This window comes from Pholcus phalangioides, unplaced genomic scaffold (genome assembly GCF_987345545.1).
Source record: "Pholcus phalangioides strain wild (caught in Gottingen) unplaced genomic scaffold, Ppha-v1.0 ptg000018l_1, whole genome shotgun sequence".
NCBI lineage: Eukaryota > Metazoa > Arthropoda > Arachnida > Araneae > Pholcidae > Pholcus > Pholcus phalangioides.
Window position 1 is genome coordinate 9112226 of NW_028301611.1, and position 144179 is coordinate 9256404.

The 144179-nt window shown below is 39.3% G+C and overlaps 2 protein-coding genes across 13 annotated transcripts; one reads left to right on the plus strand and one right to left on the minus strand.

Moving 5' to 3' along the window:
• Positions 1-888: 888 nt before the first annotated feature.
• Positions 889-69338, minus strand: LOC149071668 (perilipin-2-like). Of its 10 annotated transcripts, none has more exons than XM_089247876.1 (10): positions 69088-69338; positions 20876-21147; positions 13961-14043; positions 13099-13179; positions 12810-12978; positions 12503-12681; positions 10862-10963; positions 9419-9547; positions 8968-9084; positions 889-2222 (listed from the first exon to the last, which is right to left on the minus strand). In XM_089247876.1, the coding sequence occupies exons 2-10, from the start codon at positions 21138-21140 to the stop codon at positions 2106-2108; spliced, it is 1242 nt and encodes a 413-aa protein (XP_089104002.1). In that variant the 5' UTR covers positions 21141-21147; positions 69088-69338; the 3' UTR covers positions 889-2105. The 10 variants fall into 10 exon arrangements, with proteins under 10 accessions (XP_089104002.1, XP_089104001.1, XP_089104003.1 ...); XM_089247875.1 differs by lacking the exon at positions 69088-69338 and adding an exon at positions 30721-30808; XM_089247877.1 differs by lacking the exon at positions 69088-69338 and adding an exon at positions 23761-24001.
• Positions 49218-83486, plus strand: LOC149071669 (late histone H2B.L4-like). Of its 3 annotated transcripts, XM_089247878.1 has the most exons (3): positions 72439-72724; positions 77786-77839; positions 83105-83486. In XM_089247878.1, the coding sequence occupies exons 1-3, from the start codon at positions 72624-72626 to the stop codon at positions 83379-83381; spliced, it is 432 nt and encodes a 143-aa protein (XP_089104004.1). In that variant the 5' UTR covers positions 72439-72623; the 3' UTR covers positions 83382-83486. The 3 variants fall into 3 exon arrangements, with proteins under 3 accessions (XP_089104006.1, XP_089104004.1, XP_089104005.1); XM_089247880.1 differs by lacking the exons at positions 72439-72724; positions 77786-77839 and adding an exon at positions 49218-49431; XM_089247879.1 differs by lacking the exon at positions 77786-77839.
• Positions 83487-144179: the final 60693 nt, after the last annotated feature.

Sequence of the window (144179 nt, forward strand, 5' to 3'; positions counted from 1 at the left end):
AATTATGTAAGTTCGCAATAAGTTTTCTATCCCGTTTTTTAATTATTTACGTTCGCAAAATGTTTTTATCTCGTTTTAGGTAATTATTCAAGTTTCATCATGTTTCCTTCCACATTTTTTGCAATTATTCAAGTTTCATCATGTTTCCTTCCACATTTTTTGCAATTATTCAAGTTTCATCATGTTTCCTTCCACATTTTTTGCAATTATTCAAGTTTCATCATGTTTCCTTCCACATTTTTTGCAATTATTCAAGTTTCATCATGTTTCCTTCCACATTTTTTGCAATTATTCAAGTTTCATCATGTTTCCTTCCACATTTTTTGCAATTATTCAAATTCGCAGCACGTTTCCGCCCCCAACCCGGGAAACGCCGAGTATTTTTTTTTGCTCGTAACTTAACAATCACAATACGATTATCCACCTCACACGTTTTGTCGTGTTCAACATTGTCCTTTTCATGAAATGCACGGCAGTTTCTGTTGTACTGGTAAAGTTTAGTCATGATGTGTGCTTTTTCTCATATTGGCCACTTTTTGACGATGTCGAGCATTTTTTTCTTATGAAATGTGACCAGCTTACTTATAACCTATTTGGTTATAAACTGGTGAAGATTTCGATTATTCCTATATTCGTTTAAGATATTTTTCTTTGTTTGCGTAAAGAATATTCATTATTACAACTCATTATATACTGTGAAAGTTTATTAAAATGTAATAAGAATTTATTTAATATTAGAGGGTACATTTAATCGTACGTCTAATAAGAAACAACATTAGAAGAACATCAATTTTATCTCATCTCAAGAAGTACCACTGACAAAAAAAAAAAAATTGTGTGAAAAAGCGCTGCAATAACCTAATCAATAGAACTTATAAAAATCAATCATCAGATGTAAAATAAAAACTTTTATTCAGTATACAATAAATTTAAAAAGAAAATTACAAAACTCGTTATAAATGTAAAAAATTTTATTTAAAAAAAACTCCCACTTTTTGGGAAACTATTTAAAACACTGCGAAAAATTCAAGAATGAAGCTCGTTGTACAATCAAAAATGCCATTTTCCGTCATAAATAGATATTTAGGCTAAATAATTGGTGAAATATTTTTGAAAAACTTGATAAAATAATAATAGAGGCTTTATGATTGGCTATAACGTATTGTTGTAGTCTTAATCCAATATATATATATATATATGGCGTCTGAGCTGAAACAAAACTATCCGTAGCCAATATATATATTTTTAAAACGTAATTCGCATTTATATTCAAACTAATGTTTGTTACAGAGAGAAAGAGGAACATATAATGATAAATGAAAGTACGTACTGTTAAATGGGTACGTAGTTATTTAATGAAGTTTATATAGTGGACGTTACTACAATTTATTATATAAAATAGATAGGGATATCAGATAATATATAAATCCAGCTATCCGAAATAAGTATATATTATGGGATAGTAATGTTTATATTGAGAGATGTTCCAAAATACAATCCGAATTAAAACTTTATTTTTTCGAATATCACCAGAAACATTAATAAACATATAGGAAATTCATTTTCATAATCCGCTTCCAAATACTCGTCAAATCTATTTAAAACTTATTGGAATTGTCGTCAGTTCACGACTAAAATCATTGACTACTGTATAAAATAAATTGGCATAAACAACACGCAGGTGCGAGAGAAAGGAAATCATCCAATAAACGCGTCACGATACAAAACAATGACCAATGAGATTTCCCAGATGGGTTTGACGTCATAATTCCGGACATTGAGGGACAAAAAATTATGAAAACCGTGTTAGATTGAGGGGTGTATTCAAAATTTCGTAGTGTTCGTACTGTGTTTAGAATTTGAATTTTTTGTTACTGTCCTGCACCAAAACTTTAAAACAAAATGTTTTTTCCTGTTGATTATTGGAGAGCGTCTAAAACAGTTCCCGCTGTTGGATATCGTTATAGTTTGACCTCTAATATTCAATCATTCGATGATAAAAACAACTAAAACGTCCTTCCCGAAATCGATGAGAGCGAGAGAGGGGGGAAGATGTGAATACCAATATTCATTAGAAAATTCGATAATATCGAACTTCGTGCATATCAGTTTTCGTTGACTTCCAAATGAACGTTGTTCTGCTCGGAGATTTTAGAGATATTATTGGATTCTGTGGAATTCATCACCTCCGAGCTTTTCTCTGCAGTATCGAATTTCTTGCTCTGCAAAACAAAGAATAAAAAAAACTAATCAAAAAAACCTCGAACAATATTCAAAAAACGATTTAGTGTATGGATACCGATTATCATTATAGAAGTCACTATTTATAGTAACAGTAAAGATATTTGTTGTTCTCCATGCTAATCTTGAATGAGATTGTGATGACCTCAATGTCAAATAACATGATAAGATAATACCATTTATCTCATCCGCAAAACGAGTGATTTTTAACATCCATGGTGTAGTACTAAAAATATACTTTAATTTAGTTTTGAGCAACATATGAGAGACCCATTGAAGAAAATTTAAAACAACTAAACACTAAATAAATGAAAGGGTCAATAATTCGCCGATGGGAGAGTTAGGCATAATTATTTGAGTCTGGAAAACTTACCTAGCTTTACAGTACTATTTACTCAACTAGCTAGCTGTGGTTGTTGAAATATAATTATTTGTTTCAGGTTTCACACACATATTCATCGAAACGGCCATTTTGAAATTTTCGAAGACAGTGAATATTCTAATAAATGTATTCGAATCCGTTCATTTCTTTCAACAAATTTTATTCGATAAAATATATATGGAATGTTCAACAAAAAAGAAACAGGCAAGAACAATAACATCTGTACATAGTTACGAATCATTTTTCTCTCTCTCAACATACATATAATCCCAACAACAAAGCACGGATTGTTGTTGATACACCAACACAGGACACACAGTTGCGTTTGTAACAAGCTTATCGTCCTCGTCAGCAGATGGGTCATGAACGAGCAAGACACGCGAGAGGACGATGTCAAATTAACAAGACATAAAATTATCACAATAATGACGCCGCAAAGAATCTCTAGACTCAAAGCTTAATGTAAAGCTCGTAGGATTGTCATTACGACGTGTTTGTAGAAAGATGAAGAGAGTGAGACTAGTCATAATTGTATGCGAAAGTAATCGCATCTCATACGCAAATTCACGGGCCCCGAATCAGGCTTGGCACTAACATCTAATCTCAATCAGCTGAGGCACTTCCGTACACCATCATCTTCCAAGGTACCTACATTTTGATGCACCTGTAGGGAGTTTTTCTAGTAGGCATGGAGCCTGTAACTGTCGACAAAGGACACTTCATGTTTGATCTTGAACATGACTTCATCGGATCGATTGAACATGAGCTCCTTGAGCAATATCTCCTTGTTGGAGTAGAAAGTGCACAGCATGAAGCTTATGATGGCTACGACTTCTTCCTCGAATGCGAAAGTTTCGGCTTCGTCATCTCGGTGCTTCAGCTGCCTGTCCAAGTCACCCTCAGGAATCTTCAAAGAGAAGCGATTCGTTTTATTTATTTCAGAGGAAATAAAACGCTGAATATCAATCAATCCAGCAGAGAAATAAAGATTTGAGAAACTATTATAATTAGAAAAGAGTAGGGGGTCAAGTGGCATCTTCCAAACTAAATCTTGGGAACAAGATGATGTCTTTTAACACAATTTATGGTCAAGAATAGTCATCTATACTGGGCTGCCAACCGCATACACTTCCAATCCGCGTACACTTTCTAGGAAAATAAAGTTAATAAGAATTCGGAAAAGAAATTATATAAGAAACCAAAAAGTAGAACCAAAACAAGGAAACCAAGAATTCTATTCTGAATGAAAATTTTCAAATTTTTTGAAAACTGTCAATAGAAATTCATTTAAAGAAAGCTCCCTGACTCAAAAAAAATGTTTAGAATGACTGACCTATGGCAGGATAAGTCCGGCGGTAGTAACGTAGTGTGTTCATAACATGATCTATAGAATGCACAATGGGAATTAGTATCCGATATGCTTCGGAAAAAGGGAGCTAACTTCCCAAAAAGAGTCATCGAGCTATTCAGACGAGGTGCTTGACTCAGCGTATCAATCACAATCGTGGTTATCCACCAATCACACTTTCGGAAGCAGGTGATTGTCCAGATGAGGAGAGACAATTTTCAGTAGCAATGCTACGATCGTTCAAATAATCCATCTCACAAATATGTGACGGTTGGTGTTGGATACCCGTTACAAAAATTTTGTCATCTCTTGAACAGACTTCGATGTGAACAAGTTCACCTTTAACATTTTCTTACCTTGGAACTAATTCGGTCAAAAGCACGAGGAGAAGATTGACCAGAAACCATGACCATTTAAACATGTTGCTACCATAGCTTCAATGGTAAGAAAACGCTGTTCCCGAAAAACCGATATTCAGAAAACTTTTATGGTAATGTTTTTGACTGTGCGAATGTTATAACAACTAAATAGTGAAGGGTTCAATCTGAGTGACCGTTCAAAAGTCAATTACTCAAAGAAGAAAACTGTTTTGGCCCTTAAAAATTTCGGCGTTTCCGACGGATTCATTGCAAAACGAAAAATAACAAAAATCAATCATGAAAATGATCCTTTTCCATCCATTTATTCATTTCTTGCGATAATTTTTATCCAAGAAAAGACGCCAAAAGATTTTGTAGCATTTTCTTGGAGTGACCATATAACCCGTATTTTCCGCCGCCGCGACTGTTTTCTATGAAAATACAGATAATTTTCAAATTTTATCAATTATATTATGATAATTATGGCTATACATGTTCAACGGTTCCTCCCCTTCCCCGTGTAATAGATGTCACTGTAATTTGCAGATTAGTCTTCATTCCCCCCCGCCCCATCATCAATTTTTTTAAGCTTTTCACCGGTAATTATCGATTTTACTGACTATCAGCGATGCGCCATATATTACACCTTTTTAAGACAACTTGCTATATTTTTCTAAACGAAATGCGGTTACCCAGCAGCAATACGCTGACCATATTACCTGGAGAAAAATACGGGGGAATTGGGATTCCAAATACCGTAAAATACGGCACATCGCCGATCGTTGGCAGTAATTGTGCCAATTATTGCATAAATTACTGAAAGGTCACTAATGGCAGGAAATGAAGCATTGCTGCGAATTGCAGTGGATTAAAATCAATTCCACGAAATGAAAAGTTTAAAAAAAAGACAAATATTTGTGAGATGAATATTCTTATTTATAGTTGTAATTATCTTAATATTATTTGTGAGTTGAAAGATAATTTCAATCTTTCATTTCAAAAAAGAATTAAAATTTTAGTTGGCTTCATTGAAAATACGTGAAAAATAAGTCAGTATATGGTCACGGTAAACGAAAGAATTCTATTTCTCTGGCGATGTTCTTTTTCTAACCCACATAACATCTGTTCACAAGCTATCGGTAGCGCCATCTATACTTGTAGAGCGTAAATAAAGCCGTATGCCAATCACACGCTTTTATGTGATGTCGTTTTCACTGTCATACCGAACTAGGGTGACCATATTTCCTCGAGAAAAATACGGGAAATTGGGATTCCAAAATACGGGGCATCACCAATTATCGCCAAAATTGACTGCAAATCCGAACAAAGTTGCCAAATATTGTTGAAATTACGGAAAAATCACAATGCCTGGAAATGACGCATTACTGCAAATTGCAGTGGATTAAAATGAATTCCACGAAAAACAAAACGTTCTCCATGACAAATGTGGGAGATTAATATCCTCATTTATAGTTGTAATTATCACAATATAATTTGTGAGTTGAAAAATAATTTCAATCTTTGACTTCAATAAAGAATAAAAATTCAAGTAGACTTCGTGTAAAATACGGGAAAAACCGGGACACTTTTGCCAAAAAGTCGGGACGGCCAAAAATACAGAATACCGGGACTGTCCCGGGAAATACGAGACGTATGGTCACCCTATACCAAACGAAACATTTGAGAATGGTCACGAATAAGATGACCACATATCCCGTTTTCCCCGGAGAATCCCGATATTTTTTTCTTCCTAGCCGTCCCGACATTTTTTGACAAAAGTGTCCCGGTTTTTTCCGTTTTTTACACGAAGCCAACCTAGATTTTTATAATTTAGTCAAAGATTGGAAATTACTTTTCAACGCATAAATTATGTTATGATAATTACGACTATAAGTAACAATACTAGGCTGACCATATTTCCCGGAAAGAAATACCGGAAATTAGGATTCTAAATACGGGAAAATACGGGACATCGCCAATTATCGCCAAAAGTAAATAAAGTTGCCAAATATTGGAGAAATTACGTAAAAATCAAAATGGCGGGAAATAAAGCATTACTGCAAATTGCAATAGATTTAAATGAATTCCACGAAATAAAACGTTCACCAAGACAAATGTGAGAGATTAATATTCTCTTTTATAATTGTAATTATCATAATATAATTTATGAGTGGGAAAATAATTTCATTCTTTGACTTCAATGATGAATAAAAGTTCAGGTAAGCTTCGTGTAAAAAACAGGAAAAACCGGGACTTTCCCGAGAAATACGGGACGTATGGTCACCCAAACAATACTGATCTCACATTTTTGTCTTGGTGAACGTTTTATTTTGTGGAATTCATTTTAATCCACTGCAATGTGCAGTAATGCTTAATTTTCCGCTATTGTGACTGATCCTTAATTTCACCAATATTTGGCAACATTGTTTACTTTTGGGGTCATTTTTGGTGATAATTGGCGATGTCCTGCATTTTCCCGTATTTTGAATTCCAATTTTCAGTATTTCTATCGAAGTAATATGGTCAGCTATGTCACGAAGTACACACAGCGCTGAGAACATTCACACTAAGAAAATAGGAAACACTATGTGTCCCGTATATTTCCCCTTAATGTTTTTAGTCTCAACTTTTTTTTGTATCAGAATGTCCCGTTTTTGCAATAAAGTTTATAGTATTTTGTATTTATGATGTTGAATTTTTGGATCAAGGTGATTTCAATGGCATATTAATAACATTACTTAATGTGAAAATAACGGGTACAGTTGAACCCTCCCCCCTCCCCCCCATTGCGCACACTTCCCGATAGCGGACGCCTCCAGGACACTTATTGGAATTACGTTCGAAACACTTATTAGAATGGGCTTCAATCAGTGCCGTCTTAAGACATGGGCCAGGGGGGCCTCAAGAGAAAAGGGGCCTCACAAAAGTGAGATCTGGTTGAAATTTTCAACAATTTGCCTGGTACGGCCTCAGAAAAATCATTTTGCCCGGGGGCCCATGATGCTCTTAAGACGGCCCTGGCTTCAATGTATTTCGCTACCCATTAACGGACACTCCTCGTTAGCGGGCAAAGTTTTCGGACCCAAGGGTTGTATCGAGAAGCTGTGCGGTTGGAAACGTCTCGCCCAAAAGAGCAACAGGGTTACAACGATACAAATGTGCAATCACTACACTTCACATACAATCGGAAATATAGATGGCAGTTCTAAAAATTCACACAGCTCACTTAAACTTCCGGTACAACTCACAATCGCTCCCAAATTCGAGGCACAAATGCGAGCCGATCAAAGTTTTTCCACAGAGAGCATCAGGCCTACAACAGTGCAATTAATCAATCATTACACTTCAGTCACGGTTAGAAAAATTTACGGCAGATGGCAGCACTCTACACATAACAAGCATTACACAGAAATAAACTTCGTCAGGTTCACAAGATGTACGCACAAATTCCGGCACGTTCCAGTTCGTTAAAAATTCCGTAGAGGAATGTGGACGAGGTGCATGTACGGTGTTGTAGTAGTAGGAGTAAATTGCCCATGGCGATAGGCTGGAATGTGCCATGTGTGGAAGAGAAAAATAATGGTTCTCGACTGGTCGCTCTTGGAGGGCCACGGGGATAAAAACCAAGTGAAAAGGAAGCCACAGCAAGGAATCAACTTGATTGGTGGAAAAAGGATGGCTCTGTGATGTTGGGACAGCAAAAATTAAACGTGATGAACAAGTCACTTAAGTGATTCATGATCTCTTAAGTGATCGGAAATTGTACCGCCGACCACTTGAGTTATCTGGAACTGCGCAGCTGGTATTCAAGTGATGTGGAACTGCACCACGGGCAGCTCAAGTTCTCTTGAACTGAGACACAAGTCACTTAAGTGATCTGTACATGTTTCATGTTTCACAAAAGTGACCAAGGAATGTGCTGCTGCAAACTTAAATGGCGCGAAACTACACCACGGTTCATTTGAGTGATCTGTCAATGCACTGCGGGTCCCTGAAGTAATATGGAACTGTGCCGCGGGTCACTAAATTTATTTGTTAATATGAAGCGGGCCGCTAGAGTAATTTTTTAGTACGCCGCGGGAACTAAAGTGATCTTGCAATGTTCTGTGGGTAACTTAAGTGTTGTGAAACTCAGGGACGTCTTAAGAGCATCATGGGCCCACGGGCCAAATGATTTTTTTGAGGCCCTACCAGGTAAATTTTAGAAAATTTCAACCAAATCTCATTTTTGTGAGGCCCCTCTTCTCTTGAGGTGCCCGGGTGCGCCCATGCGTTAAGACTACACTGATGAAACTGCAGCACATGTGACTTGACTCTTTTATGATCTGTAAATTTGCTGTGGGTCCCTTAAGTGGTCTGTGGATATTAAGTCTGGGAATGTGTTTTGGGCCACTTGACTGATGTGAAACTACACCACGGATCACTTAAGCTATCTGCAAATGGGCTGCGGATTTTCAAAAGTGCCGCTTAGTTCATTTATACAATGTGAGGTTTGAGGTAGCGTTCCACATCAGATGACCACGGGGGCCACATTTGGCCCGTGGGTACCAAAACGATATTTGTGATTGAAAAATAGGTATGGAAACCACACGTGTTATGCAACTATGAGTGGATAAGGTCAATAGATATATACTTACAAACCACGAAAGTAAGGAGAAAAGGTAGATCGGTGCTAGCGCCGGAACAGCTCGAAGGAGGCCAAACATCTGGAGGATACTGTGTACGAGAGTCTCGACTTCTGGTTGACCATTGGCCTGTGCCAAAAAAAAAACAAAAAACAGAAAGCACATTAAAAAATACTGCGAAAGAGGGTTAATCTCAAGAGAATTCACTTGACCACGCCCAGTGATTTCACTGCCATCTGTATCCATTATATAGATTATTAATGTCTGGTGTTTTTTTTGGCGCTATTTCAGGAACGACGCCAAATTTAATGCAGACTGAGTGACGGAATCGGCCATTCTGTTTCCTGTTCACAACAGAACGGTCTACAAGAGGTGTGGCCAAATGACTTCTCGTTAAAAACGGTATACAAATCTATGATCATTATCATTCTCAAGACAAAGTCAGGATTCATGAAGCTCTTACCAGGTTATTGCCGATGTTGTTGCTTTCGTGATGATTCTTGTTCTCCGTCGAAGACGTGAGTCTCTGATGCAGTGACAATAATCGCTTGAATATTGGCCTCAAGACCGGCAACAGACGTTTCAACGGCACCTTCAGGGAAAAATAATAATCTCAATCATTTTATAATCATATAAATCTTCCATATACAATAAAGAAACTGTCATAATTGCCATACGCATAATTAAACATGCCGTGGGTAACTAAAGTGATCTGGCGATGGGCTGTGGGGCCAGTGTTGTGAAACTGCACCGCATGTCCCTTATGGTAAATGTGCTGCGATTCCCTTAACTAGTTTGGTAATGTCCCACTCACAAGTGGTCTGTGAATATGTCACGGGGGTCATTTAATTGATCTGATGGTGCGCCCCTGATAAAGGTTGCTGGTGCACTGTTTCGCCGATTGTGTGATTCCAGAAGGTAAAATTACAAGTCCATCGAGCACAATCCAAAATTGCACCAAAAAAAACACCCCCACAAAATGGCCAAACTGCACCAAAAAAAAAAAAAAATGGAACAGGTGCTGTATAATCCAGGGATTGGCGATTTTAGCGACTTTTTTCAACGCCAAACATGTCCGACGACCCGACCAAAAGTCGCCAAGGCCGTTAGACACTGCGGACGCCGAAAAAAAAATCGCCAGCATAGAAAACAATAATTAAAACCCATTCAAATATGAAAAATATCATGAAACATAAAAGAAATATAATAGCATATTTAAATAAATAACGGTCCTGCATGTTGTATAAATAAGCATATTCTACGTATAAAAAATCAGCCAAAATGGTATAAACCATAAACATGCGTCAACCTGCCGATTCAACCATCGAAATGACCTATATATGGTTAGCGCTTTTTGGTGAATTCAATTTTTCATTTCCTCGCCAAATGGAAAATACGAGATAAACCACCATAAATAGACATACTTCGAACAAACTTTTTGAACGTCGAGACAACACAAATGGTTGGCACTTTTTGGTGAATTTCAATTTACTCACCAAATGGAATTCGATCGGGATTTGGCGCGTTGGTGATGGAAAGAGCTGAATAAACCATTCTGTTTCTCGAGTAATACCCAGTGAAATACCTGGAAGTTTGGTTTTCCGCGATTTTCCAACCTCGTGGTACAAATGTGAGCCTGTCTTCCATTTGAAAAAAAAGGCTCGCCGCAGAGAGACATTCAACGTGATGCTTAAATCAAGCATCTTAAATATTAAAGGCAGATGGCATCACCCCATCGAGAACATGAAACGAAACAAGGACAACTCTGACAACATAAATACGTTAGGAAGGCCACACGATACTCAGAACGAACATTCTAGCATGCACCGATTTATTAGAAATTCCATAGTGGAATGTGTACTAGTTGCATCACGGTTAAGAGCAATAGTGGTATTCTCTTATTTACCTGTTTGTCATGGATATCGATGGATTTCTCATCGTTTAAAACATCCCACAATCGTTGCAAGTAAACGCTCCCTTTCTCCACATTTTGGAAAGCAAACGCCAACTGCAAAGAGAAATAAACAAACGAAATATAATTTCAGTTTCCTTTCCAAATATAAATTTTCAATCCAAAAATATTATTTCACCAGTGTTTTGCAATGCTACACCCGCATGGGGTTGTGCGTGTGTCATGCACAATTAACGAACGTAAGCAAGCAATTTTCGTCATTACAATGCATGGTCATGACGGCCGCAGTGGACCACTAGACGACGCTGTCATTGAACGCATAAGGTGCTGGTTTCGCCAAGGGTAGTCGGATGAGGTACCGGCGAAACGGGACAAATAAATAAAGCGGGACAAATAACAAACACAACAGCGAACCTTTCGTTTACGAACAACAAAAAAAATGATCCGCTTTACGAGCTTGTTCTGATTTACGAACATCATCAAGCCGGAAAAAATGAGAAGACTAAAGGAACAATAGAGAAATTAAGAAGTCTACGGCCACACAACGGCGCGACTTTATTCTCCAAAGTTCTTTCCTCCAGATACGAGGAAACTATTATAATATATTAATAATTATATATATTATACTATATAATAATTTAATTATATATTATAATCTATTCGTATAAAATTGATTTTCTGTCTGCCTGCCTGAGCGCGCGTGTGTATGTTCCCCATACAGACTTACACAATTTTAGACCGATCGTCGCCAAATTTTGCATGTATACAAAATAGAACCCGGTTTGAACGATAGGGTACCTTAAAATTTCGCCAGAGCTGGGCAAATTCTCGAAGTGTAGTTGAAAAACAGTCTGGCAAATAATGGTTCCTGGGTCTCAACAATCACTTTCAGAACGTTTACTTTGGTTACCGTGGTTCCTTAGCAATGCGTTTCAGACATGAATGAAGCTCATTTGGTAATTGATAATTTTTGTCGCACCACCGGTCATTTTCTGCACACGAGGGCTAATTCTAGACCGGGACCTACAATTTATTGCCGATTCCGAACTGCAGGCTTGTTTTGTATACTCACCGAGAGGTTGGTGCGCTAACCCATAGATGTGGGACTCCCTGCGGTAGCAATTTTTTTCTGTGGTCATGTCGCCGTTTCTGTTGTACCACTGTGTCAGGAAAGTTTCTGACAAGGGCGAAGTGGTTATCGAACTCGCGCGACCCCCCCCCCCCCCTCTAAAAATCCTTTTATACTTTAGGCGAGTATCTTATCGACCTGGGCTACCGCGCCTTGCATGAAGCTTCCTGAAAAAAGTTTTGCAGTAATCTCTGACAATAAACATAATTTAATGATCGCGCTTGAATCCTGTATATACGGGACGACCAGCAACTTTCAGAACTCCCCCTCCCCCACAACCCAATGTGGCGGTTACTTCATGACGAATCCTCTGATCCCTTCTGCAATCCACGATAAAAATGACGGTAAGTGCAAAACCAGTGCTTTCTGCATTCAATGAGAGCGCCGTCTGGCGGTTCTCGGCTTGCGTTGCGACGATAATTGCTTGTCCAAGTGTTTTTGGGTCAGTCTTTAAAGCTTTGCCCTTAAGTTCTGAATCACTCCTTGTATAGTGATTTTATACGTACCACGTGGTCAGGCAGGTTGAATACTTCCATGAGGGTCGTCCTCGCATCGTTGATCTTGATGACAGTGATTCTGTAGACCCTGTGATGGACGACAGAGGCGATCTGCGCTATCCTCGCAATTGTCGGGTGATCGGCGGAAAGGGGGACTTCCTTGTTCACGTTGTTCTGGTGATCACAATCTGAAGGAGAAAAAAAAACCAGGAATCACCGTCACCAATTGTGAAGCATTGACGAAAGATGGACACCGTGTTTTAACACGTTGAATGCAAACACATGCGAAAAAAATAAATAAATCACGGACACTTACGGTTTTCGTGGTTCTCTTTGCACTCGTCGTCACCAGGTGGCAAGATTCGATCGACGTAACTTTCAGTCATGACCAAGACTCCATCGACAGAATTCAACACCGAATTGACGACGGTTTCTCCGAGCAACATTGACGCCGTCTGGTAGCCATAATCACTGATCCTTTTCACCTGGAGGAAATAGAAAAAGATGGCGTCATTATGACAAGATGAGAGGCGCTTCTCTATAGACGTCGAGAGGGAAATTCGTTCAGGATGGGAAGGAGGGGGTAAAAAAAATCGATGACTCACGGTGCTACTGCCGTATTTTCTTAGGCCTTCTATCCTGTCATGGACTGCATCTGTGTACAGTTTCCTTGTGTCACCAATAATCTGGAAAAACAAAAAAAATTAATAATAGATTTAAGTACCAGGTGTCAATTTTTCCTACATTGGCGTTTATTTTTCGACAGTTAAGCTCCAAAACCGGGCATTATTTTTCTAATGGCTGATGCTTCCCGACTAGAAAGTTACTACTAAACCACACACACCGCGTTCATATTCCCCCAATGGAACCGCTAACGAATTGGTAGATGTTGGTATACGTGTTGTGAACCTAACTTGGGAGTTCGTTTCTGTTTAATGTTTGTTATAGTGCTGCCATCTGCCACACATTTTTTTCAGACTATGAGCGAATTGTGATGATTGAATATTTGTACCATTGTAGGCCTGCAACTAGAAAGTAAAGATTCATGTTTTATCTCAGTTTTCCGTTCATCACAACTGTTTTATTTGTTAAAAGATTCAGAAAGTGAATTCTAAGAAATTAGGGTGCCATCTATCTGTGGCAAGGGGAATTATAATCTTATAGACGGTCAAAAGACCTTCAATGGTTGGTTCATTTCTAAAGTTGGTTTCGAACTCGTTAATGGGGTTTTCAGACCCCTTTCGTTTGCTATTACTCTACCCCCAATCGAGTACATTACCGTAAAGATGATCGATTATCGAGCACACCATGACCTAGTATCCAATGCAATCAAAGATGAAAATTCTTAATAATCAAGTTCCGCCGATAATGTCAATGTTTGGTCGAGTTGTAGCGCTGCCAAATTCATTTAGTATTTACGTTCTGATACAATCGTGAATTGTTTGTAAGGATTTTCAGTGTGGTTACCTGATCTGGCCGTTTGGTGATGATTGGCACCTTTTCTTCGAGGGTACCGAGACTTTTGAATGCGAATTCGTCGGCAACTTGTACTGAAAAGAGAAAGAAAACACGGCGGTTAGAACTAATGACAACAATGACAACAATTTTTACAAACTTGAAAATTAATTACATTACATCGCTCTTTTGACGATAATTTGGTGTGAAATGCGAAACATACGAATCATATAGAAGTTTCAATTTGCATATTCCTGTGTCTCAAAATAGTTACAGAGTGTCCTTTAAACCAGTGTTTCCAAAAACCAACCAGTGTTTCCAGTGTAACCAAACACTGATTCATAGCGGCCCAGTGCTGGGCCTTGACGTCAGTCAGGCGCTGATCTAGGGCGATGTTTTGGGAGGGAAGATTTATTGTTTAGGTTCGTTGAATCATCCCGTATTTTATGGGACAAAGATTATAAATTTTCTCCTCATTTTTGGCTCTTTGGAGGTCCCAACTAGATACGGACTCGAGGCATACCGTTTGGCTCTTTGGAGGGGTGATTGCTTCCATCGCATTTAGGAAGAAAAATCCATTTCACTCTCTGATGGTATCATTCATGGAGTGGGGGAGGGAACTTTATCCCCATTCATTCCAGGGTTGTGCTTTAGGGCCTTTCCCCTCCCTTTTAGAAACCCGGGCTTACATTGCATGTCAACATGGGCCTTGAAAACAAAAGTTATTTGTGACATTAGGTTCCTTCTCAAATATTGTTTGTCTTCAGACGTGTCATCACCCCGGGAGCAGACTTCTGCTGTCTTTTCAGCATTTTGGCTACTGAGACAAAAGAAATGGGAGAAAGAATCAGCACAATCAATGGAAACTCACCAAAGAAAAACAATCAACATGTGAGGGAGCAGACTATATTTCATCGAAACAAAACGGGGGAAGAGTCGCCAATTAAAGAAATAGTCACCAATTACTGCCTAACATATTCATATCACATAATTCAGCTTCAAATTATAGCAATGAAATGGAACGAAAACCACGCCAGGAAAACCAACGCAATCGAAGACGTCGCAAACGTGTCCAGTTGGCGATTCAACCGTGGAGGGACTGGATAGTTACATCACATTGCAGTACAGTATTGTTTTCCGTTATTTACATGCCAAATGATACATTCCATGGTGACTTGGTTACTCAGCCGTGAATTGCACTAAACCTGATTTTCTTCTACCTGGCGTTGAACATTGAAGGACCTGACACACCACGCTTCACATCAGTCACCTGGAAGTCATAATGAAATTTCATGGTTACCGTGACGTGAGAATGATCACCCTTTTGGCGATATCAGAAAGTCGCCAAAAAAAAAAATTATGTTGAATTTCAAATATACAAATACAATACCACAACAGGCAAATTGCCCAACGAGGTGGCTGACTTAAGAACATCATGGATCCCCGAGCCCTTTTTTACCCTACCTACGAGCCCTACCTACTACTGCTACACCACACATGCACCCCGCCCACAACCCCCCACGGAACCCCCAACGAATCGGTACATGCGGGAATGTGCGTGTACGTGTAGTAAACCTGACATGGAGTTTTTTTGTTTCTCTGTAATGCTTGTTATGTGTAGTGCTGCCATCTGCCACCAGTTTTTCAAACTATGAGTGAAGTGTTATGATTGAATGATTTTTCGTTGTAGGACTGTTGCTCTCTGTGGCGAGACTTTTTAACGGGGAGATCGGCTCGCATTTGCGCCTTGAAGTTGGGAACCACAGAAAACCAACTTCAGCCGACCACCACTGTGGGGTTCGAACCCGGATCCTCGCATCACGAGTCCGGCACTATAACCACTCGACCACCACAGCGGCACTCGACCACCACAGCGGCACTCGACCACCACAGCGGCAATCAGAAAATCTTAGCATCTAGAAATCATTACTCACATCCCAATTGCATATCCACTTTATCAGTAATCATTGACGCTCCCGAGCCTAAAAATATCTTTTAAACACCTCGATCATGTTTCAGGTCGACAGATGATATTCGCCAAGACTCGAGGATCGTCGAAATGTGATACTTCACCGATAATCTTAATCACTTCGTCGTCATCAAGACGTAGTCAGCTAAAAATAATATCCCCATCCTATATTAAACGTTTCAATTTCAAGCCCTTAGTAACAAGGGCTATTAGTGTTACATGATTGACGCGTGTCTAGAATTTTCTTTTCTCTCTAACGCAGAGATCCTGCATTTCAATCATTATCATCGGGTCATCTCGCCTTGTTATTTTTTCAAAATTTTTTAGCTTTAACCTTGATTGAGGAAGAGATTTGTTCTCTCTCCGTCTCTTGTTGGTTGGCACTTCAAGTGAGACCTTGAAAAAAGAAACCGAACTGATTTGCATTCTTTCAAGGTCTTCCCTATCCTCATGCAACCAATACTCGCGAGCCTAAAAATGCCAAACAACAAATGAAAAATGTCAGTTTTGAGTTAACTGACAACTTTGGAGAATGAGAATTAGGTTAAATGAGGTTTTTTTTTGTAAGGATCGAAAATTTTCCCCCCTTGCATTGTTTCTCAAAAAAGAATTTTTTTGAAAAACAATGCAGGGATTGATGAAAATTGTTTGTTCGGGTTCGAAGACTGTCGTCCGTTTGAGTTAGTTCTCAACGTTTCCCCAACACCAGTGGTCGGTATCATCAGGAGAATTGATAAAACTGGGTCAAAAGCCAAGTTTTTGGGAGTCTCAGGTTGTATTTACGTATATGAGTGGCTTGACATACACTATTGCTTTGCGTTTGGTCAGTTGCGAAACTAAAGCAGTTCTTATGCTGGGAGAACCTGATTCTGTTGCTGGATCTTGAAGGGCTGGTGTCCAGAATCTGCTCAATTTCAAAGTTTCATCTCTTTTATTATCGCTGTTTTTGTGCTTGTATATTTCAATAGCCTCTCTGTAGATTAGTGCGAGGAAGTGGTGAACATTAGCTATTATCTGTGTTTTGCTGAATTGTACACTGTGGTTGTCGTTAAGCGCATGCTCCACCACCGCCGACTTTTCTGTTTGGCCCATTCTGCATCATCTGCAGGGATTTTTCATTTATTAACCACCTTAAGTTACAAGCGAATTGGCAAGAAATTCGGATTCTCTCTATTTGACGAATCGGCAATAACCTTGTGTCCTAACTGAACTGCACATTAGAAAAAAGGGAAGGAAAAAAGAAAAAAGCGTATAAAAGATAAGGTGATAAAAAAAAAAGAATGTGTAGGTAGTCTACAAAGTTAGATTTTTTTTCACCCTCACCCTACCTGTTCTGTCACTCTCATAAGAAAGATACATCATGTGTGAGGAAAGAGGACCAAAAGAAAAAAAAATGTAAGGATGCAACAAAGCTTCGGGATGATCAAGAGAGAGAGAGGAAAGAAAACAGAGTGAACTTTTTTGAATTCATTCCATTGGTGTTTGGAAGCAAAATTACGTCCTTTAATCGTAAAGTGGTTGAAGTAGAATTGCAGGGAATTTTTCCTATATATGCAAAAACGTGACATCACGCTTGCCGTCACTAATCGGCACAAAGTCACTAGTAATCATCAATTAGCAGGTTAACTTCTTTACGATCAGGAACATGCTATTACGTTCAAATGCCAGTGTAATAAATTCAATCCAGCTGACTGTTTATTCAACCTCTTTCTTCCTCATCGCGAAGCTGTGTATCGTAACCCATCATCGTAACCCTATGATAAAAATGTGTGTGTGTGTGTCCCCCCGATCTCCTCAGTTTCTTCCCCTCCTGGTTTTCAATGGCATTTCCCCCTCCCCATATAAGGCATCTTTTTCAGAACTAATCCTCTTATTATAGTATATTATTCCTATATTACAATATTTATAGCATCATATTCTTATTGTACATGCAAATGAGAAAAGAAACCACGTGGTTGAGGGCGAAAAAGCAAGGTATTGTATATCTCTTATCTACTGTCTGTACTGTTCTTCCCCATCTCTCCTTATTGCTTTTTCTTTCTTTCTTCAATCTCTTCCTTTTTTAACGTGCGAACAAGGCTACCATATTTATCGCTTATATGTCTTACACAGATCGTTCAAATTTATCGCCAACAGTTAGTGCGAGAAGGAATTGATACTTGTCACATTACTTTATTACTCTCAAATCAAATCACGCCAAAAAAATAAATAAATAAATTGCCATTGGGACGTGAAACGGGACATATGGCCAAAGGGGATCCGGAAATTTCGCCTCTGACATTTCACCTGCCCTGACCGTATGATTGACTCAGTAAGTGACCGTGTGAGTGACTGTAGGAATGAGTGATCAATTGTGTGATTGACTGTATGAGTAAATACGTATGAGTAAATGTGAGTGACTGTGTGGGTAAATGAATGACCATATGACTGATCAGGTGAGCACATTTGGCCACTCATATCGTCACTCACTTGAGCACTAATACGGTCACTCATTCAGTCACTCACTTGAGCACTAATAGGTCACTCATTCCGGCACTCACTTGAGCACTAATACGGTCATTCATTCAGTCACTCACTTGCTCACCTATATGGTCATACACTCATGCGGTCACTCGTTGTCACCACCCAAGCCGCTGTGGTGGTCGAGTGGTTATAGTGCCGGACTCGTGGTGCGAGGATCCGGGTTCCAACCCCACAGTGGTGGTCGGCTGAAGTTGGTTTTCTGTGGTTCCCAACTTCAAGGCGTAAATGCGAGCCGATCTCCCACGAGTCTCGCCACAGAGAGCAACAGTCCTACAACATTAAATCATTCAACCATAACACTTCACTCATAGTTAGTAAAACTGGGGGCAGATGACAGCACTACACATAACAAGTATTACACAGAAACAAACTTTACGTCAGGTTGCACTACACGCACATTCCGCATGTACCGATTCGTTGGGGGGGGGGGTCCGCGGGGGGGATGTGTGGTGTAACAGTAGTAAGTAGGGGCTCGGGGATCCATGATGTTCTTAAGCCAGCCACCTCGTTGGGCAATTTGCCTGTTGTGTCGTTGTATTTGTATATATAAACTGAAGGGCCAAAAAAACTGGTACAGGCATGCGTATGCAAATAAAGAGATATGGAGCCAATCAGAGTACGGCGCAGCGGTCGGCAACGCCTATATAACGCAACAAGTGTCTGGTACAGTTGTTAGATCGGTTACTGCTGCTGCAATGGCAGGTTATCGAAATTTAAGTGAGTTTGAACGTGGTGTTATAGTCGGCGCACGAGAGATGGGACATAGCATCTCCGAGGTAGCGATGAAATTTGGATTTTCACGTACGACCATTTCACGAGTGTACCGTGAATATCGGGAATCCGGTAAAAAATTAAATCTACGACATCGCTGCGGCCGGAAAAAGATCATGCAAGAACGGGACTGACGAGAATCATTAAACGTCACAGACGTGCAAATTGCTGCAGATTTCAATGCTGGGCCATACTCCAACAAGTGTCAGCGTGCGAACCATTCAACGAAACATCATCGATATGGGCTTTCGGAGCCGAAGACCCACTCGTGTACCCTTGATGACTGCACGACACAAAGCTTTACGCCTCACCTGGGCCCGACAACACCGACATTGGACTGTTGAGGACTGGAAACACTTTGCCTGGTCTGACGAGTCTCGGTTCCAATTGCTTCGAGCTGATGGACGTGTACAGAGACAACCTCATGAATCCATGGACCCTACATGTCAACAGGGGACTGTTCAAGCTGGTGGAGGCTCTGTGATGGTATGGGGCGTGTGCAGTTGTCGTGATATGGGACCCCTGATACGTCTAGATACGACTCTGACAGGTGACAGGTACGTAAGCATCCTGTCTGATCACCTGCACCCATTCATGTCCATTGTGCATTCCGACGGACTTTGACAATTTTAGCAGGACAATGCGACACCCCACACGTCCAGAATGGCTCCAGGAACACTCTTCTGACTTTAGACACTTCCGCTGGCCACCTAAATCCCCAGACATGAACATTATTGAACATATCTAGGATGCCTTGCAACGTGCTGTTCAGAAGAGATCTCCACCCCCTCTTACTCCTACGGATTTATGGACAGCCCTGCAGGATTCATGGTGTCAATTACCTCCAGCACTACGTCAGACATTAGTCGAGTCCATGCCACGTCGATTAGGCAGGTGCACCAGTTTTTTTCACTCTTCAGTGTATATATATAGTGATTCGACGCAATGGACGCTTTTTTCCGGAAAAACAAAAACTCTTTGGGGGAATAATTTTTCTCCCGAAGGGTCGATAGATATAGTAGAATCTCGACCTCGACTAAAGGGCCTCCATACTTATAAGGCCTAATCTGTTGGCACCATGACGTCGCTAAATCATCAGAGCTGTCACCAAGTTAAGCTAAGTTTGTCGCCAATTTCGCGATATTTGCAGAGAAATGCGCTAATTTTAATTTTTACATGTGATAATGACTGTTTGCATGTGGAAAATGACATAATAAATTACATAATAAGAACTATTTACATAATTTTCGTAACAATATTTATATTCTTGGACTTCCTTTTTCTGCAATAAATTTTTAAAGCGTACAGTACAGTATATATAACAAGCATTTATATTAGGTATACATTTATGTATAAAGTGATGACCTGTGCCAAGAGGTCACAAAGCATGAATAGGAGCGGTTTTTGGAATTAAAATGGTGTTTTTGATGGTGGGGGGGGGGGGGGTAGGGAGTGGGCATTTACAGAATTCCGGCCTTCCTGTTATCCGGTCCGCCCTTCCTCCACATTAAACCCGATGGTCCGGATTGTGCTGTATAAGAATTTTTTTTTAGAGTACCCAGGATATTTAGGACCAAGACCTCCGGCACCAGTCGCTCTAGCGGACAGTCCAACACTACGTCATACAACACATAAAGTGACAAAAATCTGAAGATTGAACTCACTCTGTTTCTCGAACCTCAACACGACCGGCTTGGCCTGATCGGCCATGAAATTGACGGATCTCTCGGCATTGGTAAGCGTGAAATTGACGAGCCGATTCGATTCCTTGATGGTCGAGTAAGTGTTTGCGGCGTAATTCCAGGCCACGTTGAACACTGGCAACTTGGCGAAACGCTCTACGAAGTGGCTCTTGATGACGAGGGCTTCACCCTGCCTCGATTCGATTTCACCTTCTCCTCTGGCCATTCTCAAATGCTTCCTGTACATGCAACACCTGTCAAAAACATACAAAAAAATTTAATTATTCCGCAGGTACAATATATATGTTACTGCCAAAGCCTTAAATTGGCAGTTCGCGAAGTGTTCGGCTGTCTGGCCGGCCACTAGAGCGCGGGCACCCCTTTCAGTAGCCGAATAATCGGAGGAAATTTAGTCTGTCCCCATAAAATACGGAATAATCCGATGCATCTACGCAAGAAAACCGGGAAGGATCGATATCATTTGCAGTTGAAGATGTCTGTCACTGTTCCATTCGCAGCTGAAGATATCTGTCCCGGCCTCCATTTGCAGCTGAAGTTGCCTGTCTCCGCTCCATTCGCAGTCGAAGATATCTGCCTCAGCTTCATTCAGCTGAAGGTGCTTGTCTGCATTCCATTCACAGCTGAATTCATTCATCAAGCCTCTGCTTCATTCGCAGCTGAAGATATGCCTCTGCTTCATTCGCAGCTGAAGATATGCCTCTGCTTCATTCGCAGCTGAAGATATGCCTCTGCTTCATTCGCAGCTGAAGATATGCCTCTGCTTCATTCGCAGCTGAAGATATGCCTCTGCTTCATTCGCAGCTGAAGATATGCCTCTGCTTCATTCGCAGCTGAAGATATGCCTCTGCTTCATTCGCAGCTGAAGATATCTGCCTTGGCTCATTCGCAGCTGAAGATATCTGCCTCGGCTCATTCGCAGCTGAAGATATCTGCCTCGGCTTCAATCGTAGCTGAAGATGTCTTCCTTCGCTCAGGCGGGGATCCAGAGCGGGGCGATGGAAAAAACCGCCGCTCCCAAGACCCAAATAAAATTGGCCCTGTCCCGTAAAACAAGGAACGATCAAACAAGCTTACATGATTCGCCCCACCCATCATATCGTCCTGGATCCGCGCCTGGCAAGAGTCATATCACAACGACGTACAAAGAAAAAACTAAGAAGAAAATCCTCCTACCTCATGATGACTATTTGCTGTCTCTCTCTCTCTCTCTCTTTACTGGTGTTTAAAATAGGCTGGAGGGGTGCCCAAAAAAAGCCCCTAGAAATGACATTTCGAGATACGTTCGATACTACTCCCCTCTAAATATCAGTCATTAGCGTTTTTTTTCCTAGCATTTCTTGCTGCAACAGGCGAATATTCTCACACTCGGAAACGTGATAAGCCAAAAAAACAAAATCAATCGATTGCTAATCGATATCGTGAATCATGACCGATTAGTATAACCTTAGACCTAGAAGCAGCATCCACTAGGTTTGAACTAGATTACCGACCGCTCCAAATCTTATCTAATAACGACTAGATAAAGTAAAGAGGAACAAATAAAACACATACACGGGGTTGTCTGCGGAAAACTGTGTTAAAAGCACAGGGAACCCATTGAGGCCTTGAAACGAGTTCTGCAAAAAAAGAAAGATAGGAAAGAAGAGCCCACCGCCATCACTACAGAGATCATCAACCTCTTCGCCATTCATCGAGTAGGTAATCAAAATCAAAATATGTCGTCGCGGCGAAACAAGATCCCCACCGCTGTGTGGTGATGACCGAAGGAAAATGAATCCGGCCTCGGCATTGATTCTCCCTACGTTGGGGCGGGGGGAGGTCTTAAAACCATTGCCCGCGGGCCACGTGTGGCGCTCGAAGTGGGTGGCTCACCGAATAAAAGACTTGTGTAGTTACAGGATTGGAAAAAATAAGATCTCAATGGAGAGAGAGAAAAAGAAATGTATTGCTGAACTGGTGAAAAAAATAATTTCAGAATTGAAAAGAGAAATGGTTTTTCAGAATTTATGAGAAATGATTTCAGAATTTATGTGAAATGATTTCAGAATTTATGTGAAATGATTTCAGAATTTATAAGAAATTATTTCAGAATTAATGAGAAATGATTTCAGAATTAATGAGAAATGATTTCAGAATTAATGAGAAATAATTTCAAAATTTAAGAAAAATAATTTCAGAATTTAAGAGAAAAGATTTAGAATAGAAGAAAGAAATAGTTTCTGAATTGGTGAGAAATAATTTCAAAATTTAAGAGAAAATAATTTCAAAATTTAAGAGAAAATAATTTCAAAATTTAAGAGAAAAGATTTAAGGATTTATGAGAAAAGATTTAAGGATTTATGAGAAAAGATTTAAGGATTTATGCGAAAAGATTTAAGGATTTATGAGAAAAGATTTAGAATAGAAGAAAGAAATAATTTCAAAATTTATGAGAAATAATTTCAAAATTTATGAGAAATAATTTCAAAATTTATGAGAAATAATTTCAAAATTTATGAGAAATAATTTCAAAATTTATGAAAAATAATTTCAAAATTTATGAAAAATAATTTCTCGAAATTAATGAGAAATAATTTCAGAATTGATAAAAAAAAAAGTTTTAAGAATTTAGTAGAATAAATTGAAGAATTCGTGAAAAGAATTCTGCAGGGTTCCTGCTGGTGTTGGAACCGGCTTCAGAGTTCCCGCGTGGAATTGGGAAGTTGGAAACCCGTGCTCCAGAATTCAGCCGTGTTTGGTCCAGCCTCGCGACTACTCAAGCTAAAGGGGAACCTATACAGGGGGGTTCCACGGACAACACGGTGGAAATTATCCATAACTAAAAACAAAAAAGCGATTTTACATACCGTGGAGAATTGAGTACTCCCAATAAAAAACCTGCCACGTTTTTGAAGAACTCTAACGATGGGGTATTATTATAAACTTCCAAGGTCCAAAAGTCAATCGCCGGGGTTTCAGATTTGCACCGAACTGACCAATCACCGAGAAGATCTCCCCCTCACACCTACCTTTGGATCTTTTAACAAGAAAATATTTTTTCCCCAATTTTGCAGCTTCGTATGGATGGGGATTTTGTTTTTTGTACTTGAATCATTGAATAACCTTTGGGAGGAAAGAAGGGCAAAATTGATCTTGATCTGACCTGGAGGAGGAACCGAAATCAGAGATATCTGGTATCTTTTTGGGGGGTTCTTACAGGAACTTTTTCTCAAAGAAGCCTCTTTCTCTTCTTTTCCAAGGTCCTCTATATCTTCCTTTTTTTTTTTTTTAAATAATAATAAATTGCAGTTTGCGCAAGATTTTCGAAGGATTCATCACCGGTCGAAAGATAAAATCAACGTCGATTGATCTCGAAATATCCGCGATTGAATGGCCATTGATTGAGATTAGGAAGTACGTATATTAGGGGTTTTAGATTCCGATAGTTTTTCAGGGAATTCGATACCTCTTTTAACTCTGTAGGGGAAAAAAATCAAATCGTTATATCCGAGAGCACCCCGGTGCTCATTCAAGTTCGTAATAAGTGTGCGTGCGTGTGACCCACGCACTTGGTCACTCATCCGGTCACTAACTTGATCACCAATACGGTGACTCGTATGGTCACTCACGCACGCACTTGCTCAAATACAAATACAAGGCCACAACAGGCAAAATGCCCAGTTGCCCATAACAAATATGGATGTTATATGTTTATAAAATGCAGCAACCCAATTAAACTTATACGGCCACTCACCCCCTCACTTAGTCATTCATATGATCTCCCGCACTTGGTCACTCATCCACTCACACGATCAGGGCAAACAAGATGTATGGGGCTAATTTTCGGAGGCGAAATTTCCGTTAACCGTTTCTCGGCACCCTGTCAAAGCCTGGGGGGGGGGGGGGGGCTCAAGGTGTTAGGAGCCTCCTGATAATGAAATTTGGTGCAAGTGAGTGTGCGGGTGAATGTATTAGTGACCAAGTGAGTGATCGTATGAATGATAAAGTGAGTGACCGTATGACTGGTCAAATGGGTGATCGTAAGATTGATGAAGTGAATGGCCGTACAAGCAACCATGTGAGTATGGTGTGTGTGTGACCACGCACTTTGTCACTAACACTGTCACGCACTTGTTAACTCATATGGTCACCCACCCACCCATCACTTGGTCACACACACCCACTCACCTTATCATTCATACAGCAAGTGAAATTTATAATTCCAGCTAGGCAGGGGGCCTCTCCAAAACAGCTTTTCATTCGGGGGCAGGGCCAGCGCCGTCTTAACACATGGGCCCACCTCACACGGCCCGGGAGGGCCCCCCAAAAGAAGAAGCGGCCTCACAAAAATGAGATACAGTTGAAATTTCCGAGAAGCATACATGTAAATTTGCATGGTAGGAAGGGGGACTAAGAAAAATCACTTCGCCCGGGGTTCCCATAGTGTTCTTAAGATGGCTCTGGGCGAAGTATAACGTTGTCAAGACAGCCCTGATGGAAAGTCCGTGGGGAGGGGTCTATGACAGATCAGAACACTGTAGTATCAATTCTTAAAGGAAGTGTATTATCGTGGTTTTTTCCTTCAAGATAATTGGATGATACCCCGGGCACGTGTCTGTCGATCACATTCCGGCTCATCCATAGAAACGATGCGTGTCAATCATCAAACAACAACAAAAGATGAGGAAATCCAATACATGTCCGTTATTTGAGAGATCTTTTTTTAGCTTTTTTTTCGGTGTTTTTTGTGTCTGTCGTTGAAGACGGTCCAAGGACAGCGACTCTGATAAAAATAATGTAAAAAAAAAAACTGGAACGTCGATACAGATTTTTCGATGGCGACATCCTCCTGATAAGTCGAGTAATAAAATAGATAAAATGCCGATGATAACAGCAATTAGACCTAAAAATACCTGAATATCTGTGGTCGAGATTACGGCAACACGGGACGTTTTAAAAATATGAGTTTTTCTTTTTTTGGTTTTCAAATCGAACTGATTCTAGTATCCACTTGAACTTTGATCTATCAAGTTGAGTGCTTTCTTGTTTTAAAGCTCCTAAAAGTTTGTTTTTTGACGTATGCTTAGCTTAATTTCCCGTTAGCCCGTTCCCCAAAAAAGGTATCTTGGGCTATCAATAAATACTCCCAAAAAGTATCCTGGTCTATCCCTATTTCCGAAAAGTGTCCTGGGCTATCCCTTTTTCCGGAAAGTATTCCGAGCTATTCCTGTTTCCAAAGGATATCTTGGGCTATCAATGAATATTTCAAAAAAGTATCCTGCTCTATCCCTATTTCCGAAAAGTGTCCTGGGCTATCCCCTTTTCCGGAAAGTATTCCGAGCTATTCCTGTTCCCTAAAGATGTCTTGGGCTATCAATGCATATTTCGAAAAAGTATCGTGGCTATCCCTATTTCCGAAAGGTATCTTGGGCTATTTCTTTTTCCGAAAAAGTATCCTGAGCCGTCTCAATTTCCGGTAAGTATTCTGAGCTATTCCTGTTTCCAAAAGATGTCTTGGGCTGTCAATACATGTTTCAAAAAAGTATCCTGGCCTTCTCGCAATTTCCGAAAGGTACCCTGAGCTATCCATTTTTTCGAAAAAGTATCCTGAGTTATTCCTTTCTCCGAAAAAGTATCCCGAGTTATCCCTTTTTCCAAAAGGTATCCTAGGCTATCCCTATTTCCAAAAGGTATCCTGAGCGTGTCAATTTCCGGAAAGTATTCTGAGCTATTCCTGTTTCCAAAGGATATCTTGGACTATTAATACATGTTCGCAAAAAAGTATTTTAGTCTATCCCTATATCCCAAAAGTGTCCTGGGTTATCCCTTTCTCCGGAAAAGTGTCCTGGGTTATCCCTTTCTCCGGAAAAGTGTCCTGGGTTATCCCTTTCTCCGGAAAAGTATCCCGAATCATCCTTATTTCCGAAAGGTATCCTGTCTATACTTGTTGTTCTCAACTTCAAGGAGCAAATGCGAGCCGATATATTTCCCCATTAAAAAATCTCGCCATAGAAAGCAACAGGTTATATCGGTACAATAATTAAACTTCACTCATAGTTAGAAAAATTGATGGCAGATGGCAGCACTACACTGCCTTGCACAAAAACAAGCTTCACGTTTAGGTTCACAACCCGTACACGCATATTCCGGCATGTATCGATTTCCAAAAGATATCTTGGGCTATTCCTATTTCCGGAAAGTGTCTCCTGGGCTATCTTTTTTTCCAAAAAATACTCTGAGTTATCTTTATTTCCTAAAGGTATTACTGGGCTCTCTTCATTGCTGAAATGTATCCTTAGCTATCCCTTTTCCTAAAAAAAATTCTGAGAGATCTCTATTTCCGAAAGGTATCCTGTCTACCCTCTTTTAGTATCCTGCCTCTATATCGTTTTAGTCTTCCGATAGTTTTCCCGATAACTTTATTTCAAAAGTAATTTTTGTTTATTTCTGAAAGGTATATCCTGTGCTATCCCTTTTTCCGAAAAGTATTCTGGGCTATTCCTGTTTCCAATAGGTATCCTTGGCTACTCCTTTTCCCGAAAAGTATCCTGGGAAGTCAATTTCCGAAAGATATCCTGGGCTCGCTCTATCGCTACTTCCGAAAGGTATCCCGTCTATAATTTTCAGTCTATCCGATACTTTTTCGGAAAAGTGTTATGGGCTAACATTATTTCTCAAAAGTATTTCGGTTTATCCGTATTTCCGAAAAGTATTTTGTGCTATCCCTTTTTTATACGACACGTATTCTGGGCTATTCTTATTTCCAAAAGTTCTCTTTGACTACTAATATATCCAAAACGTATCCTGGGCTTTCCCCTTTTCCGAAAACGGTCCTCAGTTATCCCAATTTGCAATATAGGTATCGTGGGCTATCTATATTACTGAAATTTATCAAAAGGTATCCTTGGCTACTTCTGTATCCTGGAAGGTCCCTATTTCCGAAAGCTATCCTGGGCTCTCTATCGCTATTTCCGAAAAGAATCCCGTCTATAATTTCCAGTCTATCCTATACTTTTCGCGAAAAGTGTTATGGGCCAACTTTATTTCTCAAAAATATTTCAGTCTATCTATTCGGTATTCGTTTTCTCGAAAACTCTCCTGGGAGGTCTCTATTTCCGAAAGATATCCTGGGCAATCTCTATTACTGAAATGTATCCTGGGCTATCTCTATTACCAAAATGTATCCTGGGCTATTCCTTTTCTCGGAAACTCTTCTGGGAGATCTCTATTTCCGAAAGATATCCTGGGCAACCTCTATTTCCTCTCTTATCCCCCAATCCACTGAATTTTAAAAATTCAGCCCGATTCTCCCATTTTAATGATCACATCTGAAATTCGATTTTGCGTTCAAAGAGCAGGCGGTGTCTAATCTGAAACGGTTTTGAAAACGGGAGACTTGATAAATAAATTTAAGTAGCAGGAAATTTTTTAAAAATGCTCCTGTTGTAACCAGGAAAAGTTGAAAAATCATGTTTCCTTTGCGGGTTTTGTTTTAAACAGTATCCGGTTTTTGGTAAAGGGGCCGTTCAAGTATTACGTCAGCAGATTTTCAGCCGTTTTTGATCCCTTAACCCGCCTTGTCAGCAAAATTTCGTCACCCCTACCTCTCGGGGATCAGAAACGTGCACCGGGGAGGGGGGGGGGCTCGTATCCTCCCCCAGATAATAGTAACAAAAAATTTATGCACAAATATTTGTACAAAAATAATAATAATAAAAATTTCGGAAGGAAATACGTTTATATGTTATTATAATCAATTTCTGTTGATTTCAATGCTATTCGAAGGCTAATAACTCAAAATTCCTCTTTAAGAAATTCACTGCGACCCACTCTCTAAGCCATATATGCTAAAACCCGCGACCCGCGGACCAAATGTGACCCTTGGCGTTATTTGATGTGGCCCGCCACTTCAAACCTAATTTTGTAGAAATGAACAAAGCGGCACATTTACAGATCACTTGGGATGGTAGAACAGAACAAAGATAGACATAGAATTTTCCTGTTGGCATCGGGAGAGATAGGGAGACAACTTTCTAATTGGAAGTTAGAGGAATTGGGGGGGGGGGGAAATCGCACAAAAATTTATATTTCTTATTTTATGACGCACACTGTATTTCCAATCTCAAAACTGATACAGGGGGAAATTATTGAGCGACTTTTTTGAGCATTTTCCCAGCTGGAATCATAACCTCTACGACGGACGGTTGATGAGATAAAGGCCGTGATAGCATTTACAGGACACCCTGTATGTTAATTACATCAATACAGTAGCTGGACAAAAAACAAATGGAAATTTTTATCAAAAATTGAAATAATGAAAAACCATGGAATTCATTATTCCACTCGAATAATGAAATAAAAGCTTGAAATTTTATAATTTACTTCCAATGCGTGGAAAATTTAGAATGAACGACCTTTTTCACATGGAAGTTTATTTTGTGGCTTCAAATCAGGAGACTAAATCAGAAATTCATCAAATCAAAGGCGGCCATTTCTAGAAGAGATTCGGAAATGCCTAGAATTTCAATATAATTTCAAAATTATTGAAAAAAAATATTTTTTTCATAAATTTATTTGTAAAATTAATTTTTCAAAAATAATTTTAAATTTGATTCAGAATGAAGACAGACCACGATACCTTTCGGAAATAAGGATAACCTAGCACACCTTTCGGAAACATAGATTATTACCCAGGGTACTTTTCGGAAAAATAGAATAACCCGAGATACCATTCAGGTAAAAATTTCGGTCATTAATTAAGTAAGTGAGCAAATATGTCATTCAAACCAAATAAATTCAACTATGATTTTGTTGAATATCCAAATATTTCTAGGAAAATATTAATAAACTATTTCTAGAATTTCAAAGCTAATGGATGGAAAATTCGGAAGCTCAGAAGTTGCTGAAGCTGACCTGCCGCCTGGTTGCAAAGCCTCATGTTCCGCCCCCCTGAAGACGACCCTGGTGGTTGATCAATAGGGCTTTAGCTCAGGAGACGACACTGGGAACCTATTTTTTTTTTTTGTTACAAAGCCACAACCATTGTTTACCGAACCAACTGTATGTAACCATATGTCCCGCTTTTAAAGAAACTGTCCATATTTTGGTTCAGGATTATTTTTCCATTGTCAGTTGCACCTTATGGATTGATCCACATTACAGTTCTTGTAGATCAGTCATCATGCTCCGCCAAAGCGTGCAGCAGAGTGCCCCCCCCCCACAGGCTGGGGTCTTTGGCAGTCCCTTCTGTAGTGAATTTATAACACGAAAAAATATAGAATGAGAATCGTTCCGGGGTGGCATCCTGTCAGTCCCCCGTCCTTGTGGGGGGGGGGGGAGCATTATCATTACTTACACTTATCCCGCAAAGAGGAAGTATATAGGCAACTTTTATTAGGAAATTTATTTCAAAGGCGTTTCCGGTGCTCCAAAGCCGGATAAGAAGCCGAATTTTTTCTTTGCCTTTATATTAGCATTCCAGAAAAATTATTGGGCGGTAGGGGAGCGGGGGGAGGGAAGGGCAGCATCAAAATGCAACTTCCCCCTTCGCGACCGAGTACATTCTTGTTCCTGCAATTAGGGCTCCGGGCTCCCCGTCTGTTCCCTTAAGTTTCTTAAACATCATCGTCGTCAAAGTGTGGCTCAAATGTGTGATGTCATTTAAGTTTTCACTATTGCAAAATTTTAAAAATGTTGGTGTCCAACTAAAGCCTAAGCTGCAGGCCGCCCGGGTGCACCCCCCGCTTAAGCCGCCCTCACGAAAGCTATTTTGCATATTCATTCCGCGCTTAAATAACGGGGAAAAATATTAATTGAATCCAACTCACCACGATACCCAGTTGATACTTTTTTTCCTCTGTTTATGATTAAACTCTTACTAAGACTTGTAGCATTGACGACACGGAAAATGAAAATCCCTTCTTATCAGTTTCCTTATATAAGGAGTCATCGTGGTTGGTCCCTCCCACCGCGGCGAACGCAGCGACCTCTGGAGTCGGACCAAAGTTCGAATCGATCCCCCAGAAAAACAACAAGCAATGGAGTTCGCTCGTGTGTCAATAGCTTTCAAAGAAGAAGGTAAAAAAGATAACAAAGTTCTTTGCTTTAAATTCTATAATAGAAAGTTCTCTACTTTTTCTTTTCTTCTTTTTTCCTGGTATTTGGAATATTCCATGCTTTGGATCACGTAAGCAAATAATACTGTATTCCAATAACAGAAATAGCAACTATTTTCGTTGTTGTTTATTGTTGGGGAATAGGGGGAAGCCGTTTTGGGTAAAAATAGATAGTGATTCGTCAAGGATTTAGATTCGATGAAATTTTGAAGATTTTGCAAATTCTTTTGTGGGAAGGAAAAAAAACCTTTTTCTCCTCATTTTCAGTACTTCAGAAGAGCTTTATGATTGCTCAAAGGTACAGGAACTTCCCTCTAACGGACATTTCGAGTTAAGAACCGAAATATTTGGCGCTCTTAGCGGTTAACGAATTTCAAACATTGGCGATATGCAGTGAAAAAGTGTTCCGACCAGACTCTTCTTGCATTCTCTCACAGAGATGGTTTTACGGTGTTGCTGCCCTTTATAATCTATTTTCTCGACCACTTATTACTCGAATTCGCCGCCCTGGGCAATAGCCCGCTTGGCTCCCGCTCTTGAAAATACATCCTGTGTCTATCATTCTTTTGCTCACTCACATGCTTCCATACTCTTTTGCTCACTCGCATGCTTCCACGCTCTTTTTGCTCACGCATAGCTTGCGCACTCTTTTGGTCACTTACATCCTTGCGTACTTCTCTGGTACTTTCTCTCACACTTTTCTGGGTCCTTCTTTTAGTCATTCACATGCTTGTACACTGTTATCGTCACTTACTGATATGATTCCTTGCATTTCAGGTCACTCTTTTGGACACTGCCAATCTCACAAACTCCCCAGGTCACTATTTTCGTCATTCACATGTTTCTAGACTGTTGTGGTCAATCACATGCTTGATAACTCTCTATGTCCCTCGCAGAAGAAAAATTAAGGGAAAAAATTTATTCTTCCGCAATGAAAATGCTTTTTTAGGCAAAGAGAAAAATTTCTAAAAATTTCTTTTAGCAAACAGAATTTTTTTTTTTAAGAAACTGATTTTTCCCAGCAGAGACAAATATTTCTAAAAAAGTTAATTTATTAGCAAATAGAAAATTTCTAAAAAATTAATTTTTTTAGAGAATTTTTTGGGAGAAATTTCCAAAAATCATAATTTCTTAGCATAGAGAAAAATTTCTTAAAACAATAATTTTTACCAAAGAGAAAAATTTCTTAGCAAAGATAAAAAATGTTCTTAAAAGAAAACTTCTTCACGATGCACAAATTTGTCAAAAGAAAATCAATTTCTTCGCAAGGTAAACATTTCTAAAAAAATTTATTTCTTAGCAAAGAGAGAAATTTCTAAAAATTACAATTTCTTATCAAAGTGAAAAATTTCTCAAAATAAAATGAATTCGCAAGGGATACAAATTTCGAAAAAAAAGATTTCTTAGCAAAGAGAAAAATTTTCTAAAAGAAATTTTCTTGCAAAACGAGGAAAATGTCTAAAAATTATAATTTTTAGACAAAGAGAAAAATGTCAAAAAAAAATTAATTAATTAATTTTACAAGAAAAATTAATTAATAAATTCATTTAGCAAATAAAACAATTTATGAAAAAATTGATTTCTTAGCAAAGAAAAAAATTTATGAAAAAATTAATTTCTCAGCAAAAAAAAGAAATGTCGACAGAAAAATTTCTAAAACAATTTTTCTGGAAAGAAGGAGAAATTTTTAAAAACAAATTTTCATAGAAAAAAACAGATAAATTTCTGAAAAAACTAATCTTATTCGAAGAGACCAGAAAAATCACTTCGAAAAATGAATTCGAGGTTTTTGTGCATTGTTCCTATGAAAATGTATCTAGGGGATTAGAAAAGTGTTCGTTAAAACGAGATTTTCGTTATAACGGTATTCGTTAAAACGAGATTTTCGCTATAACGGTATTCGTTAAAACGAGATTCGACTGTATATATATATAGTCTACCTATGAACTTATACTATTTCCTCAAAATATTTCGACTTAGTCATAACGGAACGAGACGACGTACCATAATCAAAATTAAGTATACGATTCAAAATTTAATTACCTTATATAATAATAAAAAAAAACAAAAAATAATAACAATATTGTTATTATTTTGCTGTTATGTTCCCAAAACAAAATTTACCACCTCCATAATTATGACAAATTTATTGCATTTTTCTTTCTCATCCTCAACAAATCTCCATTTTGAAGGTCATTGAAAAGGAAAATTTAGAAACGAAACTTATCTTAAATGCTACCAATTTCGATAGCTAAGTGTGGGCCTTACACGTGCCGAATCGGCCTTAAAGTATTTGTTTTTCCTCTTGGGCCCATCTCTCAGAGGTTCGCCCAAATCTATAGGAAAATAAAAAATAATCTTATAATGTGGCAACCTTTGTGTAACAAAAAAAAAGGAAACCAAGGCCGGCGATAATTTTTCGAACATTCATCGAAGGGCCAACCGCTGCCTTGTATGTACATTAATAGAAGCGAAACGAAAAAATTTTTTCGGTGATTTCAATAGATGATCTGGCCAATGTCCGGTTCGACCTCTCGAGAAAATATTTGCTTTCAAATTAGGAAATATTGATAATCATCACATGAATATCTCATGTATTAGGGGGAAAAAATAGATGTGTCGCACGTGTTAATGAAAATTGATAGTCTTAAGCCGTATCCACTTCCGCACCGCTACGCCACTCCGACCCGCGCAAAAACCGGTTTTGAGGTGTAGCTAGCACAGCGCTTAAATGCAGTTCCTGCAGAATATTCAAGGATTCTCTTTAAGCTCCTTTGGAATGCTCTGGGATAGCGGTTCTTCCCCTTTGTTGACTCGTGGAGCCTCTTTTTAAATACAGGGTGGGCAAAAAGTCAGTAGAAACTTCAAAAATTCATAAAAACCGGAAAAATATCCGAAATAAAAAACGGTTTGCAGGGTTAGCATCACTAGGTCACGGGAATTTTTTTAAGATAGAAAAAAAAGTAACTAAAAAAAACAACCGACAGGTAGCGCTGACGTACACAAGTCAAAGAAAAGATACGCAAATAACGAACAGAATGCCTCCAAATCGTTTATTACAGCAGTATGTGTTCCACATGATCACCACCACAGGGGATAGATAACACATTATCACACATTGTACACATTATGCGTTATCCTATACAGGCATACTTCCAGCTAGTAAAAGTTTTTAAATAACATGTAGTACTCAGATATGCCATTCATGTGTTTCAAGGGGTTGTATAGTTATTAAAATAAGATAACTATTTTTTATACACTTTCCGTGCGCCCCGAAACCAAATTAGAAAGCTGTTACCTTGCCTCTCCTGATGCCAACAAGAAAGATTCCATGTTTCTAAGTGCAATGGAATATTTACTGCGATATTCGAATTCGAAAAACGGAGGAAAGTTAGGGGAAAGCAGCATTAAATGTTTTTCCGCACATTTAGAGCTGTTTTCCCGAACTCTTCTCCGTTTTTCGATTTCCAATATCTCACTTAATATTGTCCTTAAAAACACGGATTTTTTTTGTTGTCATCAGGAGAGACAGATCAACAACTTTTTAATGAGTTTTTGGGCAAACGTAGACTATATAAAAAGTTAATTTTTTATTTTAATAACTATACAACCCCTTTAAACATGAATGACATATCTGAGTACTACACGTTATTTGGAAACTTTTTCTGAGTGGAAGTATACCTCTAGGATCAACGGTTCACCAGTAAAATGTCATACCCTCTGTTTGCTATATGCACCCTGTATAACAATATCATGAACTTATAAATATAGATTTAGGGAAATCGGGCCCAATAACAACGGTTAGAATCTAGAAACCTCGCTCGTCAGCTCCACACGCCGCAGTGCGTGAAATAAGGAAGGCAGGGTCGTATATCCGGTGGTATAGACGGAAACGGTGGCAACATGCTCGTCTACCACCGTGAAGTCACGGTCCCAGGTTCAAACCCGAGGGAGGATATAGATAAGATATTTCCCCTACCGAGCTTGAGGCGACAGTGCCTTCATTTCCAACCCATCTCATTAATAGCAGTAAATTGCATTAGAGCGGAATGGCCAGAGTTGGTGTTTGGTGGAGTAGTGGTGTGTACACACGGTATCGTGCTTGTCCGGAATTGCAAGCGGGCCTGGGCTCGAGTCCACCTCGGGATAAAATCCAGAAAATACCTGTTTCTTCGAATATATTGGAGCGCTGAGGGAAAAGGCCACGCATGTCATTTGAATACTTTCTGTAACCGCAAGCATTTTTCTGAAAGTTCGAATCGCTTGTGGAGGTATCTGCGTGCAAACAATTTGGGACACCCGGTATTGTATTTGTTGCAGGAAATCGACGATTGCATTTAGAAGTGGACTTTTATTCCTGATTGAAAAAAAAAATGGTGAAAATAGAGTGTGTGTGTGTGATAGAGAGAGAGAATTCAAAGGTTAAGATCCAAAAGTCCGATCACAGACATGTCCGCCGCAATGTTGTTATCTTACATGTGGGCGCTGTGTGTGTATATATATATACATATACCAACTGTGTAGTTGGTTTTTAAAATCTTTTCATCGCAAAGACGTGCAAACAATCGCTTAGAAATAAACGCCACATTACTCGCCCCCCTCCTCAAAATAGAAATAAACCTGATAAAAAGCGTATTTATCTCTGCCACGTGTGTAGCCAGAAAATATTATTTACGTCTTCATTATCTTATTATACTTACATAGATTACGATTTGAATATTACTTGAATTTCACTCTCGGAAAATTATCGATGTAAAAATTTCTTAAAATTTACTAAACAACCCATTAACATATTACGCAATAAAAATATTATTTACATCTTCATTTTCTTATTATACTTACATAGATTACGATTTGAATATTGAATTTCTCGGAAAGTTACCAAAGTAAAAATATTTCTTAAAATTTACTAAACAAACCATTAACACACACACACACATATTATGCAATATATATATATATATATTTTTTTTAATATTATTTACATCTACATTTTCTTACTTACAAAAATTATGATTTGTATATAAATATTACTTGATTTTCCTCAGAAAATTATCAATGTAAATATTTCTTAAAAGTTTCTAAAAAAATTCATGAACATTATTGTGCAATGAAACTATTATTTACACCTTCATTATTTTATTATACATAATAGAATTATGATTTGAATTTTACTGGAATTTCTCGGAATATTATTAACGTAAAAATTTCTAGATATTTTCTAACAAAAACCATTAACATTTTTTATTGTGCAATGAAAATATTTATTTGCATCTTCATTATCTTATTATAGTTACATAAATTACGATTTGAATTAGAGAATTATCAATGCAAAATCATTAACTATATGCAATGAGCCAACCAGTATGGGTCTCTAGACCCCTTGACTGACTTTTTTTTTATAATCTTGGATTTATATAACAAATGAAGTCAATAAATTAAAACTTAAATTTAAAAAAAATTTTAAAAAAATTATTTAATTTTTTAATTTTAACAAAAACCACAAACATTTTCATTGCGCAATGAAAATATTATTTACATCTTTATTATCTTTTTATACTTATATAAAATTACGATTTGAATTTTACTTAACTCTCTCGAAAAACTATTGATGTAAAAATTTCCCAAATTTTCTTTCAAACAAACAATGAACATATTGTGCGATGGAAACATTATTTACATCTTCATTATCTTATATAAAATTATGATTTGAATATTACTTAGAATTGATTAATTTCTCGGGAGTTTACCAGTATGCATATTTCTTAAATTTTTTGTGAACAAATCATAAACATATTATGCAATTAAATTGCTGTTATTTCATGTACAAAAATTATTTATGCATTGAAATCAAAATTAGCATTAAATTTTTTTTTTGCTTAAAATGGTTTAAAATTTAAAAAGTTGGAAAATTTTTTAAATTTTGTTTTTGTTGTTTTTGAACTTTTCAGTTTTTCCTTAATTAAAGAGAAAAGCTTGATTTATATTTTCTGTTTTCCTTAATTTCGATCTTTTTTCTGATTTTTTTAGAATTCGGAAACAAATACTCGAATAATTAAAATAATTAATTGAAAAAATATTTATTTTAGTATTTTTCCCTTAATTTATTTATTTAAGCGATTTTTTAAATTTTAATTTTTCCTCACTTTATTTGAAAAGTTTGATCTATTCTTTCCGTTTTGTTTAATTTTGATTTTTAAATTTTTTTTGTAATTTCAAAATAATGTGCATAATTTTTCCCCCCTTAATTTTATAAGTTTTTTCTCATCATGTGTGAAAACTTCCGTTCTCCTTACTCAGCGTTTACCTTAATTTTGATTTTTTGTAGATTTTTTTAAATGTCGAAATTTTTAATTTTTTCTTATATCATATGTAAAAACTTTAATTTAATTTCTTGATTTTCCTTAAATTTGATTGCTTTTCTAATTTTTTTTTTAGATTATGAATTTGATATAGTGCGAGTTAATTTCGAGTTCTTTCAGCATTTTATTTTACATTTTAAAAAATTTAACGATTTTTCATTTGCCAAGCGTTTTTCTTAAAAAAATGTCTTTTAAAATTCAAATAATTCGAATAATTTTTTTTATAATTTTTTAAAAATTATATTTTAGTATTTTTCCCTTCATTTATTTATTTATGGGTTTTTTAAAATTCAATTTTTTCCTCATTTTATGTGAAAAGTTTGATCTATTTTGTCCGTTTTCTTTAATTCTTTCTTGAGAGTTTATTATTTTTTTTTTTTGTTATTGTTTAATTTTTTTCAATGTCTTTACATTTTTGATATAAAAATAAAAGCAATTTGAAAAAAACAAAATTTTTTCTCATATAAATTTGTTTTTAACTCTAATGTTTTCTTTTATTTTTGGAAAATCTCTGAATTTTTTACTTGATTTTTAAAATTCTGATTTGCTCCAATAAATTTTTTTATTTTTTTGATTTTCAATACTTTCTGTTTTCTTTTATAAATTCCAACAAAAAACACATTTCACAATAATATCAACACCTACATTACATGAAAATGCATACATTATATTATTTTTTTCATTTTATCAGTTTCACAATTTTTAAAATATTCAATTTTTTCTCCTATTTTTTTAAATTCTGTTATATTTAAGAAAATTGTCATTTTCTCAATTTAATTGTAACGTTTTGTAATAACGATTTAAAAAAAAGTTCTAAATTTTTTATCTAGGTTTTTATTTTATTAATTTCTCAGTATTTAAAATATTCTAATTTCCCCTCCTATTCATTCAACTTTGTTATAGCATTTGAGAAAATTGTAATTTTTCTCAATTTTATTCTAGTTTTTTTTTTCAATTTTTCTCTGACAGATAATTTTTAAATAATACAAATACAAATACAAATACAAATACAACGCCACAACAGGCAAAATGCCCAACGAGGTGGCTGATAAAAAGATGCCACCTCGTTGGATAGATAATAAATTAAAAAATTTCCTAAATAGTTTTTATCAAAATTTGTCTCAAATTATTAAAAGAAAAGGAATTGTTTTAATAATTTCTTAATGTTTAAAATAATTTTTTCACCTATTTTTGTCAAATTTGTTATACTAAGGCAATTGTCATTTTCCCAATTAATTGTAAAGTTTGTTTTGCCCCTAAACAATAGTTTTTTAATATCAATTAAAAAAAAATCTAAATTTTTATCTATAGGTTATTAAATTTTATGTCTTTATTAATTATAGCATTAATTATATTTTAAATTATATTTTATTAATTTCTCAGTATTTAAAACTATTCTAATTTCCCTCCTATTATTTTAACTTTGTTACACTTGAGAAAAATTTTTAATTTTTCTCAATCCAATTCTAGTGCTTTTTTTTTTTAATTTTTTAAAATTTTCCTCGAACAAATTATTTTTTAAAATAATTTTTAAAAAAAATTTTAAACAGTTTTTATCTAAATTTTTCTCCAAAGGTTTCATTTCATTAATTTCCCAATATTTAAAATAATAAATTTTTTCCACTTATAATTTTTAACTTTCTTATACTTGAAAGAAAATTGTAATTTTTCCATTTTCTTCTCTCTTTTTGAATTTCATTAAAATTCCCATAAACAGATTTCAAAATATTTAACATATGTTTTCTTAATATTCAGCAATCCAAAAATAAACGTCAATGTTCAAAGTCCAATAAAATTTCAATGTTAAGCATTACATCAACGATAGACAAGGTTTGACATAATTGAGAAATCTGTAACGTAATAATGGACTTCGATCCGGATGGACCTGATTGCGCACATTAGACTCGGATCAAGAAACAAAAAAATTTCTGCAGACCTTTCTAAATAATATTCTCCAATGACGCACCACAAGTATCGATTTAATCGATAGTTGCATTGTAATAAAATAAATAAATAATCGCCATGACCTTAATATAATACCAAGTGAAAAGTACAAAATCCAATCACCAGCTATTGAAAAGTTTTCACTTCACATCCTAATCATTAATCAATGACAGAGAAGGGATTCGGCGCCTTCTAAATATAGGCAAAGCCGAGAAAAGAATAGATTGTATCCAAAGAGAGGCCTAGGCCACTTAAAAGTCCTCTCATGTCCTCTTATCAATTCTATTAATAACCGGAGAAGAAATTCCTTGAGAAGCGAAAACAAGATTCTAATGAATGATGCAACAGTTTCAAATTAGGGCCATGTGCGTATCTAATTACATAATTACAATAATTAAAACTATATTGCCATGATATAATACCAAGTGAAAAGTACAAAATCCAATCACCAGCTATTGAAAAGTTTTCACTTCACATCCTAATCATTAATCAATGACAAAAAATTAATCACACCTTGAGAAATCACGTTAGTATCGTGTAATTCCGCCTCTCGCCTTGACAACCGCCTGGATTCGGTTAGAGAGGGAATCAACAAAGTTCTGTAGGTCCATCGCATCCAGTTTAAACCACTAGCTGAGGGTTAATCCGCTGAATTGCAAGGATTTCGGTATTTCACCCGAAGTCCCAAAGATTTTCGATGGGGTTGAGGTCAGGGTGAGACTTTGTAGGCCAGTCGAGGTTTGATAGGGTGTGTTAAGTGTTCATCACACCAGGCAGGTGTCATGACAGTTCAGCGCGAGACAAATTAGCACTGCAACGATTCAGCGGGAGACAAATTAACAGTACCTGTGACAATTCAGCGGGAGACAAATTAGCACTGCCTGTGACGATTCAGCGGGAGACAAATTAGCACTGCCTGTGACAATTAAGAGCGAGACAAATTAACACTGCCTGTGACAATTCAGCGGGTGACAAATTATCACTGCTACAATTCAGTGCAGCGAAGTCAATAGTGTTACTGGACGAATTATGCCAGTCCTCAATATTACTATTGGTTGTTGCTAAGCCATCAATAGTCGCATCGAACTGATTCCATAGTTCTATTACAAATTTAGGATCTCTCCTACGATATCTTCGTGTTGGTCTTCCATTCCAGGTGTCTTCGAAATAATTTACAATATGATGTAAATCTTCTTCATTGTCTCTGTGGTATTCGATATGCAAGAAATCTTCAAACTACGTCTCTGGCTATTACGAATGCTGATGCAGCTAATTTTCTAATGTTCAATGCAAAATTGCTGTCGAACATTTAACTTGCAGCAGAACCTGCAGTGCCGTCTATTAGAAACATTTAGAGGTAATAAATGAGGTTTATATATAAACTACAATATTAGTCCTTTTTTTTCATTTATACAGTGGAACTTCACTTAACGAGCAGTTCGGTTTGAACTTTGTTTATTTATTTTCACGTTGTCGCAACTCAGCTGATGGTTTTTCGCTTTCGTCCACACACGTGCTGTGAAATTTTAGGTAATATTCTCCCCTACAGTCTCCGGTCAGCGTGCCTAACTCGGAAAAAATGAACTCCCGTACGAATGTCACTGTTTACGATATGAAACTAGATGTATATGTGCACTTAAAGCATTTTTTCAATTGTGCTTGGAGAAAACTGTGGGCTGATTGCATTATTGGACGTGTCTGAACCCCTCATTTCAAGAACTAGTGGAAGAACATGGTCATATCCACAGGTGAACTGATGAATCTCCATTGCGCGCCGCAGCAAGATCGTATGCATGGAACCTCGCCTGAGAAAGACGAAGAGAGAAATGAGGAGTCCCCTCACTTCAAATGAGATTAAGAGGTGTGTTGAACGTGGAATTCTATGCGAAACTTTGTAGAAGAGACCGCAGTGCGAGCAATAAATCTGTCTAACGGTAGTGCGATTTCTCATTTCCGAAATAACCAAAAAATGAAAAAAAGAGGCAAAAGCAAATGCCATAGATTCTTTTTTAAAGTCACACGAAAAGAGAATACAGAAGAAGTGAGTCCCTAAGTCACCCTAAACCAGTGTTTCTCAACCGCCGGGTCCTGACATCATTCATACCGGGCCGCGAGTGATTGGCCGTTTAATTTTTCCTCATTCATTTTCCGTAGGTCGTGTGTTTGACAGGGCCTTCGACTCACAAAAATGAATGAAACCGGGCCGCGGGCTTGAAAAGGTTGAGAAGCCACTGCCCTAAACGATAGCCTTCTTTTCTCTGGTCGTTTAGAGTAAATTAATTTATAAACATTATCGCATTTTTTGTATCTTTATTTATGGGCATTGTTATATTTATTTTATTTTATTGTATTATTTATTATATTATTATTGTGTTGCATTATTGAATGGATGACGCTTTTATTAGTCATTTTCTTGTGAATCAATAATCGTGGAACGAATTATCCAAGTTTCCATTACTTCCTATGAAGAAGTTTGATTCGGATAACGGGTACGTTGGCGGAACGGATTAAGCTCGTTAACCGAAGTTCCACTGTATCTTTATTATTATTTTTAAATGATTGTGATAGCGCTGAATTGGCGGTGCTGAATTGTCGCGATGCTGAATATTCTCGTGCTGAACTGTCGTAGATTCCAGCACACATATGCGATAAGCCCTGTGAATTTTGCTGTTGTCATCTTCAAAAATAGGGGTGTCATTGACTGAAGGGCAACACCTGATCTTCAATGATGTTAAAATAAACATGAGGGTTCATGTTAATGGTCACCTCAATGAATGGGCACAATCCATAAGTACGAAAAACACCCCCGCCCCCTCCAAAACATCACAGGCCCACCTCTGGCCTGAACCTGACCTTGCACACATTTTAGATGAAATGCTTCATTACAAGGGCGTCGGAAGCGTTTCGAATCTGTGGGTGCCCATCTTGAAATTCATGTAGGAAATTTCGATTTTTGAATTAATTCTGTGTGTGCTCGGACCCATTCTACAAACAGCACCCCCGGCTCCGACGCCACTGCTTCATTAGGCCTTCGATGTAGCGCGTCATTTGAATGAAGACAAAGACGTGTTAACTTTATGTGCCTGTGTGAAAAACGGCCTTTTACGAGTTGCCCGACTCCAAATTTCCATTGTTTGCGGTTCGCAATGTTCTCTCGCAAACAGGTTGGTATGGACCATCATTCAATGGCTAAAGCAATTCCTGTCGGGTTTGGAAGCGATTTTCATTCACAAGCCGTGAAACTCGTCTCCGGTCCTCCTCGATAAGGATCTTTTTTTCCGACCACAATTCTGGCGTCGTGTTTCATGGCCACACGTGCTGTACCACTTGTTGTAGACACGTTGAACAGCCCGCTGTGAAACATCAGCATATCCGTCAACTTCACTCACCGTACGGCCATCCACGGCCAAACACGATTGCTCCTTTTTGCCCTTCTGTTACATGTTTGCAGTTACCCATCTTGGCGAACTATTCCATACGGGATATTGCCGATTTCCACAAAAACAAATTGTCGAAGGCAAGTGAAATTTCCAATTACAGCCGGGAAAAACTGTCTAAGGAAAGTGGTTGCGAATTACAGCCAAAAACTAATGTCTGAGGCATGTAAGGACGACAATTACAGCCAGGAAAAATTGCCTGAGGAAGGCATGGTTACTAATTACAGCCAGAAAAAATGTCAAAGGTAAACAAAATTACAATTACAGCTGGAAAAAAATTGTCAAAGGCAAGTAATATTGCCAATTACAACCGGGAAAAAATTGTGTATGGAATGTATGGGTGCGATTTACGTCCAAAAACGAATGTCTGAGAAATGTAAGCTTGCCAATTACAGGCAGAAAAATTTGCCAAAAGTAATTAAAAAAACAGCTAAAAAATAGTTAAAATTGTTGCAAGTAAAGTAGAAGCCAAAAAAAATGTCAATGCAAGTAAAATTTCCAGTTATAGCAGAATGAAATTGCTTAAGGTAAGTTAAGTTGCCAATTACAGCAAAAAACACTGCCAAAAGGCAAGTAAAGTTAAATAGGCTTGGCTGAGAAAGGAATATATTGTATCCAAAGAAGAGCCCCCAGGCCACTTAAGAAGCCTCGTGTCTTCCTATCAATTCTATTAATAATCGGAGAAGAAAATCCTTGAGAAGCGAAAACAAGATTCTAATAAATAACGCAACAGTTTCAAATGACTACCCTGTGCAATTATGTGCACACATCTCCTTGTATAATTAACAATAGTTAAAATTACATTGCGCGTTGATATAAATGTATATTATTACGAATTAATTTCCGACACGAAATCAGGATCAATACGGGATATCGTCGATTACCGCAAAAAAAAAGAAAAAATAGTCAAAGGCGAATGATATTATCAATAACAGCCGGAAAAATTGTCTAAGGAGAGTATGGTTGCGAATTGCAGCAAAAAACTAATGTCTAAAGCATGTAAGGTTGACAATTACAGCCGGGAAAAATTGTCTAAGGCAAGTATGGTTACGAATTGCAGCAAAAACCTAATGTCTAAAGCATGTAAGGTTGACAATTACAGCCGGGAAAAATTGTCTAAGGCAAGTATGGTTGCGAATTGCAGCAAAAAACTAATGTCTGAGGTATATAAGGTTGCCAATTACAGCCGGGAAAAATTGTCTGAGGAGAGTATGGTTGCGAATTGCAGCCAAAAACTAATGTCTGCAGCATGTAAGGTTAACAATTACAGCCGGGAAAAATTGTCTAAGGAGAGTATAGTTGCTAATTACAGCCGAAAAGTAATGTCTGAGGCATGTAAGGTGGACAATTACAGCTAAAACAAACTGTCGGAGACAAGTGAAGGAAAAGCCAAACAAATGTTAAAAGGAGGTAAAGTAATAGCCAAAAAAAATTGTCAAAGGTATGATTTCCAATTACAGTGCAACTTCGCTTAACGAGCAAAAATTTTGGACAAATTTTGATTCGATTAACGAGCGATGCTTCACATTACGAACAAAAATTCTGAACTTTGTTTATTTATTTTACCGTTGTCGCAACTGAGCTAATGGTTTTTCGCTTTCGTCCACACACGTGCTGTGAAATTTCAGGTAATATTCTCCCCTACAGTCTCCGGTCAGCGTGCCTATCTCGAATGTCACTGTTTACGATATGAAACAAGATACATCATCGTAACCACACGTATGTACACTTAAAGCATTTTTTTTTTTAATTGTGCTTGGAGAAAACTGTGGGCTGATTGTATTATTGAACGTGATTTTGAGGGGCTAGCGCAAGAATAAGAAGAGATTGTGTCCTTGAGGAAGACCGGAGGTTCATGATCCGCTCATTCAAGAAATAGTGGAAGATCATGGTCATATCCACATGAGTCATACAGAAGAAGTGAGTCCTTAAGTCATTCTAAACGATAGTATTCCTCTCTCTGGTCGTTTAGAGTAAGTTAATTTGCAAACATTACCGTGTTATTGTACGTTTAATTATATTTATTTCATATTGTATTATTTATTATATTATTTTGCATTATTGAATGAATGACGTTTCTATTAGTAATTTTCATGTGAATGAGAGTAATTGTGGAACGAATTATCCGAGTTTCCATTACTTCCTATGAAGAAGTTTGATTCGAATAACGAGCACGTTGACGGAACGGATTAAGCTCGTTAACCGAAGTTCCACTGTATAGCCGAATCAAATTGCCTGAAGCAAGTAAAGTGACCAATTACAGCCAAACAAATAACACTGCCAAAGGCAAGTAAAGTTAAAAATAGGCAACGCCTTAACAATTCCTAATAATAACCTGAGAAGAAAAATCCTTGAGAATCGAAAACAAGATTCTAATAAATGATGCAACAGTTTCAAATTATTACCGTGTTATTATGTGCTTATCTCATTAAATAATTGCAATAATTGAAATTATATTGCGTCAATATACATTATTACAAATTAATTTCCGACGCTCCTTAGGTTTTTTATTATTATTTTTATATCCCACATGATGATACCAAGAACCGCCATATTGGTAAATATCCGCCCCTATCTTTAAGATTCGTTACATGAAGGTGAACCGTGCGTGCACATGGTACAATGTAAGTTTAATATGAATTCACATGCGGCAATAGGTGTGGTTGGTATTATTGTTGTTGCTTTTAATTATTATATTTCTCATAATTATTGTGGGGTGTTGGTGGAAATGCCATCCGTACCGCTTTTCTGCCAACTTGGAAATTATACTCTGAGGCTATTTCGTGTAAATCATCCATCAAAAGTAAACCACAGCAGTGGGGGAGCCATGGCCGGATGGTTTTGGTACCAACTTCTAGGCTCGATTCTAAGACCACAAGAATGACTATAGGATTTTGAATTACACGTCCAGGGTCACCTCAATAACCTAATCAGCACTGAGAATCCTGCAAATGTGACTAGAATTAATGTTTGGTTAGATCAAAGAGTTACTGGATGTTGGCTGTGATACTGCGGATATAACTTTTGAAGGAGTGATATCTCTTTTTCCGATTGCTGCCGATCACCATGGTGCCAAATCAAGACTAAATCCTCAGTTTGGCGAGTATAAATGGAAGACCAAATTTTCATCTGCAGAAACCAACAGATGTAGTACTATGACGTCCTGTTGTCCCCCAGTCCACACCTGAGTCATCCAAACACGTTCATCCTATTGACCCCAGAACACGGGCGGAGATACGCCTCCCCCCTTTCCCAGCGTCAAAGGTAAAGCCTACTGATCTAATGTATTTGCGTATATATGAATTGACATCATCATCATCATCATGCTCCCAGCAATCATCGTCGTGCCCCCCCCCCCAGATTTTCAAGTCTATCGTCGTCTATGCCCCAGAGTCATCCAAACATATACATTTGTTCCATTACACCCAGTCCACACCAGAGTCATTCGAACCTATTTGTCCTATTTGTCCCAGTCTACATCAGAGTCATGCAAACACATTCGTCCTATTGAACCAGAGTCTATAACACAGTCATCCAAACATCCGACGTGTGCTATTTCGTAGCAGAATGTGTACGAGGTGCATGTACGGTTGAGTAGTAGTAGTAGTAGTCATCCGAATATATTCGTCCTATTGGTCCCCAGTCCATAAACACCAGTCATCCAAACATATTCGTTCTATTGGGCCCCCAGTCCACATCAGAGTCATCGAACCTATCAGCCCACACCAGTTATCCAAACATATTCGCCTCAGAGTCACCCAAACATATTAGTTTCAGAGTCATCCAAACATATTCGTCCTATTGCCCCCCAGGTCCACATCAGAGTCATCCAAACATATTCGTCCTATTGCCCCCCCAGTCCACATCAGAGTCATCCAAACATATTCGCCCTATTGGCCTCCAGTCCACATCAGAGTCATCCAAACATATTCGTCCTATTGGCCCCCAGTCCACATCAGAGTCATCCGAACATATCGGTCCACACTATCCAAACATATTCGTCCTATGTCCCAGAGGTCCTATCCTCGTTGGCCCCTAGTCCACATCAGAGTCATCGAACATATCGGTCCACACCAGTCATCCAAACATAATCGTCTCAGAGGCATCCAAACACAATCGTCTCAGAGTCATCCAAACGTATTCGTCCAATTAGCACTCGGCTCTCGGGGCAGGGGGCGTACCACCAACTTTTATAGACAATTATGAATTAGCACTCACCCTAGGACCTCCAAGTCAAACACAAAGGAAACGAAAGACCCAACTCGATATATCAGTCATATAATTACGTCTGTCACTCACTATTTTTTCAATTCGAATTTCTACTTTGTTCTGAAAACACATTCCGGGACCTCTTAGGAACCCCCGCGCCCCTCCGCGGACTATTTTTTTAACCCCTCCTCTAGACTAATGACCGTCAAGGATTGCTGCTCTCCTACACAGTGTGAAGTCTTGCATTCATGAATGCAAATATTTAGCGTTTTCTCCTCAATACATAGAAAGAGAAGTCGGATTTTTTTAAGAATAGGGCCAAAGAATAGTGCCTTGGAAAACATCAAATCGCGCGCGTGCATGAAAGTGGTTGCAATTTATGGGAAAAACCGGTCCGGCCACACAAGGGGCCCCATATTTTTCTTTGTTGTCTATCTGCACGGTCCATCGATTTCGTGTAAATCGGCCAACAAGATGCGTCTGGAAAGCTGTTCGAACAATAGAAATGAATCATCGACCGATTTCTTCAAAAAGGTTTCCCAAAAGCCGATACTAAAATAAAGATGGCACGGGGAAATGTCTCCGGACGAAATGTCCAAACGTGAAATGACCTCTGGTGAACTATAATGAAGTCTTTTTATAGCTTTACGACCGACCTTTGCTCATTGTCCTCTTGACGTAGTGATGGGCAAACTACGACCCGCTAAAAGGTGTTCCGGTAGAAAAGTATCAATATACACACGCAAGACAATAAACACCCAGGCTGACCATATTTCCTTCGTAAAAAAAAAAAAAAATACGGGAAACAGAAAATCGGGAACCATACGAGATATCACAAGTTATCGCCAAATGAATGTTAAGATGCTATCTGAAACAATTTGACGGACCCAGGGGCGTAGCCAGAAATTTCGTTCATGGGGGGACTACTTCCATTTCAGGGTGGGGGGAAACCAAAGTGATAGAACAATAGATTTGGCCATCTTTTTTCGGCCATTTTCTCGCATTTCGGGGGAGGACCAGACCCCGATCCCCCTCGCTACGGCCTTGGACGGACGGACCATTTGCGGCCTCCCCAGGACATCCATGTAATTTTCGTTGTTCCAATTTTTTTTTTTAATACCTTTGTCCCGTTTTTCAACGATACTTGATTAAATTTTTAATATTTACTAAAGTCGTGAAAACACGTCGTTTTCATAATTATAGTATTATGATAATTATGGCTATAAATATTCATCTCACGTATTTGTAAGGCTTAACGTTTTTTCCTCAATTTTTCAGTGATTTTTACTGCAATTATGGATTATGGACTTATCACAAAGTTTTTGATGGCAATTGGCACTGTCCCGTATTTTACAGTATTTAACATCCCCAGTTTCCCCTTATGAAATATGGTTCATTTGAATTTTTTTTTTTCGTGAAATGCATTTTTGTTCCTGCTGCCCTTGATTTTCACACCTTCAGGAATTTTAACAGTAATTAGCAAATTGCATTTAAAGCAATGAACTGCAATTTTTTGGCAAAATTTAGTGATATCCAATATTTAGGATCTCAATTTCCTTCATTCTCTTCAATCATGTACAGTGAACCTAAGTATGAAAGCATAATTTTATTTGAACCCATGTGGATATTACTAATATCAATTACAACGAATGAATAATTTTATGAAGTCCGCCTGCAGACCTCTAGACCAACCGTGACCCCCGCTCCGTTCCCCCGTAGGGGGATATAATCTGGTTCGGCTCAGGAGACATGGGCCACGATGGAAAATCCTTGCGGACCACCTATTCTATCATCGCGGACCACAGGTTGAGAAACGCTTACGATACACACTTATATTACGCACGATACTTATATTACATACGATATATTACGATATATATGTTCCACCTTACGGAACATACATGTTCAACCTATGACGCGCGGGCCAACATAGCCCCACATCCTGGAGAAGGGCCCCTAGGCTGGGATCTGGAACTCCCTTCGTATGGTTGGCTGTTACGAAGATGAATTTTTGATCTGCAAAAAAGGCAGTTGAAATCTCTCTCTTTCGTAAACGCAGCTCCAAAAATTCCATCTTCGCAACAGCCAGTTGTTAAAAGCCTTCGTATGGTAGCGGAGAGTGACGTCATCCTTGTATAAGCCGCCATCTGGTGGCAGCGTCAGTAGTTGTGAGCTTGGCCTGAATCAGGTCCGGCCGTCCATGTACGGTCCCGTTCAGTGCACACGAGCTCCAAGGAAAGATTGAGAGATCCGTCGCCTTTGTAGTCTAAGTGCGTTCACCCAGAAAGTGAAAGGACGTGGGTTCGATTCCCCGCAAAGCCAGCTGTACTTTCTCTTTCCAAAAATTTATCTTCGCAACAGCTAATTGTTAAAAACCTTCGTATGGCAGCGGAGAGTGACGTCACATTCCTGTATATACGTCTAATACGGGGTCATTCAAATTTATCGCCAGCAGCTTGTACGCAAAGAGGGTAAGGAAACTTGATACCTTTAACGTGTTGGAACAGTATGCCGTAATGGAAATATCTCATAAAAAATAGTTTTTAAACATTGATATATTTCAAATTTTTATACACATGTTCTTGATTGTACGTGCTGTTTGTCCTGTGCTAGTTTAAAGTTTTACACATCTCTTATACTTAATGTTTTGTAAATTTAAAAGAAAGCATTAGGCATACGCAAAATTTTCTCGGGGGGGGGGGGGGGTTCAGATTTTCCTTCCCTCTGAGTGGAGGGGTTACGTTTTTTCCTGCAAAATAACACTATAATCTTGGCTCAAGGAGGGAACCCCCAAACCCCCCCCCCCCTTGCGTACGCCAATGTTAAAACAGTTTATGCGCAGGATAAAGTACCATGACGTCACTGTAATTGACTAATAAAATGCTGCTAGTTAAATTCATGAAATGAAAATCAAAAGGTTTGACATTCCATCGACACAATCTTATTTAAAATTGAATTTAAAAAGATTTTGAAAATTTCTAATTCAAATTTTGAAATTTAGTTTTAAATAAGACTTAGGCCGGTATTACACTATAAAAGTTTGATAAAAGTTCTTTTATAAGACTTGAAAAATCCAACCAATAAAGCTCGTAGGTTACATTCGAGCAAATGCAACCGATAATCTTATTGGTATTCTTATTGGTAATTTTTCAAGTTTTATAAAAGGGCTTTTAGAAAACTTTTATAGTGTAATACCGGCCTTAGTCAATGAAATCTCGACGTTTTGCTTCAATTTCATGAACTTTGAATCAATGTTTAGTCAATTACATTGATTTCGTGATATTTCATTATGCACGAAAGCTGTATTTAAGGGGGGGGGAGGGGGGTGTTGGTGCACGATCTTGCCTTCCTATAGGAAAAAAAAAATCTCTTTCCTTGAAGGCCGGGATTACACTATAAAAGTTTGATAAAATCCCTTTCATAAAACTTGAAAAAATCTAACCAATTTTAGGTTATCGGTTACATTCTAGAAAATGCAACCGGCGATCTTATTTGCTGCATTTTTCAAGTTTTATAAAAGTACTTTTATCAAACTTTTATAGTGTAATACCGGCCTAAGGAACATTTAAGATTTTTCTGTTCAAGTTAGGTACCTCAATTTGTTATTTTCTCAAATATTATGGATATTTTTGTACAATTTAACACGAGTATTTAGGATTTGACAATTGCTGGTTATTTTTCTCTCGAATTTTAACTTTAGCAACATGTAACATTTTCAAAAATCACCAAAATTTACCCATAAATTTTTTTAAAACTAATTTTAATGGAAACTCCTCGTATGTAACACCACAGTGTTGAGACACACACAAAGCTTCAAGACATTTTGAGTGAATGGTATCCGAAAGAAAGTTTCAATCTAACAAAAAACTTGGTTTTGAGGGAAAAAGCATTTTAGTGAAAAAATATTAGCATGTGTATAATGTGTGGTCAGCAGTTCATATTTTAAAATACAGTCGGATCCCGTTATAACGAACTCCAAAAGATAGGACAAGTCACTTCGTTGTAACGAAATTATAGGTTTTTGCATTGTTCCTATATAAACTTATCTGGGAGATTAAGAAAAAAAAAGTGTTCGTTAAAACGAGATTTTCGCTATAACGGTATTCGTTTCGACTGTAGAACAAAAACTTGAACACAATTAGACGCAGAAAATTTCATTGTATTTTAAAATTGAAAAATTCAAAAATGGCATTTTTTGGAAAATTTGCTGTTTTTTTTTTTTTTTTGAAAATTTACAAAAAATTAAGTATCCAAGATATGTAAAATTTTTTACCAGCACAGGATAGCATATACAAGGTCGGGATTACACTATACAAGTTTCATAAAAGTTCATTTACAAAACTCGAAAAATACAACCAATAAGGTAATCGATTGCATTTGCTAGAATGTTACCAATGCTCTTATTGGTTGCATTTTTCAACTTTTATAAAAGTACTTTTATCCAACTTTTATAGTGTAATGCCGGCCTTAGGGCCCAGAATGTGAGTCAACTCCATGCGGTTTTTGCACCGAAAATAAAATCGAAATACACAATAAGTATTCGTTTTTTTGAAAGTTCTGTTTGCATTAATTCCAAAACAGGTCTTGTTTTGTTTATATGGACGCTTAGGCCGAGATTACACTATAAAAGTTCGATAAAAGTTATTTTATAAAATTTGAAAAATGCAGCCAATAAGGTCATCGGTTGTAATTTCTAGAATGTGACCAATAACCTTATTGGTTGAATTTTTCAAGTTTTATAAAAAGACTTTTATAGTGTAATACCGGCCTTAGAACTGTAATTACGTCCACTTTAATGTGGCGTTTTTACATACATACAAGTAATATATGAATAAAGACTTTAAACGTGTTTTACGAAGAATGTTATTTTTTTGGCATTTCACTTGAGTTTGAAACATGATTTCTGGAAATCTATTGATTGTATCATTATGGAATTTTAATATGATATTTGGCTAATTATATTGTTATGAACTAAAATCTAAGGTCTATCGCATATGTTTGTCGAATCACAGTGTTTTTATATACGATGTGTAGAATGGAAAGAAATTCACTCATACATTAACAGATTTGAGTGTAACTTATAAGCATACACATAGGCGTACGCAGAAGTTTCTCAAGGGTTTGCGTTTTTTCCTGAAAAATAACACTATAATCTCGGCTTGACGGAGGGGTTAGAGAACCCCCCCCCCAACCCCCCCTCCTTGAGTACTCCAATGACCATACAATCCTTCAACTAATGGTTCATAACCTGCACCATTAATAGCTGAATGTACTGTGAAAATATAACAAAGCATTCCCATTAATAGAATTTTTTGGCGATCATGTTTCGAATATTACGTGAGTTTTGCTTAAAATTTGACATAAAAATGACTTTTATCACGGAAAATAGTGACAATTGCCGAATTTTTTTTTTATTGTTTTCGCCATTTTGAGATGACTTTCTGCTTAAAAAAATAATGTTATTAAAATTCACTCCATTTTTTTATAGAAAAAGTGCCTCCGAAAGCAGTTCGGATACCTTAAGCCTCATTGTATACAATCATTACATAGGATTGCAAACAAATTACTTGACTTTGTGGCGATTCTGCATAAATTATCATTAAAGAAAACTCGCAATATACACAAAATTCATGAATTCATCAGAAAATGAGTAGTTATATTTGATATTGCTTACTTTGTTAGGAAAAGTGTAGAAAGAAGAGAAGCTTTTTTCCCGTTTCTCTTGTTGATAATCCTGCGCTTTCACAATACACGTGCAACCAAGTAATGTAATTTTGTAATACCGTAATGCCAGTGGTTCTCAAACTTTGGTCACCCGCGGCTCCCTTGCCCAATTTATGACACATCTGCGGCTCCATTGTAGATATTTTCACTTATGAAAGAACCACTTCAAAGCAATATCAATATCTCCTGCTCGTCGCGACGCCCCTGACAGAAGTTGTCGACGCCCCCTAGGAGCCGTGACGCACACTTTGAGAAACACTGCTGTGTACAATCCCTAAAAAAATGTGGGTTCTGCCAATCACCACATTTATTATTATTATTATTATTTTGTTTTCCACGTGATGAGAGCTATCGTTATAGGACAGTTGCATAGCGGAATCACGTGACTCCACCTACCATTCTGTACCGAGATTTCGTGATTGCAACAGGAACTGCGAACGGTTGTCGGTCCCAGCTTCATCCCGTTTCGCTTTATAGTAGAGATGGACAATCCGCTCGTGAACCGCTTAAAAGAGCCGGCTCTTTTCAAACAGCGATTGAGCGACGGTTCTCGAGAAAAAGAACCGCCGCTCTTTCACTTCCGTCGATCTCGAGGGAAAAACTCCCAAGCTTCTGCGCAGGTCTGGTTTAACTCTTTACCGGCCATAACGGCCGAGATGAGGGGTATGGCATAGGCGCCGACGTGAAAAAACATGTGGGGGCAGGGGCTGAGAAAGTTGTTGGTCGTCCCGTATAAACGGGACTCAAGCGCGTACACATTGCATAGGTTTTTTTTTCAGAAATTATTGGGGGAAGGGGGAGGGAGCAACCAAAACCAACACCACCTATATGATGCCTCCGTATGAAGCTTGCGATGTCGCTGAAAAAGGCCATCTCACCTGTAGCCATTGGATATAGTACAAAAAAGGGGATAAAGATGGCGCATGCGTCGAGCAATAATGGTAGGCGAGACGGTCTTCTTCAGTGACGTCACGAGCTTCATGCAGAGGGCCTTCTTGCATAGGTGGTGTTGGCTCAGCCCCCCCCCCCCCCTTACAAAATTTATTCGGGGGTGGGGAGGATGGGCTCAAATGGCCTGAGACCCTTGGTCCCGGTGCCTATGGAGGTACTGGTACATAAGAGATTATTGTAAAAGGGCAGTGATAGAGAGGAATAATTGACTACTCTTGTCACAGGCGGGAACGGGAAAGACAAGCGCCCCATCAGTTGGACTTCAAAAGCTCCACTCAAGCTTCACAAAGAAGCTCATTGTTATTTCGTAACAATGCAGTATGGGAACTGAATGGCAAGAAATGATGGCTGTTAGGCATGCCCCCCCCCCCCACATCCTATAGCGGGGCCCCGTAGTCTGGGATCTTTTGCGGGCCCCTCGGCCAGACTTTTAACGGGCCCCTTCTGTAGGTAATTTATAGCTTGAAAAAGAGAAAAATGATGAGAACCGTCCGGGCCCCAGGGCTAGAGTCCTGTCAGCCCCCCCCCCATGTGGGGGCCATGATGTTAGGTGAGTAGTAAAAGTTTGGACCAGTTCATTTCAGAAAGCAAAAATAGTTTATTTTCATGGACCTCCGAGTATCCTTCAAGAATCGGTAGAAACGGTCCAGACCAGACCAGACTCAAAATTTTACGATGGTGACTGGCCCTTAAAGCGGGCCATTAGCCAACAAAAAGGCTGGGGCCCCTTGGGGACCCCCGGGTAGAAACGGTGGAAAATGAGAGGAATAGATGCCTCTTCAAAAGATCCATTCGTTTTAGATGGTTCTCATTGGCTGTGAAACAGTCGATTTTTTTTTTTCAGATGCCCCCTATTGGCTGTAAAAGAAATGGTTCTTTTTTTTAGATTCCTCTCCTATTGGCTGTGAAAGAATCGATTGCCCTTTAGATGCCACCTATTGGCTGTAAAAGAATCGAATCTTTTCAGATGCTTCCTATTGGCTGTAAAAGAACCTCCGTCTTCCGCTCTGAGAATGACCGTTCCCATGGATACGCTCTTAATATGAGCGGAAACACAGTCCGCTCTTTTAGAGAGCGTTTCCGCTCATTTTGAGAACGTTATCATGTGGTTGTTTTCTTGGAGGGGTCTCATTGGAAGGGTTTGTTCAGAAAAGAAGGGTTTGGAGGGGGGCCCCGGTTACCCCAGCGCAGTTATGGGCCTGGTTATAAAAATTCTTCTCACGACCTCTAGGAGAGCGTGGGCCACTTGAGTCATCTGTGAATGTGCCGTGGGGTACTAAAGTGATCTGAACATGTGTCACGGGCCACTCAAGTGATCTGTAAATGAACCACGGATCAATTAAGTGGACAGTAATCGGGCCATGGGTCACTCGAGTGTTTTTTAGATGTGCCGTGGCTCACTTAAGAAGCACGCGAATATGCCGTGATAATAAAGTGATCTGAAAATGTGTCGCCGGCCACTTAAGTGATCTGAAAATGTGCCGCCGGCCACTTAAGTGATCTGTAAATGAGCCACGGATCACTTGAGTAATCTGTAATTGTGACATTGGTTAAAAGGCGTTAAATGTACCGTGGCTCACTAAAGTGGCTGTGAATGCTCCGTGGTAGTCCTAAAGTGATCTGATGATGTGCCGTGAGAGCCATTCAAGTGACCTGTAACTGTATAGTGAGCCTCTTAAGTGACCTATGAATGTGCCACAGGTCACTAAAATGATATGAAAATATGTCATGTAGCGCTTGAGTGATCTGTAACTGCGCCGTGGGTCACTCAATTATCTATAAATGTGCCACGGTCACTTAAGTGACCTATGAATGTTCCGCAGGATACTAGAGTGACCTAAAAATATTGCGCGAGCCGCTTCAGAGGTATGTAACTGTGGCGTGGTTCACTCAAGTGATCTATAAATGTGCAGTGGTTCACTTAAGTAAATGTGCCGTAGGATACTTACGTGATCTAAAAATATGCCCCAGGGCCTCTTCAATGATCTAAAAATATGCCCCAGGGTTTCTTGAATGATCTGCAAATATGTCACGGGTCCCTTGCTCAAGTGATCTGCAAATATGTCACGGGTCCCTTGCTCAAGTGATCTGCAAATATGTCACGGGTCCCTTGCTCAAGTGATCTGCAAATATGTCACGGGTCCCTTGCTCAAGTGATCTGCAAATATGTCGCGGGCCCCTTGCTTAAGTGATCTGGAGATATGCTGCGTGCCGCTTGCGTGATCTGGAACTGTGCCACAAGTCATTTAAGTTATCTGAAAATACTAAAGCGATGTAGAACTGCACCGCGAGCCACTTAACTGATCTGTAAATGTGCCGCTTGGTTTCACAAAATTGCGGTTTGAGATCACGGACCAGTCCACGTGCATTCTTCAATGCAATTTTTACACGGTATTTAATTGCAGAGGTGACCATTTTTTTCTGCCGAGCAGCTCGACAGCTCGGGGTACTTAAGGGGGTACGCATGACTCCTGCGAACTTTAATGCGTGCGCATGACTCCGGCGAACTTTAAGGGGTACGAATGACTCCTGCGATCTTTAATGCGTACGCGCATGACTCCTGTGAACTTTAATGCGTACGCATGACTCCTGCGAACTTTAATGCGCACTCATGCCTCCTACGAACTTCAAGGGGTACGCATGACTTATACGAACTTTAATGCGTACGCATGACTCCTGCGATCTTTAAGAGGTAAGCATGACTCGTGCAAACTTTGAGGGGATGCATGACTCGTGCGAACTTTATGGGTTACGCATGACTCCTACGGACTTCAAGGGGTACGCATGTCTCCTGCGAAGTTCATGCTGTACGCATGACTACTACAAACTTTAAGGGGTACGAATGACTCCTGCGATATTTAAGGGGTACGCATGACTCCTGCGAACTTTGAGGGGATGCATAACTCCTCCGATCTTTAAGGGCATGTCTCCTGCGAAGTTCATGGTGTACGCATGACTACTACAAACTTTATGGGGTAAGCATGACTCCTGCGAACTTTCTGGGTTACGCATGAATCCTGCGAACTTCAAGGGGTACGCATGACCCCTACGAACTTTAAGGAGACGCATGACTCCTGCGATCTTTAAGGGGTACGCATGACTCCTGCGAGCTTTAAGGGGGGATGCATGACTCCTGCGAGCTTTAAGGGGGGATGCATGAGTCCTGTTAAATTCAAGGGTTGCGCATGACTCCTGTGAACTTTATAGTTACGCATGACTCCCGCGCATTTTAAGGGATACGCACGATGCCTGCGAAGTTTAAGGGTTACACATGTCTCCTGCGAACTATATGGGTTACGAATGACCCTACGAACTTTAAGGGGACGCATTACTTCTACGAACTATATGTGTTACACATGACTCCAGAAACTTAAATGGGTACGAATAACACTGCGAACTTTAAGGGGCATGCAGGACTCCTTCCAAATTGCAGGGTTACGCATGACTCCTGCGAACTTCATGGATTACGCATGACTCCTGCGAACTTCATGGATTACGCATGACTCTTGCGAACTTCATGGATTACGCATGTCTCCTGCGAAGTTTATGGTGTACACATGACTCCTGCGCAGTTTGTGGTGCACGCATGACTCCTACGTAGTTTGTGGTGTACGCATGACTCCAGCGAGCTTCAAGGGTTACACATGACTCCTGCGAACTTCAAGGGGAACGCATGTCTCCTGCGAAGTTTATGGTGTACACATGACTCCTGCGTAGTTTGCGGTGTACGCATGACTCCTGCGTATTTTGTGATGTACGCATGATTCCTGCGAACTTTATGGGGGTATAAGCATAACTCCTCTGAACTTTATGATTACGCATGACTCCTGCGAACTTCAAGGGATACGCACGTCGCCTGCGCATTTTAAGGGATACGCACGACGCCTGCGAGTTTAAGGTTTACACATGACTCCTGCGAACTATATGGGTTACGCATGACCCCTACGAACTTTAAGGAGACGAATGACTCCTACGAACTATATGGGTCACGCATGACATGCAAACTTAAATGGGTATGCATGACCCCTACGAACTTTAAGGAGACGCATGACTCCTGCGATCTTTAAGGGGTACGCATGGCTCCTGCGAGCTTTAAGGGGGATGCATGAGTCCTGCCAAATTCAAGGGTTACGCATGACTCCTGCGAACTGTATGGAGTATAAGCATGACTCCTGTGAACTTTATGGTTACGCATGACTCCTGTGAACTTAATTGTTACGCATGACTCCTGTGAACTTAATTGTTACGCATGACTCCTGCGAACTTAATTGTTACGCATGACTCCTGCGCATTTTAAGGGATACGCACGATGTCTGCGAAGTTTAAGGGTTACACATGTCTCCTGCGAACTATATAGGTTACGCATGTCTCCTGCGAACTATATGGGTTACGCATCACCCTACGAAATTTAAGGGGACGCATTACTCCTACGAACTATAGTTGTTACACATGACTCCAGAAACTTAAATGGGTACGCATAACACTGCGAACTTTAAGGGGGGATGCAGGACTCCTTCCAAATTCAAGGGTTACGCATGACTCCTGCGAACTTTATGGGTTACGCATGACTCCTGCGAGCTTCAAGGGTTACACATGACTCCTACGAACTTCAAGGGATACGCACGTCGCCTGCGCATTTTAAGGGATACGCACGATGCCTTCGAGTTTAAGGTTTACACATGACTCCTGCGAGTTTAAGGTTTACGCATGACCCCTGCGAACTATATGGGTTACGCATGACCCCTACGAACTTTAAGGAGACGAATGAGCTCTACGAACTTTAAGGAGACGAATGACTCCTACGAACTATATGGGTCACGCATGACATGCAAACTTAAATGGGTATGCATGACCCCTACGAATTTTAAGGAGACGCATGACTCCTGCGATCTTTAAGGGGTACGCATGACTCCTGCGATCTTTATGGAGTATAAGCATGACTTCTGTGCACTTTATGATTACGCATGACTCCTGTGAACTTAATTGTTACGCATGACTCCCGCGCATTTTAAGGTGATACGCACGATGCCTGCGAAGTTTAAGGGTTACACATGTCTCCTGCGAACTATATGGGTTACGCATGACCCTACGAACTTTAAGGTGACGCATTACTCCTACGAACTATAGTTGTTACACATGACTCCAGAAACTTAAATGGGTACGCATAACACTGCGAACTTTAATGGGGATGCAGGACTCCAAATTCAAGGGTTACGCATGACTCCTTCCAAATTCAAGGGTTACGCATGACTCCTTCCAAATTCAAGGGTTACGCATGACTCCTGCGAACTTCAAGGGGTACGCATGTCTCCTGCGAAGTTTATGGTGTACGCATGACTCCTGCGTAGTTTGTGGTGTACGCATGACTCCTGCGTAGTTTGTGGTGTACGCATGACTCCTGCGAACTTTATGGGGGTATAAGTATAACTCCTCTGAACTATATGGTTACGCATGACTCCTGCGAACTTCAAGGGATACGCACGTCGCCTGCGCATTTTAAGGGATACGCACGACGCCTACGAGTTTAAGGTTTACACATGACTCCTGGGAGTTTAAGGTTTACACATGACTCCTGTGAACTATATGGGTTACGCATGACTCCTGTGAACTATATGGGTTACGCATGACTCCTGTGAACTATATGGGTTACGCATGACCCCTACGAACTTCAAGGAGACGAATGACTCCTACGAACTATATGGGTCACGCATGACATGCAAACTTAAATGGGTATGCATGACCCCTACGAACTTTAAGGAGACGCATGACTTCTGCGATCTTTAAGGGGTACGCATGGCTCCTGCGAGCTTTAAGGGGGATGCATGAGTCCTGCCAAATTCAAGGGTTACGCATGACTCCTGCGCATTTTAAGGGATACGCACGATGTCTGCGAAGTTTAAGGGTTACACATGTCTCCTGCGAACTATATAGGTTACGCATGTCTCCTGCGAACTATATGGGTTACGCATCACCCTACGAAATTTAAGGGGACGCATTACTCCTACAAACTATAGTTGTTACACATGACTCCAGAAACTTAAATGGGTACGCATAACACTGCGAACTTTAAGGGGGGATGCAGGACTCCTTCCAAATTCAAGGGTTACGCATGACTCCTGCGAACTTTAAGGGGGGGATGCAGGACTCCTTCCAAATTCAAGGGTTACGCATGACTCTTGCAAACTTCAAGGGTTACGCATGACTCTTGCGAACTTCAAGGGTTACGCATGACTCCTGCGAGCTTCAAGGGATACGCACGTCGCCTGCGAGCTTCAAGGGATACGCACGTCGCCTGCGCATTTTAAGGGATACGCACGATGCCTTCGAGTTTAAGGTTTACACATGACCCCTGCGAACTATATGGGTTACGCATGACCCCTACGAACTTTAAGGAGACGAATGACCCCTACGAACTTTAAGGACACGAATGACTCCTACGAACTATATGGGTCACGCATGACATGCAAACTTAAATGGGTATGCATGACCCCTACGAATTTTAAGGAGACGCATGACTCCTGCGATCTTTAAGGGGTACGCATGACTCCTGCGATCTTTAAGGGGTACGCATGACTCCTGCGAGCTTTAAGGGGGATGCATGAGTCCTGCCAAATTCAAGGGTTACGCATGACTCCTGCGAACTTTATGGAGTATAAGCATGACTTCTGCGCACTTTATGATTACGCATGACTCCTGTGAACTTAATTGTTACGCATGACTCCCGCGCATTTTAAGGTGATACGCACGATGCCTGCGAAGTTTAAGGGTTACACGTTTCCTGCGAACTATATGGGTTACGCATGACCCTACGAACTTTAAGGTGACGCATTACTCCTACGAACTATAGTTGTTACACATGACTCCAGAAACTTAAATGGGTACGCATAACACTGCGAACTTTAATGGGGATGCAGGACTCCTTCCAAATTCAAGGGTTACGCATGACTCCTTCCAAATTCAAGGGTTACGCATGACTCCTTCCAAATTCAAGGGTTACGCATGACTCCTGCGAACTTTATGGGTTACGCATGACTCCTGCGAACTTCAAGGGGTACGCATGTCTCCTGCGAAGTTTATGGTGTACACATGACTCCTGCGTAGTTTGTGGTGTACGCATGACTCCTACGTAGTTTGTGGTGTACGCATGACTCCTGCGTAGTTTGTGGTGTACGCATGACTCCTGCGTAGTTTGTGGTGTACGCATGACTCCTGCGTAGTTTGTGGTGTACGCATGACTCCTGCGAACTTTATGGGGGTATAAGTATAACTCCTCTGAACTTTATGGTTACGCATGACTCCTGCGAACTTTATGGGGGTATAAGTATAACTCCTCTGAACTTTATGGTTACTCATGACTCCTGCGAACTTCAAGGGATACGCACGTCGCCTGCGCATTTTAAGGGATACGCACGACGCCTACGAGTTTAAGGTTTACACATGACTCCTGGGAGTTTAAGGTTTACACATGACTCCTGGGAGTTTAAGGTTTACACATGACTCCTGGGAGTTTAAGGTTTACACATGACTCCTGTGAACTATATGGGTTACGCATGACCCCTACGAACTTTAAGGAGACGAATGACCCCTACGAACTTTAAGGACACGAATGACTCCTACGAACTATATGGGTCACGCATGACATGCAAACTTAAATGGGTATGCATGACCCATGACTACCCCCACTCCTACGAACTTTAAGGAGACGCATGACTCCTGCGATCTTTAAGGGGTACGCATGACTCCTGCGAGCTTTAAGGGGGATGCATGAGTTCTGCCAAATTCAAGGGTTACGCATGACTCCTGTGAACTTTATGGTTACGCATGACTCCCGCGCATTTTAAGGGATACGCACGATGCCTGCGAAGTTTAAGGGTTACACATGTCTCCTGCGAACTATATGGGTTACGCATGACCCTACGAACTTTAATGGGACGCATTACTCCTACGAACTATATGTGTTACATATGACTCCAGAAACTTAAATGGGTACGCATAACACTGCGAACTTTAAGGGGGATGCAGGACTCCTTCCAAATTGAAGGGTTACGCATGACTTCTGCGAACATCATGGGTTACGCATGACTCTTGCGAACTTCAAGGGTTACACATGACTCCTGCGAGCTTCAAGGGTTACACATGACTCCTGCGAAGTTTATGGTGTACGCATGACTCCTGCGTAGTTTGTGGTGTACGCATGACTCCTGCGTAGTTTGTGATGTACGAATGACTCCTGCGAACTTTATGGGGGTATAAGCATGACTCCTCTGAACTTTATGATTACGCATGACTCCTGCGAACTTCAAGGGATACGCACGTTGCCTGCGCATTTTAAGGGATACGCACGACGCCTGCGAAGTTTAAGGTTTACACATGACTCCTGCGAACTATATGGGTTACGCATGACCCTACGAACTCTAAGGAGACGCATGACACCTGCGAACTTTAAGAGCTACGCATGTCTTCTGCGAACTATATGGGGTAAGCATGACTCCAGCGAACTTCAAGTGGTACGTATGACTCCTACGAACTTCAAGGGGCACGCATGACTCATGAACTTCAAGGGGTAAGCAAGATTTTTATATGAATTCGCCGGAGAGGTTACGTAAATCTCTTGCGCATTTTTAGCGTTTCGCATTACTCGCACCTAATTGCAGCTGCACGCTTCTGTTCACACGGCGCATGCCTTCTACGAAATTTAAGGGGTAAGCAAACTTACTACACTAGTCCCGTACGCATTTCTATCAATATACATCTTTCAATTTTTTCTACGGTGTGATAACGTTGATATCTGATATGAAAAAATAAACCCGTTCGAGAATCAATAGTCATGCGTTTTCAACCGGGTGCTCACGGAAGCACCACAGGTGCTCAGCCCTTGCAATCGATTCTGGCAATAGCCTTCATCGGCTATTTATTCTCGGATCGGATCTCAAGATACACTGATCCGATTATCTCGGATTCGAATCACGCTTTTACACGTTTACAAATTTCAGTGATCGGAATCGAAATAAATCCATGTAACGCATTTTATAGGCAGAGCCGCCCTTTAAGGTTGTGCGGCAGGTGAAGTCGCACTTGGGCCTCGGGTTTCTACCCCCTACGTGAATGATATATTTCCTATATTCTTAATTATCAATAATTCTGGAATTATTTCCTTCATTCATTCTGAATTTTATCACCCTGAATTATTTCTTTCATTTATTCTGAATTTTATCACCCTGAATTATTTCTTTCATTTATTCCGAATTTTATCAGTCCCTGAATTATTTCTTTCATTTATTCTGAATTTTATCAGTCCCTGAATTATTTCTTTCATTCATTCTGAATTTTATCACCCTGAATTATTTCTTTCATTTATTCTGAATTTTATCACCCTGAATTATTTCTTTCATTTATTCTGAATTTTATCACCCTGAATTATTTCTTTCATTTATTCTGAATTTTATCACCCTGAATTATTTCTTTCATTTATTCTGAATTTTATCACCCTGAATTATTTCTTTCATTTATTCTGAATTTTATCACCCTGAATTATTTCTTTCATTTATTCTGAATTTTATCACCCTGAATTATTTCTTTCATTTATTCTGAATTTTATCACCCTGAATTATTTCTTTCATTTATTCTGAATTTTATCAGTCCCTGAATTATTTCTTTCATTTATTCTGAATTATTTCTTTCATTTATTCTGAATTATTTCTTTCATTTATTCTGAATTATTTCTTTCATTTATTCTGAATTATTTCTTTCATTTATTCTGAATTATTTCTTTCATTTATTCTGAATTATTTCTTTCATTTATTCTGAATTATTTCTTTTTTATTCTGAATTATTTCTGTTTTATTCCGAATTTTATCAGTCCCTGAATTATTTCTGTTTTATTCCGAATTTTATCAGTCCCTGAATTATTTCTTTCATTTATTCTGAAATTTATCAGTCCCTGAATTATTTCTTTCATTCATTCTGAATTTTATCACCCTGAATTATTTCTTTCATTTATTCTGAATTTTATCAGTCCCTGAATTATTTCTTTCATTCATTCTGAATTATTTCTTTCATTTATTCTGAATTATTTCTTTTTTATTCTGAATTATTTCTGTTTTATTCCGAATTTTATCAGTCCCTGAATTATTTCTTTCATTCATTCTGAATTTTATCACCCTGAATTATTTCTTTCATTTATTCTGAATTTTATCAGTCCCTGAATTATTTCTTTCACTCATTCTGAATTTTATCACCCTGAATTATTTCTTTCATTCATTCTGAATTTTATCACCCTGAATTATTTCTTTCATTCATTCTGAATTTTATCACCGTGAATTATTTCTTTCATTCATTCTGAATTTTATCACCCTGAATTATTTCTTTCATTTATTCTGAATTTTATCAGTCCCTGAATTATTTCTTTCATTCATTCTGAATTTTATCACCCTGAATTATTTCTTTCATTTATTCTGAATTTTATCACCCTGAATTATTTCTTTCATTTATTCTGAATTTTATGTCCCTGAATTATTTCTTTCATTTATTCTGAATTATTTCTTTCATTTATTCTGAATTATTTCTTTCATTTATTCTGAATTATTTCTTTCATTTATTCTGAATTATTTCTTTTTTATTCTGAATTATTTCTTTTTTATTCTGAATTATTTCTGTTTTATTACGAATTTTATCAGTCCCTGAATTATTTCTGTTTTATTCCGAATTTTATCAGTCCCTGAATTATTTCTTTCATTTATTCTGAAATTTATCAGTCCCTGAATTATTTCTTGCATTCATTCTGAATTTTATCACCCTGAATTATTTCTTTCATTCATTCTGAATTATTTCTTTCATTCATTCTGAATTTTATCACCCTGAATTATTTCTTTCATTTATTCTGAATTTTATCAGTCCCTGAATTATTTCTTTCATTCATTCTGAATTATTTCTTTCATTTATTCTGAATTATTTCTTTTTTATTCTGAATTATTTCTTTTTTATCCTGAATTATTTCTTTCATTCATTCTGAATTATTTCTTTCATTTATTCTGAATTATTTCTTTTTTATTCTGAATTATTTCTTTTTTATCCTGAATTATTTCTGTTTTATTCCGAATTTTATCAGTCCCTGAATTATTTCTTTCATTCATTCTGAATTTTATCACCCTGAATTATTTCTTTCATTCATTCTGAATTTTATCACCCTGAATTATTTCTTTCATTCATTCTGAATTTTATCAGTCCCTGAATTATTTCTTTCATTCATTCTGAATTATTTCTTTCATTCATTCTGAATTTTATCACCCTGAATTATTTCTTTCATTTATTCTGAATTTTATCAGTCCCTGAATTATTTCTTTCATTCATTCTGAATTATTTCTTTCATTTATTCTGAATTATTTCTTTTTTATTCTGAATTATTTCTTTTTTATCCTGAATTATTTCTGTTTTATTCCGAATTTTATCAGTCCCTGAATTATTTCTTTCATTCATTCTGAATTTTATCACCCTGAATTATTTCTTTCATTCATTCTGAATTTTATCACCCTGAATTATTTCTTTCATTTATTCTGAATTTTATCAGTCCCTGAATTATTTCTTTCACTCATTCTGAATTTTATCACCCTGAATTATTTCTTTCATTTATTCTGAATTTTATCAGTCCCTGAATTATTTCTTTCACTCATTCTGAATTTTATCACCCAGAATTATTTCTTTCATTCATTCTGAATTTTATCACCCTGAATTATTTCTTTCATTTATTCTGAATTTTATCACCGTGAATTATTTCTTTCATTCATTCTAAATTTTATCACCCTGAATTATTTCTTTCATTTTATCCGAATTTTATCAGTCCCTGAATTATTTCTTTCATTTATTCTGAATTTTATCAGTCCCTGAATTATTTCTTTCATTTATTCTGAATTTTATCAGTCCCTGAATTATTTCTTTCATTCATTCTGAATTTTATCACCCTGAATTATTTCTTTCATTTATTCTGAATTTTATCACCCTGAATTATTTCTTTCATTTATTCTGAATTTTATCACCCTGAATTATTTCTTTCATTTATTCTGAATTTTATCTGTCCCTGAATTATTTCTTTCATTTATTCTGAATTTTATCAGTCCCTGAATTATTTCTTTCATTTATTCTGAATTTTATCAGTCCCTGAATTATTTCTTTCATTCATTCTGAATTTTATCACCCTGAATTATTTCTTTCATTCATTCTGAATTTTATCACCCTGAATTATTTCTTTCATTTATTCTGAATTTTATCACCCTGAATTATTTCTTTCATTTATTCTGAATTTTATCAGTCCCTGAATTATTTCTTTCATTTATTCTGAATTTTATCACCCTGAATTATTTCTTTCATTTATTCTGAATTTTATCACCCTGAATTATTTCTTTCATTTATTCTGAATTTTATCACCCTGAATTATTTCTTTCATTTATTCTGAATTTTATCAGTCCCTGAATTATTTCTTTCATTCATTCTGAATTTTATCACCCTGAATTATTTCTTTCATTCATTCTGAATTTTATCACCCTGAATTATTTCTTTCATTCATTCTGAATTTTATCACCCTGAATTATTTCTTTCATTTATTCTGACTTATTTCTTTCATTTATTCTGAATCATTTCTTTCATTTATTCTGAATTATTTCTTTCATTTATTCTGAATGATTTGTTTCATTTATTCTGAATTATTTCTTTCATTTATTCTGAATCATTTGTTTCATTTATTCTGAATTATTTCTTTCATTTATTCTGAATTATTTCTTTCATTTATTCTGAATTATTTTTCTTTCATTTATTCTGAATTTTCATCAATTTCTGAATTATTTCGTTCACTTATTTTGAATTTTCATCAGTCTTCGAATCACTCTTCTTCCATTTATTCGCAACTTTTATCAGTTCTGGAATTATTTCTTTCTTTCATTTTTAATTTTCATCACTGTGAATTTCTCGAATTATTTTTCCATTCATTCTTAGTTTTCATCAGTTCTGGAATTATTTCTTTTATTTGCTCTAAATTCTATTCAATTCTGGCATTATTTCTTCCATTTATTCTTAATTTTCATCAATATTCTGAAAAACGATTTCTTCCATTTATTTTGTAATTTTCTATGGAATTATTTCTTTCATTTATTTTGAATTTTCATGAATACTACAATTATGTGTGCCAATCATTTTCCAATTCATCGATTCTAAAATTTTCATTAGTTCTCAGATCATTAGGTTCCAACTAAATCTAAATTTAGTTTTGGAATTGTGTCTTTTATCAAATTAAAATTTTCTTCGGTTCGAAAAAACCACACCATTTTTTTTTTATTTATTAATTAATTTACATTCAATTGCGTCTATGCGTTTTGTATGGATATTTTTCTGCAGTCCTCTACGTTAATATACAACAGCGGTTCTCAACAGGTGCTTCGCGGAGCCCCAAGGGCTCCGTGTGCACCTCCCAGGGGCTCCGCGGTGACTCGAGGAAAATAAAATGAATCAGTAGATTTGATAGATAAGTAAATAAGAGAGGCCTACAACAAAGGTTCTGCCATGAAAATTATGTACAAAAAAGGGCTCTTCGAGTCAAACAGGGCTCCGCCATAGAAATTATATACTGAAAGGGCTCAGCGAGTCAACTGATATACAACCATAATATCACATTATTGTGCACTAACTATAATTACTCGACGCTTGCCCGGGTTTTCTTCAATTACTGGAAGGATTGAAAAAGTGGCAAACCCGTTATAAAGAATATACGTAACACTGGCAGCAACAAAGTGACAAACTATTGCAAAAGCGTGTGCATATCTGACGCGCATTGTTAGGGAACCACGACAACCGAAGTAAGCATTCCGAAAATGACTGTTGGGGGGGGGGGGGGGCGCAGGAACCATTGTTTCCCCGACGGGTTTTCGACCATTTCGGGCATTTTCCCAGCTCTGAAGAACTTTTAAAGTAGCCTATGGTTCAATCCGGGTCCTGTTTGGTATATATACAAAATTTGGTGACGATCTTTTTAAAATTGTAGATTTTTATAAAGATCAATACATACATACTTTCACATTTATATATAAGGGGCCATTCAAGTATTACATAAGCAGATTTTCAGCCATTTTTGAGACCCCCTCCTCCCCTTGTCAGCAAAAGTCAGTAAAACACTGACACCCCCCCCCCCCGTCAGCAAAATTTCGTCAGCAGCTTAGAATATTTCATATCTTCAAAAAGGGGTGGTTGATTACGTAAGCAACCTTCAAACCCCCCCCCCTTGTCATCAAAAGTCAGCAAATCCGAAACCCCCTCCCCCCTCCTCGATGCTGACGTAATACTTGAATGACCCCTAAGATAAATTTTTGGTTGTCGACTTCCTTCTCCCACAGAGTCGTATATAAAATCAGAGCTAAGGGTAAGGGCCCCCCCCGAACCCATTCAGACTCCTGCGGCCCCGCTATTATTTTCGCTCCGGGCCTCGCGCCTGGTAAGGGCGGCAATGCTTATACGTATTTATTTATATATATATATATATATATATATATATATATATATATATAACTGATTTCCTGCCTGTGTGTGTGTGAGCCGATCGCCACCAAATTTTACATGTATACCAAACAGGGCCCGAATTAAACGATAGGCTACTTTAGAAGTTCGCCAGAGCAGGGTAAATGCCCGAAATGGGCGGGAAAACTACAGGGCAACAATGGTGCCTGGGCCCTCAACAATCGCTTTCGGAATGTTTACTTTGGTTATCGCGGTTCCTTAGCAATACGTTTCATCTAAGCTGAAGCTCTCTGACTCGGCTTCATTCGCAGGTGGAGACGCCTGTCCCCCGCCCCCCATCCCACCTCCAGCTGAAGATCTCAGCCTTCGCTCCATTCGAAGCTGAAGATGTCAACCTTCGCTCCATTCGCAGCTGAAGATGACATGCATATGCCTTTACAATCAGGACCGTCTTAAGGGCATGGGCCCACTCAACAATCGCTTTCGGAACGTTTACTTTGGTTACCGCGATTCCTTAGTAATACGTTTCATCGAAGCTGAAGCTCTCTGCCTCGGCTTCATTCGCAGCTGGAGACGCCTGTCCCCCCCCCCCCCACCTCCAGCTAAAGATCTCAGCCTTCGCTCCATTCGAAGCTGAAGATGACATGCATATGCCTTTACAATCAGGGCCGTCTTAAGAGCGTCATGGGCCCCCGGGCCAAGTGATCTTTCTGAGGCCCTACGAGGAAAATTCTCGGAAATTCCAACCCGATCTCATTTTTGTGAGGACCGGGTGGGCCCATGCTTTAAGATGGCACTGTTTACAATGGTTTGTCACTTCTTTCATCCTGCCTGTATTAAAGTGTGCCTTTATAATGATTTTGCTACTTTTTTCAATTATCCCAGAAATTGAAGGAAACCCGGGGCAGCGCCGGGTATTATACCTAGTTAATTATGAATTGTAAATTTGTACTCACCGACAGGAAAGAAATGTAAATTGATTTGAAATTTGGCCGTAAATTTCACGACATCATAGGAGTCCTTTTAAATGGCCGTGAACGTGAAAATGTTTGGTCTTGAACCGTCTTCACCCAGAATACGTATGGGCCCCGAAGGCATGTACGGGCAAAAAAATAACATGTCGCTCTTTACCAAGTTAAAAAAAATGAACAGAAAACGGGTTCCGGTTCGTGACCGAAACCGGTTCGAACCCCGTGTCGTTTCTTTTCCCCGTACGTGATTCTTTTACTGTATAGTTTGTTTTTCTCTGTAGTCTTTTTTTCCTCTCTGGTGGTCATTATTCCTTTAGATGTGTTTTTGTCCCATCTCGTGGTCATTTCGGAGATTGGCCGGCGTGGCGGAAAATTCTGATTAGTGTAATCACGTGGCCTAACCCCGGAAAAAAATGAGTACTCTGTAAAGTTTCTTAACCTGTTTCAATTGCGGATCATGCCCCCCCCCCCGCCCCCAAGATCCAAATAATATGGGGGATTCGCTTGTCCCGTAAAATACGGGATGATTCAATGCACCTACACAATGAGCCGCTTCTCCTACTCAATGGCCCTGGATCCGTCTAATCCAGTGTTTCCCCCCCCCTCTAAAGTGGACAATATCGCCCCCGGTGGGTGATGGAATGGTCCGGGGGGGGGGTGATGGATGTGTGATATGGATTTAACATAGAATCCTATGGGTTCACTTGAGTTGGGGGGGGGGCGATGAGAGAAAACATTTTCTGATGAAGGGGGCGATGGGGAACGAAAAGTTTTGGTAACTAATGGTCTAAATGCTCTAATTGAAGCTGAAGCTCTCTGCCTCGGCTTCATTTGCAGCTGGAGATGCCTGTTCCAGCAGCTGAAGATCTCGGCCTTCGCTCCATTCGTAGCTGAAGATGCCTGCCTCAGCTCTGTTCACAGCTAAAGATATCTGCTTCTGCTCATTCGCAGCTATAAAGGTGCCTGCCTACACTCCATTCGCAGCTGAAGATGTCACCTTTGCCACAGAACCGTCTGAACTACATCGTGGCAGCACCGTCTTAACGCATGGCCCCATCTGGGGACGATCCGGTGGGGGGGGGGGGAGCTCATGTGATTATCTAGTACCATGGTTTTCGAAAATGTGATGAATGTGAATGAAGCTGGAGGGCATATTCTTCCAGTCCGGTGAAGGTCGCCCCCCCCCCCATAAAGTCACTTGGGCCCGGGAATGGGCCCCAAGTGGGAAAAAACTGGTCACCGGCCTAATATCGTGTAGGGCCCCCGCGAGCACGCTGAAGTGCCGCAACATGACGTGGCATGGACTCGACTAATGTCTGAAGTAGTGCTGGAGGTAATTGACACCATGAATCCTGCAGGGCTGTCCATAAATCCATAGGAGTAAGAGGGGGTGGAGATCTCTTCTGAACAGCATGTTGCAACACATCCCAGATATGTTCAATAATGTTCATGTCTGGGGATTTAGGTGGCCAGCGGAAGTGTCTAAAGTCAGAAGAGTGTTCCTGGAGCCACTTTGTAGCAATTCTGGACGTGTGGGGTGTAGCATTGTCCTGCTGAAATTGTCCAAGTCTGTCGGAATGCACAATGGACATGAATGGGTGCAGGTGATCAGATAGGATGCTTACGTACCTGTCACCTGTCAGAGTCGCATCTAGACGTATCAGGGGGTTCCCAGAGCCTCCACCAGCTTGAACAGTCCCCTGTTGACATGTAGGGTCCATGGATTCATGAGGTTGTCTCCATACCCGTACACGCCCATCAGCTCGAAGCAATTGGAACCGAGACTCGTCAGACCAGGCTACGTGTTTCCAGTCCTCAACAGTCCAATGTCGGTGTTGTCGGGCCCAGGCGAGGCGTAAAGCTTTGTGTCGTGCAGTCATCAAGGGTACACATCAATGATGTTTCGTTGAATGGTTCGCACGCTGACACTTGTTAATGGCCCAGCATTGAAATCTGCAGCAATTTGCGGAAGGGTTGCACGTCTGTCACGTTTAATGAATCCCGTCGGTCCCGTTCTTGCATGATCTTTTTCCGGCCGCAGCGATGTCGTAGATTTAATTTTTTACCGGATTCCCGATATTCACGGTACACTCGTGAAATGGTCGTACGTGAAAATCAAAATTTCATCGCTACCTCGGAGATGCTATGTCCCATCTCTCGTGCGCCGACTATAACACCACGTTCAAACTCACTTAAATCTCGACAATCTGGCATTGTAGCAGCAGTAACCGATCTAACAACTATGCCGGACACTTGCTGTGTTGCCGACCGCAGCGTCGTACTCTGATTGGTTCCATATATCTTTATTTGCATACGCATGCCTGTACCAGTTTTTTTGGCTCTTCAGTTTATATATACTTGTATATATATATATATATATATATATATATATATATACCATTTTTAGTGTATTTTCAAAAGCCAGGAGGCCCCACTTGGGCCCCCCCCCCAAATGACGGGCCTGTGGGGACCCTAAAATAGTACATATTCACTGAGTAAAGACCATCTTCGACGCTCGTCGCAGAGGCACCACAATTTCTGCTTTGCCCAGGCCCCCCCCCCCCATCCTATATCAGGCCCTGGTTAAGCTGGTTGACCCAGGTTTGTGGTTACTAGATGCTGCGGGGAAGCAATTTTGAGACATGTTATTGTTATTTTTTACACCAAAACAGCCAGTCGCCTCCAAAAAAATCCGCCAATTATAGCTGAAATCGTTGAAATATTACCGATAGCGAGAAATATAAAGCGCCGTTTTTACTTTTATCCCTAGCTGACCCCCCCCCCCCCCACGAATCGTGGCTTGGGGGGCCCGCCGAAGGTCTCAGCCTTGTAGAGGGTCCTTCATATTTTCTGTCAACACAAATAAGTGCTTCTTAACCAGGGGTCCACTGAACACTTGAGGGTCCTCGGAAAGGGGGGGGGGGATCGGGGAGCTCGAATGATAGAACAATTAACTTTATGTTTAAATCATTATCTACTCAATATTATTCGGTGAAGGTGCCCGCGGCCTTTATCATATTAACAAAGGGAGTAGCGTTGGCTTTTGTTTTATTGGCACAAAGGGTCCGTGGACCACAGGAGGTTAAGAACCCGATCTAAGTTACTAAAAAAGTAAGTATAACAATAATTATATAAAACTGAACGCTTCCTGATCTACCAGCTTTATTTAATTGCAGCTGAATCAAAAACAAAATTATCTTGGCTGGTTGTGACGCTTCAAAGTGGTCATTTATTGGCTGTATAATCGTCAAATAAATCACCAATCTTCGCCAAGAAGGAATTTTTTTTTTTAAATACCGAGTCAGATACTTCGAACAGAGATTTGCAACGACCGGATTAATGAGGTGAAAGAAATCGCCATCGTTGGCGACAAAATCGTTCGACCCGGCGCAAAAAACGAATTTACATATTCAATAACTCAGGAATCGTCGATGGATATAAGTCCAAGTCATGCCGTTATCTGTACCGTAAACCCTGCTAGAACGTATTCAGGTGAACACTAATTAAGACGAGATTAGACTATGCCCAAACCTCAAGCTGCAATAACGTCAGACGGACTTGCTATACCGTCCATTCGCCAAGCCAAAAAGCACAGGAGGGCCAAGAGGAAGGAGTCTTATGGGTAATATTTTGATCAATTCTAGCATTCAATAGTGTTTTAATTTCCATTTTTACGACCCTTATTACCTTTACTTTGAAAAATGGCAAACTTTTACTCGACCCATGAGGCCAGATATGGCCCTCGGAGTCATCAGATGTGGCCCGCGACAAATAACCAACCACTCTAGTGGCCCACGAAAGATTATCGAATCGATCCAGTGGCCCGTGGCACACTACCAGGTTCTTTTAAGTGGCTCACTACACTTCCAGATCATTTAAGCTGCCAGCGTCATATATATACAAATCACTTAAGCACATATTTCCAAATCAGTTGAGTGACTCGCGGCACATCTCCAGTTCACTTTAATTGCTCGTGGAACATTTGCAGATTTGGGCTACTACAGATGGTGGCTCGCAGCATATCCAGATCACTCGAATGGTCCGCGGCACGCCTCCAGATCCCTTTCGTAGCTCGCGACGCATTTACAGCGGCATTTTCATAAATCGTTTAAGCGGCTCTTGGTAAATTTCCCGATCATTTAAATGACTCTCTAAATGAATTTCCAAATCACTTGAGTTACCCGCGGCACATTATCAGATCACTCGAGTGGTCCACAGCCAATTTTGGATCATTCAAATGTTCCGCGGCACAATTCATAGATCGTAGCGCATTTCAAGATGACTCAATCGGCCCACGGCACACTTTTTAGATCACCCGAGGAACTCCGGTAACTTTCCAGACAAACTCAAGGGGCTCGCGACACGTTTCAAAACCAATGAAGTGGCCCGCACTCTCTAAAAAAGTTGAGCACTTTTGATACATGTGCATCCATTCATGTTGCATATCAGATTAAAGCTCATGTTACAACCTTTAAAACGACACCAAAATCATGTCTGTATTTGAATTAGATCGTGATTAAATCACGATTGTTTAAACATGACAGTGATCGGTTTTTTTTTAAAGAGTAATTAGCAGCGTTCTTCAACAGCGCACGATTAAGGTGACGTGATCGAGACGCCTATCGGGTATGGGGAGGGGGTGCACTCGAGCCGTAAAGTATTGAGGACCTTGAAACTGAATTGAAATTCATTCAATATATTTAGTTATCGAATTTAATTGATCACCAAGCACGGCAGAGTCTGATCGAGTGGTCGCCACCCCCCCCCCTTCCCAGGGCCGTATCCAGGTGGGGGGGGGCACGTGATGAGATTCGGTTAAATGATTTTTCAAGAGTGAAGTGTATAAAATTGATTAGCAGGAGAGGTAGCTAGATGAGGTCCCTAGAATTTAGGCCTTTTTCTCGCATGGGTAAAAGGGGCCCAGAAATTTTCGTGGTGAATTCGGATACCGAAATAGGCATTTAAAATTTTTTATAGACTTTAGTAGAGTCCGGGGGGGGGGGGGGCCTCTACGCATGATCGGAAATACGGGGGGGGCCCCAGCGTCAAATATTTAGTCGACTGATGTAATGTGTATACATGAATTGACATCGTGCTCCCCAGCAATAATGGCCGTGCCCCCAGACTCTTCTAAGTCCATCTCCGCTTATGTCTCTACGCCCCCAGCTTACGACTCTACCACAAAGAATGTGAGGCGGCGGAGGTCACCTGTCCACAAACATATGAAGGGGGGCGGGACCCAAAAGGTCGGGTTTGACCCGAATTTATGACTAACAGGCCCAGCCCAGAATATCACTTTGCTAGAGGTACTTTTTAGACTGCCTTGATTTAGGGAGTAGTAGGGACAATGAAGTTTATGCACTCGTTCCTTGAAGATCATGTAACCGAATCTCAACGCGGGGCCATACCCAAGTGGGGCTCCGTTCGTTTTGAGCTGTAGGAACCCTGGGTAAGATAAAGATCACCTGTGCTTGGATCACATGGCCCCATATCCCACAGCTGAGATCTTCAGTGGGGCTGTCGAACCAGCGCCGTTTCAAGAGCATCTTGGGGGGGGGGGGGGGGCCTCCAATTTACATGCTCACTCTTGAAAGTTTTAACCAGATCTCATTCCATGCAGCCCCTTCAGCACTTCACACCTGGTTTGGTGGGCCCCCGCATGCGTTAAGACGGTATTGCCTCGGACCAAAGACTCCCTATATATTGTCTTTCCCCGGGCCTGTAAATATAGTGTTTGTAAATAAAAATATGAATTGTGTGTCTCGGGACACCTCGGGCTGGAGCCCTGTCAGCCCCACTCTTGTATGGGGGGGGGGGGGTCATGGATTGATCAGCTATATAATGTGTAATATTTAAGTTGCCAGGGCCCCCACCCCATGTAGGTGGAGATAAATTTGGTGGGGGGGGGGGTGATGTGGAAACACAGCTGATCATGTCGGTACATATATCGGCGATCGTTAGCTAACTTCATTGTTGCTGGGTGGAGGCATGAGCAGGGTAGTCTCAACGTAGGGCCCTGGGGGAATATTTCAATCGTATCTCATTATTTAGGTTCCTGTCGTGCTTGATGCCGTGAGGGGCCCGGGTGCCCCCGCCTTGTCTTAGGGATTCGTGACAGTTTCTCCTGGGTAGTTATGTCCCGGGTTTATACAGACATGTCATCATTGACCAACCTTATGTAGATATCTTTTTACAAAGAGCAATTTGGGTGAATATTTTAGACAGCCAAAATATCTAGGCCCCCGATCAACGTCATGTGATTTTTAATTTCCTAAAGTCATGGGTGGGGGGGGGGGGGTTTCAAGTCGTAGTCTTAGCACATAGGACGTCCGTTATAACCAGATCTCATTTCATGCAGCCCCTTCAGCACTGGAGCCCCCTTCCCCCGACGGATCCAGCCGTGGCTGGATGCCCCCCCCCCCCAATGAGTTAAGATAAAAATGAGATGTAGGTGAAATTTTTGAGAATTTGCCACGTAGGGCTTCGGAAAAATCACTTTGCCCGGAGGGGGGCATGATACTCTTACGCGATCACGCCTTGGGGCCGTCTTAATTTTCATGATGTATGTCGTCGGGGGTCCTGGAGTAAGAATCCCGGTGAGTTTTTAAAAGCTGCTCTTATATTGAATAAACTGCAGTAATAAGAATAAAGGAGACCAATAATGGGCCCCGTTTCTAGGAAATTGTAGTGTGATAAAAATGAACGATTGCGGCCCCTCGAGATAGATTGATGTCAACCTCCCTCATGTGGAGGGGGAGGAAGCACTTTGAAAGATCAATTGCAATAGGGTGTTCTTGAACGTTTGATCAAAGCCACCTTAACGCATGTTATCGTGCCCACCCCCACATTATGGAGCAACCCCCTCCCCCAGGCTGGGATCTTCCGTGGCACACCCTGGTGAATTTATATAGTGACAAAAAAAGCAGAAAAAAAGGTGAAAATGATTTCGGGGCCCCAGGGCTGTCTCTTGTGGGGCCATGTGTCTAACTGTGCCTATAGGCACGACCACCTCAAGTGCCTTGCGGACCTTTGCCCTAGGGGCATGATTTTCTTGAGGCTGGAAAGTAGGGCCTAATTTTTAATTGGGGGGGGGGGAACCATGGTTTGCCCGCCCCCTCATCATGCAGCATCAAAAATAAAAGATGAGAATCGTCTTGTGCCCCAGGCTGCATTGCACATTGCAATCTTAACGCACCGACCCACCAGGGCATGGGGGCCCCTCAAGAGAAAAGGGCTGCACAAAAATGAGATCAGGTTGAAATTTTTGAGAATTCGCCTGGTAGGGCCTCAGAAAAATCGCTTGTCCCGGGGACCCATGATTCTTAAGACGGCCCTGCCACCACCATAACAGAAGGATCTCTAGTGTCATGCTGTTTGGCTCCGGAATGTTCTGCCAGTTTCTTCCTTTCTCACGCTACAGTGCGTGAAATAAGGAAGGCGGGATCATGTCTCCAGCGGTGTAGATGGTAGCATGCTTGCCCGGTATGCAAGAGGGCCTGGGTTCGAGTCCCGGCGGAGACATGACTTTTCTTCCAGAGTTCATCTCGGCATAATATCCGGAAAATAACTATTTCCTCATTGGTTTTTCTTTCTTTTTACTCTAAATTCACTATAGAGGAGGCCCCACCAAAGATCTGTCTTGGGGGGGGGGGGGGGAGGCTCAGTTCCAGGATGGGGGAATGATGAGCAACAAGATGCTCGAAAAGAAAAATGTAAAAATGTTATTACATGAAATGCCCGTTTTTTAATTTTTTTTTTTCAGATAGGAGGCACATTGTCTTCTATTTCATCTGCACAGGAGCCATTCAAGTACTATTACGTAAGCAGATTTTCAGCCATTTTTGACCCCCCCCGTCCCCCCCGTCAGCAGCTTAGAATATTTCATATCTTCAAAAAAGGGGGGTGGATGACGTAAGCAACCTTCAACCCCCCCCCCCGTCATCAAAAGTCCGCTCATCCGAACCCCCCTCGATGCTGACGTAATACTTGAATGACCCCGCAGACCTGTTTCTCTGCTCACAGAATTTTGATATCTGAGCGCAATATATGAGAAAATAACATATGGGAATTTTTTTTTTTTTTTTTTTTTTTTTCTGCACAGGAAAAAAAAACTATACACGGAAGCATTCTCAGACTCTAAACGTCCATGTTTCGTATGCTTTGCCGCCATGCAAAAAAAATGGTGCTTTTCTGAGTCACTTTTGTCCATAACCAATGAACGGGTAAAAATAAAATTTCTTAGGCAAAATATATGCCTTGTAGAAAATATTGAAAACAGTTATAAGGTACAGTATTATATTACGCGTGAGAAAGACATCAATGATCCGGAACCAATTTGCGCGCCACCTATCATCAAAATAAAAGTGTTATAATTCTTCGATTTGAAATTGACAACTGGTTTTTGATTGTCAGTTTTTTCATGCCGTACATGATATTAGTTATGAAATATTAAGTAATAATATTGGTAAAATTATCAAGTTTGCTTCGAAATTTTAACAGTTGTTATCTGTCAGCGGTAAAACAACATCAGTAAAACTTTTGATTGTGCGGGTTTTACTAATAACATTTTTACCATGCACAAATAGCAACTGTTAAAATTTTGAAGCAAACTTCATAATTAAATTAATATTATTGCTTATAAAATATTAACTAATATCATCCTGTATTTTTTTTTTTCATGCAGCACGTTAATCAAAATCCGGTCGCTAATTTCAATTGAAGAATTGAGTTTTATTTGGTAAGTGGTTCTAGTTCATTGGTCTTTTTTTTTTTCCGCTGTACAAATGGAGGAGCGATTCTAAATTCCCGTGACAATCTTTAAAAGCTGAAATAAGACTCCTAAATAAGCATTTTTGATCGTAGAATGTGCTGTTGAATAGTAATAGCGGACGCGGTAGAGGGAGTTTTCAGGAGAACGATTTGCTTGGATTTTTTTTTTTTTTTTTTTTTGTTTTCAAAGGATTTTCTGCGATATGTGCCATCATTCATTCGAGGGTGCATATGCACCACTGGATTGGAGTTTGTTTTTTATACGTGCAAGGATCGTCAAGCTTATGCTGCACTAAATAATGATCAAGCGGTATTACAACTAGAATTTGCATTACCAGGTAACACCATGAAGAAGGCCTACCACATTTCAACACCCTGCGTCCTGGTCACGAGCATTGACGTACGCAAGATCGACTTTCGGGGGGGAGACCACATTGGGTTCAGGGACCCCAAGTAATCTTTCCCCAGACTGAGCTACTGACCTTCAAAACATTTTCCTAAAAACACATGCAAAAATGTGAACAAGTGCGTCCACTATGGGACACCCATCAAAGAAAAGAATCATTATATTGATTTATTTACTCTATCGGAACGTCTTTATTTAGGAAATTCTCTCGTGAAATCTTAAATTATCGTTACCTTCCTCCCCACTCCCGAAGGGGGTCGTGACAAACACTTTGGGAACCACTGTATAAAGGTAATAGAGGCGAGGAAAGAAAACGCTCTTTTTCAGACAGTCTTATCTTTTTAAGGGCGGCAAAATATTATTCGTCTCCGGCGGCAGAATTTATTACCGGGGCCCTGACCCCGACTACGCTAAAAAAACCATCTTTGCTGTCTTACCAAATATTTTTTTTTTTTGTTTCAACTTGTGGTAGGGCTTTTATTAGGTCGGGGGGGGGGGGCACGATGATGTCAATTTATATATACAGGGCCACAACTACGGGGAGCAGACGGGTCTCGTGTCCGGGGCGCTGGACCCGAGCGGGTGCAAATTTCATTCTGAAACCCCTCAATCAGCATTACAAGGGGGCGTCAAAATGTGCGCTTGCCCCGGGTGACGAAGCATCTAGTTGCGGCCCTGCATACATACATTAGATCAGTAGACTCCACCTTTTGAGACGCTCCGCCCATGGGAGGTGGGGGGGCTCGTGCAGCAATTTGTGCCCAACTCACGATTTGAAGCCAGATTCCCAAACTTTTGGATTTTCTAGGACAGAAATAAATCCAGAATGGGAAAGATTGTGTTGAGATTACGCCATCTACCGGCAAATAAGTGAACTACAAACTGAAAATTTCGAAACTAGATGAAATAAATGCCCGTAGATGAACTTAAAATTATCAAATAAAATCTATATATTTAATGGAGGGGGGGCTCTCTTATTGAAAAAGGGGGGGGGGGGATATGGAAGATACGGATGTGCGTCGATCAACGTATTTTTTTTTTTACCGCTTAACAAGGCAGTCCTGGATTGTTTCGAGCATAGGCACCGGAACCTTGTGGCTGGGGTTATCGGCGTGGCCCCCACATGGGGGGGGGGCCTGACAGCGCTCTAGCCCTGGGGCCAAAAGATCCCAGCCTGGGGTCCCCGCTATAGGATGTGGGACTCGTGGCTATCGGCATGAGCTGGCATAATAAATTTTGTTGGGTGCATGGGCGGAATTGCGTGGGGGCATTCCCCCCCCCCCCCAGCGTGAAAGGTGAAGTCTATATCCGCCTGTCGTGGGGGGGGGGGTGCTCGACCCCCCTTCCTACAAAATTTATTATGCCCCCAGCACTTAAGTGATTTTTAGTATTTCAATGCCCCCCCCACATCCTGCAGTCGGGGCCCCTAGACTGATTTTCGGTGGCCCCCGGGCCAGAATTTTTACTGCCTCTTTATAAATGAAAAAGCAAAAACTGATAAGTGCCCGGGTCTCGGCGCTGTAGCTACTTGTCCTACTTGAAGGGCAGCATCCAACAATAAACTTTGTAAGTGAGGCTGCTATTACTTTTACTAAGTCCGGCGATATCGCTGTACTGCAATCAATGAATTGGGTTGGAGACGGTGGTGCCATCTATCGGTGGTCGCCTCAAGCTAGTTAGCGAAAATGTCTTGTTATCTATATTCTGCTCCCGGTTCGAACTTGGGACTTGACGGCAACTTTCACGATGGTGGATTTTTACCACTACGCCTCTCGGGTGCTGTAAGGGGGGGGGGGGCTCCCCTTCTGCGTACAGGTTCGGGTCCCAAAAAAACGGAACTGGCAAATTTTAGCCGTTGTAACGGGCAACAGATACGCTGGTGGGGGGGAGGAGGTTTTTTAATCAATCCTCAAGTAAGAGCGACCCGCTAATTTAAATTCTATAGGCCTACTTGAAATTATTCAATTTTTTTTTTTTTTTTTTTTTTACATTTCCGTCTCTTCAACTATGATTCTTCTTGTGTGGCCCCATGCGTTCAGATGCCCTCCGTTGCATGATTTAGAGGGGGGTCCACGGCAAACTACCCACACGCCAGAATCTTGCCACCATGGTAAGTCCAAAAAAATCCGTGAATTAGGAGGATATCGAATGAGTATGTTAGGGGAGGGGACTTTGAAAGCGAAAAATTAGGCTACCCATTATAGCAATGATTTTTGAATCTGTACCGTGAGCATAGCTAAACTTGCCATGGATCATATCAGTCTGAATAAGTGGGGCGGAGCCCACGCGGATACGTTGCGGAGGCTGCATGAAAGTAAGATTTGGTTAAAATTTTCGAGAGTAAGCGTGTAGACGGGTACTTTTCCGAGCTGGTGGAGGAGAGACCAGGTCAGTGAGCAAGCATGTGAGTGACCAAAAGAATTAGAGACGTGTATTTAAGAGATCAAGCGGCATACGCGGAGATGGACTTGAAAAGTCTGGGAGGGGAAGGCATGATGGCTGGGAGGGCTTGACGATTATGTCAATTCATATATTGGCACTGGGGGGGGGGAATAATGCCCCCCCATATCTCCACCCATGACAAGAGGGTTAAAGCACTGGGCGGAACATTTGATGTGGTGAACAGAATTGGACTAGAATGGGAGAAGAACGGCAAAATTTGTACCCCCCCCCCCCCACATAGGCGACCAAAGTACACTCATGTCCATAAATTAAGGATAATTCAGAATCGCACGGAAATCGGAATCTAAAGTAAAAATTTCACCTGTAGAATTGTCACACACATCTACAAGAATGATATGCAAATTTCAGGAAGCCACCAGATGATGCCGATAGTACGTCACAATGAAGAGTGTAAGGGGGGGGGGGTATATAAGGAATGGTGGCAAAGAAGTAAAATTGTTCCCAAGAGTTCTGTAAGGCGTTCAGTGCCATAAGCGAATAGTTATCAGACAGAGGACGCATGTGGATGATTTTTTACGTGGTAGAATTATCGGCCGCCTGGAATGTGGGCGTACTCAGATGGAATTATCTGAGGAACTTGGAATTGCCAAAAGTGTCATCTCTAGGCTTTGGCAACGATTCCAAGATAACGGAAATGTCAGTAGACGTTACAGTACAGGTCGTCCCCCAGTTACAACGCCGAATGAAGACCGGTATTTGGCAGTAACTGCCAAAAGAAGCAGACTGAGCACAGCATCCGACCTGTCTCGTCAGCTATCTGCAGCCACGGGTACCACAGTTTCAAGGCAAACCGTGTACAGACGTTTGGGAGATATTGGTCTATATGCTCGCAGGCCTGTCAGATGTATTCCGCTCACGGCAACTCGCTGTCGGCAGCGATTAGCCTGGAGTAGAGAACATGCAATGTGGACATCGTCACAGTGGGCTTGTGTGATGTTTTCCGACGAGTCCAGGTTTATCTTGCAGTCTGATTCACGTCGGACTTTCATATGGAGAACGCCAGGTACCCGTTACCACCAAGACAACATCATTGAACGACACCGTTACGGTGGTGCAGCATTGCTCGTTTGGGGTGGAATTATACTGGGTTCCAGAACAGATCTGCATGTTCAAACCGGAACCATGAAAGCCCAAATTTATCGGGACATCATTCTGGAACAACATGTACGTTTGTTTAGGGGTGCCATGGGCGCAGAATTTGTGTTTATGGATGACAACGCCCGTCCTCACCGAGCAAACATCGTAAACGAATGCCTTGAATCTGAGGATATAACCCGTATGGAATGGCCAGCATTCTCACCTGACTTGAATCCGATAGAGCATGTGTGGGACATGCTTCGCCGACGAGTTGCAGCCCGTGAACCACCTCCTACATGTGTACCGGAACTTCGGAGAGCATTGCTTGCTGAGTGGAGTGATCTTCCCCAAGATCAGATCGATAATTTGATACTCAGCATGCCTAGGCGTTGTACGGACTGTATTTCATCGCATGGGAGACATACAATGTATTAACCATCATACCAACCATGTAATAGTAAGTTTTTGTGAAGGAGATATTTTTTACAATTGCTCCAGGGAGCAAAAATCGTAGTTTTTATGAATGGTATCATACATACACCATCGTTTTTGTTCTTTATCTTTTGTTTAATAAATGGGCTTTATGAATAAGTAACGTTTGTTTTGTTTCTGAACCTTTATTTGCCGGAGCTGGCATTATCCTCAATTTATGGACATGAGTGTATAACATCTACCTCCAGACCCTTACCTGGAGGTAATAAATTTTTGAGATTCGACTGCGAGCCAGGATATTCCAGATCTCCCCCCCCCCCCCGCATAATGTTGAAAAGATTAGACTGGCGGCACGGGGTAGATTAAAAGCTAGGCTGACCATATTTCCTTGTAAGAAATACGAGAAATTCGGATTCAAAATACGGGACATCGCCAATTATTGCCAAAAATGACGCCAAAAGTAAAAGTTGCCAAATATTGGAGAAATTACGCAAAAATCAAAATGGTGGGAAATGAAGCATTACTGAAAATTGCAGTGGATTTAAATGAATTCCACGAAATAAAACGTTCACCAAGACAAATGTTAGAGATTTATATATTAATATTCTTATTTATAATTTTAATTATCATGAGTAGGAAAATAATTTCGTTCTTTGTCTTTACTTGAATTTCTATTCGTTATTGAACTTCGTGTAAAAAAAAACGGGATGGCCAAAAAAACAAAAAACCGGGACTGTCCCGGAAAATATGGGACGTATGGTCACCTGATTCAAAGCCCATGTGAAGATGGCCGTGGCTGTTCTTCAAAGATTATTTCCGTGATATAAGCTAAATCTATTTTTCTTTCTCTCCTAGGATCTACATCTACAAGATCCTGAAGCAAGTCCATGCAGAAATCGGTATATCCAGCAAAGCGATGTCCATCATGAACAGCTTCGTGAACGACATCTTCGAGAGGTTGGCGGCAGAAGCTGCCAGGCTGACCAGTTGCCACAATCGGCGGACCATCAGCAGCAGGGAGATCCAGACTGCCGTCAGGCTCATCCTACCTGGCGAGTTGGCCAAGCACGCGGTGTCCGAGGGAACCAAGGCCGTCACCAAGTACACCGAATTCACCCTGCGCGACAAGTGACGCGTCCTATCGGAGAACTACAATATATTTTGGTTTTTTGTTAATTTTTTTTTTTTTTTCTAAAAAAAAACAATATATGAATAAATTATATCGTTGACTCTAAAATCTAGTTTTCTCCATGAGAGCAAGTAATATTCACGAACCAGAAACAGCCAAATCGCCAAATGTTTGGCGGGGGCCATCCTATGGTATTTATTTAACCTTTTTAAGCACCTCACATGCAAGCTTTTTTGGCAAGAAATTTGGATTATCTCTATTTGACGAATCGGCGATAAATCTGGTAACCTCGTCCTACGTTAGAAGAAAAGGAAATTGTATATATTATGTATATATAATATGCGTGTGTCGTGAATCCTATACTTGTGCTCACAATTTCCAGTGAAAATTTAGTCACGAGTGGATATATAGTTTAAACCATGTCGGTGAACACCGCCCTAGGAGCGCCAAACTTGTTCCCTGCTCGAAGATAGGCGATGAGTCCGCTCTCCTTTTACAGGCACATTAGGCGATGCTACCCAGGCAACACCATCTGTGGCAGAAGGCCTGGGCGCTAAGCTCGTGACGTCACCGAAGTAGGAAATTTCACCTGTAGCCATTGGATAAAGCAGGCCGACGCATGCGATATCTTTTAGCTTTTTTTATAGGTGAAATGGCCTACTTCAGTGACGTCACGAGCTTCGCGCGGAGGCCTTCGGTTATAGATGTTGACCCAGGACCTCTTTGAAACACTAAGCTGCGACGTCTGAAAAAAGCTTAGCGAACTCATTGAGAGCGATAACAAGTTTTCTGATCGAGTGACTGCTAATTGTTAAGAAAAACTGCATAGAGGACAATTATTGGCTGTAGTGATGATACTGACGTCACAGTGCACGCCAATGGTGGATGATGAGTCGGTCTAGGTTCTTCCAGTGGCTATACAATAGGCCGACTTATCCTTCAACTTTGAGCGAAGGTGTTACGTCAATATCGTCGTTATAGCCGATCGGTGTGCACTATTCCGCTGCTGCTGCTTTTTTTAAATGATTAAGCCGGATTTTGCTAGCGTCGCTAGGTTTTTCTGCGCCGCGTGAACCGAATAGGGCCATTTCACGTCGGCAGAAACGTGTAACTTTACCACGCTATGTGTTCTTCTAGCGAGGCGCATCATCCGTTCTGTCATCTGCACATCCACACATTTTTTGCCATTTCGCACAACAAAAAAGGGGGACAGAAAGGAGGAAAAGAAAACGCAAAAAAAAATGAAGTTCGGTGAAACGCACGACGCATTTGACTCCTCCAGAAGCAGTCGGCCAATCACTGACGTAATCGCTCTGTAGGAAAACAGTCGTACCGCTTTTCTTATTGGTGAGTGGACGTCGTGTCGCGCTGGGCGATTCGCGTTGCACACGCGACACGGAAGATCAGCTCCTGAGAAAACCCGGCTTTAGACGTCACTTTGAAAGAAAAAAAAACTTTGCCGCTTCAAGATCGAGGTCGTAGAGTCCGCCCGTTTGTCGAGGCGCCTTAGTGCTATAGCTCATCGTCATTGTGCCAAATCCTGACGAAATGTTCTATCTGGCGATTAAATAGCACTAAAAGCAGTGGGTTCTGAAAATTTTTGCGCCAGCAGGTCCCTTACCATTTATCCGCAGCTTTTCGCCACCCTAGTAAATTTTTTTGGGTGGGAAGGAAAGTCTATCAACCCCTCGCAACAGCTTACCCGGGGGTTCCTGGCCCCGGCAAAGTCAAAAGTGAAAGCATACTTTGATGACACTCAGAACAACACATTCCGGTAAGTACCACGTCATTAAAAATTCCGCAGTGGTTTGTACGAGGTACATGCATGGTTATGTAGTAGTATTCAACACCTATAGACGATGGGGGAGCTGGCTCACTTGGGCCCCTATCGGCCATTTGGTAGCTAGCCCCTAATGGCTATTTGGCAACTGGCCCACTTAACCCGTATTCCATTTGGTAGCTGATGCACTTGGTCACTTATGGCCATTTGGCAGCAGACCCGGTCCAAGTTATTTGGCAGCTGGCTCACGCTCGCCCCTGTGTTGGTCACGCATCCTCGAAACTTCTAGAAGCAAATATTTGTGTAAAAAAAAAAATCTGGTAACATTTCAATTCTTACTATAGTTGCCATGTAGGCGCAAAGAGATCACTGCCAGGGGGGGGGGGGTGCGACGACCTCCAAAATGTTCAAAAATGACTGATTCATATGTATATGGAATTGTACACATGTCTATTGAATTGACAATTCAACCCCCCTCGGCCTCCCCGAAAGGAATTTCTGGTTGCTGCCCCGGGGCACATCATTGGCTTTGACTGGATACCACGCTCTTGAGAACGTTATGAGACGAGAACCTTCACATGTCACACACACAACACAGGGCCACCCTTATCAGACGCGGGGCCCTGTGCGAAAATAATTTAAGAGCAATTTAGCCTTGATTTTATGTATTTTGTGGGGGGAGAGGATTCCCTTCCAAAGTTTCGTGCCTTATCACAGAATGCCGAGAAGTATCTAATCACCAATGAAAATCTACTATTAATGAGAGAAAATAATCCCAGAATTGATGAAACAAGAATTAATGAGAGCGAGGAATCCCAACATTTATGAAAATTCAGAATTAATGAGAGAGAAAATCCCAGAATCGATGAAACAAAAATTAATAAGAGCGAAAAATCGCGAAATTTATGAAAATTCAGAATTAATGAGAGAAAATATCCCAGAATTGATTGATGAAACAAGAATTAATGAAAGAAAATATCCCAGAATTGATTGATGAAACGAGAATTAATGAAAGAAAATATCCCAGAATTGATTGATGAAACGAGAATTAATGAGAGAAAAATCCCGAAATTTATGAAAATTCAGAATTAATGAGAGAAAATATCCCAGAATTGATTGATGAAACAAGAATTAATGAAACATAAGAATCACTGAAAGAAAATAGCCCAGGATAGATGAAAATCCAAAACTAATGAGGAAAAAAATCTTAAGTGTTCAAAATTCAGAATAAATGAGAGAAAAAAATCGTAAAAGTAATCAAAATTCAGGATTGATAAGAGAAAAATCCTAAATGTAATGTGATCAAAATTCAGGATTGATTGAGAGAAAATATCCCAGAATTTATTGATAAAAAAAGAATTAATGAGAGAGAAAATCCCAAAAAACCGATGAAACAAGATTTAATGAGGGAGAAAAATTCCAGAATTTATAAATATTCAGAATATTAATGAGAGGAAAATCCCGGAATTAATGAAACAAGAATCAATGAAAGAAAATGGCCCAGGATTGATGGAAATCCAAAACTAATGACGAAAAAAATCCTAAAAGGGATCAAAATTCAGAATTAATGACAGAAAAAAACACCAGAATTAAAAATGTATCTGATATACGTAAATAAGTTTTTCATTTCTACTACCGTAAGTGTGGGGCCCGATGCGGTCGCCGCACGTGTCACACACCTCTAAGGGTGGCTGCCGCCCTTAGAGATGTTCACGTTAAAAAGTGTCACCTTTGCTATATAGCTGCATGCTATATAATGCTGTAGCTGCATGTCCCAACTGGGTTGAGACGCCTTATACACTGGGTTTTTGCAGGGGGCTCTAAACTAGGTCACTGGGTCGTTGCAGCTACGACGTCACACAATGGCGATAACATGATCCCTGCATTCCTTTTCCGCGTAGGTAATAATAAGACCCGATGATATTTCCAATAAACGAGGATTTAATCTTAGTGAACAATTCCCGATTCAATCGAATGTGATAATGAAGCTCCGGTTGTGATCTTAATGAGGCACTCGAGTATTATCAGGAATGTGGTGGGTTTCATAGTTCTCATCCCATAACTACATATAATGGTCCTGATCATGAGGGGGAAGGGACGTCCAACCGAATAGCGGATCGATCTCAGTATAAAGATATTCCCATATTGACATTTTGGGACCGTGAATACAGTCCTTTCTTCAGTGATTTTCAGGGAGAAGGGGGGACTACAAAATATTCCCTTTGGGAATGAATACACTGTTCTGGGCTGTTTTGTTCCAGGCTGAATTTTTCGTGAAAGGTGTTTCATTCAACATTTCTGAAGTTCACATCGAATATTCTTATCCCATATGAATACCCTCAGATTTCTGGATTTTCTTACCACTCTCCATTCCTTATTTCTCCTCCCTCGATCTCTCAGCCGCTGTTAGACTTGCATTAAAAGTGTGCGTGTACTGAAGTGTAAGACCAACACTTCTAAAGCGCTCCAGACACACAAACTATGTAGAACGACAGTGGTTGTTTAGGTGAGAACGATAGTTGCCATCCAGGCACGTAGAAGTGGCCACCCAGGCGTGCAAACGAAACGAAAGTTGCTATGCAATCATGCATATTGAAACGAAAGTTGCCGTTCAGGCACGCAAACGTGAACGGAAGTGGCCATCCAGGTGCGCAAACTGGAATGATAATGGTCGTTCCGGCTCCTTAGGAAGAACGAAAGTTGCCGTCCAGGCACGTAAGCTGGAACGAAAATTGCCGTCCAGGCACGCAAGCTGGAACGAAAGTTGCCGTTCAGGGCATGCAAACGTGAACGGAAGTACCCATCCAGGTGCGCAAACTGGAACGGAAGTACCCATCCAGGTGCGCAAACTGGAACGAAAGTGCCGTCTGTGTATGTTACTTGACACTGGAGTTCCAATTTGTCGCAAAGTATTCGTTACCGTGGGGCTTCATTTCTTCAAAACAAGGTATCACGAGAATCAGAAAAATGTTTTGTGTGAGCAACTGTTAATACACACCTCCATGTTATCCTCTTGACTATGCCGACACGAGTTCCAAGTGAGCATTTAATTTTTATTTTGAGCAACAAAGCCATACGGGAATCATATTAAATAACGATCCACTGTTAATAAATATTATTTAGGTGTCCGTTAAGTTTCGTATAAGCGGGGTTATAGGCAAGATCAAGACTGATTTTTTTCAAGACTAATTAGTGTTTTAAGATGTTTGCATTTAGAAAAAAGTGATCACACACACACACATTGGTCATATCAGTTTACTTCTTATTTTTTTATATTGCATGACAGTGAATATGGCACGATTAGCTTGTTAAGAAATCAATTACGAAATTCCCTGGTCAAATAGAAATTCTTAACTATGGGAAGGATACATATTTCAGTCTAAGCTAAAACGATTTTGTTTTGTTTGTTTGAAGGTTACATTTTTTAAATATTAAGTCAATACGTAATAAAGTCTAAGACCACGACCTCGGGTAGAGTGATCAGAGTAAATGACATTCGTGATCAAGAATTTAGCGTAGGAAAACCATTATATTCCAAGCATTGGCGTCGGAGACGGGGCTGCTATGGGTGCATGGTGGTAACACAGAAATGGGACATGTGAACGAAGTTTCACATAAGTGATGGACCAGAATCTGTATCAAAATGAAGATATTGATATGAAGTTGACTTCTCCGCTACTGAGGTAGGAGATGGGGAAGAGAGGCATGGAATTAGAATGGATGATGATATGAACTGCGAAGCTATTCATGAAGGAGTGTCAATAGAGAAGTAAAGGGAACGCATGAAATTGCAATTAGTGGTTTCTGATGCTACGACAGTAAGCCCGAAGCCGCTGTTAGACTTGCGCTAGGAATGTGCATCTTGAAGTGAAAGCCCAATACTTCCAAGAATCGGAACGAAAGTGGCCGTCTAGGCTTGAAAACCTGAATGGAAGTTTCCGTTTGGGCACGCAAACGAGAACGGATGTGGCCGTCTAGGCATGAAAACCAAAATGAAAGTTTGGGAACGGAAGTGGCCGTCTAGGCATGAAAAACAAAATGAAAGTTTGGGAACGGAAGTGGCCGTCTAGGCATGAAAAACAAAATGAAAGTTTGGGAACGGAAGTGGCTGTCCAAGCCCGCAGATTGATTCGAAAGTTGCCATCCAGGCGCGCAAACGAGAACTGTGTTTGGTCGTTCATACTCCTTCAGCAAGAACAGAAGTTTGAGTGCAAAGTGGTCGTTGAGACTCTTCAAGCTGGAACGAAAGTTTCCGTTTAGACGTGAAAACAAGAAGGGGAGTGGTCGTTCAGGCTCTTTCAGCTATAACGGAATTGCCGTCCGGGCGTTTCATTCTGGAACGAAGGTGTCGTGTATGCCGATGTTGTTGCAAATTATTGGTTACCGTGGGGCTTCATTTCTTCTATATTTTAAGGTATATTCGTTTAGATTTTTTTTGTTCCGATGGAGCCCCACGAGAATCAGAAAAATATTTTGAGCAACTGATAATACACACCGTTATCATTTTGACATTGACAAATTCCAAGTGAGCATTTAATTTTTATTTTGAACAACAAAGCTCCACGGGAATAAGATTAAATAATGATCCGCTGTTAATTGTTATTATGTAGGTTCCCGTGGGGTTTCGTATAAGGAGTGTGCAGTTATATGCAAGATCAAGACTAATTTTTCAAAGTTTTTTGTAGTGTTTTAAGATATGTTTGTTTGGGAAAACAAAGTGACCACACATTGGTCATATCAGTTTACTTATTTTTTTATATTGCATGACAGTGAATATGGCACGATTATACTTAATTACGGGAAGGATACATATTTCAGTCTAACCTAAAACGATTTTCTTTTGTTTGTTTAAAGCTTGGATTTTAAATATTAAGTCAATACGTAATAAAGTCCAAGACCACGACGTCGGGTAGGTTGATCAAAGTGGATGACATTTATGTTCAAGGATTTATAGTCTAGGAAAACCATTATGTTCCAAGCATTGACGTCGGAGACGCGGGTGCTATGGACGCATGGTGGTAACACAGAAATGGGACATGTGAACAAAGTTTCACATAAGTGATGGACCAGAATCCGTATCAAAATGAAGATCGATCTGAAGTTTTCTCTGCTATTGAGGTAAGAGATGATGGAGGAAAGGCACGGAATTAGAATGGATGATGATATGAACTTCGAAGCTATTTATGGGGGCGGAGTGTCACTAAAGAGGAGTAAAGACAGCGTATGAAATTGCGTTAAACGATTAATGGTTTTCGATGCTAAGCTAGAAGCCGCTGTTAGATTTGCGCTAGGAATGTGCATATTGAAGTGAAAGTCCAACACTTTTGAGAATCGGAACGAAAGTGGCCGTCTAGGCAAGCAGACTGAAACGGACGTGGCCGTCCAAGTATTAAAACCAGAATGAAAGTTGCCGTTTGGGCATGCAAACGAGAACGGAAGTTGCCGTCCAGGCACGCAAACTAGAACGACAGTACCGGTTAAGCTAGAATGGAAATTGCCGTTCAGTCACACAAGCTAGAGCGGAAGTGGTCGTTCAGGCACTTCGCACTAGACGGAAAGTGTCATGTGTTTTTCACTGTTATAAAAAGTTATTGGTTGCGTGGGGCTTCATTTCTTCAATATTTTAAGGTACATTTGTTTAAATTTTCTGTTCCGATGGTGCTCAACTAGAATCAAGAAATTTAAGCAAACTGATGATATACAAACCTCCATATTGTCCTCTTGACAATGGCAAGTTTTAATACAGCATTTGATTTTTATTTTCAATAATAAAGCCTCCTTAGGAATCAGAATAAATTATGGCCCACTGTTGATTATTTTGGTTTCCGTGGGATTTTGTATAAGGGCGTGGGTTATATAGACAAGACTAATTTTAAGCATTTTTATAGGGTTTTAAGATATTTGTGTGTGTGTGGAGGGGGGGGGGGGAAAGTGGCTATTCGTCACATGAATTTACTTATTATTTGCTTTATATTGCATGACAATGAATGGCACGATAACTCAGTACGAATCCTCTGAAGAAATCTATTACAAAATTCCTAGTCAAAATAGAAATTCCTAATAACTACATGGAGGATACATGTCATTGGATTCATATATAAGGATACATATCAGTCTAAACTAAAACAATTTTGCTTTGCTTGACTAAAGCTTAGATTTAAAATATCAAGTCAATTCGTAATAATGTCCAAGACCACGACCCCGGGAAAGGTGATCAAATAGATGATATCCGTTGATCAAGGAAATTATTATTCTAGTGAAGCCATTATGTTCGAAGCATTGGCATCGGAGTCGGGATGCTGTGGGTGCTCGAGCACCCATGATAATTAATGGCATGAGTTTGGCCACAGAATTGATTCAGAAATCAAAATTTCCTACGTATAGATCAAGACAAGAACCCGATCAAATTCGGAACACTTTCGACGTCCCTGGTGCCCTCTTAAAGCATAGTCTTACCCGGGAGCTGTGAGGGGGGGAGGCCTCAAGTGCAGAGGGGATCTCGTGAAAATTAGAACCGGTCCAAATTTCTGAGTGAAACCACACAAATTGAAAGGCACAAATTTATAACAAAGTAAAAAAGAAGGTTGGGACTCAGGAAATTCATTTTGCCCGGGGGCCGGTCATTTTCTTAACCCTTTTAGACCCCGAGCATTCATTTTTTTCGGGAAATTCAAAATGTTTTTCCGTTTTACTCAAAAAAAATGCATTAAATACATAAAAAATGGGAGCCATCTTAAGAACCCCCCCTGAAAGTTCGACTTTAAGTGCTGCCCTTTGATGAAAGCCCCCAAAGTTCATATTCACCATATTTCTAACTCAAAACCCACACAATCTAAGTCACGGCTCAACTCCCTGAAGTGAAAAGAAAATTCTACAGTGAGAAAAACAACCAAAACATTTGTGGCACCAGGGTCTAAGGGTTAAGACGGTCTTGGTGACATTACTTGCCTCTGACAATTGATTCAGCTATAATTGCCAACTTCATTTATTTTAGGCAACTTTTGGCTATAATTGTCAACTTTACTTGCCTCTGACAATTGCTGTGGCTATAATTGTCAACTTTACTTGCCTCTGACAATTGCTGTAGCTATAATTGGCAACTCTACTTGCCTACGAGGCCAAATGTGGCCCACAAATGGGCTCGATCCGGTCCACGAAAGATGTTCCGGGAGAAAAGAATGCCGATGCTGACCATATTTCTTTCATAAAAATACGGGAAATCGTGATCCATGCAGAATATCGCCAATTACAGCGAAAAAACTGCCAAAGGCAAGTACAGTAGTAAATTACAATCAAAAATATTTGTCATATGCAAATAAAGCTACCAATTACATCCAAAAAAAAATTGCCAAAGGTAAGTAAAAATGCCAATGGCAGCCAAAAAAATTTGTCACATTTGTTATCAATTACAACCAGAAAAATTTGTCTTTTTATTTTATGAATTTTTTCATTCGTTTTATTTCGTGGAATTCATTTTGATCTACTGCAATTGTCAGTAATGCTTCGTTTCCCGCCATTGGCATTTTTCGTGATTTATGCAGTAGTTGGCAACTTTGCTAATATTTGGCGTCGTTTTTGGCGATAATTGGCGATTTCCCGCATTATGAATTCAACTTCCCCGTATTTTTCCCGAGGAAATATGGACAGCCGAAGCGTCCCTGAACTAGACCATTCCATTTCTTGAGTGGGCGGTCCGGAAAGCATTATTCCATCCTACATAGGATTTTAACATGGGATACGCTCATTGGCCAAGATCACTATTACGTCATTAAAAGACAAGTCGGGGCTAAAGAGGCAAGGGGTTCAAAATGCTTCAGCAAAACAGTATATATTACTGTAAATGCAATAATAAATCGGTTAACTATGCGTAATCGTCAATCGTATCCGTAAGTTTGATAAATTTATCACTTTTATCGGTGATTATGCATTTAAGCATCGGTAGTAAATTTGATAAATACCAAAAGAATTATCATTTTTACGGGTGATTACATACAATACAGGCTAATTTGATAAATAGTTTAAATTCATCTCTTTTACCGGTGATTATGCATAATACCCTAATGTAACCGATAAATTTGATAAATATATACAAAAAATTCCCAAATGAGTCGAGAATGTTTGACCTACCCCCAATTTAAAGGTGTGTCACGACCCCTGAAGTCGATTATCCATAATCATCTGCAAAAGCAATAAATTTCAAATATTTATCGAACTAATCAGGTATGTTTGGATATTATGCATGATGTGCATATATGCACATTATGTTATTACGCATAATCACCCGTAAAAATTACTATTTTTTTAGTATTTATCAAATTTACCAACGATGCTTGAGTATTAGGCATAATCGCCGATAAAGGTGATAAATTTGTCAAACATCAAATTTACGGAAATGATTGACGACTATGCATAGTGACCGATTTATCCCATTTACCAAACGTGCCCCTCCCGTTAATATTTCTGAGGAACTTCTAACGTTATAGGGGACTGTTTATCCCATTTACTGTAACATATACTGTATACTAAAGCATTTTTGAACCTCCTTACCCCTTTAGCCCCGCCTCATCTTATAGTGACGTAATAGTGATCTTGGCCAATGAGCGTAACACCATGTTAAAATCCTATGTATAGGACGGAATAACGCTATGTCCGGGAACATTTTTATGTATATAAGAATTTTTCGGATGATCGGAGAAAACAAGACACCAAATAACACAAAATAAATTTTATCAAGATAAAATCCAGATTTATTTATTGTCGATGATCGATCGATGTCTGTAGAGAGTTGCGTCCAACGATGCGAATGTCACTCACTGACGGGAGAGACAGTGATTTATTGTTGCCATTTGCGAATTTTACAACAATAAAATCACTAGTCTTCCAAGCAGAAAGTGACTGTCATGTCGGACTTTCTTTTTTCTGCATTTTCCTGCAATACACACACAACAAATTAACTCATAATTGGATTTTTTTTTAAAAACACTTAGAGACATAAGGTATATAATTGTCGTGACTATATTTCACTCGAGAAAATACGGGACACGAAAATTGTCGCGAAACAACGGTGAAATGAGATGAATAATGAAAGTTATTCAAAATTTGTAAATTATGCGAAATTCTAAAACACACACAGAAACATACGAGAAATGTAGTTGCAGTGACCATATTTCATGGAAAAATATACGGTCTTCCATCTTTAACAAAAAGGGTAATCCTAAGAGAAACCAATTTTGTCCATGGGTATTATAGTTTGGCTACTTTATTGCGGTTTTGGCATCATTTTGATCCTCGAGGAGCCTGTTTTATAAAAATAAAAAGGAGTGGTCAAGTCTCTCCTCGTGGCGATCTGCCCGTAACAATCCAAACACCTTTAGCGGGACTGGAAATGCCTCAGGGATGTCTTCCCGCATGGGCACGATGTGGGAGGGGAGGGGGCTCTGAGAGTAAAATGGTATCCAACGAGATTTCATAATTTCCTAACCAACTAACGCAGCCTTATGGGGTTCTTTTCCCAACCAGTCCTTGAAAGAAACCAGGAAACGGCCTTTATCTCATTTTGAAGATGATAGGTGGCGGAAAAGAGCTGGGCTGTCTCCCAGCATGGGCACAGCATGGTGGGGAAATGGGAGGCTTAGAAAGAAAAATTAGTATCAGACAATTTCATAAATTTCGTAACTAACAGTCCTTATGGGATTTTTTTTTCTAAACCGGTCCTTTAAAGAAACTATAAAAACCCCTTTTTTTCACTTTGGGGATCATAGATGGCGCTCCAAGCTTCCAATGAAGGAGCTTGATATAATTTTTCGGATTTTCTTGATGGATGAGAAATTTTCTCAACAATTGGGGTCATTGATATCGATAATAACCATCCAGCTATCGATTACTTCACAAGGAAAAAACGTAACAATGAAATATTGAATAAATATGGGATTTTTTTTTAAAATTCATTAAGAATCAATACTTTAGAAAATAAAATTTCAGGAAAAATAATGAAAAATTTTTCTTTCATCGAAAAAAAAAAATTAAGTCATTAAATTTCCAGGGAAGCATCTGAATACCATGAGGAAAAATCTTGAGACTTTTTTTTCATTTTTTAATTTTTCCAGATTTTTCCCCATTGAGTTTTGGTTTAATCCCGGGACATTTAATCATCTTAATACTTTGATTGATGAGAAAAATCCTGGAAAAAAAGAATGGATTATTCCGGGGATTTTTTTTTCTTCATCTCTTTCAGGAAATCCTATCCTGATTCTTATTGTCCGGGATTCTTCTTTCTCCATATTGTTATTATTATTCAATAACAGCTCTTGTCCAATACAGTGGTGTATTCTTTGATCTTCTGATCCTTTTTTTTTTATTTTCCAGGGCGTGTCAAGGTTAAAATCCGGGAAAAAAGGGGATTCAGTGTCTCTTGAATAATGATTCTTAGGGGATTTCCTGTTGGTGATTTTTTTTCCTCGTTAATTAAAGTCAATTAATTGGGATGATGATCGATGCCGTCTTAAAAATCCTCTTAATCATGGAAAAAAAAATTAACAGGAAAACTCAAGGGAATGATTTGAATATTTTTCTTCTGAATTACGTGATTTCTAGAATTCGATCACCATTTTAATTATCAAAACATTAAAATAATCAATAAATCCCTCATTTAGGCATGATGATCGATGTCATCTTAACAAACTTAAAAATCATGTTAATTATGGGGAAAACTTTAAAGGGAGTGTTCGAAGAAATAATTTGAATACTCGTTTTTTCCTGAATTTCGCAATTTTCGGAGGTTGGTCACCATTTTAAATGTATAAAAATCGAATGAAAACAATGAAATAGCTGCAATATATCCTTCATTTGGGCATGATGATTATAACGCCATCTTAGAATTAACAATAATCTTAATTATGGAAAAACATTTACAGGAAAATTCAAGGGAATTTTTTGAATATTTTTCCCCCGGAATTCGTAATTTCCGGAGTTCGGGAGAAATTTTAAATGTATAAACTTGGAATGTAGTGAAATGCAAGAAAAAAGGGTGCAATGAATCACTCATTTTTTTTTTGGACATTGATGCAATCTTAAAACTTAAAAATCATCTTAATTATTCAAAAAAAAAATTAACAGGAAAATTCAAGAAAATTATTTGAATTTGTTTTTTTTTTTAATTTCGTGATTTCTGGAACTCGGTCGCCATTACAATTATCAAAAGAAGAAAATAACTGCAATTAATCCCTCATTTAGGCGTGATGATCGTTGCCATCTTAACAAACTTAAAAATCATCTCGGGATTACGGTAGGAAAAAAAAATTGAAGGGAATATTTTTTTCCTGAATTTCGTAATTTCCGGGATTCAAATGCGTATCAAAAAATGAGAAAAGAGTAAAATAACTGCAATATATATCCATCAATTTGGGCATGATGATTAATGCCATCTTAGAATTAACAATCATCCTTATTATGGGAGAAAAATTAACAAGAAGATTCAAGTGAATTATTTGAATATTTTTCCCCCCGGAATTTCGTAATTTTAGGAATTTTGGAGAAATTTTAAATGTGTGTGTGTGCGTGCGCACGCGCAAGAAAGCGGCAGCAATGAATCGCTCATTCAGCCATCGATGCCATCTTAAAACTTGAAAACCATCTTAATTATTCAACAAAATCAACACAAAAATTACAGAAAATCATTTGTTTCTTAAATTTCGTGTGATTCCCAGAATTCCATTCTAATTATCACAAAACGTAGGAAATAACTGCAATAAATCTCTCACTTAAGCATGATGATCGATGCCATCAATAAATCTCTTACTTAAGCATGATGATGGATGCCATCAATAAATCTCTCACTTAAGCATGATGATGGATGCCATCAATAAATCTCTCACTTAAGCATGATGATGGATGCCATCAATACAGCTCTGACTTAAGCATGATGATGGATGCCATCAATAAATCTCTCACTTAAGCATGATGATGGATGCCATCAATAAATCTCTCACTTAAGCATGATGATGGATGCCATCAATAAATCTCTCACTTAAGCATGATGTGATCGATGCCATCAATAAATCTCTCACTTAAGCATGATGATCGATGCCAATAAATCTCTCACTTAAGCATGATGATGGATGCCATCAATAAATCTCTCACTTAAGCATGATGCCATTTTAAGAACCATCTAAATTATGGGGAAAAAATTAACAGGAAAATTTCAAGACAACTATTTTTTTTTCTTGAATTTCGTCATTTCTGGAATTCAGTCGGCAAATTTTAAATTTAAAACAAGAAAATGACTTCAATAAATACCTCATTTAAGCATGATGATCGATGTCATCTTAAAAATAATCGTAATTATGGGAAAAAAATAACGGGAAAATTAAAGAAAATTACTAAATATTTTTCCTAAATTTCGTAATATCTGGAATTTATCCTGTCGACGTTTTGCATATCTATTGAATTGGAATACGATGAAGTTGAAAAAAGAAATGTAATTAATTCCTTATTCAGGTATGATGATTATATAAATGTCATCTTAAAATTAAGAATCATCTTAATTTTTCAAGAGAAACTTCAAGGAAATTATTAGAATATTTTTTCCTAAATTTCGTAATTTTCATTATTCAGTCGCCATTGTGAATGTCTATTGAATTGGAATGCAAGAAATTTTCAGGAAAAGAACATGATTTAAGCATGATGGTCGTGCCCTCCAAAAACTTTAAAAATCATCTTCGTTACAGTAAAACAAAATCAATGGAAAAATTCAAGAAAAAATATTTGAAATATTTTTCTCCCTGAATTTCGTAATTTTCTGAAATCATTCGACATTTTGATCGTCTATTAAATTGGAATTCGGTCAAATGCGAAAGGAAGACTGCAATAAATCCCTCCCTTAGGCGTGAGATGATCGATGTCATCTTAAAATTTAAAAGTCATTTTAAATTATCGGAAAAATTAACAGGAAAATTCGAAGAAAGTTATTTGATTTTTTTTTTTCGTGAATTTTTCATAATTTCCAGATTTCGATCGAAATATTAAAAATTTTGAACCTAGGGGAAATTTTTTATTAAAACTGGAAGAGCTGATATAAAAATCCTTCATTTAGACATGATGATCAACGCCATCTGAAAATTTTAAATTCATCCCAATTATCAGGAAAAATAGAGAAATTATTTGAATAATTTTTTTCAAAGTTTCGTAATTTTGGGAATTTGGTTGACAATTTTAATGTCTAATAAATAGTAATTACTGTTATTTATGTCCATTATAAATAGAAAAAAAATTGAAAATAATGTTAGTAATAGTTTGAAATTCTACACTCAGATAGCGCTGTCCCGTTTGTAACTGATTGAAATTTAACAACTGAAAACACGAATCACGCAAGTGATCGATATATCTATCCACCTTACTTAACAACAGCGCAATGTTTCAGTGAAATTTTTATATTCTTTCTTGTGTTTAGCATATCTGTTTGATTTGATGTCAATTTTTTAAATATCATGGGTTTTTTGGTACACCCTGTATTTATATCTTCAAGCGTACGTGAAGAGATTTTCGAGAGACACTCGAAACAAAATATGTGAATCATTCAAAATATCCGGTGAATTTCTAAAACTTTGAATATATCCATTAAAAATATTTTCAGTTTTTAATACAAAGTCATAAAAACTCGATATAAAACTACCTCTCAAGGTAGAGAATTACACGTCCTCATGAAGAAAAAATTACACGTCCCTTTTCGTGCAAAATTATACGCTCTGTTAAAGTACAAAATGGCACGTCCTCCCCCTCAAAGTACGAAATTACACGCGGTCTTAAAGTACAAAACTATACGTTCTCTGATAGTACACAATTACACGTCCTCTTTAAAAAACAAAATTACACATCCCCTTAAATTAAAAAAATTACACATCCTCTTCAATCAAAAAAAATTATACATCCTCTTAAATTAAAAAATTGCACATGCTCTTAAAGCAAAAAATTACACATGCTCTTAAAAGTTGAAAATCACACATCCTCTTAAAAGTACAAAATTATATGGCCTATTAAAGTACACAAATTCCCTGTCCTTTTAAAGTAAAATATTGCACGTCCTCTTACTAATGGATGAAATTCAAGCTCGTAAGAATTTGGAAAATAACAGGAGTCGGGATGGAAGCACAATTTTCTAATAAATTGCGAATCCCCCCCCCCCTAACAAATAACAAAATGACGAGCATAAGAGACTATTAATGAAATTGATTAATTAATCTACGAATTCAAGAAATCTCAAAATTTTAACGACGTGTACACAAGAACAAGAGGGTTTTGCCATTTTTTTTTCCATCCCGTTTTTTTTCTTTTTTACTCCCGTTTTCTCCAGGATCAATTTGGACCGTGTCAACGGCAGTTTTCCTCCCCTGCACAAGAGATAGAGCTTCCTGTAAGTTGTTTCTTTTGCTGACATACACTTATTGCAGAGAAGCTACATTTACAGGTGCACGGAGCTCTTTTCACATATGAGTTTTTTTCCCCCTCTTCTTACCTTCGTTTCTATGAGAACGTTTCTCCATCGTAGCCGCTCCTTATTTTTCCGGGAAAACGAGGAAAAATGTAATTATTTTCCGCTCCTTTACCCGACGCCACGCATCTTGATTTTAGCGAATAACTTCGGCATGAATAAGCCGGCTTCATTACTCCGAGGGAATCGCGATCAAAGACGAAGGGGGAACGTGCTTAAATCTCGGTGCCGTTCGGTTCTAGGATTCATGGAATTGGCTTTCCGCTGGATATTGGCGAAATTAGGCTGGTCCATCGTCAGTCTGAACATAAATCGAGTTGATACATTGATTTCAACCTGGTTTCTTTATTGGACCGAATCGACATTATCGTCCAGAGCTGAAAGTTTTCTGATACATGGTGGTAATCCCCGCCTGTGACGCCATGATGATGTCCCATAGTACAGTGTATAACAGTGGCGTGTATATGTGTAATTTTGAAATATTAGGTCACATACGTTCAAAGTACCAGCAAATGTGTCCTCCTACGATACAATTTTTTTGTCCTTTAAAAATACTATAATATGTATTTTATCTAAAAATACAAGACTACACGTCTTCTCAAGATTGACACATGTCCTCTCAAGATTGGCTCGTGTCCTCTCAAGACTGACTCATGTCCTCTCGAAGCTGATACATGTCCGCTTAAGATTGATATGTCTTTCCGAAGTTGAAATATGTCCTAAAAGTAACCAGTACACGCATTCTTTGAAACTGCAAGGTTACATGACCTCTCAAAATGGATAATCCTTTAAAAATGCTCTAAAATGTTGTCCTCTAAAACAACTGCAGGACATGCATTCTCTCAAAATACACGGCTACATGCAGGGCCGTCATTTCAACTTTTTCCAGGGGGGCAAAGAGCATGTACTAAAGGTACGCATATATATATACACCGTATATATTCGTGTATAAGCCGAGTTTCTTTGTGGAAAAATTCGTTCCTCAAGTGGGGGGGGGGGGGTCGGCTTATACTCGGGTCAGTTTTTGATGAGAAAATATCGACCCCACAATCAGTAGTCATTTTTGTAGCAGTGTTCGGGAAACCGGCATTATTGGTACGGGTTATGTTCAAAAACCCGATAATGTCAAAGACGAGGCAAAGAAATCGAAAAAATCATTGGCTTTGATACCAGGTGGGCTAACGTCGATTGTAAAGCCTTATGTGGGCATCAACAAGTCTTTCAAAGACTATTTGAGGAATTTGTGGATCAAATGGATGTGTTCCGATAATAAAGAAACTACAAAAAAGTGGTGCCTTGAAGAAACCTGACATTGGCCTAGTGTGCCAATGGGTACAGGAGGCGTGGAATTCTGTTTCCACCGAAATTATCCCTTCAAAAAGTGTTGCATCAGCAATGCGATGGACGGAACTGAAGATAATATCCTCTTTGAAAGTGACGATGACAGCCCAGATGAAGATAAAAACAAAGATGCCGCACTCCCTATGATAATCTGATGGATTACGATGAGCTTGGAGACTTGGAAGAAACGGATTAAAATGTTTGAATCATTTTCCATTGTAAATTTCCGTGAGCTATTCATTTTGCATGAAAATATAAGAATTTTTTTTTTCTCTGAAATGCACGGATTTTTTGGGGGCGGCTTATACACGGGTTTTCAATTTATTGCGATTTTGGTGGTCCTGAAATGGGGGGGGGGGGTCGGCTTATATACGAGTCGGCTTATACACGGTATATACGGTATATATATATATATATATACCATTTGTAGTGTTTTCAATAGCCAGGCCCCCCCTAAATGACGGGCCTGGCTACATGTCCTCTAAAGATTGATGCATCTCCTCCCAAGATTGATAATTGTAATAAAAAATTGCATGTTCTCTTAAAGTAAAGAAATTGCACATCTACTCGAAGTAAAAAGTCGTGTGAGTCGTCTTAAAGTACAAAACTACACGTCCTCTGAATGCGTAAGGATAATTCATTTAGCATACCAGGATACGCGTCCTACAACACTCCATTTCTCAGGAAAAAAAATCTTTTATTTTCCCTCTGCACAGAAATGAACTGATTTGTAGTTGGAAAATTCCGGACCAGACCAGAAAAGCAGATCCCATTGGGAAGTGTCATACCCCCTCCCCCCCCCCACACAGAGGATTTACTGTAATTAAACCCAGGATATAGCCTACGGATGAAATTTCATAACTAGTATAAACAAGGAAAGGATAACAAAGCGTCGTCTTCAAAGAATTATGAAAAAATTTAATAACATCCCATCTCACCCAGATACACACTAAACAAAACAAAAAGTTATCGGAGGAGTACAATTATTAAAGCCGCGAAAAAATTATTAAAAATGGCAACAGTTGGCTACTTATCGCCTCTCGCCCTTCTTGGCGATATCTATAAAAAAATTCTCTTTTCATTTTCTCTTTACACACTCTATCTCTACTTTTTCCTTCATTCTCTTTATTTTCCTCTTTCTTTTTTCCGTGCTGTACCTGATCACGTGTTGTTTGAATGACGTCACTCTGGGGGTTGCAGGGATTTTAAATTCATTTTTGGCCTCTATTGGCATTCAATATTGAAAAAAAAAATTTGAGTGACCCTTGAAATTTTTTAAGTATTTTTTTTTATATTTCTGTGCATATTTGAATAAACAGAATCAGTGGTAATTTTTTCGAAACTTTTCGAAGACGTCACTTCGGGACAGTTCCCTTGTAAGGCCTGCAAATTAGAATTTCTCTTACAAGGGAGGGGTATGCACAGGGTATTTTCCAGGACAATATAATAAATCACTTGTTCTTATAGATAAATTAAAGAAAAAAAGAGGTCCACTGGGCTCCGCCATAGAAATTATAGAGTAAAAAGGGCTCTGCGAGTAAAAAGAAGGTTGAGAACCACTGGCCTAGCGGACGAGGCAGTTCATAGTCATCACGTCTTAGAAACATGATGTCTGCAGGGGGTTGCATTATCATGCTATTCCACGTATGGAAGGGCATTTTCAAAACCTGCCTCAGCTTCTAAATGAGTCTTTGGTGGTGGAGGATCGTAATCTAATCCAGTGGTTCTCATCCGCGTCTCCCTTGCTACGACTACGTTTATCCGAGCCCCAGAATAGTCTAAGAAAGAACCACTCCAAAGCACTGGATAGGCGATCATCAATGTGTGTATCTCTTCGATAGCTCTTGACAAAGATTGGAAACTTCTCTAGGAGACACGACGCACACTTCGAGAACCACGCATCTAAACTATTGCTCGTTGATGAGTCATTGACATCATCGGAGACCATTTCAGCCAGGGATTTATTTTAAAAGCTATGGAATTTCGCCAGATTCCTTTGTTGTTTCTCGATTATTGTCTAAATCAAAGTTTCTCAACCTTTATGAAAACAAGAACCAGTAAAACGCCTGAAATGACTTGACGAACCACTTGTGTCCCGTATTACGGGACATACCTGTTATTTTCGTTGTTCTGATTTTTCATACATTTGTCCCGTTTTTTCAACGATACTTATTTGAATTTGTAATTATTTTACTAAAGTTTTAATACACACACACAGCGTTTTCATAATATGAATAAAATGATAATTATGGCAAAAATTATAAATATTCATCTGTCAGGTTAATTTTGATCACGATCGGTGATTATGCCTACTTTCGGCAATGTTTTTGATAACGATTTACGATGTTCCGTATTTTAAGGCTTATTATTTAATATCCCAGATTGCCATACTTTTCTCAATCAAATATGGTCATCTAATCATTTGAATATTTTTTTTTCGTGAAATACTGTACATGTTTGTTTAACTGCGATTTGTAGCAGCCTTTTATTTCTACACGCTTCGGCAATTTTAGCAGTAATTAGCAAATTGCATTTGAAACACTAAATTTCAAATTTTTTTTGGCAAAATTTAGTGATGTAATATATCTCAATTTTCTGCATTCTCCTCGATGATGTATGGTGAACTTAAGTACGAAGGTATAATTTCATCTGAACCCATATTGATATTACTAATGCCAATTACAACAAGTGAATAATTTCATCAAGTCTGTCTACGGACCCACCTATGCTATCGTCGCGGACCATAGGTTGGGAAACGCTGGTCTAAAGCAAATCTTGGTCATAATTTTTCCCAGGTTACCTTTTGTAAGGTTTCCATCACGTATGTTTCTCCAGTCCAGTAAATAAAATTTTCCTGCAACCCCAGAGTGACGTCATTCAAACATCACATGATCAGGTACAGCACAGAAAAATAAAGAGATACAAGGAGAAAAAGAGAGCTAGAGCGTGTGAAGAACACGAATATACATTTTTTATATATTGTACTAGAGCTATAATACCCGGCGTTTCTTCAATTTCTGGGAGGATTGAAAAGGTGACAAACCATTATAAAGGGGGGAATAAACTATTGCACATTATACTGGCAGCATTAAAGCTGTGACAAACCATTGTAAAGGCATATACGTGTCTGAAACGCATTGCTAGGGAACCACGGTAACCAAAGTAAACATTCCGAAAGTGATTGTTGAGGCCCAAAAACCATTGTTGCCCGACAGTCTTTTGCCCTTTTCGGGCATATTTGTCCTGCTCTGACAAACTTTTAAAGTAGAATATAGCTCCATCCGGGCCCTCTTTGCTTTATATGAAAAATTTGGCGACGATCGATCTAAAATTGTAGATTTGTACAAAGAACATACACACAGGCAAAGACACACACAGAGAAAGAAAATAAATTTTATACATACAGGGTGGGCAAAAAGTCCGTAGAAACTCTGAAAATTAATAAAAACCGGAATAACCGAAATAAAAAACGGTTTGCAGGGTTAGCATCGCTAAGTCACGGGAATTTTTTTAACACAGGAAAAAAAGTATAACTCAAAAAACAGCCGATAGGTGACGCGGACGTACACAAAGATACGCAAATAACTGAAGAATGCCTCCAAATCGTTTATTACAGCAGTATGTGTTCCACATGACCACCACCATAGGGGGTAATACGTTGCAGGCGAGTCACAAATCCAGCAACGGCAGAGTGCGGCAGGTCCACATATACGGTATACAACAGTGAACTGGTTGTGATTAGTAGTGCAAGTTCTTATAACGTAACATTTGCATATTTCCACCGAAGTCGCTCGTACCAGTGCCACCTATCTGCTGTTTTTTGAGTTTTTCCTGTCTTTAAAAAATTCCCGTGACCTAGCGCCTAGCGATGCTAACCCTGCAAACCGTTTTTTATTTCTGTTCTTTTTCTGGTTTTATGTATTTTTAAAGTTTTTACGGACTTTTTGCCCACCTTGTACATAAATTGTGATGATTGTACTCCACCGATAATTTTTCAGTCTTCAAGTGCGATGGATGCACTCAAACGTTTTCGTAATCTTTTGAGGACGACACCTTGGGACCCTTTCCTTTTTTTCAACACCACCAGCAGCCATTATTCCCCTAAAGAGAATGAGCAACATCTTGATTTCCACGATGTCCTCAGCAAAGAGTACCTTCAAGGACACACGGTGAAATTTTCGCCAAGGAAAAAAAAAATTCTCAGTGAAGGGCGTGGCACCCATCGATAATTCATCAAGAACCACAATCGATTCCTTGGTCTTAAAGGCAATCAATTTCGCAAATCCTTTTTTTTTTGTGTGTGGTCAGATTGGAACATGTAGGCGCGTTAGACAAGGAGTCACCAAAGATAAACGTGTGTGGGTCTGTGTCATCCCTCAATTTGACCGATGGTGGTCATCGTATCAGGAACTCACGATGTCTGGATGTTTGTGGACGACCCCCCTTCATCCTAACTCGTTCTCGGAGCATACATTATCCCAAGCGTCTCCCTAATTAATTTTCATGCAGCCATGTTGTCGCTTTCCTCCCGCCCCCGCACACGCTTATTTCAATGCGACTCAGTACGCACACACTGTACATGTGTGTGTGAGTGTGCAAAGGCCCTTCTTGCTTTGCTGAGGAGGACGAGAACTGAATAATTTTGCCGCCGACGCCATCCCCAATCATCTAGTAATTTGATTGGATGCTACTACGACTGCCTGCAGGTGCTTTAGACGGTCCGTCCTCCTCCTCCTCCTCCGTCCTAAATTCCTTTCTTTCTTTGTCCGGTCGCTGTCCGGCCAAACTAAGACAAATGGCGGCGGAATATGTTCGAGGAAACCCAAGTGATTGTTGTTGGTCGTAAACATGTCCCCTCTCTTCTCCATCTGAAGTAACAAAAGTCCCGTTTTTTCTTTAGGGATATTGGGCAAGATCCAACTAACCGGATTGGTGGTTAAACACCAACGTCTTAATGCACCAATCGTCTTGTTGGAGGGCCCCATGAATATTATTCCTAAGAGTCACATTAGTGCCTGGTGACGGAACAATTGTCTGTTCAAATTCAGATTCGGTTATAACGACATAGAAATATTCCTCGATGTTTCGTCGTTATAACCGTGGTTGACTTCCCCCCCCCCCCCAGATCTTTGTTTTTAGTGGAAAATATAAAAATATAACCAGATGCCATCAAGGACAGTCAAACCAGACGCGGATCCGGGGGGGGGGGGCGATCCTTCCAAAAGATGAGAATTATGGGGAATTCTTCTGTGTGTCCCGTAAACCCGTAAAATTTACGGGATGATACAACAAACCTAATGCAATAACTCGTCCCTGGCGATAAACACCCAGAAGTTTGGGTTCTCAAACTTTTCCCACTCGCGAAGCCCCTTTCCCTAATTAACGTTCATGCGTGGATCTCCAGAGCAGTTTAACAAAGAATCTCTTCGAAAACCCTTTGTCAGCGGCGCCTCTGACAAAGGTTAGCGGTGTACCAGGGTGCCACGATGCACAGTTTGAGAACCTCCTGCCATTGATCATAGACATAAGATTAACTAGACTGCTTATCCTATTGTCCGGCCTCCTCTTTCTTTGAAGCACGCACTCCCCACGTGACGAGTTTAATAACAAGAGCATGGTATCTATAACTTGGCGCGCTATCTTCGTACTTGGCGACACATTCCTTTGTAATGCACGAAGGGTGGAGAAAATTTGGATTCGTATTATTCGAATCTTCAATTAAAAGCGAAAATGATTCCCGTTTTATTATGCGGTATAAGTGTATGGTGCTTAACTTTCATTGATGAGATTCCTAATCACAAAGTTAGCGCAGTAATTATATTTTTGTGTTATAAATTTAACATTTTTCACTTTTTTCGTGGTTAAATATGTAGTTCATAATACGAGATTGATCAGCGGTGGTCGATAAATCGAATAAAATGGTCAGTACCATTTTGGAAAAGGTCTCCTCGAGTTCTCCTAAAGTTATTCTTCCGCTTTTCCGAGTCATAGTTCGTCCTGGACTGGAGTATGCCTTAAGGTTTTGGAGACCATACCTACAGAGGGACATAGACTTTGTTGAAGGGGTGTAGAGAAGAGCCACGCGTGTCCTTATTGGAACACGGGGCTTGAGTTATGAAGAGAGACTTCATTTTCTTGAATATTTTTACATTGGATGAACGCAGGTGTCGAAGGGGATATCATCGAAGTGTTATGAATTGTTAGTACACCGTCAATCGACTACTTTAACAAGGGGACCACCAGGGGGCAACGCGAGATTATGGTGTGTCGCAGGGAATTTTTCTCCAATGGGGTTGTTAACAAATGGAATAGCTTGACCCCGGAGGTAGTAAATTCTAACACAACTGACACGTTTGAAAAGAAATACGATAAGAAATAGTTGGGGTAAATCGAGAAGCTGTCCATACTTAGAATAAGACAACAATAAGTATTCTTTATGGGCATTGTATAATATTTTATCATGTATATATATTGTTTGTAATTGTATTTTCGATTGGGTTGCTGTATTTTTGGAGTATGCGACATCCATATTTGTTATGGGCATCTTTTCCTCAGCCACCTCGTTGGGCATTTTGCCTGTTGTGGCGTTGTTTTTGTATTTGTATTTTATAGTACACAGTTTTATTTCTTTTAAGCATTCGTTTTTGAGTAAAAAATGTATATTCCGGTTGAACATTTTTCCCATCATGGGAATTAATTAGATTCCTTACCCAGAACCATTCATGTCTGCGGTGTTTGGATGTATTTTGAGACAGCCCAGTTCCTGCGCAGAAGCAAGGGCTGATATTAGCAATAGGGTGATGTCGCCAAAATTCAGTTCAGTGTGGACGGGGCTGGTTTCAAACTCTCATATTCTAGAAATGGCCTTTACTACAATAAATGTAAGTCTTTTCGACTGAAGATAAAAGTGCACTTGTATTTTCATCATCGCTGTTATTAATGTATATTTACCCTTGGTCTTGGAATTGCTTTTACCGGTTTCTCGGAACACATTTTCTTCATGGCGTTGTGGTATTTCTTTTGATCTTCAGTCATGAACATTTCAAGAGAGCCTCCTGCGTAAAAACACCAAAAGAGAAAGAAAAAGGAGGATCTTTGCTTAATTCTTTTTGTTGAGTATTGAAATTAATCATTTAACCCTTTTTTATAAGCAGCATTGGCGAGATATCTCGCCTCCATAAAGGCTTTTTATTTCAGCATTGACAAGCCCAGATGTTTTGTAAAGTTGATTTCTCAATGGAAAACTTTTGCCTGTATCCCTTAGTTTGCACCTGATGAAAATCAGAAGAAAGCCTGCTTCATTTAAAAAGATATGGCATTTCGAAGGGAGGTCTGGTGATTTCTGATCGCTGTACCCTCTGGCAGGAGCAATGGATCAACTCACAACTTGATAGCATTGGAGTTGATGTAGAGCAATTTGATCAGTTTTTGCCAACAAATTTAATTTTCTAGATTTTTTTTTTTTTGCCCATTTATATACAACTAGGGTTGACCATACGTCCCTTATTTCCCGATTTCCCGGGACACTCCCGGTTTTTTCTGTTTTTCTGGCTGTCCCGACTTTTTTGCTAGAATGTCCCGGTTTTTCACGTATTTCTAACGAAGCCAACTTGACTGTTTCTTCTACAAATCAACAAATAAAATTATCTTTCCATCTCAGAAATTATGCTAGAATATAATTATGATTATAAATAAGAATATTCCTCTCACATATTTGTTATGCTTTTACTTTAATTCACTGCAATGAAGTAGTGCTTCATTTGCTCCCGATTGGCGACTTTTCTGTGATTTTTAGCACGAGTTGGCGACTTTGCTTACTTTTGGCATCATTTTTGGCGGTAATTGGCAATGTCCCGTATTTTCCCGCATTTCGAAGCCTGATTTCCCGTATTTTTCTCGAGCAAATATCGTCAACCTATATACAACAGTAAAAGTCTGGTACACGAGAGCTGACAATTGCAAAAAAAAAATTGCCATTAATCGACTTCTTGCTCTATCAAGTAAGAAATTGTGTAGAACATTCCAACTTAATCTGCATTATATAATTATCTTTTAAATTTGGTTCAGATATTAGCAAATGAGCAGGATTGTAGGCCATCCTCAACGACTTGCAAGTGGTTCCTGGCTATCATGCAATAGACTAAGGTAGTGGTTCTCAACCTTTGGAAGCCCGCGGCCCGGTTGATTTCTTTTATGTGAGTGGAAGGCCCGGTCATACGCACGCCTAATGGGGTATAAATGGGATAAAATGAATCGGTGAGCTATTCACGGGCCCGGTTTGACTGGTGTCAGGACCCGGCAGTTGAGAAACGCTAGTCTAAGGCATTTTCTTCTCAACATTTTACCCACTTTTGTGGCGGGCATCTTCTGAGGTGTGCGCAATTGGTTGTCTAGTGGCGATTGGCTGTCGACGTCATTTCCTCTCTGGCTCTCGTCAGCGCACATCTCGGTTATCTGCGCCACTGAAGCAACGGAAACCCAAGTGGGATGCACCTTCATCGTCTCCTCCTTCCGATTTATGTTGTGCTGCTTGAATATTTCAATGGCTTCTCTGTGAAGACGAGCAGGGTGGTGCACCTCAGACGATATTACCTCGGTGTTTTCAAATTTAATTTTGCGGCCGGTTTCCCACGTATGTTCCGCAGTGGCTAAACTTTCCTTTTTTTCCCCAGGTGGCAGCGGTCAGTGCCGTCTTAACGCATGGGCCCACCCGGGCACGGTCCGGGGGCCTCAAGAAAAGAGGGGCCTCACTAAAATGAGAAAAGGTTAAAATTTTCGAGAATTGGCCAGTTTGGATGGTCTCAGAAAAATAACTTGGCCCGGGGGCCCATGATGCTTTTAAAACGGTACAGTCTCTGGTGGCTATTCAGAAATATATATTATCGCTGGTGTTCCTTTATACTTGTAACAGTACAGTCGAATCCCGTTTTAACGAATACCGTTATAACGAAAATCTCGTTTTAACGAACACTTTTTTAATCCCCCAAATAAATTCACATAGGAACAATGCTAGGTAACCTGGAATTCCTCTGAAATGAAATTTCATTTTAACGAAGTGATTCCTCCGGTCTCTCTTGGCGTTCGTTATAACGGGATACGACAGTATTTCTTTTTTGTTGTTCCTATGTATACTTTTCCCACTGAGCATGGGAACCCGGTAAACACCTGACATGCAAAGCGGGTCGCTCTTCTTCTTACCAGGCAGGGACGACCTGGCTCTGTCCCGCTAGGGATATTATCCATTTACTCGGCTGAGTTGGTCCGTGCTGGAGAGTGCTGAAGGTGTCCGACCGGGAAGCCCTCGAGATACATTCGAAGGCCACCCGGTCCGGTACATCCAGCCCTCTTTCCTCTTTTTATCCATGATGAGGGCATTATCCAGTCGTCGTCGTCGTCCCCTTCCATCAAGCAGCTTAGCATTAGTGGTGTCCCTGTGGGCCGCTCGTTCCGACCTGATTTGATGCAAAATGCAAAGCGGGTCGCTCTGATCCTTTACAGAGCGCAGCGATTGTGCTAAGCTTCTGGTGGGTTGGAGTATGGGGCTTGATGTTAAACTTTTTTTCCAAAACTCTCCCGATTCAATCGGTGACCTTCCGATAACCTTAAAGATAAGAGAGTTTTTTATAGAGTCCCTTTTTTTCAACCTCACCCCTAGTGTAAATCAGGATCTTGTTCGCTATTACCTCACCCTACGTGTTCTCCTCTCTTTCGCTCTTGAATGAATATACGTAGGAAGATGCACATTATATGTGTGGGTAAAGAAAATCACTGTCAGGAGTACAGAAATTTTTTTTAAAGGGTTGCAATAAATCTTCGCGATGCGTGAAGAGAGGAAAGAAAACACAGAGAACTTGTTTGAATTTATTGCACGGGTTCTTAACCCTTTTTTTAGCCACGACACAAAATCAACAACAAGATCAGCTTCGCGACTCATTGAACTGCGGGGTTTTTTTTCGAAATTTGTGAAACCAGTCACGTAATAAGTGCAGTTATAATAAGACCACGACTCATCTCGGTAGTTCCTGCGAATGTGAAGCTCGGGTCGGGACTCGTTGCTCAAGAACCCCTGACTGTTAGTGTATTTATTTGTACGACCCCATCTCGAAAACCCCTGCGAGTCAAATACAAATACAACGCCACAACAGGCAAACTGCCCAACGAGTTGGCTGACTTAAGAACATCATGGATCCCCGAGCCATTTTTTGGAGGCCCTACCTACTACTGCTACACCACACATACACCCCCCCCCCGCGGAACCCCTCATTTCTCTGCAATGCTTGTTATGTGTAGTGCTGCCATCTGCGACCAGTTTTTCAAACTATGAGTGAAGTGTTATCATTGAATGATTTATCGTTGTAGGACTGTTGCTCTCTGTGGCGAGACTAAAAAGTCTCGGGGAGATCGGCTCGCATTTGCGCCTTGAAGGTGGGAACCACAGAAAACCAACTTCAGCCGACCACCACTGTGGGGGTTCGAACCCGGATCCTCGCATCGCGAGTCCGTCACTATAACCACTCGACCACCACAGCGGCCAAGCCACAGCATCAAGTTCGTGTCGGGATCCATTTCATAGCTGTAACCTGCATCTATACGACCCATCTCGGAAAACCACGGTTAATCAGATTTTGGGTTTGTGATCCATTGCTCAATAATCAATTGGCTGTAAGTGTATTTGTATGACGCATCTCGGAAGAGAATACAAAATCAAGTTTGGGTCGTGGTTCATAGCTCGAGAACACCAGTCTCACCGCAGAGAGCAACAGACCTCTGCAACGATACAATTATTCAATCATTACACTTTACTCATAGTTAGAAAAATTGATGTCAGATGGCAGCTCCGCACATAACAAGCATTATACAGCAACAAAGTTCACGTCGGGTTCACGACACATACACGCACATTCCAACACTGGTATGCACTAGAAGTTCTCCTGAGGAATATGAACGAGGTGCATGTGTGGTTTAGTTGTAGTAGTAGTAGCAGCAGCTCAAGAACCCCTGACTGTAATGGAATTTGTACGACCCTTCTCTCGAAAGCCAACGTCAATCAAGTTTGGATCGTGATCCGACCCATCTCGGAAGCCGTGAATCAAATAGCTCAAAAACCCATGGCTGTAAGTAGATTTGTACGACCCTTTCCGGAAGCCCCTCTGCTCGTGACGTCACGCAAGTAGACCATCTTCACTCGGAATATTCAGAGGAAAAAAAAAATCCGCTGCACGTGCCAGTATCATCGTTGTGCGGAAAAGAAACGATCGGGCACAACGGAGTTGGCGATTTCTATGCCCCACGTCCAATCACCGCGTGGTATTTGTAAGCCAACCCGGAAGATTCGACGCCAAGATAAGAAGAAACGGAATAGGGTGCTGTTGTTCGAAATGTGACAAACTTGATAAAAGTAGTCTTATCGGACAACTCTCATGACGTCACAAATGAACTTGGCAACCCGTGCGGAGGCCTTCCATCTCTAGGAGGTGCTGGTCGGGGGCCCATAACACAGGAGCCCTCCGGAAGCTGTTCGGTAGCCGCTGTTACCCAAATGTTAAGAATCCCTGTGTTAAGATCTGTGCAAGGAGGTGGCACATTGCTCGGGGGGGGGGGGGGGTTCATATGGGTGTCATTCATCTGGAAAGTCGCGATGGGTTTATTTATTAAACCTCCATATTTCCCATGCATTACTTAGTTCTTGTTGCGGGTCGATTGGGAATCAAGGCTTCCAAGTACTTACTTAATGGTACGGAGACATCATCGCCAGATAAATGACTTTTCGAGCAAATGGACTCGGCGACAACCTGACGATGGATTCGACCGATTGTCGCCAGATAAATAAATGGATCACAGTCTCCCCTACTCCTCACTTGCCATCAGTGACCTGACACAACTGATGATCAAACCTCACTTAGAAGAAGACGGCATGACAAACAATATCTTATATCGATTTAAATGCATGTCATAAGCGGTGGTTATAAATAAAGTGGCACTACTCGGACGGCTGTAGCGCTCATTCTGATGAAACTTGGTATATAGGGTATACGGACCATAGGGCATAGGAGTGGGGAGAACGATTCAATAAAAAATAGTTTAAATTTTGACCACCAGGTGAAAAAGTAATGATTTTTTTTTCGGAGTTATCTTTGTTGTCCAAATCAGTGTTTTTTCAACCTTTTACAGCACATGGCCCCCCACTTTAGACCATACTTTCTTCTCATGCCCCCCCCCCGTTTTATCTAAGGCACCCCTCTTACCAACACAGGACCAAGAACCTTTTTACTTATTGAATTGAATTCAGTCAAAACTGAAGTTACAGCCTGTGCAAAATACAGGAATGATCCAACAAACCTGCTCAATAAATTGCCCCTCCCGACACATGGGGGGGGGGGGGGCGGAGGGGCCGAATTTTAGTTATCCATGTATAGGGATCAACATACTGTATAGGAGCCGGCTAAAGCCCGAAATTCGGACATTGGCCGGATCAACTAGTCCGGCCAGTTCTCGAAGCAACAGCCAACTTCTTAAATTTATTAAAGAAAAACTAAGTCCAAGAACATAAATATTGTTATGAAAATTATATAAATGGTTCTCATTTATCATTTATTATGGTGGTATATATTGGGACCCAGGGACTGGAAAGGGGATAACAGCAGCTAATAAATCTTAATTAACTCGTGTTTTTGGGTTAACTTAAGTAACTATATTTCAAACTAACAATATCCCGGTTTCAGTTGAGAGCACAAATTGAGCCTCCTCCTCTCGTGCTGCCCTCGCCGTCCGATTTACAGATAAGCCGCATATCCCTCGGGATGGGACGGAAGCTATTCTTAATCTTATCATTTATTATGCCATTTGTCTCCTGTAAATAGTCATCATCTTTAAAATTAGCGCATTCCTCTGTAAATATCACCAAATTGGCGACAAATTTGGCGAGGTTTGGCGACAGCTCCTATGATTTGGTGACATCATGGCCCCAAGAGAATAGGCCGGATAGTTTCGAGCCGGATAGTCGAGATTCTACTGTACATTATTCGGATCATGGGGAAAAAAAGATGCTTGCGATGAAAAAAAAAAGTGCCACTTTTTCACCTGGTGGTCAAAAATGAAACTATTTTTTTAATTTAATCTTTCTTTTTTTTCCCGTAGTTGGTACTAACTTCGATGAAAAAATAAAAAATAGGCCTATGAGACTCCGCCATAGAAGTTATACTATACCAGAGAAGGGATCCGATCAAAAAAAAGTTGAGAGCCGCTGTCCTACAGGTAGAGAAAGTTACCAACGGCGCTGCGCCGTCTAGCGGCAAAATTTGTAGCCAATTTATAATTATAACAAAGGTGTTATAAATTCGGTACGATTTTAAAAACCACTGGCTACATCAACAAAAATGCGGTAAACGGGACTTCCCGGGAATTGTTCGTATTTTTGTCGATAGATGGCGCTGCAATGGAGTAAATCACCTGAAATATACAAATCAGAAGCTCACTTCTGAATTTCTCCTGTTACAGGCGCTTACATAAGGTTTCCATTGTGATTAGAGGCAGCTAAAACATTGAAGGGGCAACTACTACTTACTTAACCGTACATGCATACCCCTCGTACACATTCCTCTACGGAATTTCTAACAAATCAGCACATTCCGGAGAATGAGTGTTCTGAGTGCATGTGTGGCCCCTAACGTATTTATGTTGTCGAGTTGCGCTTGTTTTGTGTTCGTGCAGCCATCTGTCCTCCATTTTCTGAAGTAGAGATGGAAATGCTTGAATTTTCATGTCATGCCAGTATCGTGTTGCTGTTGATCTGCCTGCTCTCTGCGGTGAGGCTTCTTCAAATGGGAGGCCGGCTAGAATTCGCACCTCGAAGCTGGAAAACCGCAGAAGACCAACTTCAGCCGACCACCACTGTGCCGTAGTGTCCGGAAAATTCCCCGACAACAATTCACCGCTAGGCAAATTCACCGAAAACAGTTCGATGCGAGTCAGTTAGCGTGGGAGCGAGCGATTGAGTTACTGAGTCAGTGAGAGAGGAGTGAGTGAGTGACCTACTTAGTATGTGAGTGAGTGACCTAGTGAATATGTGAGAGTGACCTAGTGAATATGTGAGAGTGACCTAGTGAATATGTGAGAGTGACCTAGTGAATATGTGAGAGTGACCTAGTGAATATGTGAGAGTGAACTAGTGAATATGTGAGTGATTAAGTGATTGAACGAGTGACCTAGTAAGTAAGTGAGTGAATTAGTTAGTTTTAACCTAGAGTGTCACAAATGATTGATTCACTCCCTCACTCACTCGCTCATGGACTCATAGCTCGCTCGCTCACTCAATCACTCACTCTCTCGCTTCGAACTGTTGTCGGTGAATTTTCCGGAAAGGAATTTTCCTTGGTGAATTTTCCTAGCGGTGAGTTTTCCGGAAATGAATTTTCCGTAACACCCTGTGCCGTCAATGGGGTTCGAACCTGTATCCTCAGGACGAGAGTCCAGCACGATGCCCACACGACCGCACGGCGGCCATTGAAGGGGATGAAAATCAGCACTGGTCCGGCATATACGGTACGGAAGCCCATACGCAGGAAACGGACAAACGCGTTGCATTATACATTCACGAATTATTGTGGGTGGGGGGGGGGGGGGTGTTCAGATTGAACACATTGCATGACTAGGCTCATTGCCCCGGAGATCGTGATCATGTCGGAATTATTTCCCACCGGAGGAGGGTTGGGGATTCAGCCCCGGGGCCGTCTTAAGACTATCGTGGGCCCTGATAAATCCTAGAAACTTTCAACTAGCTCTCATTTTTGCGAGGCCCTTTTTCTCTTGAGGGCCCCCGAACCGTGCCCGGGGTGGGCCCACGCGGTAAGATGGCACTGTTCAGCCCCTCATGAAATTTATTGGAAGGGGGAGCGTTAAAATAGCGTCAGCATCAAGGTTCCAGTGTCTATGATTGTGATGTTGACATAGATGGATAAGGCATTATTGCTGGAGCCGGTGATTCCTCGGCAACGAATCACCGGTTGAACCATCATGAACGTTTCAGACACAAAATATATTGAAGAAAGGTTCGGGAAAAATCACTGTCTAGTCGGACTTTCGGAAATATCCTTATGATCTGAATTCCGAGTACGGAAATTTAAGATTTACGTCAATGAGGGAGCCTCCCCGGGTTCGAACCCCACCGTCGCCACAATGGTGTTCGGCTGAAGTTGGTTTCCTGTGGTTCCCAACCTCGAGGCGCCAATGCGAGAAAACCTCCCCTTTAAAAAGTCTCGCCACAGAGAGCGACAGGCCTGGTATGGTAGAATTATTCAATCGTTTTACTTTTCTCATAGTAAGGAAAACGGACGGCAGATGGCGGCACTATACATATGTGTCATCGTTGCAGTGGTGGCATTTGATAACGATAACTTAAAAAAGAGTCTGCTCTGGTTGAGCTTTAGTTTCAAAATACGCAAAAATAGAAAACTTTCAACTAAAAAATGATAACATAAACCGAAAACCCGATAACAATAAACGGGTTTTCCATATTATTACATTGCTCCGTTCCATAATTAACGAAAATGATAACAATAAAAGAATGATAACATTATCTGCGATTCTAATAAGCGGTGTTTGTTGAAAAGTCTCGCCACAGAGAGCAACAGACCTACCACGATACAATTATTCCATTACACTTCACTCATAGCTAGAAAAAACTGGTGGCAGATGGCAGCACTACACATAACAAGCATTACACGTAAACAAACTTCATGTCAAGGTTCACAACACGTTCACGCACGTTTCATTATAAATACCGCAGAGGGATGTGGACGAGATGCATGTGTTGTTTAGTACTAGTAGATTACTAACGACAACTTATAGGGGGAGGGGAAGAGTCTGGCTGATCTTTAGCTTCAAAATATGTGAAAAAAAACTTTCAAACAACGAAGATAACATAAACCGAAATCCTGATATTAAACGATTTTTCCGATATGATAGTGCTCCGTTCCGTAATTAACGAAAGTGATAACAATACAATAATGATAACATTATACGCGATAGTAATATAAATGGCGTTTTCTGTATTTACGAATTTATGGGACACCCTGTATACAATAGATGACCGTCCGTACTGGGGGCAATTCAACAGGTTCACGAACCAAAACTAACATTTTATTCCTCAAATTTGCATCAGAAGTCAATACGTCTTTGATTCTGAAATTACTCTTGTCACCAATACTGAAATTATTTCTGGCACCAATACTGAAATTATTTCTGGCACCAATACTGAAATTATTTCTGTCACTGATTCTGAAATTATTTCTGGCACCAATACTGAAATTATTTCTGTCACTGATTCTGAAATTATTTCTGCCACCAATTCTGAAATTATTTCTGTCACCAATTCTAAAATTATTTCTGTCACCAATTTTGAAATTATTTCTGCCACTGATTCTGTGAAATTACTCTTGTCACCAATTCTGTGAAATTACTCTTGTCACTAATTCTATGAAATTGCTCTTGTCACCAATTCTGTGAAATTACTCTTGTCACCAATTCTGTGAAATTACTCTTGTCACCAATTCTGTGAAATTACTCTTGTCACCAATTCTGTGAAATTACTCTTGTCACCAATTCTAAAATTATTTCTGTCACCAATACTGAAATTATTTCTGTCACTTATTCTGAAATTATTTCTGCCACTGATTCTGAAATTATTTCTGCCACCAATTCTGAAATTATTTCTGCCACTAATTCTGAAATTATGTCTGTCACCAATTCTGAAATTATTTCTGCCACTGATTCTGTGAAATTACTCTTGTCACCAATTCGGTGAAATTGCTCTTGTCACCAATTCTGTGAAATTACTCTTGTCACCAATTCTAAAATTATTTCTGTCACCAATACTGAAATTATTTCTGTCACTTATTCTGAAATTATTTCTGCCACTGATTCTGAAATTATTCCTGCCACCAATTCTGAAATTATTTCTGTCACCAATTCTAAAATTATGTCTGTCACCAATTCTGAAATTATTTCTGTCACCAATACTGAAATTATTTCTGTCACCAATACTGAAATTATTTCTGTCACTTAATCTCAAATTATTTCTGCCACTGATTCTGTGAAATTACTCGTCACCAATTCTGTGAAATTACTCGTCACCAATTCTGTGAAATTACTCGTCACCAATTCTGTGAAATTACTCTTGTCACCAATTCTGTGAAATTACTCTTGTCACCAATTCTAAAATTATTTCTGTCACCAATACTGAAATTATTTCTGTCACTTATTCTGAAATTATTTCTGCCACTGATTCTGAAATTATTTCTGCCACCAATTCTGAAATTATTTCTGCCACTAATTCTGAAATTATGTCTGTCACCAATTCTGAAATTATTTCTGCCACTGATTCTGTGAAATTACTCTTGTCACCAATTCGGTGAAATTGCTCTTGTCACCAATTCTGTGAAATTACTCTTGTCACCAATTCTAAAATTATTTCTGTCACCAATACTGAAATTATTTCTGTCACTTATTCTGAAATTATTTCTGCCACTGATTCTGAAATTATTCCTGCCACCAATTCTGAAATTATTTCTGTCACCAATTCTAAAATTATGTCTGTCACCAATTCTGAAATTATTTCTGTCACCAATACTGAAATTATTTCTGTCACCAATACTGAAATTATTTCTGTCACTTAATCTCAAATTATTTCTGCCACTGATTCTGTGAAATTACTCGTCACCAATTCTGTGAAATTACTCTTGTCACCAATTCTGAAATTATTTCTGTCACCAATACTGAAATTATTTCTGTCACTTATTCTGAAATTATTTCTGCCACTGATTCTGAAATTATTTCTGCCACTAATTCTGAAATTATTTCTGTCACCAATTCTAAAATTATTTCTGTCACTGATTCTGTGAAATTACTCTTGTCACCAATTCTGTGAAATTACTCTTGTCACCAATTCTGTTAAATTACTCTTGTCACTTATTCTGAAATTATTTCTGCCACTGATTCTAAAATTATTTCTCCCACCAATTCCAAAATTATTTCTGCCACCAATTCTGAAATTATTTCTGTCACCAATTCTAAAATTATTTCTGTCACTGATTCTGTGAAATTACTCTTGTCACCAATTCTGTGAAATTACTCTTGTCACCAATTCTGTGAAATTACTCTTGTCACCAATTCTGTGAAATTACTCTTGTCACCAATTCTAAAATTATTTCTGTCACCAATACTGAAATTATTTCTGTCAATTATTCTGAAATTATTTCTGCCCCTGATTCTGAAATTATTTCTGCCACCAATTCTGAAATTATTTCTGTCACCAATTCCAAAATTATGTCTGTCACCAATTCTGAAATTATTTCTGTCACCAATACTGAAATTATTTCTGTCACCAATACTGAAATTATTTCTGTCACTTAATCTCAAATTATTTCTGCCACTGATTCTGTGAAATTACTCGTCACCAATTCTGTGAAATTACTCGTCACCAATTCTGTGAAATTACTCGTCACCAATTCTGTGAAATTACTCTTGTCACCAATTCTGAAATTATTTCTGTCACCAATACTGAAATTATTTCTGTCACTTATTCTGAAATTATTTCTGCCACTGATTCTGTGAAATTACTCTTGTCACCAATTCTGTGAAATTACTCTTGTCACCAATTCTGTGAAATTACTCGTCACCAATTCTGTGAAATTACTCGTCACCAATTCTGAAATTATTTCTGTCACCAATACTGAAATTATTTCTGTCACTTATTCTGAAATTATTTCTGCCACTGATTCTGAAATTATTTCTGCCACTAATTCTGAAATTATTTCTGTCACCAATTCTAAAATTATTTCTGTCACTGATTCTGTGAAATTACTCTTGTCACCAATTCTGTGAAATTACTCTTGTCACCAATTCTGTGAAATTATTCTTGTCACCAATTCTGTGAAATTACTCTTGTCACTTATTCTGAAATTATTTCTGCCACTGATTCTAAAATTATTTCTCCCACCAATTCCAAAATTATTTCTGCCACCAATTCTGAAATTATTTCTGTCACCAATTCTAAAATTATTTCTGTCACCAATTTTGAAATTATTTCTGTCACCAATTCTAAAATTATGTCTGTCACCAATTCTGAAATTATTTCTGCCACTGATTCTGTGAAATTACTCTTGTCACCAATTCTGTGAAATTGCTCTTGTCACCAATTCTGTGAAATTACTCTTGTCACCAATTCTGTGAAATTACTCTTGTCACCAATTCTAAAATTATTTCTGTCACCAATACTGAAATTATATCTGTCACTTATTCTGAAATTATTTCTGCCACTGATTCTGAAATTATTTCTGCCACCAATTCTGAAATTATTTCTGCCACCAATTCTGAAATTATTTCTGCCACCAATTCTGAAATTATTTCTGTCGCCAATTCTAAAATTATGTCTGTCACCAATTCTGAAATTATTTCTGTCACTGATTCTGTGAAATTACTCGTCACCAATTCTGTGAAATTACTCTTGTCACCAATTCTGTGAAATTACTCTTGTCACCAATTCTGTGAAATTACTGTTGTCACCAATTCTGAAATTATTTCTGTCACCAATACTGAAATTATTTCTGTCACCAATACTGAAATTATTTCTGTCACTTAATCTCAAATTATTTCTGCCACTGATTCTGTGAAATTACTCTTGTCACCAATTCTGAAATTATTTCTGTCACCAATACTGAAATTATTTCTGTCACTTATTCTGAAATTATTTCTGCCACTGATTCTGAAATTATTTCTGCCACTAATTCTGAAATTATTTCTGTCACCAATTCTAAAATTATTTCTGTCACTGATTCTGTGAAATTACTCTTGTCACCAATTCTGTGAAATTACTCTTGTCACCAATTCTGTGAAATTACTCTTGTCACCAATTCTGTGAAATTACTCTTGTCACCAATTCTGTGAAATTACTCTTGTCACCAATTCTGTGAAATTACTCTTGTCACCAATTCTGTGAAATTACTCTTGTCACTTATTCTGAAATTATTTCTGCCACTGATTCTAAAATTATTTCTCCCACCAATCCAAAATTATTTCTGCCACCAATACTGAAATTATTTCTGTCACTTAATCTCAAATTATTTCTGCCCCTGATTCTGTGAAATTACTCGTCACCAATTCTGTGAAATTACTCGTCACCAATTCTGTGAAATTACTCGTCACCAATTCTGTGAAATTACTCGTCACCAATTCTGAAATTATTTCTGTCACCAATACTGAAATTATTTCTGTCACTTATTCTGAAATTATTTCTGCCACTGATTCTGAAATTATTTCTGCCACTAATTCTGAAATTATTTCTGTCACCAATTCTAAAATTATTTCTGTCACTGATTCTGTGAAATTACTCTTGTCACCAATTCTGTGAAATTACTCTTGTCACCAATTCTGTGAAATTACTCTTGTCACCAATTCTGTGAAATTACTCTTGTCACTTATTCTGAAATTATTTCTGCCACTGATTCTAAAATTATTTCTCCCACCAATTCCAAAATTATTTCTGCCACCAATTCTGAAATTATTTCTGTCACCAATTCTAAAATTATTTCTGTCACCAATTTTGAAATTATTTCTGTCACCAATTCTAAAATTATGTCTGTCACCAATTCTGAAATTATTTCTGCCACTGATTCTGTGAAATTACTCTTGTCACCAATTCTGTGAAATTGCTCTTGTCACCAATTCTGTGAAATTACTCTTGTCACCAATTCTGTGAAATTACTCTTGTCACCAATTCTAAAATTATTTCTGTCACCAATACTGAAATTATTTCTGTCACTTATTCTGAAATTATTTCTGCCACTGATTCTGAAATTATTTCTGCCACCAATTCTGAAATTATTTCTGTCGCCAATTCTAAAATTATGTCTGTCACCAATTCTGAAATTATTTCTGTCACTGATTCTGTGAAATTACTCGTCACCAATTCTGTGAAATTACTCTTGTCACCAATTCTGTGAAATTACTCTTGTCACCAATTCTGTGAAATTACTGTTGTCACCAATTCTGAAATTATTTCTGTCACCAATACTGAAATTATTTCTGTCACCAATACTGAAATTATTTCTGTCACCAATACTGAAATTATTTCTGTCACTTAATCTCAAATTATTTCTGCCACTGATTCTGTGAAATTACTCTTGTCACCAATTCTGAAATTATTTCTGTCACCAATACTGAAATTATTTCTGTCACTTATTCTGAAATTATTTCTGCCACTGATTCTGAAATTATTTCTGCCACTAATTCTGAAATTATTTCTGTCACCAATTCTAAAATTATTTCTGTCACTGATTCTGTGAAATTACTCTTGTCACCAATTCTGTGAAATTACTCTTGTCACCAATTCTGTGAAATTACTCTTGTCACCAATTCTGTGAAATTACTCTTGTCACCAATTCTGTGAAATTACTCTTGTCACCAATTCTGTGAAATTACTCTTGTCACTTATTCTGAAATTATTTCTACCACTGATTCTAAAATTATTTCTCCCACCAATTCCAAAATTATTTCTGCCACCAATTCTGAAATTATTTCTGTCACCAATTCTAAAATTATTTCTGTCACCAATTCTGAAATTATTTCTGTCACCAATTCTGTGAAATTACTCTTGTCACCAATTCTGTGAAATTACTCTTGTCACCAATTCTGTGAAATTACTCTTGTCACCAATTCTGTGAAATTACTCTTGTCACCAATTCTGTGAAATTACTCTTGTCACCAATTCTGTGAAATTACTCTTGTCACCAATTCTGTGAAATTACTCTTGTCACCAATTCTGTGAAATTACTCTTGTGACTTATTCTGAAATTATTTCTGCCACTGATTCTAAAATTATTTCTCCCACCAATTCCAAAATTATTTCTGCCACCAATACTGAAATTATTTCTGTCACTTAATCTCAAATTATTTCTGCCACTGATTCTGTGAAATTACTCGTCACCAATTCTGTGAAATTACTCGTCACCAATTCTGTGAAATTACTCGTCACCAATTCTGTGAAATTACTCGTCACCAATTCTGTGAAATTACTCGTCACCAATTCTGAAATTATTTCTGTCACCAATACTGAAATTATTTCTGTCACTTATTCTGAAATTATTTCTGCCACTGATTCTGAAATTATTTCTGCCACTAATTCTGAAATTATTTCTGTCACCAATTCTAAAATTATTTCTGTCACTGATTCTGTGAAATTACTCTTGTCACCAATTCTGTGAAATTACTCTTGTCACCAATTCTGTGAAATTACTCTTGTCACCAATTCTGTGAAATTACTCTTGTCACTTATTCTGAAATTATTTCTGCCACTGATTCTAAAATTATTTCTCCCACCAATTCCAAAATTATTTCTGCCACCAATTCTGAAATTATTTCTGTCACCAATTCTAAAATTATTTCTGTCACCAATTTTGAAATTATTTCTGTCACCAATTCTAAAATTATGTCTGTCACCAATTCTGAAATTATTTCTGCCACTGATTCTGTGAAATTACTCTTGTCACCAATTCTGTGAAATTGCTCTTGTCACCAATTCTGTGAAATTACTCTTGTCACCAATTCTGTGAAATTACTCTTGTCACCAATTCTAAAATTATTTCTGTCACCAATACTGAAATTATTTCTGTCACTTATTCTGAAATTATTTCTGCCACTGATTCTGAAATTATTTCTGCCACCAATTCTGAAATTATTTCTGTCGCCAATTCTAAAATTATGTCTGTCACCAATTCTGAAATTATTTCTGTCACTGATTCTGTGAAATTACTCGTCACCAATTCTGTGAAATTACTCTTGTCACCAATTCTGTGAAATTACTCTTGTCACCAATTCTGTGAAATTACTGTTGTCACCAATTCTGAAATTATTTCTGTCACCAATACTGAAATTATTTCTGTCACCAATACTGAAATTATTTCTGTCACCAATACTGAAATTATTTCTGTCACCAATACTGAAATTATTTCTGTCACTTAATCTCAAATTATTTCTGCCACTGATTCTGTGAAATTACTCTTGTCACCAATTCTGAAATTATTTCTGTCACCAATACTGAAATTATTTCTGTCACTTATTCTGAAATTATTTCTGCCACTGATTCTGAAATTATTTCTGCCACTAATTCTGAAATTATTTCTGTCACCAATTCTAAAATTATTTCTGTCACTGATTCTGTGAAATTACTCTTGTCACCAATTCTGTGAAATTACTCTTGTCACCAATTCTGTGAAATTACTCTTGTCACCAATTCTGTGAAATTACTCTTGTCACCAATTCTGTGAAATTACTCTTGTCACTTATTCTGAAATTATTTCTACCACTGATTCTAAAATTATTTCTCCCACCAATTCCAAAATTATTTCTGCCACCAATTCTGAAATTATTTCTGTCACCAATTCTAAAATTATTTCTGTCACCAATTCTGAAATTATTTCTGTCACCAATTCTGTGAAATTACTCTTGTCACCAATTCTGTGAAATTACTCTTGTCACCAATTCTGTGAAATTACTCTTGTCACCAATTCTGTGAAATTACTCTTGTCACCAATTCTGTGAAATTACTCTTGTCACCAATTCTGTGAAATTACTCTTGTCACCAATTCTGTGAAATTACTCTTGTCACCAATTCTGTGAAATTACTCTTGTCACTTATTCTGAAATTATTTCTGCCACTGATTCTAAAATTATTTCTCCCACCAATTCCAAAATTATTTCTGCCACCAATACTGAAATTATTTCTGTCACTTAATCTCAAATTATTTCTGCCACTGATTCTGTGAAATTACTCGTCACCAATTCTGTGAAATTACTCGTCACCAATTCTGTGAAATTACTCGTCACCAATTCTGTGAAATTACTCGTCACCAATTCTGAAATTATTTCTGTCACCAATACTGAAATTATTTCTGTCACTTATTCTGAAATTATTTCTGCCACTGATTCTGAAATTATTTCTGCCACTAATTCTGAAATTATTTCTGTCACCAATTCTAAAATTATTTCTGTCACTGATTCTGTGAAATTACTCTTGTCACCAATTCTGTGAAATTACTCTTGTCACCAATTCTGTGAAATTACTCTTGTCACCAATTCTGTGAAATTACTCTTGTCACCAATTCTGTGAAATTACTCTTGTCACTTATTCTGAAATTATTTCTGCCACTGATTCTAAAATTATTTCTCCCACCAATTCCAAAATTATTTCTCCCACCAATTCCAAAATTATTTCTGCCACCAATTCTGAAATTATTTCTGTCACCAATTCTAAAATTATTTCTGTCACCAATTTTGAAATTATTTCTGTCACCAATTCTAAAATTATTTCTGTCACCAATTCTAAAATTATGTCTGTCACCAATTCTGAAATTATTTCTGCCACTGATTCTGTGAAATTACTCTTGTCACCAATTCTGTGAAATTGCTCTTGTCACCAATTCTGTGAAATTACTCTTGTCACCAATTCTGTGAAATTACTCTTGTCACCAATTCTAAAATTATTTCTGTCACCAATACTGAAATTATTTCTGTCACTTATTCTGAAATTATTTCTGCCACCAATTCTGAAATTATTTCTGTCGCCAATTCTAAAATTATGTCTGTCACCAATTCTGAAATTATTTCTGTCACTGATTCTGTGAAATTACTCGTCACCAATTCTGTGAAATTACTCTTGTCACCAATTCTGTGAAATTACTCTTGTCACCAATTCTGTGAAATTACTGTTGTCACCAATTCTGAAATTATTTCTGTCACTGATTCTGTGAAATTACTCTTGTCACCAATTCTGTGAAATTGCTCTTGTCACCAATTCTGTGAAATTACTCTTGTCACCAATTCTGTGAAATTACTCTTGTCACCAATTCTAAAATTATTTCTGTCACCAATACTGAAATTATTTCTGTCACTTATTCTGAAATTATTTCTGCCACCAATTCTGAAATTATTTCTGTCGCCAATTCTAAAATTATGTCTGTCACCAATTCTGAAATTATTTCTGTCACTGATTCTGTGAAATTACTCGTCACCAATTCTGTGAAATTACTCTTGTCACCAATTCTGTGAAATTACTCTTGTCACCAATTCTGTGAAATTACTGTTGTCACCAATTCTGAAATTATTTCTGTCACCAATACTGAAATTATTTCTGTCACCAATACTGAAATTATTTCTGTCACCAATACTGAAATTATTTCTGTCACTTAATCTCAAATTATTTCTGCCACTGATTCTGTGAAATTACTCTTGTCACCAATTCTGAAATTATTTCTGTCACCAATACTGAAATTATTTCTGCCACTGATTCTGAAATTATTTCTGCCACTAATTCTGAAATTATTTCTGTCACCAATTCTAAAATTATTTCTGTCACTGATTCTGTGAAATTACTCTTGTCACCAATTCTGTGAAATTACTCTTGTCACCAATTCTGTGAAATTACTCTTGTCACCAATTCTGTGAAATTACTCTTGTCACCAATTCTGTGAAATTACTCTTGTCACCAATTCTGTGAAATTACTCTTGTCACCAATTCTGTGAAATTACTCTTGTCACTTATTCTGAAATTATTTCTACCACTGATTCTAAAATTATTTCTCCCACCAATTCCAAAATTATTTCTGCCACCAATTCTGAAATTATTTCTGTCACCAATTCTAAAATTATTTCTGTCACCAATTCTGAAATTATTTCTGTCACCAATTCTGTGAAATTACTCTTGTCACCAATTCTGTGAAATTACTCTTGTCACCAATTCTGTGAAATTACTCTTGTCACCAATTCTGTGAAATTACTCTTGTCACCAATTCTGAAATTATTTCCGTCACCAATTCTGAAATTATAATGATAACAATGAACGATTTTTCCATCGTTATAACATTGCTATGTTCCGTAATTAGCGAAAGTAATAACAATACCCGAATGATAACATTATCCACGATTCTAATAAGCGGCGTCTACTGTATTCTCGAATTCATGGGACACCCTGTATGTGTACTTATAACAGATGAGCGTCCGTCCTGGCGGCAATTCAACAGGTCCACGAACCAAAACGAAAATTTCATTCCCTCAAATTTGCATCAGAAGTCAATAAATGTACAGCGTGGGTACACACTGCAACGAAAAAAAAAAAAACGTATGTGAAGTACAAGGAAAAGAAGAACTGATTCAAGATGTGGGGCGGCGGTAAAAGGGGGGGGGCGAGGTGGGCGGCCGGGGAAAGATTCTTGAGGAAAACGATCCGAGGACGAGGTCAAATCGATAAGACGGACGAAGGCAAGGAATGCGTGTGCGCGTTGTATAAAACTCGAAACTGTACAACGACGCTTTCCGCCGCCCTTCTTCAACCAACAGTGTGGCGATAGGACTGGCGGTGGAGGGGTTGTACTGTGCACAGAGTCTCCTAGGCTTTTCCTGTTTCCATGGAAACTGGAAAGAGATGGGTGTGGGGGAGTGGAAGAGTGTGGAGGGGCGTGTGTGGAAACAATAACTTCTCGTTTTTAATGCGAACTCATCACGCACAAGACTCGGCGGCGCTGCCTGGTGACGTCACTTCAACCCCCACACAACCACCCCTTCCTTCACATATCCCATAATCCTCTCACGTTGAAGATGAACAGGGAGGTAGTTACAGCTAATTTGCATCTAATTTGCATGAAACCACGTTCCCCAATCTTTCTATTATCGAACCAGAAAACAGAGGGGGGTTTTTTTGTGTTTGTTAACCCTTCGTTAACCCGTTTACCGGCCGCAATGGTGTCCGAATGAGTGTGTGACACAACAGTGGCCATTCAAATGGTCACTGTTGTGTGTTGAAAGTTCAACACCATTTTTTTTTTTTTTTAGGATTTGAGTCACGTGACGTTTGGTTTCAGGTTCGTGATCCGGGTTATCGTGTGTCCAAGGGCGTGGTCAACTAATTTTTGAATATGAGTATGGAGTGCGGGGGGGAGTGTTTTTTGAGCTGGGGGTGTTGGTGTCGGTCAGATGCTGTAGATGGAATTAGCGAGCAGTTAATTGTCCATCTGGTCCATCTGCGTGTGGTGTGCTCCGGTGCACACACACACACACAATGCCGCGCATGCAAAATAACCCCCGATGCATAATCAAATAATCATTAAGAGCCACTCCTCCTCCTACTTCCTCGACTCAATTTTCGTTCGTTGATAAGGAAAAAAAAATTGTGCACCCGCGGTATCGCGTGTCAGTGATGGAACCGTCACCACCTTTCCATGTAGGAAATTGCAGTTGCCGAGCACACTTTGTATAAACATGCTTGGTAGCAGGGTGTGGTATCTGTGGCTACTACCAGTAGCCCTTGGGTCTGTAGATACTCCCGGTTCGTTCGCTCGGACGTTGTCCTCTATGACTGGAATATGTCAAATGTCTACCACCAACGAAAACAGAGCTCTGAACTAAATCTCGGACCTTGGTGATTACCAGAGAAATTGTCTAAAGTAGTGTGGACGCAGAAATTTTCGTGTGTTCACGAAACTGAGCCAAACGAGCAAGAGCTTGGCGAGTCCTAAGCACAAATGATGTAGACGAAAATTCTACTTTGAAAAGAATCTCAAAGAATCGAAAGAAATATCTCCATCGGAGACATCAGTGGTGTCCATCCGACGTTAAGGGGTGTAGTGATGGCTTTACTTTCCCGGAGAAGACAATTTTCGATCCAAGTGACACCTGAAGAACCAGATGGGGTTGAAAATCTTTTACCAAACGAATGTGGTCATGAGTGTGTCATGGTGTCGTGAGTGGAGGTGCCTTTTTGTGAAAGGGGGAGTTTCTGGGTTTGTACTCGCTGGCATCGTCCCACGATGCCCGAAGAACCACGAAGAGAGGTGCCCCGCGAAGAGAGGCCCACCAAATGGTTCATCTACCATCGGGAGAACCTTTCTTTGAGATCATGGACAGACGAGCCAACCTACGTAGGCATCGCTTCCGAATAAGAATACCAACGGCCGCAGAAGAGATTGCTTTTTTCCACGTGGTACAAATGCCGTGTGTTACCAGAATCATGGCCCCCATAAGGGGTGGGCTGACAAGGCTCCAGCCCCGGGACAATTTTCACAAATTTTCTGCTTTTTCACGCTATAAATTCATCATGAAGGGGCCCCCGTGAAAGTCTTGTCTGGGGGGGCCCGCAAGAGATCCCAGCCTAGGGGTCCTACTTCAGGATATGGGGGCCATGGCCAGAATCTACTTTACCTTTTTAATCTAGTACTAGTTCTGGCAGTGACAGTTGGTTCCAAGAACGGGCTTAAGTATTTTGCGCCCCTCAAAAACATTCAAGAATATAAATTTGGACGATAATATCCACTGCCCAGCGAAAATATTGAAAGTGTGCCTCCCCCCCCCCCTCCCCCAGACACTATAAAGTTGGGGAAGGGGCTGTCGGGGCTAGAGACCCGATTACCTGCCCAGGGCCGCAACTAGATACTCATTATGCCTCGTGTAATTTTGAATAACTTTAAACGATGAATTCAGCGCCTCCACTGAAACGCCCGGGGGCACTAGATTCATCGACATCTTCTTCATGGTTTGGGGAGGGGGGATTCTGTGAAAACTCTAGTCCAGAGGGTTCGATGTCTGGATTCTAGAGGTCTACGACAAAATTTTAAGCTATTCGCATTGATAAAGTTAAGTCGAACGAACGTTAAAGTCTTAACGTTTGGTGGAACCTAAGATTTAGCGGCCCGGTGCGGCGGCCGCACCCTTCACACCTGCATAAGTGCGACCCTGGTTGGTTCTCTAGGGGGTACCATTTATACACAAATGCAAGCAAGTTTTTACACCAAAGCGAGATCCTTCTACAATTACAGTTTTTAGTAGCTTTTTTAGCAATTTTTTAGAGCAATTTGAGAAGAAATGTAGCCAAATGCAGAGGTAATTTAAACAAGGGTGCAAAGGGTGCGTTACACCCCGGGTGACGGGTTATGAGGTGCGCCAGCTTAGGCTTTAGTTAAACACCGAAACAGACAGAGCCTTGGCAGCGATACCAGAAACAAGAATGTACTCACAAGGGAGCAAGTGTGCATTTTGGTGCCCATGGCCCTCACAAGGATGATGCTGAGAAGTAGGATCACCACTGGGGGGGCGGGTCTGGTGACCCGGGCGCCGGACCAGAGGGGGCGAATTTCACTCTTTAACCTCTCTTTCAACATTACAGGGGGGGGCGCCAAGATGCGTGATTGCTCCAGCTACTACTACTACTACTAAACCACACATACACCTCGTCCATATTCCTCTGCGGAACCTCTAACGAATTGGTACATGCGGGAATGTGTGTGTACGTGTAGTGAAACCTGACGTGAAGTTTGTTTCTGTGTAATGCTTGTTATGTGTCGTGCTGCCATCTGCCACCAGTTTTTCTAACTGTGAGTGAAGTGTAATGATTGAATAATTTATCGTTGTAGGCGTGTTGCTCTCTGTGGCGAGACTTTTTTTTAATGGGGAGATCGGCTCGCATTTGCGCCTCGAAGTTGGGAACCACAGGAAACCAACTTCAGCCGACCACCACTGCGGTCCGGATTGCTCCAGCTGAACAGCATCCAGTTGCGGCCCTACTGACCGGGCTCCAGCTCAAGGGCCTGCGGGGGATGATTCTCATTTTTCTCCCCCGCAATAAATTCACTGTAGAGGCGCGGAGGAACGACAAAGGTCCCAGGCTAGGGACCCTACTGCAGTTTTTGAGGGCCCACGGTAATGAAAGCTCATCAGCAAAAACTTTCAATGTGGATCAGTTGTCCCCTATTACACGGACGGTAAAATTACTGTGGAACAAAATGCGGGACAAATAATTTAACAGCGGGACGTATGCTCACGAATATTTTGTTCTGTAAATATTGTTGAGCGTGTGGCTTATACTTAAAGGAATCAGGTTGGTTCCAGGGTCTCACCTAGGCTAAAACCCTGTCATTTTCTCGAAAGGATCGTCTTCAAGGGCGGCGGGTAATCTTGAGCCTGCCCTGCCCAAATCGGGGGAAAGTTAGCCAAAATAATATTATGTTCAATGTCATTGGCGAATGGATAATCGTATTTTTTGGGGAATTCGATTCGCCAAAATTCATCGTAATTTGGAGCAGTAGCGGTTCTTTTCCACACTTCATACCCCATTAAAAGTATATATATTCTTAGGGTGACCATACGTCCCGTATTTCCAGGGACAGTCCCGGTTTTCTTGATTTTTCTGGCCATCCCGACTTTTTTTGCAAAAGTGTCCCGGTTTTTCCCGTTTTTTACATGTCGCCTACTTGGATTTTTATTCTTTATTGAAGTCAAAGATTATTTTTCGTATATTATGATATATACAGTTATAGATAAGAGCATTAGTCTCCCACATTTGTCTTGTTGAACGTTTTATTTCGTGGAATTCATTTTAATCCACTGCAATTTGCAGTAACGCTTCGTTTCTCGCCATTGCGATTTTTCCGCAATTTCGGCAATATTTGGCAACTTTGTACACTTTTGGCGTTGTTCTTGGCGATGTCCCGTATTTGAAATTCCAATTTCCCGTATTTCTATCAAGGAAATATGGTCAGCCTATATATTCCACACATTCCGAATATATTCAAAAGTAGATGGCAGCACCCTCCGTCTGTTCGAAAATGAACGCTCGGAAAAACATCATTGCGAGATGATCGCCAACATTCCTACTGCCAGTCAGAAAAGCAAAAATGCATATATCGCGTATCCGAATATTCCTGGCAGCAAAATGCTCGATATTTCCGATGGCAGTGACTTTCTTGGACCCGATCCCATTTTATCTCGCAGTTTATTAAGCTGTGCAAAGAATAGCACACAGCGGTCATTATCAGTCAAACACACGGGGCAAGGGAATTAAAAAAAAAGGAAAACTGGACAGAGAGAGAGAATACTTCTAAAGAACTCTTTCCAGAATTGAATCTAAGAAATGGAAGGTGAGGAAATAGCATGGAGATGGAAAGAAAAAACGACCCCACCCTGTTTTGAATGGGTTTTTGTGTGTGCGAGTGTGTCTCCAACTTTCCAACGCCAGACAGGTGGAGTCTTGGTCATTACTGGAGAACTGACGCCCAGAAACGGGCCACCTATGACTCGTGACCGCGAGATTATTATCAAGGATATTCCCGCGGAACAATTAGGGAAACATTAGAACGAATTCATACCTAGTCCCATGACTCATGAACTTATACACAGCTGTACTAACACAATTCTACACTTGAGCTTACAGAAATAAGAGTGTCTTCCCCCCTCCATGCCGCCCCCCTCCAACCTATAAGCCGGCCGCCCACCTTACAGTCGGGCCACTTTTTTTGGTATTTTCTGTTAAATTTAGTCTATTAAAATGAAATATATCCACAGCTGTACTAACACAATGTTATGCAGGGGCGGCTCGAGCTTACCTGACTGCCGCCCGGGTGCGAAGCCTCATATGTCGCCCCTGATAGTGACTCTGGCAGGAGGTTGGCAGGGCTTCAGTGAAGGAGACCTCGAGATAAACCTGATTCCCCCCCCCCCCCCCAGAAGAAAGCCGAACATCATATTGTTTACTGTGCAAAATGCACGTGACCATACATCCCGCTTTTGAAGGGGACTCTTCTGTTGTTGTTTTTTATTCTAGAGTATCCCCAGCTGTACTAACACAATGCTACACTTGAGCTAACAAAAATAAGAGTATGTTCCCTTCATGCCGCCCCAACCTATAAGCCACCATACCAACCGAGACCCCGCTCTGTCTCACTACGGGATATGAGCTGGTCCGTCTCAGGAGACGTGGGCCACGGTGGAAGAATCCAATGACATCCAAGACCAGCAGACCACCCTAACCGAGCCACAAGCCAACCAGCAGCAGGATCCCTCATACAACTTCACCCCCCCCCCACACACACACACACTTCCCCACTTGTTGTACATGAAATGATATATCAATATAAATGATATATGGGGGAACATGGGCAGGTGCAGAGACACACATCGCCTGCAGGCCACGAGTGGGGCCCACGAAAACTAGTTATATATTTATACATAACCTATAAGCTAGACGCCCCCCCCCTGCCCATTCTTAATATAATGCCAGATAACTTAATCCTTGAAACAGCACTTATTTATGTTAGCCAGCATCACTTATCCTGTAAAGATGACGTGTAACGAGATTATTTTTACTAAGAAATTTTTTCAAAGGTGTTTCTGGTACTCCAGAGACCGGCCAAGTGAGAAGCCGAATTTTTCCTTCGCTTTCATTTGACTATTCTAGGTGAGGGCATGGCACACCCCCCTCCCCCTCCTAGAGCAGGGTCCCTAGACAGGGATCTTTTGTGACTTAGGCTATCCTATGCTGGTATAAAATTTTACACATCTCTAATACTTTATATATTTTAAAAATTGCAAAAAAAATCCATTAAAAACAGCTTGCGTGCATGATAAAATGGCATGACATCAATGTAACAATACAATATTGAAATTGAAATGGAAAAAAAGGTTCATTTCATATAAAATGAACTAAAAGATTTCAGATCAATTCATAAATATTTTATTTATAAAAAAGAATAAATTCATTTTTTTTAAATTTTTTGAAAATTTAAATTTTAAATAAGAATGAGTCAATGAAATTTGAATCTTTCATTTCATTTTATGAAGTGAACTGTTTTCTTCATTTCAATTTCAATATTGTATGGTTACATTGATGTCGTGTCATTTTATCATGCGTGCAAGCTGTTTTTAATGCATTTTTTTGAAAGTTTTGAAAAAATAATGTATTAGAGATGTGTAAAATTTTATACCAGTATAGGATAGCATATTTAATCAAAAAAATGTGGAAAAAAATTTCTAATAAATCAACGGTTAAATAGTATTTTTCATGATATTTAAACTTTTTCCCATGTTAAGAGGAATGTGACTCCCCTTAAGGGAAGCGCCAAGTCTAAAAGACACATTCATGGCGTAGATAAACTTGAAATACTAAACTCCTCTTAAATATTACTTTTTCACAGCTGAAACAGCAAATTTATACACTTCAGCAAACACAAATTAAGTTGTGACTCTACTCCGTGGCTCACGCATCTAGAAAAGTGAGGCTCTTAGGCCATAACTTTTAGTGAGATGCTTTTTATGTAATTCCTATGGAGTTTATCCTCATAATAGAATATGAAATATCCGCAGCTGTAGTAACGGAAAATACTGTACTTGAGCCAATATAAATGAGAATATCCTCGCGACCCCCCCTGAGAAAGGCGTCTAGGGCAAGACTTTTAGTGGGTTTCTTATACGAATTCTGTATCAAATTTATGATGTAAAAAGCACAACAGCAGAACGCTGTACTTGATCTAACACAACAGAAGAACACTGTACTTCGTCTAACACAATAGCAGAACGCTGTACTTATCTAAAACAACAGAAGAACGCTGTACTTCGTCTAACACAATAGCAGAACTCTGTACTCGATATAACACAGTAACAGAACGCTATACTTGATTTAACACAACAGCAGAACGCTGTACTTGATCTAACACAACAGCAGAACGCTGTACTTGATCTAACACAACAGAAGAACGCTGTATTTCGTCTAACACAACAGCAGAACTCTGTACTCGATATAACACAGTAAGAGAACGCTGTACTTGATCTAACACAAGAACCTTCCTCCATGGCCATCCTAAAGCGAGGCTCCTAGTCCAAGACTTTTACTGAGCTTTTTTATATTGATATTTTAGTAGTTTTTATAGTGTAGGAAGTAAAAAATATATGAAGTTGGTTCCTGGGGGGCCCCACAACCTTTTCTAGGGCCCAGGCTTTCCCCCGCTTACTCATGACCCTGTAACAAAAACGAAATCAGGAACTCCTGTAAATGTGTTTTTGTTACACACTTTGCTATATTGCAAAAAAGCCAACCTACATAGGATTCTAAAAAATAAAGAAAAATGTCTAACTAAATGTTGCTCAGACAGACCAGGGATGCGCAATCTCGGCCCGCGAACTGAATGTGGCCCACCAAGGAATTCCATTCGGCCCACGAAAGTGTGTTCTGATAGAAAATTATCAGTACACGCAACACGATAAATGCATAGGATGACCATATTTCCTTCATAAAAATTCGGGAAAAAGCAGGACTCGCATGGGATATCACCAATCATCGCCAGTTGCCAGTTACAGTCAAAAATTGTCAAAGGCAAGTGAAGCGGGCTATTATTGCCAAAGAAATGTTAAAGACATGTAAAGTGAGTTATTGTCGCCAAGGAATTGTCAAAGCAAAGATTTCATTTAGAGCCAAAAAAGTTGACAAAGGCAAATAAAGCTGCTACTTTACCAAACACCAACTCCGGTCATATATCGCCATACTGCAATTTCCAACCAGTGGAGTTGTGGTGGGGGAACGAAGGCGCCAACTATCGATGGTCGTGCCAGGCTCGGTAGGTAAAGTATTTGTTTCTGCGATATCTTTGCCCGGATTCAAACCCGTGGGCCTTGACGGTAACCTTCGTAGTGGAAGACTACCCGCATCTTACCACTGCGCTATTCGGGCACTGCAAACAAAGCTGCCAACTATCACTAACAATTGCTGAGAAATCGCCAGTGGTGGGAAATTGAGGGCTACTGCATATTACAAATGGGCAGAAACGAATTCATCAGAAGAAGTATATGCTTGGCAAATATGTGAGATGAATGGCTGCAATTAACTAATTATGGCAGAATCATAATTTTCATAATACATTATGAAATGTTATATATGAATGATATATTTCATGTTGATCATGATCATGGCCCCTACATCCTATAGCAGGGTTCCTAGGCTAGAATCTTTAGCGTTGGGGCCCCCGGTCAGACTTTCCACGGTCTTATTATTAGTCATGAAAATAGACGTGACTCTTGATTTCAAAACTTCAAGGAAAACCTCGTTGAAAGTAAGGAAAAAAAAACGGGATACACACATTTTAAATATAAAAAGGTTTTGACGGTCAAAACCATGGAAATGTCCGGTAAAATACTGGTCATTTGGTCACACTATACACACAGTAGAGTTTCAGGCCGACGGTCTATAAACGATTACGCAACCCTGAGATAGACAGCAATCACAACCGATTGCAGGGGCCTGTGGAATATTATTTGAAGTCAAAATAACTATTAGTTGGTCATGCCGCCCCCCACGCCCGAAGAAAGAGATGAGGCCCCCCCCCTTTTTTTTTACCGGAAATATATCAGAAAAGGGACCGTGGAAATCCTGGTCCCACACTAGTTACCGTATCGCGGGTCCTCAAATTACAAATGATGATGGCTGGATGCCTAAATATCACCATTACGACATGAAATGTCAAGAAATTGTGACAAAAGAAAAAGGAGCGTAACTCTTATTTTGGCAAAATAGGGAGGAGAAATTCGGCTCACGTCCAAATGGAGGTTTGCTTTTTTTTTATCCATCTTGACCTAAATATAGGACATTCATTTAGTTATTTTTTCCCCTCTTGGAAACCCCTTGTGGGAGTTCCCAAGTCCGTCCCCGCAGCGGTTGGGGTGGGGCGGAAGAAGACAGATGCGAGTTTTTAGCTCTAATGTTTATTCAGGGGAATTTCCTTGGCTTGGCAGGAATTGAATTCCGCTAATTTTTTTTTCTTTCATCACGATTCAAAAGCATTTAATAGCATGTTATTTATTTATTTTTTCGTGAAATATTAGGAGGGAGTTATTTATTAATTTTAATCCACACAAGCTACAATACCCGGCACTGCCCTGGGTTTTCTTCTGGGAGGATCGAAAACGTCACAAACCATTATGTGGAAAAGAATATACTATTACACGTAATACTGGCAGCATTAAAGATGTGACGAACCATTGTTAAGGCATATGCATGTCTGAAACGCATTGTTACGGAACGAACCACGGTAACCAGAGTAAACATTCCGAAAGTGATCGTTGAGGCCCGGGAACCATTGTTGCCCATTTCGGGCATTTTCCCCAGCTCTGACGAACTTTTAAAGTAGCCTATCGTCCAATCCGGGTCCTGTTTCGTATATATATAAATGCAAAATTTTGATCTGTAGAATTGTAGAATCTGTATAGAGGACACGCACACAGAGAAAATCAATTTTATATTTATAGATTACCATGTGTATATTTCGCGCATTTGTAGAGTTATACAGTGAAACCTGTACAAGATGGAACGTTAAGGGACTGAAATAATATTCCGTTTTAGACAGATTTCCGTTTTGTAAAGGTGCAAATCAAAGCACTAATCATTGAACGGACTATATTTTTATTCCGTTTGAGACAGGTTTCCGTCTCATACAGTGTCCGTCTTAGACAGGTTTCACTGTATATAGTGAGATATCACAGTCTACATTCAAATACTTCCGTTCGAGGAAATTGAATTGCATCCATGATGACGTCAGAATAGGCATTCGGTTTTATTCTACGTCACTAGTATAATCCTTTCAGGCCCCGAGCATTTATTATTTGGAATTTTCAAGATGTTTTTGCACATTTGTGCTACACACAAAAAATTCATTAAAAACATTATTTATTTTTGCAATTTTTTTTTGTAAAGGAAAATATAATTCACACTTCGTTCAAATTTCTTTTCAGCCAAGGTGATGGAAGGTATATTCATCTTCACGTACATTTTTTCCCCAAAATTTTATTGCTAAATTCTATGGAATAAATCACACTATTCCCGGATGAACTTTCTTCGCTGGAAGCCATCTTAAAAATCCCTGAAAGTTCAACTTCGAGGGATTCCAAAAACGTTGACGTGGATTATGGAAATTAAAGCTTATTTATTAACAGTAAAAATCATGAATGTCCCGGAATAAGTGGATATATATGGTCACCCTATGTAGGGGGGTCGACGATGAAACTTTTGTCCACGGGGTAACACGTCAAAAATTTTGGGAACTACTAGTATAGGGCGGTTTCTTAACTTTTCTTTGCCCGTGGCCCCCTTTGAACCATATTTACCATATTTTTGTTCTCCTGGCTCCCTTGTCTTACCCAGAGTGGTTTTCAACTCTCATCTAGAAGCAAGATCGTATTGAATTGATTTTTTTTTTTTCAGTGAATTTATATTGAAAAAAAAATTGGCAAAGAAAATTGGCCTCCAGACCACTGGCCTAGAATTTATTGATCGCCCCTCGCCCCGCTAGTCCGAGTTCTGTCAGGACCGTCTCAACATCATATGTGCCCTAGGCAAAGTAATACTATGGTAGTCCCATACTTAGCTGGAAATAAACAGATTACATATTTCCTACTTATTTTCAAAATTAATTGTACTATGGAAAATATCATAAGGTGGAGTCACTTATGGACATGAAGCCCCTGGGAATGACCCCTCGCAAGAGTAGGACAGGCAGAGCTATACAGGTAGGACAGGCCCGGGGCTTAATATGGTTTTCATCATTTTTTGTTTTTCACCCAATAAATTTAATATAGAGAAGGGGGTCTGTGAAAAATCTTGCCGGGGACCTACGAAAAACCCCATCCTAGGGAACTTGCAGAATGTAGGCGGTGAGGTCTGGGTGGGTCCATGCCCTAAGACGGCCCTGGTTTTATGGGTGGTTTTGTTGGATTCTGTATAAGTGTATAGTCACTAATATAAAAGTGTTATTTCTTCACACCTTAATTTTTCTTCTCAGCTCTGCAAACCTCGAAACCACCTGTCACGGCCCCTTCCTTCCGTGGCCCCCTTGAAGTATCCAGTACCACTAGGGGGCCATATGGCCCCCCGGTTGAGAGCCACTGGTATAGGGAATCGATGGCATGATTTTCTGAACATTGTTCAGCGGTGGTAAAAAAGAAAAGCGAATAGAATGCTTGGTTTCACTTTCAAAAATTCCCTCGTTGGGCATTTTGCCTGTTGTGGCATTGTATTTGTATTTGTATTTATAAGGTAAAAACAGTGCAAATCAATGACAGAACGCTCAGTGTTTGATATTATCAATGAAGATATGACTCTAAAGCTCATTTATCATTCATTATTATCGCTGAAATGGTTACTATTTTCAAGTAAATGTGTCTTCAGTTTGTAGTGTATATATGTGGGTCCCTCTGACGGAGAACCGAGCGATCCCCCCCCCCCAGATATGAGCAAGTTGTTCAGGTTGATATCTCTTAGACTAATTACAATCAAGCAATAAGACACTAGGATCCATCACATAGCCCCATATTCAACACTTCTAATGTAATCAACCAAGATAGGCTGCCTCTCTCACATGCCCCACAAGAAAGAGAAGGCGGTCGAATTTGGAGCATTTGGTGGACCAAGAGCCCAATCAACATGAAAAGAAGTATTGAACGATATCTTATAAATTGCGTTCATGGATTGAAACCATGTTGACAGAACAAGTAGAAAGTTTTTTTAGCTTTAAATAAAAATTTCGCTCTAAAAATAATTCATAATAGTGAAATACTTCGATATCATTCACAAGGAGAGGCAGACGAAATTGGTACCTAGGGATAAGATGTTGTCAATAGAAATTCGATTATAAATACAAATACAAAGCAAAATGACCAACGATATGGCTGAGAAAAAGATGCCCATAATAAGATGCCATAATAAGCCATTCCATTTATATGTATGTCATATATTTCTAAAATACAGCAACCCAATTAAAAATGCAATCATAAGAACTAATATATATATATATATATATATATATGTGTAATGATGAATTATTATACACTGCCCATAAAAAAAGATTTATGGTTGTCTTATTCCAAGTATGGATTTACCCCAACATGTTTATCGTATTTGTTTTTAAACGTGTCAATTGTGTTAGAATTTACTGCCTCCGGGGTCAAGCTATTCCATTTATTAACAACCCTATTAGAGAAAAATTCCCTGCAACACCATAAATAACCTCGCATTGTCCCTTGTATCCTCTTGTAAAAGCAGTCGATTGACGGTGTGCTAGTCACTCATGGTCCATCCTATCCATCCCGTTGATGATTTTGAACACTTCGATCATATCCCCTCCGACACCTGCGTTCATCCAATGTAAACATATTCAAAAAAATGAAGTCTCTCTTCATAACTCAAGCCTCCCGTGCCAATAAGGACACGCGTAGCTCTTCTCTGCAGCCCTTTCAACAAATTTTATGACCCTCTGTAGGTATGGTCTCCAAAAGCTCACGGCATAGTCCAGCCCAGGACGAACTAAGACTCGGAAAAGCGGAAGAATGACTTTAGGAGAACGCGAGGAGACCTTTTACAAAATGAAACTGACCATTTTATTTTTTTTTACCGCCGTTGAATAATGTTCAGAAAACCTAAGAGTCATTCGCCATTGAGCATTCCCAAATCGGTGACCCCGATTGCATCCGGGATAGTAACATCCCGTGATTTCGGTGTATTTTTTGACCAATGGCAATCAGAAATAGACGAAATTGACGGATATATCTAGTCACGAAATATCAAATATGATACCTCATTCATTGGTATCCAATCGTATTACACAACGGAGGGGGGGAGGGAAACGATCGAACAGCTCGCGGTTGAGGCTAAACATTCATCACTGCCAAGCAGAAATAGACAAAACGGTTATCTACGGGTATCTCTACTATATAGTTGGAAAGGAAGCCAATTATACCCAATTAATTGTGATAGCAAGTAGCAAGTACCAGAGCCAGAGGATAAGCAATGAAAAAACACGCTCGAGGCCAAAATTTGATCTGACCAAAACGCCTGTCAATCGCAAGCATGAAAATAGACAAAATAGATATCTACAGATAAATCTGACCAAAAGAAAAATCTAAAGGTAGCTCATTCACATTGTGATCAGCAAATCGGTAATTGATCAAAGAACGCAAAAATCCAAAGTATCTTTCCATTGATCGCAAATTAGAAAAGAAATACGGTGATAGATTCGTTCCGGAATCACGTTCGTTAGCCAAAACGTGATTTCCCCCATGGGTTTGTATGGAAAAATCGTTTGATTCGTTCTAGCTTCTGCCCAAAATTTAAAGATAAGTTTTTCAAAGCACCAAGGAATGCTGTAAAAAAAGACAAAAACTGAGTGAAAGCTAAAAAATGGAACAGCTTCAAAATTGGATAAATGAGAATCTACAGGAAGATGCTGAAGATCTTATATATATTATTCTTATTTTCATTTCCCATTTGACTATTTATACAACCAACGCCAGCTTTAGTAGACTAAGTTTGGTACAACCCAATCGAGGTCGTAGGTGAGATAAGCTCCTAGTATGTCCAAGTTGTTCAGCTTGATGCTACGTGCGATATCACTGAAAGAGAACGCACGCTCTAAAAACATACTCCTTTTTTTTTTCAATGCATTTTCTAGTAGCTGAATCTTTCATTTTTTACATGAAATGGTTCAAAGAATTTCAGAAAGAGATGTATAGGTGCATTTGGAAAAATATTCCGAGAAGTGGACATGAGTAAATCTGGCTCTAGTGACAGTAATTCTGATGATGATTGGAGCGAAAATTCAGCTCTCGACGTGGCTGTTAACATGGGCATTCACATCAACGAAAATGTCCATTAGCCGAATCCGTATTCGTTAGCCGAGGCAGAAAAATCGCGAAAAAAAATCTACGCTAGCCGAAAAATTCGTAAGTTGAAGCGTTAGTTAGCCAACGTATCACTATAGGTAAATACGGGTACAGATCTAGTAGAGACAACATCTACAACTATAACGGTACCTTATATCACTAGCATATCAAATGCACCTGTAGACAAATGACAAAAGATAGCGTGTGGATGAATAAAAAATTCGTCAAAAAAAGCCAATTGTACTTAATTTATTGTAATAGTTAGTGTCATGCCTGGCAGACATGATCAAACAGCGGTCTTCAGATCAAGTTTTTTTATTTAATTGTGAATATTTCACTATCACAACAACAAAAAAAGCCAAAATGTGTGTCTACAGAAAGATCTGACCAAGACAAAATCCAATGGAACCTCATTCATTACTATAATAGCAAGGGTGTCAGGAAAGACGGAGAAATGATCAAAAAACGTGATTTAAATGTGTTTTACCATTGATCGCGCAAACTAAAAAGACAAAATGAGTATTTACGGATAGATCTAGTCGAGACAAAACTAATTCTAGCTACTTCTTTGTAATATCAAGTGCCAGAGATGCAGAAAAAGGTAGCAACTCTCGAGCCAAAAATTTAAAATTTCATCGAAGCATTTCACATGATCGCAAACTAAAGTAAAATTATGCAAAATAGATATCTACGGATAGATCTGATCAAGACAAATCCTAAAGTAGCTCATTCTTTCTAGACCGACTTAAAGAACGCGAAGTCAAAGCATTTGAAACTAAAAGTAGACATATTGAGTACCTACGGATAGAATCTAGTTGAAGCAAAACAAATTATACCTGGCTGATAGCAAGTGCCATAGCTGACAGACAGATAACCAAAGCATTCTCTCTTGAGAGGCCAAAATTCTCTCATCGAAGTTTCTTACTATCAATCGCATGTAAAAAAAATGGACAAAATTCGTATCTAACAGATGATCGAGAAAAACCACAATCGTACCTAATTCATCACAGTAGCAAGCACCAGTGGAAAAAGATAGTTATGATCAAAAAGTACCCTTGAGAGAGAGCAAAATTTCATTGAAACATTACACTGTCAATCCTAAGTAAAAAAAAAATAGACAAAATAAGTATATACGTATAGATATATAGTCAACGCAAATCCGAAGGTTGCTCATATTCATTGTAATGTCTTACGGTCTTAACCATTCAAAAAGTTATTAAAGAATGTATGTGAAGTTAAAGTATTATTCTGCTATCAAGTGCAACCGAAAATGGAAGAGATGCATATCAACGGATAGATTTCAATCAAGAGAAATCCGGTGGTACCTTTTTTCATTGCGATAGCAAATGCCAGAGCTGACAGACAAAGTATCCCATCGATCGCAAACTAGAAAACGCAAAATGGGTATCTACGGATAGATCTAGTTGAGACAAAACCAATCGTACCTAATCCATTGCAATAGCAAGTGCCAGTGGTGGGAGATAGATATAATTGAAAAGAACTCTTGAGTGAGAAACATTTCATCGAAACATTACACAGTCAATCGCATGTTAAAAGTATATATAAAATAGCACTCATTCTGAAACAGAAGAAACATGAAGCTCCCTAACGCATAACACAGATATGATTTCTTTTTCCACGCACCGTATTGGTTGAAATTTGTCTTCGCAAACCGTAGAAGGACAACCACATTCTTCCCCCAACAATTAAAACAAGTTAATTCTTTGAAACAGATTTTTACGGAATCCTTTTTGAAAAGTTCTGTATTCCTTTTTGTTGACATTCAGATACTTGTTTATGGGGTTACATTGTTTGAATTTACATTGAGCAAATTTACAGTACATTGTTCCTATGTAAACGTATTTAAAGATTAGAAAACGTATTCGTTACAACGATATTCGCTAAAACGGGATTCGACTGTAGTTATCTAAACTTGAGTAAAACCTACTGTAGCGTTTAGAAATCTGTGATTTGGTTTTTACTATTTTTGCATAATGACTCGAAAGTTGCCTATATATCTCAAAACTACAGTGACTTCTGACTGAACGCCGCCTACGACGTCACCTCTTAAACTTTATCCCGTGAATTTAGAATCACCCTGTATAAGACTCTCTCTCGATACCGGACAAAATTTATGAGGAGAAATTGATAGATTATAAGCAATCTTACCGTTTCCAAGAGCATATAAAACTGTCCAATTCACACGGCACCAAGAGTCACTCTCAATAACAACCAACCAGTGTCAACGCTGCTAAATCACCATCATCATTCCGGCTCGAAACCTCTCACCTGCTTCGCATAGTAATAATAATGCGTGTGGCCCGTACCTCTATTTCAGCGTCATCTGTGACGGTGGCGAAGGGGGTATTAGCCTTTCTGTAGTAAGTAGGTACGGGTTCCTGCGGCGGCGGTGCCCGTATCACGTGACACAGACTCGTGATGCGGGGAGGGGGAGAGAGGGGGGCCACAACACTGCCGAGCCACGATACATAAATGTTAAAAAAAATTAACAAAGAACATAGAGAGAGAGAGAAAGAGAGACAACTACACCGAACGAAAGCAACACACCGAATGATGGGCAAGTCACATAGCATGGTTTTTTTTTTTTCGTTAATGTTTGGTGCCGTGTGGTACAGACCTCTCGCGGTGGGGTGGTAAAAAAAAAAGAAGAGGCGTGCCGCGTTGT

What these genes read in the sequence shown, in the direction of transcription:
- LOC149071669 (XM_089247878.1), top strand. Translation starts at nt 72,624, where the DNA reads ATGCCCAAACCTCAAGCTGCAATAACGTCAGACGGACTTGCTATACCG. An exon ending in AAGAGGAAGGAGTCTTATGG is followed by an intron (nt 72,725 to 77,785) that starts GTAATATTTTGA and finishes TTTTTCATGCAG; the next exon opens with CACGTTAATCAAAATCCGGT. An exon ending in GAAGAATTGAGTTTTATTTG is followed by an intron (nt 77,840 to 83,104) that starts GTAAGTGGTTCT and finishes TTTCTCTCCTAG; the next exon opens with GATCTACATCTACAAGATCC.
- LOC149071668 (XM_089247869.1), bottom strand. An exon ending in TCAACCTGCCTGACCACGTG is followed by an intron (nt 10,964 to 12,502) that starts GTACGTATAAAA and finishes TTCTCTTTGCAG; the next exon opens with TTGGCGTTTGCTTTCCAAAA. An exon ending in TCTCCTTACTTTCGTGGTTT is followed by an intron (nt 3,531 to 8,967) that starts GTAAGTATATAT and finishes TTCTCTTTGAAG; the next exon opens with ATTCCTGAGGGTGACTTGGA.